The following is a 144,179-nucleotide window of genomic DNA, read 5'->3' on the forward strand; positions in this document are numbered from 1 at the left end:
GGCCTGTGGAATGTTGTCCCACTCCTCTTCAATGGCTGTGCGAAGTTGCTGGATATTGGCGGGAATTGAAACACGCTGTCATTGATCCAGAGCATCCCAAACTTGCTCAATGAGTGACATGTCTGGTGAGTATGGGACATTTTCAGCTTCCAGGAATTGTGTACAGATCCTTGCAACATGAGGCCATGGAACATGAGTTGATGGCAGCGGATGAATGGCAGGACAATGAGCCTCAGAACCTCATCTAATCTCTGTGCATTAAAATTGCCATTGATAAAATGCAATTGTGTTTGTTGTCCGTAGCTTATGCCTGCCCATACCACAACCCCACCAAGGGGCACTCTACTCACAATGTTGACATCAGCAAACCGTTCGCCCACGAAGCCATAAACACTGTCTGCCATCTGACCGGTACAGTTGAAACCAGAATTCATCTGTGAAGAGCACACTTCTCCAGCGTGCCAGTGGCCATCAAAGGTGAGCATTTGCTCACTAAAGTTGGTTACGACGACGAACTGCAGTCAGTTCAAGACCCTGGTGAGGACGACAAGAACGCAGATGAGCATCCCTGAGACGGTTTCTGACAGTTTGTGCAGAAATCTTTCAGTTGTGCAAACCCAGTTTCATCAGCTGTCCGGGTGGCTAGTCTCAGAAGATCCCGCAATTGGAGAAGCCGGATATGGAGGTCCTGGGCTGGCGTAAAGCAATCACAGGATTTAATGCTGACTATGCCATTTATAAAACTCTTGCATCGTCGACCTGGAGGTTTTTCACATGGAAAGGATATATTGCCAGAATTTCACATTAAACAGATCATCTTCTAATCTACTCCAATCATAAATCCACTTTAATTTTCATCTACAATTACCAGGGGCAAGCCGTCATTTTGACCACCACATTTTTGGGGGGGGCTTGCCTGTTTTGCATGTTATTTTGGCACTAATACGTGTCATATATTACTTTGCAAACAATGTAAAATATATATATAAAATTGAGTTAATAAATCCACATACAAACATGGTCTCTTTTTTGTTTTCTTGCCTTAGGTAGCTCCAAAATGCAGGTGTTTCAGCCTAGCTCAGCGCTTTCTGTGGTGGTGGGGCAAGCCAGCAGAAAATACAGAGCGTTGCACCGTGATTGGCTCAGTATTCTGTCACTCATGGGGACACTACATCACCGCCAAGTCTAAGGGTAGAGCTCGAAAATTCTAGCCCCTTGGGTGCTGCCATAGAGTTACATTAGAAGTGCCCATCCAAGAACGCTCAAGGTCATTGGCCACAGATAAAATGGCTTCAAATTACACTATATCTATAGTAGCTTTGATTGTATTGATCATGTCAACTTCATACTTTCAAAATCTTCATCATCAGCAGTCATCATCATGAATCAAGTCGACAATCTACTGGCAAATCCTATGTAATCATGGTCATATGAAGAGAAATAATGAAGATAAATTATAGATAAAACGCATTGGTGCTCATCGGCCATTGGACATAAACATTAAACAAGTTGGAAATTGCAAATTCAACAACGAGTGGTTTAGAACGAATCAGTGGCTAACTGCAAGCATTGCAAATCATTCATTAGCCTGCCATTCAGTCCAAAAATGTCTTGTATGCTGCTGCATAAATGATGTAATATGCCATGGAGATATGTATACTGTAGCTAAAAAAGTAATACTAAGTGTATGTTGTGTACTAAGCTGTGAGTAGCCCATGCGCCTCTCTATTTTCACCTCTTAATTTCACCTACTGTTCTGACTTGGTGGTGCACATGTAGCCTATAACCTGTTTTTGAGAAATGTAATCATCAAATATTGTAAGAGCTTTCATTGTAACCTCATGCCATAGTTTGTACATCTCAATTGTCAGTAGAAACCACGTTTAAGCAAGTCAGCCATATGAGTCTGTTTCGCTGCCAGACAAGGCTCGACTGATAGCCAGGTGTAGCAGTGGTATAGTGCAATTCATGTATTGTTTAGTGGCTTTGCTGGCATGCATCCCACTTCTTTTTTTTTTGACCCACCAAGATTTACATGCTAAAATCACCACTGACCATTACGGTACATATTAATCAAATGCACAAATGACTTGGCTAGCTAGCAAGCCTAGTTTGGGCACAACACAGCTAGCTACATATCTCACGTTTTTAATTAGATAATAAAATGTCTTACCTATAAACCAGTCGGTAAAGAGGCAGTGTTTGCAATGAAGTGAACCCATCAGTTGCCCTCTTTAAAACGCAAAAAACAGATTGAAAAAATATAATTAGCTGGCTAGCAAGTTCACCAATTCAGGATTTAAAAGTGTATCCGGGCGTTCATAATTTACATATTATTAAATTCACAAGTAGTTAGTTTAGTTCATCTAAACAGCTGATAAGCAAATTTGGATGAGATCGCTTGTTAGCTAGCTATACTAGTTTATTTTTATCCAAAGCGGGTACTTCCGTCCGCCACTTCTTCTTGCTCTTCATCCTGGCGGTTCCCAAACAAACTATGAATGTGCATGCCACCACCTACTGCGCAGGATAAGATGAGGCTAAATCAGAAAAAAAATAAGGAACAACTGCTCTTTCCATGACAGACTGACCAGGCGAAAGCTGTCTCTTGTGTGTATGTGTACCATTCAGAGGGTGAATGTGCAAGACATTTTTTTTTAACTGCCTTTAAAAGTGGTATGGCAGTAGGTGCCAGGCGCACCGGTTTGTGTCAAGAACTGCAACCTTTTTTCACGCTCAACAGTTTCCTGTGTGTATCAAGAATGGTCCACCACCCAAAGGACATCCAGTCAACTTGACACAACTGTGGGAGGCATTGGAGTCAAAATGGGCCAGCATCCTTGTGGAACGCTTTGAACACCTTGTAGAGTCCATGCCCAGACAAGTTGAGGCTATTTTGAGAGCAAAAGGGTGTGCAACTCAATATTAGGAAGGTGTTTCTAATGTTGTGTACATTCATAGTACAAACTACCAAAAATATTTAACAAAATCAACCTACTTTTCTGTAAAAATATAAATGAATCTAATCATATTCTGCCAAATTGGGAGTTTTAGCTGCCTGGCGAAAGATACTGTACATTGGATGTTGACTACAAAATCGCTCTTGAAAACACACTTTGTTCTTGCCTTGTCTATTGGGACACACACAGCCATTGTCAGAATTTCACATGAAACAGATGATCTACTCTATTCATGTTCCTTCCATCTACCATTATGAGGTCCCACAAGCTAGTCTGACACAAAAATATCCAAAATGTTTTGATTTATTTAACAAATATGATAAAAACCAGGGTACGTGAATGACTGATTATGGATCCTTTCACGATGCCAAGGGTAAATGTTACAGAAAAGTATGAGAACTGCCATTAGTGAGTGGTTTCCTATTTAATAGAGCACATAATACTGAATAAAAATGACAGATACTCCTTTTCAGTCAATGTTAAAGTGATATCTTCAAGGAGACAGAGGTTACAAAAAAGCCATTGAAAATGCTACAGACTGCAAAGACACACAAGGTCTTGAGATTTTTTTACAAATATAATACATAATGCATGTGTTTCACTGTGTTGACTACACTTGTTTGCTGAATATGCCCTTGTAGAAAACATAACACTTACATTCAATACAGGAGCATTTGAGTCCAGTCTATGCAGTGGTTTGGAATGCAGACAGGTCATTTAAAAGACACATGAGAGAAAGTATAGTTGGGGTCTTTTGAACCCTTGTTGCCCTTTAAAATGACATTGCAACAATATGATAAACTTGTGGCACTGACTACAATAATACAACTCATCACATGAACATCCACAGCACCAAAATAAGACATTTTGAAATAATAAGTACAGTACAAAAGCAGTAACACAAAAACATGTAAATGTCATTACCCACAGAGCCCAAAAGACAACAATTAACTTGCCAAGCTTATTTATTTTTTATTTAAAAAAAAAAGACAAGTTATTCTGTTTCACTCGACAAATGAAAAGAAAATGCATGACTTTGGCGCCGTCATCACACAACAGCAGCAGCAGATGACCTCTCCTATTGCATTTTGTTTTATATGGTCTGCAGTGCATCGACAAGTCTGGAGTGGCATATCCTTATTCTTGGCTGCACAACACAGTGTACTCAGGTTGATGTGTTAGAGCAGTGGATTCCGCTTACATGCAGGCTGATTGCTGGGTTCAACTACACTTAATCTACTCGATAGGCTCTTAGGGTGTATATACACATAGGATCTAGTCAATGGACCAAATCCCAAAAAAGAGTGACCTCATTAGCTTGCCGTTTGATTCATATTTCCAATGTATTTACTAAATAAATCTAATCAGCTGCTATCTAATGAACATCTTTATCACTATACCGGAGGTAGGCATAGGGTAGAGTGGCAGGAAATACTACCCCCTATAGATTAATTACACATTTAACTACACTATACATTAAAAGCTTCCTCTTTTTTTATGAAATGGTGTCTGCGTCTCACTTGAAAGAAAACCTTGTGTGTGAGTGGGTCAAGTATCTGTAGGTGTAGCCTATCAGCACTCTCATCATCCCTCACCTCTAGCCTCTCCCTCTTTTCTCTCCATTAGCCACTCAGTGGGATGTCCTAGTGGGTGCCAGTGTGTCTTGCCTCCTGCCCACTCAGCCTGCCAGAGAAGAGTCCAGAATTGGCAAACAAAAGCCCCCTCAGAATGTCACCGGGACGTGAATGGGCACTGAGTATTAACCCTCACCTAGTCTCAAACCTGAGGGTGATAAAAGGGGAGTCACTAAAAGTCTAAGCCATTGGGGAATTGTTTTATGATGGTCATACCATGGATCATTGCATTTTAGGACCTTTAGATATAAAAAAATATATACTTTTTGGGGGGATAAAATATTAAATTTGGCCTTTACTACTAGAGCCCATAGAAACGCATCGAATAACATTCATAAATGGCAAAAAAGACAGTAAAAAAAAGAATAAGGTTTTGAAGTGTCTGTCCTAAATCTAGGAGATATGTAAACTCAGGAAATATGTTTTTTTTGGACACATTTAACGCCTTTTTTTTTTATTGGCACAAAACTACCTCCATACTTCCATTAATTTGTATGAGTTACCTTCAGATGAGTCCTGTGACACTTGTGAGGGACGTAGATAAAACATATTAGTTTCTAGACACTACAGACTTTTTCGTGAGAAGACCGATTTCAGGATGTCTTATTGGTCTGACAAACACCGCTGTAGTTCGGTCACCTTCCACCGCAGATGCGGAAGGCCAACATAGGCAGATGGGGTGGATAGAGATGCAGCACATGAAAAAAACATCTCTATGTTACTTAGATTGACGCTTAAAGGATTAATGGTCCACATTCATTATTAGCTACCCACTTCACATTAGTGGAGTGAGTGAGACACCTTGTACTATCTGTATTGCAAACCAGCCCAGCACGGGGCTGGAGTGGGAGCGGCGTTTACAGTAGCACAATACCAAAGTGGTTCTGGTTCCAAAACATTTGTTGTGACCCAGAAAGTTGTGTAGCAAATATCTTACTTCTCTCCAGAACCAAGTCTTGAGCCAAGACTTACAATGAGTTCACCACAACCCATCAGTTGGTCCAGGTCCACCATTTTGGAAAACACCTCACGAGGTCCCAACTCAGTCATCGGGTATGGGCGTATTACAGTTTCCATGGTAGATATACACCGGCCCGTCAGTGGTAGTAGAGCTGGAACACGCCCCCATATCCGTGCTCCCTCCACCAGGTGCACAGTTGGCGGTTCCAGCCGCAAGCCAGTGAATGGAACAACCCTGGTTGAAGAAGTCCTGGTCGCCCAGGTGGCCTCTAAAGTGGTACTGGTCAGCCAGCAGGGACACGATTCTGGGCTCCAGGAGCTAGTTGTAGAGGACCGAGGTCCGCATGGCCCCCAGGTCCAGCAGCATCACGCCACTGTTGAAGCCTGGCAAGCCGTCCGGAGGAGGCTCACCCACACGGGACTGAGGGTTCTCTTTACGGTACTGCCAGAAGGTGTGTCTGAAGGGGACACAAAGGAAAGTTTAGAGAAATAACCATTGGTTGTTCAGTAAAGCAGGATGTTTAGAACAAGGTAGATAAAGCAATGTAGAGGTAGATCGAGAGGTAGTGTAGAGAATATGTATTTTCCTTGTTGTGTGGGAAACCGAGAGATGGCACTGATGGCAAATTGGGAGCAAAAAGTTTGGCACAATTGCACCTGCACTTTAAGTCAATTAAAATATTAAAACTTATGGACCTCCGTCTCCACAAAGATATATGGTTTTGAGGGAGTAAAGTCTTGTTGACTGTTCCCCTTGTCCCCTGTGCCGGCTCTGGATTATTACCTCTGGAATCCATCTACTTTGGATTTACCTCGCTATTTGATTACCCTCACTGATTCTCCCTCTGCCCAATGAAGCTCGATCCCGCCTCCCCCTCCTTGTTCGCTGGCTAGCTATAACTACTACATCCTCTCCCCTCTCTCAGATGGGGCCCAGCCATCAATCTGTAAGTCTCCGCTCTCTCTTTGCTTTTGATCTGCTGGCAAGGGTTTTGTTTAAGTTTAGTTCTGTGGGTTCCTGCCGGTGCTGGCCAGTCTCGAGGCTGTGGCTTGGTGCTTATGCCGACCGTGGTGGTTGGCTAGGGCCTAGGCTAGCTAGCGTGCTAAAATAACTAAATGTTAGCTAGCTGGCTGGATAGCTTGCCGGGTTAGGATAACTAGAGAACATTCTTTGATAACTGGTTAGATGGCATTAAATAAAAGTTTAAATAAAATAAATGATGAGCACTATATACACAACAGTATGTGGACACCCCTTCAAATGAGTGGATTTGGCTATTTGAGCCAAACCCGTGGCTGACAGGTGAATAAAATTGAGCACAAAGCCATGCAATCTCCATAAACAAACATTGGCAGTAGAATGGCCTTATTGAAGAGCTCAGTGACTTTCATCGGATGCCAACTTTCCAACAAGTCAGTTTGTCAAATTTCTGCCCTGGTCAACTGTAAGTTAATGTTATTGTGAAGTGGAAACATCTTAAGCACGTAGCGCGTAAAAATTGCGTGTCCTCGGTTGCAAAAATCCCTACAGGAGTTCCAAACTTCCCCTGGAAGCAATGTCAGCACAATAACTGTTCGTCGAGAGCTTAAAGAAATGGGTTTCCATGGCCGAGCAGCCTCAAATTAGACTAAAATCACCATGCGCAACGCCTAACATTGGCTGGAGGGGTGTAAACCTCGCTGCCATTGGACTCTACAGACCTCATCCTCACATACAACACCCGTTCTGCCAGTCACATTCTGTTAAAGGTCCCCAAAGCACACACATCCCTGTGTCGCTCGTCTTTTCAGTTTGCTGCAGCTAGCGACTGTAACAAGCTGCAACAATCACTCAAACTGGACAGTTTTATCTCAATCTCTTCATTCAAAGACTCAATCATGGACACTCTTACTAACAGTTGTGGCTGCTTCGCGTGATGTATTGTCTCTACCTTCTTGCCCTTTGTGCTGCTGTCTGTGCCCAATAATGTTTGTGCCATGCTTTGTGCTGCTACCATGCTGTGTTGTCATGTGTTGCTGCCTTAGGTCACTCTTTATGTAGTGTTGTCTCTCGTCGCGAACTGTGTTTTGTCCTATATTTTTTAATCCCAGCCCCCGTCCCCGCAGGAGGCCTTTTGCCCTTTGTGGTAGGCCGTCATTGTAAATAAGAATTTGTCCTTAACTGACTTGCCTAGTTATTAAATAAAGGTTAAATACAAATAAAATAAAAACGAGTTCTCTGGAGGGATGAATCATGCTTCCCCATCTGACCATCCAATGGCCGAATCTGGGTTTGGCGGATACCAGGAGAACGCTACCTGCCCCAATGCTTAGTGCCAACTGTAAAGTTAGGTGGAGGACAAATAATGGTCTGGGGCTGTTTTTCATGGTTCAGGCTAGACCCCTTAGTTCTAGTGAAGGGAAATCTTAACGCTACAGCATACAATGACATTCTATACGATTCTGTGCTTCCAACTTTGTGGCAACAGTTTGGGGAAGGCCCTTTCCTGTTTCAGCATGGCAATGCCACCCAGCTGGACTCACCTGCTCCCGCCTTCTCCCATTTTGCTACTTACAAACAAAGACGTGACTGGCTCAGCTGTTCTGGGGAACTACGCTAAGCTTCAATGTAAAATAATGTGACCAGTGAAATGAAGAACGTGATCTGGTTTATATTATAACGTATTGCACAAGATGACTGCAGGGATTTACTTAAAAAGTAGCTACAAATATAACAATTTATAAAAAAAAACGTATATTTCCAAATACCCGGTATACGGTATACTGGCCAAGCCTACTTTTGATGCATATACTAATGCAAATCAATATGTTACATATAGTTACATCCCCCCCTTAAAGGCCCAGTGCAGTCAACATTGTTGTTCCTGTGGTTTGTATCATATTGTACAACAGCTGATGAAACTAACACAGTAAAAGTTTAAAAAAGTGTTTTTTCAAGATAATTGCTTGTTGAAAATACAATCTACAGGACCTTCTACTGATGGCGCCATACTGTATGGCTGCCGTCTTGTGAGCTTTGCCATTTTGTGATTCTTTTGGTGTTTATCTTTAGTTTTTTGGCAGTAAAATGTATCCGCTATAATTTCTTATGATCAACAATAACTTTTGAACATCAGATCGTCAGTTACGAACTTTAACTCATCTACATTTAAGTCATTTAGCAGACGCTCTTATCCAGAGCGACTTACAAATTGGTGCATTCCCCTTATGATATCCAGTGGAACAGCCACTTTACAATAGTGCATCTAAATATTTTAAGGGGGGGGGGGGGGGGGGGGGGTTAGAAGGATTACTTTATCCTATCCTAGGTATTCCTTAAAGAGGTGGGGTTTCAGGTGTCTCCGGAAGGTGGTGATTGACTCCGCTGACCTGGCGTCGTGAAGGAGTTTGTTCCACCATTGGGGTGCCAGAGCAGCGAACAGTTTTGACTGGGCTGAGCGGGAACTGTACTTCCTCAGAGGTAGGGAGGCGCGCAGGCCAGAGGTGGATGAACGCAGTGCCCTTGTTTGGGTGTAGGGCCTGATCAGAGCCTGAAGGTACGGAGGTGCCGTTCCCCTCACAGCTCCGTAGGCAAGCACCATGGTCTTGTAGCGGATGCGAGCTTCAACTGGAAGCCAGTGGAGAGAGCGGAGGAGCGGGGTGACGTGAGAGAACTTGGGAAGGTTGAACACCAGACGGGCTGCGGCGTTCTGGATGAGTTGTAGGGGTTTAATGGCACAGGCAGGGAGCCCAGCCAACAGCGAGTTGCAGTAATCCAGACGGGAGATGACAAGTGCCTGGATTAGGACCTGCGCCGCTTCCTGTGTGAGGCAGGGTCGTACTCTGCGAATGTTGTAGAGCATGAACCTACAGGAACGGGCCACCGCCTTGATGTTAGTTGAGAACGACAGGGTGTTGTCCAGGATCACGCCAAGGTTCTTAGCGCTTAAGGAGGAGGACACAATGGAGTTGTCAACCATGATGGCGAGATCATGGAACAGGCAGTCCTTCCCCGGGAGCAAGAGCAGCTCCGTCTTGCCGAGGTTCAGCTTGAGGTGGTGATCCGTCATCCACACTGATATGTCTGCCAGACATGCAGAGATGCGATTCGCCACCTGGTTATCAGAAGGGGGAAAGGAGAAGATTAATTGTGTGTCGTCTGCATAGCAATGATAGGAGAGACCATGTGAGGTTATGACAGAGCCAAGTGACTTGGTGTATAGCGAGAATAGGAGAGGGCCTAGAACAGAGCCCTGGGGGACACCAGTGGTGAGAGCACGTGGTGAGGAGACAGATTCTCGCCACGCCACCTGGTAGGAGCGACCTGTCAGGTAGGACGCAATCCAAGCGTGGGCCGCGCCGGAGATGCCCAACTCGGAGAGGGTGGAGAGGAGGATCTGATGGTTCACAGTATCAAAGGCAGCCGATAGGTCTAGAAGGATGAGAGCAGAGGAGAGAGAGTTAGCTTTAGCAGTGCGGAGCGCCTCCGTGACACAGAGAAGAGCAGTCTCAGTTGAATGACTAGTCTTGAAACCTGACTGATTTGGATCAAGAAGGTCATTCTGAGAGAGATAGCAGGAGAGCTGGCCAAGGACGGCACGTTCAAGAGTTTTGGAGAGAAAAGAAAGAAGGGATACTGGTCTGTAGTTGTTGACATCGGAGGGATCGAGTGTTGGTTTTTTCAGAAGGGGTGCAACTCTCGCTCTCTTGAAGACGGAAGGGACGTAGCCAGCGGTCAAGGATGAGTTGATGAGCGAGGTGAGGTAAGGGAGAAGGTCTCCGGAAATGGTCTGGAGAAGAGAGGAGGGGATAGGGTCAAGCGGGCAGGTTGTTGGGCGGCCGGCCGTCACAAGACGCGAGATTTCATCTGGGGAGAGAGGGGAGAAAGAGGTCAAAGCACAGGGTAGGGCAGTGTGAGCAGAACCAGCGGTGTCGTTTGACTTAGCAAACGAGGATCGGATGTCGTCAACCTTCTTTTCAAAATGGTTAACGAAGTCATCCGCAGAGAGGGAGGAGGGGGGGGGGGAGGGGGAGGAGGATTCAGGAGGGAGGAGAAGGTGGCAAAGAGCTTCCTAGGGTTAGAGGCAGATGCTTGGAATTTAGAGTGGTAGAAAGTGGCTTTAGCAGCAGAGACAGAAGAGGAAAATGTAGAGAGGAGGGAGTGAAAGGATGCCAGGTCCGCAGGGAGGCGAGTTCTCCTCCATTTCCGCTCGGCTGCCCGGAGCCCTGTTCTGTGAGCTCGCAATGAGTCGTCGAGCCACGGAGCAGGAGGGGAGGACCGAGCCGGCCTGGAGGATAGGGGACATAGAGAGTCAAAGGATGCAGAAAGGGAGGAGAGGAGGGTTGAGGAGGCAGAATCAGGAGATAGGTTGGAGAAGGTTTGAGCAGAGGGAAGAGATGATAGGATGGAAGAGGAGAGAGTAGCGGGGGAGAGAGAGCGAAGGTTGGGACGGCGCGATACCATCCGAGTAGGGGCAGAGTGGGAAGTGTTGGATGAGAGCGAGAGGGAAAAGGATACAAGGTAGTGGTCGGAGACTTGGAGGGGAGTTGCAATGAGATTAGTGGAAGAACAGCATCTAGTAAAGATGAGGTCAAGCGTATTGCCTGCCTTGTGAGTAGGGGGGGAAGGTGAGAGGGTGAGGTCAAAAGAGGAGAGGAGTGGAAAGAGGGAGGCAGAGAGGAATGAGTCAAAGGTAGACGTGGGGAGGTTAAAGTCACCCAGAACTGTGAGAGGTGAGCCATCCTCAGGGAAGGAACTTATCAAGGCGTCAAGCTCATTGATGAACTCTCCAAGGGAACCTGGAGGGCGATAAATGATAAGGATGTTAAGCTTGAAAGGGCTGGTAACTGTGACAGCATGGAATTCAAAGAAGGCGATAGACAGATGGGTCAGGGGAGAAAGAGAGAATGTCCACTTGGGAGAGATGAGGATCCCAGTGCCACCACCCTGCTGACCAGAAGCTCTCGGTCAGCGGGGTGGCAGAATTACCTTGGGCTCTGTGTAATTCCGACCCAATTTTCTGGCTACCCAAGAGAAAATGCTGCTGAAAAAGAGGTAGGAGAGGGGGAGTCTTGGCGAGAGTAAGGCAAAGGGGAAACCTGCCACCTCTTCCCTCCATTCTATTGGCTTGATAATAAAGATGGATGACCTCCTATTGCGGATTTACCATCAACGGGAATCTCATAACTTCACCATTCTGTTTTTCCGAAACATGGCTTTTGGACAAGATACCCCCCATGGCTATCCAACTCGATGGCTTCTCCATTCACCTTGCGGACAGGAAATTGGATTCACGAAAATCGAGAGGGGGAGGGGTAGGCCTCTTTATCAACAGCAAATGGTGCACTGACTGTAGCATGGTGGAAGTCTCAACACATTGTTCACCCGTTTTGGAATACCTGATAGTCAAATGCCGACCCTTATACCTACCGAGAGAGCTTTCAGCTGTTATTGTGACTGCTGTATATATTCCACCTAAGGACAAGAAAAACAACAAGCTGGCACTTAACGAACTGTACGAGGCTATGAACAAGCAGGAAACCATGCACCCGGAGGATGCTTTCCTTGTTGCCAGTGATTTTAATTCCGCGTCAAGACACGTAATGTCCAACTTCCGTCAACACGTCTCCTTTGCCACTAGGGGCGATAAAGACCTAGACCATTGTTACTATACCCACAAGCAAGCATAGAAGGCTTCAGCAAATCAGATCATGTCTCTATAGCTATGCTACAGGACTGCTTTGCTAGCGCTCACTGGAATATGCTCCGCTACTCCGCTGATAGCGTCGATGAGCTAACCACCTCTTTCACTGACTTCATTAGGAAATGCATCGGCGACATTGGCCCAAAGTGAAAGTTTGCTGCATCCCCAATCAAAAGCCCTGGATTAACAGAGTTTTTGGCGCTAAGCTAGAAGGACAGGGCTACTGCACACAAGGCTATCGCAGCCAACCCTGAGGCTATGGCTACGAACATGTACAAGAAGTCACAGGGGTGTGTCCTTGGTCCCCTTCTTTACGCCCTCTTCACCCACGACTGTGTGGCCATGCATGACTCCAACACCATCATCAAGTTCGCTGATGACACAACGGTGGAAGGCCTGATCACCGGCAACGATGAGACAGCCAACAAGGTGGTCAGTGACCTGGCAGTGTGGTGCCAGGACACAAACCTCTCCCTCAACATCAGTAAAACAAGGGAGCTGATCGTGGACTACAGGAAACGGATGGGGCGAGCACACCCTCATCCACATCGCACCACTATATAGAGGGTGGTGCGGACAGCACAGCACATCACTGGGGCCAAACTCTCTGCCATCCAGGACCTCTACACAGGCGGTGTGAAAGGATGGCCGGAAAATTGTTAAAGAATCCAGCCACCAAAGACAGACAGTTCTCTCTGCTCCCTCACGGCAAGTCTGACACCAACAGGCTCCTCAACAGCTTCTACCCCCAAGCCATAAGACTGCTAAATAGCTAACGAATTGGCTACACATACTATCTGCATTGACCCTTCCATTTTATTTATATTTTTGCACTGACTACAGATCTGGGTTTGAGCGGTGCACAATTGGCCCAGCGTCGTCCGAGTTAGGGGAGGGTTTGGCCGGCCGGGATGTCCTTGTTCCATCACGCTCTAGCGACTCCTGTGGTGGGCCGGGAGCATGCACGCTGACACGGTCGCCAGTTGGACGGTGTTTCCTCCAACACATTGGTGCGGCTGGCTTCCGGGTTAAGCGAGCAGCGTGTCAAGAAGCAGTGCGGTTTGGCAGGGTAGTGTTTCGGAGGACGCATGGCTCTCGACCTTCGCCTCTCCCGAGTCTGTAAGGGAGTTGCAGCCATGGGACAAGACTAACTATCAATTGGATATCATGAAATTGCGGATACAAACAGCTAGTTTCAAGTTTTCCCCTCCCCACCCAGACAGTCCTATCAAAGCTCTTACTTGAGAAAGTTTTTTGCTAAAAAGCCAATTTGGTCAATTTTAATTGAAAACTATTACAGTAAATTAGTTAAATTGTAACCCAGACATGATTTAATATTGAGACACAAAAATGGCTGCATTGGAACTTTAAGGACATTTTAACTAAATAAATACTTTGTCATGACGATATGGACAGATGGATATGTTCCAGATAAATATACCATCTACTGGCTGATTTTGCGATCTGGAGTGCAGGTAGTTATTTTAAAAGCATTAAGAAACGTGATAGTTTGTTATTCCATATCTCCAGTGACAAGAACCTTGACGCAGCACAACAGGATTTCCTGATTTCACAGACAGACCACTAATAAGTTAAATCATTATTTTACCCACTCATTGAATTTAGGCTATGACCAAATTGACAGGAGTTTTATGAGTTTCCTTTCTGGAGTGGATTATCCCTTTAACAGCCAGGTAAGGTGCCTAGTGCTGGCCTAGTTCAGGAGCTCTTTGATTTGAGCCTAGCCTTCTGGCTAACCCCAGGGAGCTCTGATCTGAAGGGTATTTTCTAGGAAAGGAGTAGCCTGCTTCCAACATGCGGTGCTCTGCTCTCCAAATCAAACAGAGGAATGTGAGGCCAGAAGCCTAGTAGTCTAACAGTGTGTTTGCTCAGCTGTGGTTACCCTCAGGGCCAGACTCCGACTCTCCACCATTGACACCACAGCACTCCCTAATGGTGACCGAGGGGCAGATGCAGTATGGATCGATTTAGGGGAGCTCAGGGTGGACTCAGGACTGAGAGTCATTTAGCCCTCCCCACACTGCAGGCTTAGCCCTTTGCAGCGTGCGAGAGTAAATAACACATACCTGCCGAGGAGACCTGTCTCTCAAGCAGCAGCTCATGCAGGAAATCCACAGAATGCTCTACAACCATTCAGAAGATGGTTTGCAAAAGCCCTGTCAAAACAGGCAAGGTGAAAAACTCATCCTTCCCTCTCTTTGTCTCTCCATCTCAAAGAAGACTTTGTGGAATGAAGTTCATTGGAGCCTATTCTCAAGGATAGTGCAGTTAACTCAGTGTCTACAGTCAGAAAACAATGGCCTCCCAGTAGAGAAGCTCTGCCCGACTCTCCTTGACTGCTGTGGAGAGGCTCAGGCAGTGTCAAGGAAGACTTTTATCCACGTGCCTCCAATTCAGAGAAACTCCCTCTACTTGAGGGCCTTTGGAGCTGAAAGCTGTCCAGGTAAACAACCAGGAGATCGCAACCACATCTCAAAGTCCTCCTGGAATTAACTCCTGCTCTTTGAAGCCCCGGGAGGCACCTGCAATGTTACGCCTCCTGCTTTTTATCTGTGTAACCTCCACTCAGGATTTTAGCTTGAAAAGCCACAAGGACAAGAAAACTTAAAAGAAACAGGGAGAACTGAAAGTCTAACCAATTGTTTTGTCTCCACTACCTGATTTGGTGAACTGAGAGTTTCTGAGTTACAGTACTGCATCTCCATTCCATGGGTTGTCTTTAAAGTGCATCAGGTTAACTTGTGAGCTCTACCATGAAATAGTAATCACAGTAATACAATGACTGAAACCTTTGAAATCAAAGGATCAAAGTTTTGATGCTTGAGAGAAAGAGGACGATGGATTTCCAGGGCCACCAGCTTTGCCTGGCGAAAGTTAAAATAGATAATGACCTTCACTATGAGATGAGGATCTAAAAGCGGAAAACGAAAGGTGAACCATCACAATTACCAGCCAAATCATTCTACTGGCGTCAACCTCCCAACGCAGTGTTTGTCCCTTTTTAAAATGCTTCTTGTAATCATTTATCTTATTGGCATCATGTGTCAACAAAACAAGGGAAAGCGTAGGTGTTTTGGTGAAAATGTTCTGGCCTGATGGTTTTCACGTCTTATTTATGAGAAGGCACTTCTTCTGCCTCAATCCAGATCTTGGAAACCATCCATTCTTTCCTAAGTCTAGTTAGGCAGAGTGCTACGTGCACTCAGCCACATATTTGGGCCCTCTGCAATCGACTAGGGCAACATTGACACAGCCTTTCACATGGCTGTTTTGAGACCAGGCTTTACGTTGAATAGGAAGCCATCTTACAGACGGAGGATAAACGGCACTAAGACTGCAGTGGAGGAAAACCCTGGCCTATTCCAATTTGTAAGTCGCTCTGGATAAGAGCGTCTGCTAAATGACTTAAATGTAAATGTAAATGTAAAGCACTTTATATATCTAGTCCCCCCCATTTGAAGATGTTATAAGTATTTGGACAAATTTCACTTCGTGTATTAAAGTAGTCCAAAATGTTGTATTTGGTCTTATTCCTTGCACACAATGACTACATCAAGCTTGTGACTCTACAAACTTGTTGGCTGCATTTACAGCTTGTTTTGGTTGTGTTTCGGATAATGTTTTGTCCAATAGGAAGTGAATGGTGAATAACGCATTGTGTCATTTTGGAGTCACTTTTATTGTAAGTAAGAATAGATCATGTTTGAACACTTTGACAAGAATGTGAACACAACCATGATTATGGATAATAATAAATGAATCGTGAATGATGATGAGCGAGGAAGTGAGGGACAAAGATCACACCCCCCCCAAAATGCTAATCTCCTCCACTCTTTGTAATGTTGAGAGGTAGCATGCTTTGTTGAAGCCTCACTCATCATTATTCATGATTTTGCTTAATCATGGAATTATCAGGGTTGACTTTAAGTGTTCAAAAACATCTCATCCACTCAGAAAGAAAATTACTCCAGCATCATTCACTTCCTATTGCGCAAAACAGTTTGCAGAGTTACAAGCTTGGATGTAGTCATTGCGTGCTAGGAATATGGGACCAAATACTAAACTTGACTACTTTTGTACACTAAGTGGTATTTGTCCAAATACTTGACATCTTCAAATGGGGGGACTAGATCTTTATTTCTAAACGGTAAATCAGGTATGTATACAACATCTAACAAAAGGTGACAAAAAAAGGAGACATTTGATCTCAAATCCAAAATGCTGGAGTATAGAGCCAAATAAAAAATGTTTTGCGTCAGTGTCCAAATAGATACGTAGGGGAGTGTACAGCGTGGGGTTAGGGTTGGATAAAATTCTATCTTGGTGGCTGACTCAAAATGTCCACAAGGTAACATGCATAAACACAAACCCACAAGTATGCAGTGCACGCACTTCTGTCCACTTAAGTCATTCCAATCCTCTGATGACAAGAGGGAAATTGCAATGTGAAAATGACTCATTTTAAAGTCCTCATGTCCAAGGACATTAACATCACAGTGACATACAGTACCAGTCAAAAGTTGACACACCTACTCAAAAGGTTTTTCTTTATTTTTACTATTTTCTACATTGTAGAATAATAGTGAAGACAAAAACTATGAAATAACACATATGGAATCATGTAGTAAACAAATCAAAATATGTTTTATATTTGATATTCTTCAAAGTAGCCACCCTTGCCTTGAAAGCTTTGCACACTCTTGGCATTCTCCCAACCAGCTTCATTAGGTAGTCACCTGGAATGTATTTCAATTAACAGGTGTGCCTTGTTAAAAGTTAATTTGTGGAATTTCTTTCCTTTTTAATGCGTTTGAGCCAATCAGTTGTGTTGTGACAAGGTAGGGTAGGTATACAGAAGATAGCCCTATTTGGTAAAAGAACAAGTCCATATCATAGCAAGAACTGCTCAAATAAGCAAAGAGAAATGACAGTCCATCATTAATTTCTTAAAGTAAGTTCAGTCAATCTGGAAAATGTCAAGAACTTTGAAAGTCGCAAAAACCATCAAGCGCTATGATGAAACTGGTTCTCATGAGGACCGCCACAGGAAAGAAAGACCCAGAGTCACCTCTGCTGCAGAGGATAAGTTCCTTAGAGTTACCAGCCTCAGATTGCAGCCCAAATAAATGCTACAGAGTTCAAGTACCAGACACATCAACAGTTCAGAGGACACTGCATGAAATCAGGCCTTCATGGTCGAATTGCTGCAACGAAACCACTAAAGGACACCAATAATAAGAAAAGACTTGCTTGGGCCAAGAAACACGAGCAATGGACATTAGACCGGTGAAAATCTGTCCTTTGGTCTGATGAGTCCAAATTTGAGATATTTGGTTCCAACCGCTGTGTCTTTGTGAGACGCAGAGTAGGTGAACGGATGATTTTCGCATGTGTGGTTCCCACCATGAAGCATGGAGGAGGTGGTGTGATGTGGGGGTGCTTTGCTGGTGACACTGTCAGTGATTTATTTATAATTCAAGGCCCACAACCAGCATGGCTACCACAGCATTCTGCAGCGATACACCATCCCATCTGGTTTGCACTTAGTGGGACAATTATTTGTTTTTCAACAGGACAATGACCCAACACACCTCCAGGCTGTGTAAGGGCTATTTGAGCAAGAAGGAGAGTGATGGAGTGCTGCATCAGATGACCTGGCCGCCGCAATCACCTGACCTCAACCCAACTGAGATGGTTTGGGATGAGATGGACTGCAGAGTGAAGGAAAAGCAGCCAATAAATGCTCATCATACAGTGAGGGAAAAAAGTATTTGATCCCCTGCTGATTTTGTACGTTTGCCCACTGACAAAGAAATGATCAGTCTATAATTTTAATGGTAGGTTTATTTGAACAGTGAGATAGAGAATAACAAACAAATCCAGAAAAACGCATGTCAAAAATGGTATAAATTGATTTGCATTTTAATGAGGGAAATAAGTATTTGACCCCCTCTCAATCAGAAATATTTCTGGCTCCCAGGTGTCTTTTATACAGGTAACGAGCTGAGATTAGGAGCACACTCTTAACGGGAGTGCTCCTAATCTCAGCTTGTTACCTGTATAAAAGACACCTGTCCACAGAAGCAATCAATCAGATTCCAAACTCTCCACTATGGCCAAGACCAAAGAGCTCTCCAAGGAAGTCAGGGACAAGATTGTAGACCTACACAAGGCTGGAATGGGCTACAAGACCATCGCCAAGCAGCTTGGTGAGAAGGTGATAACAGTTGGTGCGATTATTCGCAAATGGAAGAAACACAAAAGAACTGTCAATCTCCCTCGGCCTGGGGCTCCATGCAAGATCTCACCTCGTGGAGTTGCAATGATCATGAGAACGGTGAGGAATCAGCCCAGAACTACACGGGAGGATCTTGTCAATGATCTCAAGGCAGCTGGGACCATAGTCACCAAGAAACCAATTGGTAACACACTACGCCGTGAAGGACTGAAATCCTGCAGCGCCCGCAAGGTCCCCCTGCTCAAGAAAGCACATATACATACCCGTCTGAAGTTTGCCAATGAACAACTGAATGATTCAGAGGACAACTGGGTGAGAGTGTTGTGGTCAGATGAGACCAAAATGGAGCTCTTTGGCATCAACTCAACTCGCCGTGTTTGGAGGAGGAGGAATGCTGCCTATGACTCCAAGAACACCATCCCCACCGTCAAACATGGAGGTGGAAACATTATGCTTTGGGGGTGTTTTTCTGCTAAGGGGACAGGACAACTTCACCGCATCAAAGGGACGATGGACGGGGCCATGTACCGTCAAATCTTGGGTGAGAACCTCCTTCCCTCAGCCAGGGCATTGAAAATGGGTCGTGGATGGTTATTGCAGCATGACAATGACCCAAAACACACGGCCAAGGCAACAAAGGAGTGGCTCAAGAAGAAGCACATTAAGGTCCTGGAGTGGCCTAGCCAGTCTCCAGACCTTAATCCCATTGAAAATCTGTGGAGGGAGCTGAAGGTTCGAGTTGCCAAACGTCAGCCTTGAAACCGTAATGACTTGGAGAAGATCTGCAAAGAGGAGTGGGACAAAATCCCTCCTGAGATGTGTGCAAACCTGGTGGCCAACTACAAGAAACGTCTGACCTCATTGCCAACAAGGGTTTTGCCACCAAGTACTAAGTCATGTTTTGCAGAGGGGTCAAATACATATTTCCCTCATTAAAAAGCTAATCAATTTATAACATTTTTGACATGCGTTTTTCTGGATTTTGTTGTTGTTATTCTGTCTCTCACTGTTCAAATAAACCTACCATTAAAATTATAGACTGATAATTTCTTTGTCAGTGGGCAAACGTACAAAATCAGCAGGGGATCAAATACTTTTTTCCCTCACTGTATGTGGGAACTCCTTCAAGACTGTTGGAAAAGCATTCCAGGTGAAGCTAGTTGAGAGAATGCCAAGAATGTACAACACTGTCATTAAGGCAAAGGGTGGCTACTTTGAAGAATCTCAAATAGAAAATATATTATGCTTACACTTTTTTGGTTCCATTTGTGTTATTTCCTAGTTGTGATGTCCTCACTATTATTCTACAATGTAGAAAATCGTCAAAATAAAGAAAAACCCTTGAATGAATAAGTGTGTCCAAACTTTTGACTGGTACTGTAGACAAAAGTCGAGTTAACATGTTCCCTTATAGGAATGGAATACACACACACACACACAAAAAACTGTTCAGGCCCATCCATCTACATCAATCGAGCGAAATGTGCATGAAACTATTTCCAATAAACGCTTTACAGAAGAGCCCAGAAGGAACTGTTCAAAAGGGGACAGCATGGTTAATGTGCCAAGACACGCATTACAATTACAAGTGTACCAGAACATTTCACCACTCACTTCTCCATGTCAAATAGTTCTCTGCTGTTTTTCAGCCCACAATCTAAAAGCAACAGATAAACCAGGATTCAACATTTGATCAAAATGAACTCGATGCATGTAGATGAAGGGATATAGGCAACGAATATGTAACCAATTCACATGAGGCCAAAAGGGTCTGGGTGTTGGACTTAATGGCTGAATTGTCATTCTTTGCCTTTGAGACCATAGTACTCTACTTGGTACATGAAGTAGGTCAAGATTCAGAACAGTCCACTGTCGGCGCTCTCATCTGCTGTTTCTTTGTTAGTTCACAGGAAGACACCAGGCTGTGGCGTGAAGCCTCTCAAAAACAGTAGCATGACAGAACGTCAGGGATGATCTACAACACTCCTCATTCAAATCTTGCCTCCACATTTTTCAGAGCATGGAACAACCAGATCTCACAGAGCAGATTAAACATGAGTCGGAGATGGGGAATAATATTTTTACAGAGATAAAAAACAAAACGCTTGTTCTCTGCATTGCATTGCATTGCTATTTGGCAGATTTTGCTATTCCTGCAAAGAGTGTTTCAATAAGGAGAAAGAAATGGGGTTATAACAAGAACATAGAGCTGGAAATTGGCAGGTGAAAATGTCCACACCTTTAATAAAACATTCACGCTATATTCCCGACCAATTATCCTTTGACAACGTGAAGCACGAAAACAGAACCCCCTCCAAAAAAAAAAGTCATATTTTGATTCATCCAGAAAAAGGCCAAAGGGGTATGTAATAAGAAACTACTTGGCTGGTGGAAACATCAGCCTACACTTCATACGCATTCACATTAAATTATGTACCAACCCCCTCAGAAGGAAATTACACCTTGGTACAAAAATAACCCCTCGACCACAAACACAGCATGAGTCTATATCATCAAATCACATAGGCCTACAGTATGTGTATTCTCTGAAACAACTACAATTACAGGTAGGTAGGTCTTATTTCTCTGACAGATGGCTCTTTGACAGTGCAGTGAGGAAAACAGTATTAAGACCAATCAGAAGCTAATGATTATAGCACTCACGATGACCTTGGTAGTTAACTGGATGCTGTGTAGTCATTCTATGTGTCAAGAACATTTTCAGGAAATGACACGAGAGAAGAATGCTGTTCATTGACTACAGCTCAGCATTCAACACCACAGTACCGTCCAAGCTCTTCATTAAGCTTGAGGCCCTGGGTCTCGACCCCGCCCTGTGCAATTGAGTCCTGGACATTGACGGGACGCTCCCTGGTGGTGAAGGTAGGAAACAACACCTCCACTTCACTGATCCTCAACACTGGGGCCCCGCAAGGGTGCATGCTCAGCCCCCTCCTGTACTCACTGTTCACCCATGACTGCGTGGCCATGCACGCCTCCAACTCAATCATCAATTTTGCAGACGACACAACAGTAGTGGGCTTGATTACTAACAACAAGACAGCCTACAGGGAGGAGGTGAGGGCACTCGGAGTGTGGTGTCAGGAAAACAACCTCTCACTCAACGTCAAAACAAAAGAGATGATTGTGGACTTCAGGAAACAGCAGAGGGAGCACCCCCCTATCCACATCAACGGGACAGTAGTGGAGAAGGTGGAATGTTAAGTTCCTCGGCATACACATCACAGACAAACTGAAATGGTCCACCCACACAGACAGTGTGGTGAAGAAGACACAACAGCATCTCTTCAACCTCAGGAGGCTGAAGAAATGTAGCTTGTCACCTAAAACCCTGACAAACTTTTACAGATGCACAATTGAGAGCATCCTGTCGGCTGTATCACCACCTGGTACGGCAACTGCACAGCCCTCAAAAACAAGGCTCTCCAGAAGGTGGTGTGGTCTACACAACGCATCACCGGGGGCAAACTACCTGCCCACCAGGACACCTACAGCACCTAATGTCACAGGAATGCCAAAAAGATCCTCAAGGACAACAACCACCCGAGCCACTGCCTTTCATCCCACTACCATCCAGAAGGTGAGGTCAGTACAGGTGCATCAAAGCTGGGACCGAGAGATAGAAGCTGTTTTTCAATCTCAAGGCCATCAGACTGTTAAACAGCAATCACTAACTCAGAGGCTGCTGCCTACATACAGACTCAAAATCATTGTCCACTTTAATAAATGGATCACTAGTCACTTTAAATAATGCCACTTTAACAATGTTTACATATCTTACAGTATATACATATGAGATGAGTAATGTATCTTATACCATCTATTTCATCTTGTCTATGCCGCTCAGCCATCGCTCATCCATATGCGCATATTCTTATTCCACCCCTTTAGATTGGTGTGTATTAGGTAGTTGTTGTGGAATTGTTAGATTACTCGTTAGATATTACTGCACTGTCGGAACTGAAAGCACAAGCATTTCGCTACACTCGCATTAACATCTGCTAACCATGTGTATGTGACCAATAAAATTTGATTTGATAAATGGCCCATAATTGAGCTCAATCAGTATTACTTTCTAATAGGCTTTTACAAGGATGTCTTCTTACTCCAGATCTCCCCTGTCAAACTATGGTTGTTTTTACAAAGCAGCGAAATTCTGATCTTTTTTTCACGAATTGGTCTTTTGACCTATCAGATCAGCTCTGAAAAAATCTGATGTGAAGAGATCCGATGTGATTGGTCAAAAGACCAATTCGTGGAACAAATATCAAAATTGGGCTGTCTGTGTAAACACAGCTTAAGTTGACTATGGAGGTGTGGAAGTAAACCAGATTGTATAGTTTATGGCTTATAGTTATTGTCTCTGGTACACAATGGTCTGGCTGTACATCCAGGTGTTACGTAAGCAGGGCTACTGAGCTTTAAAATATTAAGGATGAGACAGGAAGAACATGTTTTCCAGTAATTAACTTTTCATTGGAGGGACGTGTTGTGAATGAGGACGAAGAGGGCTGTGCACTCCTGCATAATGTGTTTTCTGTTAGCAACAAACAAGATGAGGCGCAGAGAGCCTTCTTAGCCCTCTCACTCATTCGGAGATCACCCGAGGTGGTTACACAAACAAACCAGTATTCATTCACAAACCCCTTTGCATGCATGCACACAAACTATTTATATTTTTGCATGAACATACAAGGTGTACAACAGCAGAAAACGAACTGTATGAGTATGATGCTAATATTTCTAGTGTATCTGTAATACTGGAAAACATTCCACAATCACATCATTAACGTTTGCTGCCTACTGTCGTTACTAAGCATTTAAGGGCTGGCGGCAGTTAAATCCTAGCTTTTTGGGCCAAAAAACCTTGGGCCTTTGTCTGACAAACAAAATACACTGTGCTGTAAATACATTTGATTCCCCCCCCAAAAAGCTGTCACCCATTTTCTTGTCCCCTTTTCTTCCCACAACTTTAGCTGACTTGTTCTACTGATTCTACTTCAGCCTGTTGAGTTATGCTGCCACCACGACTTGGACAAACACATCATCGCTGCCTGGGAACACACACAAATTGGATTGGAAAAATACTGGGTCTTGACGTAGGTCCTCGTGGGATACGGTAAACCCTAGAGAGGCCAGTACAACTGTGTGCGGTAAGTTATGTGGCCACTTGTCTGTTTGTGTACATCCAGGAACAGAGAACATTAAGGGGGGGGGGGGGGGGGGGTTCGCCCAATGAGTGGCTACAGTGGCAGGTCTACGGTGGGAGCAGAGACAGGGATCTGTTTGGAGAAACTGGAGCCCTCTGCGACCTGCCAAGAATGCTGGGGTTCCCCTGAAATATAAACCCTCCCTCTGCTCTGGCCCAGGCAGACAGCATCTCTACTGGAAAAACACTGCATAGAGACACAGCGTTAGGACGATAACCTCTCTATGTGAACACTAGTGTAACCCGAAAAGAGGACCAGAGAGGCGAGCACAGGATAGACAGGGCTGGTGTCTTCACTTCCATGGGGGACAGACAAGGGGACATATACATGAGAGACAAGGGGACATGAGTGACACAAAAAAACACTTTATACACTATATACAAAAAATCCACCAGAACCGATGTCTTTCCAGATGTCTTCAACACCAGACTGCTTGTGTACACAGAGTGACCAGATACAGTTTGGCATGAACTGCCATACAAAGCCTATACAAGTTGTGTTTATTTCACTGGAGACTTGCAGAATCCATTTTTTTTTTTCTGAGAAAGGCGGTTTAGTGACTCAGGAGTGAAAAGTGCTCTGTAGCGTAAAATGGTACTTAAACCAGCCAATTTACATTCATGCAAATGTATGGGTAATGGGTTTCTGCTAAGAGTAAAATAATGAGCAGTAAACAAAAAACATTCATCTAGTCTACACAACCTTCTGGAGAGTGAATATTGAGGAAAAAAATATTTTCTTTAAAGCGTGTGCAAGATTGATGATATGCAAGTCCAGCTAAATTGGATCCTTTCTCAGTCTTCCTCTTATCAAAGTCTTGCTGAGATGAATTTGCTCCGGATGTGGTAAAAAGTAGCAACATTTCCTGCTCTAGACAGACTCCCCTCTGACACTTGGGTGAATATGAGCAGATAGATCCTGTGCACTTCAACTACTCATAAACTGCATAGAATGTTCTATGAAAAGGGATGTATGTAATAGGTACAGCGGACACTTCCCCATCCATCTCCATAGCATTTGTACTCAAAAAAGGTGGGACCTCTACTCAAAAGTGAGAGAGGGGTTAAACAGCAAAACAGGCCCAAGTCTAAAATGCTAGAGATGCAAACACTCAAACTCACTCCATCTTCATTTCATTTACACTTGCAGACACACAGACTCGCTCACACACATTCACACTCCCTCTAAAATCCTAGACTTGTTTGTTTACAGCAGTAAGCAGCTGCTCCACAACCCCTTCCTGTGAGCATGGCCCATACACACACACACACACCTCCCTCCGGCCGTGACGTCCTGTTTTGATGCAGGACCCGGGTGGAAAACAGCGCTGCAGTCTAAACGGACCAGTGGTGTTTCTGTTAACGGCTGTTAATGGGATGTCACAATCAGGCCAAGAACAAAGGCTGGGGATGGCTGAGCCCGGAGCCCAGGCTCACTCCCACATAGCTCTGGAGCAGGTCCAATACCATGCTGCCTTTTCTTACAACCTTTACCTATCTGACCACTGATCAGCTTGGCAGTAAAGTAGAACAAATATTTTTCTGAAAATAGCATGAACATCTATGATAAGTCTCTTGATACAACAATATTGCATCACATCTCTTAAGGAGCACAGCTCACGTGTAAGCATGGCTCTCTTCTCAGAGAATGGAGGGTGATTATTCCTCCTATACTAAAGCGTTCACTCCGTTTAGTCTCCCCCTATAGTACAGTATACAGTGCTTCAGAAAGTATTCATATACCCTAGACTTTTCCCACATTTTGTTGTGTTACAGCCTGAATTCAAAATCAATTAAATCCATGTTTTTCTTCTCACCCATCTACACACAATACCCCATGATGACAAAGTGAAAACATGTTTTTAGAAATGTGCTCAAAATGTATTGAAAACAGAATACAGAAATCTAACTTACAAAAGTATTCTCACCCCTTTGCTATGACACTCCAAATTGAGCTCGGGTGCATCCAGTTTCCCTTCATCATCCTTGATGTCACAACTTGATTGGCCAGGGAAATCCTTGATGAGAACCTGCTTCAGAGTGCAAATGACAGACTGGGGGCGAAGATTTATGTTCCAACAGGACAATGATCCCAAGCATACAGCCAAAGCAACGCTGGAATGGCTTCAGAACAAGAATGTGAAAGTCGAGCGGCCCCAGCCAAAGTCCAGACTTCAAATCACATTGAAAATCTGTGGATAGACAGGATGATTGCCGTTCACCACCGCTTCCCATCTAACTTAACAAAGCTTGAGAAAATCTGCAAGGAAAGATGGGTGAAAATCACCAAATCCAGATGTGCAAAGTTGATACAAACATACCCAAGATGACTCAAAGCTGTAAACGCCACCAAAAGGTGCTTCTACAAAGTATTGACTCAGGGGTGTGAATACTTATGTAAATTAGATATTTCTTCATTTAAATTGGCAATACATTACGCAAACATTTCTAAAAACCTGTTCTCACTTTGTCATTATGGGGTATTGCGTATAGATGTGGAATAAGTCAAGGGGTATGAATACTTTCTGAAGGCACTGTATATACTATACACAGCATTAGGTACGGTTGAGCCTCTCCCTAATCTGTATTATGTTATCATAGGGTGGCGCACAATTGGCCCATCGTCGTCCGGGTTAGGGGAGGGTTTGGCCGGGATAGGCCATCATTGTAAAATAAGAATTTGTTCTTAACTGAGTTGCCTAGTTAAATAAAGGTTAAATAAAATTAATAAATTGTGTGCCTTCCTCTAGCCCAAGCCACAGATGGTGGGAGAGAAGGGGGAATGTGTGTGGAGGGGAATGGGATCACATATTAGATCATCTCATTGGATGAACTTCACAGCACTGTGATCTGGGAGTCTGCTTTTCCTTAGGCAACATCCATCCATGCTTATATCAGTTTGTCTCACACCTGCAAGCAAAAATGTTGACACTATACTCCAATGAATTTCTCAAGTTTTACTTCACTCACATAACAGTAAATGAAAATGGGGCCTTATATAGTGAACACTTACTGACTCAACATACACTGACTGAAATATTATGTTTACAGCTATTTACGGGATGTGCCGGTACGCACATTGCTGCAGCGTGACATCTGTTTTGGATGGGGTAAAACAATGGGCTGAGTGCTGTGTATTCCCTCTCCGGATAGGATGGCTGGAGGGAGGGAACAGGAGAAAACAAAACCATGAGTTCAGACTATTAGCTGTCTCTAGTACAACTTAGAGCAGTGTTTACCAACCCTGGTCCTCGGGTACCTCCAACAGTACACGTTTTTATTGTAACCCTGGACAAGCACACCTGATTCAACTTGTCAACAAATCATCAATCCCTCAATGAGCTGAGTGAGGTGTATCCAGGGCTACAACAATGTGTACTGTTGGGGGTACTCGAGGACCAGGGTTGGGAAACACTGACCTAGACGAGGTGGTGTCTATAGCATGTTTAAGGTATAGTGCCATCAGACAAAAAAATCCAAAGTTTAATCCATTTTAAATTCAGGCTGTAACAACAAAATGTGGAAAAAGCCAAGGTCACTGTAGGTGGGTGATGCTGGCTGATTTACACTGGTGAACACAGTTAACAGGTTTACTCAAGTCAAGTGTGACTAAGCAACATGAGGCGAGTCTGAATCAGTCGTTATGAGAGAAGTATTCTGGCTAAATCAGAGCTAGTCCAGTAAAAATGCTCGCAAATTGTTTGATTTGGTATAGAAGCTTGAAAATTGGCACCCTTGTATAATTTTTATGCTGAACAAAACCTGATATAGCACCATTTCAGCAAAGCCCCGGGGTCGACATGTAGCGTCCCCTACAGGTCAATGGTGTAAAAACAATTACTGTAATGACGTTTTGGGTAATGGCCTCCCGTGTTGGGTCCACAGGCACCAAAATAGCTTAAAATGTTTGCATTGGTTTGGGGAACACATTCAATCAACAGCAAAAACCTTATGGCCTGTGTTTTGTCCTAACAATGCCATCAGAAATCATAGTAAAATGTTGATGTTTTTGCTTTCAAACATTAAGATATTAATGTTCTAGACACGTTTCATGGGAACGTTGCAAGAACATTCATGTGTCCAGTTCTGTAGGTTAGGAGAATATTCCATCAACGTTACACTAAACATAGTTATAATGTTTTAAACACGTTTAAATGGCAAAGTGGGTGGGCGTATAGCCTGCCTGTTCTGCCCGGGGGTATAGTTGGACGGGGCTAAAGTGTCTCCCGACCCCTGCTATCTCAGCCTCCAGTAATTATGCTGCAATAGTTTGTGTCGGGGGGGGATAGGGTCAGTCTGTTATATCTGGAGTATTTCTCCTGTCTTATCTGTTGTCCTTTGTGAATTTAAGTATGCTCCCTCTAATATATTCTCTCTGAGGACCTGAGCCCTAGGACCATGCCTCATGACTACCTGGCCTGATGACTCCTTGCTGTCCCCAGTCCACCTGGTCGTGCTGCTGCTCCAGTTTCAACTGTTCTGCCTGCGGCTATGGAACCCTAACCTATTCACCAGACATGCTACCTTGTCCTGGACCTGCTGTTTTCGACTCTCTCTCTACCGCACCTGCTGTCTAACTCTGAATGATTGGCTATGAAAAGCCAACTGACATTTACTCCTGAGGCACTGACCTGTTGCACCCTCTACAACCACTGTGATTATTATTATTTGACCCTGCTGGTCATCTATGAACGTTTGAACATCTTGGCTATGTACTATTATAATCTCCACCTGGCACAGCCAGAAGAGGACTGGCCACCCCTCAGAGCCTGGTTTCTTCTTAGGTTCCTCCTTTTCTAGGGAGTTTTTCCTAGCCACCGTGCTTCTACATCTGCATTGCTTGCTGTTTGGGGTTTTAGGCTGGGTTTCTGTACAGCACTTTGTGACATCGGCTGATGTAAAAAGGGATTTATAAATAGATTTGATTGATTGATTGATTGATTGATTATGGGAACGTTGCAGTAATATTTCTGTGCATCAGTTGTCAGGATGTCTTCTGATGGTCCCAAAGAAACTCCCCCAAAAATGTAAAATATCATTACACATCACGCATTGTTACTGTTGCTAAGCCAATCAAGGTCCTGATTGGTGAATCACTGATCCATTCATAGCTCTGTCTGTTGGCAAGGTTATGGATACTCTCAAACATACACAGTGCTTTTAACATACATGATTACATTGTGCATTGTCATAATCAGTAGACTTCTATGTTTTCTGAAGTCTACTGATTACAATGATATAGAATATGATATTATTTCCTGTGTCACTTTTAAGAAATGTGATAGGAAACCTGCCCTGTACACGTCACTCTATGCAAAATCCCATAGGAATTGTCATGACTGTCCTGTGAGGATCACAATGAGTCAGCTCAGCTTGGCAATGGCCAATAATAACCAGACTTTCTCTCACCCGCAGAGGGGAGGAGGGAACTGGTGTGGAGGTTGACACCTCCACTGGACAAAACTGGACACATGAATGTTCTTGCAACGTTCCCGTGAAATGTGTCTAGAACATTAATATCTTAATGTTTGAAAGCAAAAACATCTACATTTTACTGTGATCATCAAGGTAAAAACAAAGAACATATGGTTTTGGTCGTTGATGGAGTGTGTTCCTCAAACCAATTCAAACATTTCAAGCTATTTTGGGGCAAAGTAGACCCAATCGCGGGTAAATGCATTTTCACCATTGATCTATAGGAGGTCGCTACAGTCTGACACTCAGTGTTCGCTGAAATGGCACTATTTCAGGTTTTGTTCAGCGCTAAATATTATACAAGTCTGCCAATTTTCACACTTCTATACTAAATCGAACAATATGGTATTTTTTTGGGAGCTTGTCTACTGAACTAAGTAGTTGAAACGTATTCAGAAAATCTACACCAGAGCTCCTTGATGGATGACGATGACATTGATGTAATTGCAAGACAAATAAAAAAAAAATCTGTTTGATAAGTACCTGTTAAAACATACTCTGTCCCCTGAATATTACAGTATGTTTGTTTATCTACTGCAGGTTTTCCCTTCAAACACACAGCTTTGTGGCAGAGCTAATTACCGCGGGATTAACGTGAGCAGATAAATTCCTTAGGGAGGAAAGTAATTAAGCAGAGGACTGTGGACACACACAGGGCAACTGGATGCTTCCTAGAACCATAAACTTGGCTCTTATGTCTCTGCAATTAGTTATATTTGAAACCTGAAAGGAGAGGGCATCAGAGTAAAGGAGAAGAAGAACGGCAACTGTCCTCCAGTGGAGAGAGAGAGAGGCAGCACTGATGAGCACAGCAGCACAGTGCTTCCTGTTGTTGCAGGCTAAAAACACAGTGACCTTCAGAATTTCATAACATATACACACACGTCCACACTCGCACGTTTCCTTTTGGTGCTCGCGTCTGTCCACTTCTCTGATTCCCCCACCTCCAACCTCTCCCCTCCCCTTCCACTGGACTCTCGACCCTCCTCCTCAGACTCAACACATCACGGTCTCTCTCAACTCCCCTCTTGTCACTTCCTCCCCCTTTCCATTTGGACAGCCCTTGACAGCAGGGCTCTGAGCGGATCTCCTCTCTGCCAGCTCCTGTCACTTTAGTGGGAATGTGTGGCAAGGGAGCACTCGGAACACAAAAAGTGCCATCTCCTTTCAGCTTTTAGAGTGCCCCACTTTAAACAGGCTGGCCACAAGACCATATCGACCAGTCTTGCCTCTCTGCCACCCAAAGCCATACGTTTCAGGAGAAAGTTCTGGTCTGCTCTCTCGTCTAAGTACTATGATGTTGTTTCTCCCAGTTTAAGATATAGATTTTTGTGATGTGAAATGGTTTGTGGCAGTGATTTAATTTCTTCAGTAACACACTGATGTTTTCCAATGCCAAGAGACCACACGTCATGTGTGCACACGTGTGCTTGGTTTCACTATTCTTGTGGTGACCAAAGTCCTCACAAGGATAGTAAAACAAGGAAAATTGTACTACTTTATTGTTAAGAATCTTTAGGGGTGTTAATAATTTTGCCCCCTACCTTTGAGAAGAAAAAAAAGTATTACTTGTTAAACCAAATCTCTTTCTCTGACCAATTATATTAGGATAAAATATAATTTCCCAATTTTTTGAAGCATACAATATTGAATTATTTACTTTATACAGTCATTATTTCTCATCTTTCTCAAGGAAGTCAATAATTTCAGACCACACTATACATAATGTCTTTGTGTTGTGTGGGATATTTGTGGGCACATATTTTCACCGGTCCCCCCAGAAAAGGTATTTTAGGCTTAGAGGTTAGGTTTATGGGTTAGGGTTACACTTAGGGATTTTGAATGGGAATCAATTGTTTGGTTCCAACAAGGATAGTAAAACAAAAAGGTATGCGTGTGTGTGTTTATTGTGTGTTGAATACCTGTATACCGGCTGAATCTCTCAGGCAATGCCGATCACAGCTCCAGAAGGGAAGCGATCAAACTCCAGAAACAGCTCCCTGATGTTGCTCCTGTACTTCAGATCCAGGTCCAGCTGTACAATGCACTGCAGATCTGAAACAAAGAGTTCAATACATTTTTCCTCAGAAATTCAAACGTATTGCTAGCACCCCTTGAGTAGCAGATTACTTTGACTATACATCATATCAGCCAAAATGATCAGCTATGAAATTATTCTGATTATTGTCTGATACCAATATGTTTTTAGCCATCATCTGATACCGATAAAAAGGCTGATATATCATGCATCTCTAATCATAGCTCTGATATCATGCATCTCTAATCATAGCCCTGTTTCTGGGTAGCTACCACCGGTCAATAGCCAGCAGGGATAGGAATTGCCAGGGACCTCATGATACGATATTACCACCATACTTAGGTGCCGATACGATATGTATTGCAATTTGATGTTCCAAACATATTGCTCATCATATGTCTGCTGCAGAGGGACAAGAGAGAGCCATGAGAAGACGAGTTTTGAACAGTCATGGAAATAAAAGTCCTGAAAACAAAATGTTCTCTTTGTTTAATAAGCATGTGTAGAACAAGCTATGAAGGAAACATACTGGAGTTTGTGCAGGTAGAGCCAGCTAGCCCAAAAATAATATTGTGATAGTCAAAACAATAATCTCGATATGTAACTGTATCGATTTTCCCCCCATCACTAATAGCCAGGAAGCAGCACTCTGTGTACACAGTCACCCAAGTTACCAGGAAATACAGACTCCTCTGTTCATTGTTTCACCTTCCTGTGTTTTGCTGGTTGGCATGGCAGTGAGGACATTCTTAGGGTGCTGGACTGCTGTGCAATGGACAAAATACTGTGCCAATCTGGATTTACAGAGTGGTGTCAATCTGAAAACCATGCATTGGGTCTTGAACTGCTAAAATGTTACAGCGACTCTAAAGATGTCACTCACAATTGTGTATACTGTACCATACAGTTAACGAGTGTTATAGTAAAATAGTAACCTTAAAGTGCAAAAAAAAAAAAGTATCTAGATACTCGATGGGCCTCCAAAAAAGTCCTTTGGCAGTCCAAAAAAAAGATCTAGACCACATATGCAGATGGTCCAAAAAGCAAATCCAGTAGTCTAAGAAAGCGATCTTGGTATGACCCCTGTAGTTCAAGAAAGTTATTTGTGGTTCCAAGAACTGAATTGCTAACCAACCTCCAATAAGGAAATTCAGGTACAAGAAGTAAGTCCCAAATCTAGATGGGTGATTTGATGGGAACACCACATGATCTATTGGTGCGAGCAGTGGTGTAGTACAATTTGTTTAGGTGAGGGAGTGCAAAAACTAAATACCGACAGATGTAGCCAATTGAATAGGCCATCATTATAGAATATGCATAAAAGGCATCCTCCAATTGCAACATCTGGTATATTGGACTGAAATGTGTATATGGGAAAGTATTCAGACCCCTTGACTTTTTCCACTTTGTTACATTATAGGCTTATTCTAAAATGGATTAAACAAATTTTTGTTCCGCAATAATCTACACAGAAATACCTTATTTACATAAATATTCAGACCCTTTGCTATGAGACCCGAAATTGAGCTCAGGTGCATCCTGTTTCCATTGATCATCCTTGAGATGTCTTTACAACTTGATTGGAGTCCACCTGTGGTAAATTCAATTGATTGGACATGATTTGGAAAGGCACACACCTGTATATATACACAGTTGAAGTCGGAAGTTTACATACACTTAGGTTGGAGTCATTAAAACTCGTTTTTCAACCACTCCACAAATTTCTTGTTAGCAAACTATAGTTTTGGCAAGTCGGTTATGACATCTACTTTGTGCATGACACAAGTAATTTTTCCAACAATTGTTTACAGACTGATTATTTCACTTCTAATTCACTGCATCACAATTCCAGTGGGTCAGAAGTTTATATAAGCTAAGTTGACTGCCTTTACACAGCTTTGAAAATTCCAGAAAATTATGTCATGGCTTATTCTAAAATGGATTAAACAAATGTTTGGCTTTAGAAGCTTCTGATAGGCTAATTGACATCATTTGAGTCAATAGGAGGTGTACCTGTGGATGTATTTCAAGGCCTATCTTCAAACTCAGTGACTCTTTGCTTGACATCATGGGGAAAGCAAAAGAAATCAGCCAAGACATCAGAAAAAAAATTGTAGACCTCCACAAGTCTGGTTCATCCTTGGGAGCAATTTCCAAACACCTGTACAAACAATAGTACGCAAGTATAAACACCATGGGACCACGCAGCCGTCATGGCGCTCAGGAAGGAGACGCGTTCTGTCTCCTAGAGATGAACGTACTTTGGTGCGAAAAGTGCAAATCAATCCCAGAACAACAGCAAAGGACCTTGTGAAGATGCTGGAGGAAACAGGTACAAAGTATCTATATCCACAGTAAAATGAGTCCTATATCGACATAACCCGAAAGGCCGCTCAGCAAGGAAGAAGCCACTGCTCCAAAACCGCCATAAAAAAGCCAGCCTACGGTTTGCAACTGCACATGGGGACAAAGATCGTACTTTTTGGAGAAATGTCCTCTGGTCTGATGAAACAAAAATAGAACTGTTTGGCCATAATGACCATCGTTATGTTTGGAGGAAAAGGGGGAGGTTTGCAAGCCGAAGAACACCATCCCAACCATGAAGCACGGGGGTGGCAGCAACATGTTGTGGGGGTGCTTTGCTGCAGGAGGGACTGGTGCACTTCACAAAATAGATGGCATCATGAGGTAGGAAAATTATGTGGATATATTGAAGCAACATCTCAAGACATCAGTCAGGAAGTTAACAAGTCCAATACAGCATATGAAAGGTACACATCTCGTGAATCCAGCCAACATGTCCGATTTTTTAAATGTTTTACAGCGAAAACAGCACGTATATTTATGTTAGCTCACCACCAAATACAAAGAAGGACAGACATTTTTCACAGCACAGGTAGCATGCACAAAGCCAACCTAACTAACCAAGAACCAACCAAACTAACCAAGAAACAACTTCATCAGATGACAGTCTTATAACATGTTACACAATAAATCTATGTTTTGTTTGAAAAATGTGCATATTTGAGGTATAAATCAGTTTTACATTGCAGCTACCATCACAGCTACCGTCAAAAATAGCACCGAAGCAGCCAGAGTAATTATAGAGACCAACGTGGAATACCTAAATACTCATCATAAAACATTTCTGAAAAATGCATCGTGTACAGCAAATGAAAGACAAGCATCTTGTGAATCCAGCCAATATTTCAGATTTTTTAAGTGTTTTACAGCGAAAACACAATATAGCATTATATTAGCTTACTACAATAGCCTACCACACTTCCGCATTCATTCATCAAGGCATGTTAGCAATAGGCACATTAGCGTTAGCGAATAAACCAGCAAAATATATTAATTTTCACTAACCTTCATAAACCTTCCTCAGATGACAGTCCTATAACATCAGGTTATACATACACTTATGTTTTGTTCGAAAATGTGCATATTTAGAGCTGAAATCAGTGGTTATCCATTATGCTAACGTAGCTTCTTTTTCCCAGAATGTGCGGATATTTCTATTAGACTCTCACCTATTCTGACCAAATAGCTATTCATAAACATTACAAAAAAATACATGTTGTATAGGAAATGATAGATACACTAGTTCTTAATGCAATCGCAGTGTTAGAATTCTAAAAATATCTTCATTACGACATCCACCTTACGTTATAGCGAGAGAGTGCCCAAAATCTGGGTGCAAAACTACTAGTATACAGTTCGACAGATATATGAAATAGCATCACAAAATGGGTCCTACTTTTGGTGATCTTCCATCAGAATGTTGGACAAGGGGTCCTTTGTCCAGAACAGTCGTTGTTTGGATTTAGAACACCGTTTTTCCCTCTTGAATTAGCAAGCACACTGGCCAAGTGGCTCGAAGCTCTCCTTTCTGAACAAAGGCACACAACGCAACACGCCTAACGTCCCGAATAAATGTCAAAAATCTAATAATACTATATTGAAAAAACATACTTTACGATGATATTGTGACATGTATCAAATAAAATCAAAGCCGGAGATAGTAGTCGCCTATAACGACGGCTTTTCAGAAGGCAATTCCAGGTCCACCTTCGCGCTTTCCAGAAAACAGGAAATGGATGACTCGTCGTGCCAAGAGGATATATTCCACCTCAGACCAAAATAAACACTTCATTTTTTCTCTCACTTCATCTTGACATCTAGGGGAAGGTGTATGACGTGCATGTATACTCATACGTATCATGCCCATTTATAGGCAGGCCCTTGAACAGAGCATCATTTTCAGACTTTCCACTTCCTGGTCAGAAAGTGTGCTGCCAAATGAGTTCTGTTTTACTCACAGACAAAATTCAAACGGTTTTAGAAACTAGAGAGTGTTTTCTATCCAATAGTAATAATAATATGCATATTGTACGAGCAAGAATAGAGTACGAGGCCGTTTAAATTGGGCACGATTTTCCCCCAAAGTGTAAATAGCGCCCTCTATCCTCAACAGGTTAAAGCTTGGTCGCAAATGCGTCTTCCAAATGGACAATGACCCCAAGCATACTTCCAAAGTTGTGGCAAAATGGCTTAAGGACAAAGTCAAGGTATTGGAGTGGCCATCACAAAGCCCTGACCTGAATCCTATAGAATATTTGTGGGCAGAACTGAAAAAGCGTGTGCGAGCAAGGAGGCCTACAACCCTGACTCAGTTACACCAGCTCTGTCAGGAGGAATGGGCCAAAATTCACCCAAATTATTGTGGGAAGCTTGTGGAAGGCTACCCTAAACGTTTGACCCAAGTTAAACAATTTTAAGGCAATGATACCAAATACTAATTCAGTATGTAAACTTCTGACCCACTGGGAATTTGATGAAGGAAATACAAGCTGAAATAAAATCATTCTCTACTATTATTCTGCCATTTCACATTCTTAAAATATAGTGGTGATCTTAACTGACCTAAGACAGGGAATTTTTACTAGGACTAAATGTCAGGAATTGTGAAAAACTGAGTTTAAATGTATTTGGCTAAGGTGTATGTAAACCTCCGACTTCAACTGTATATGGCATACAAATGGTATAGAGAGAAATAGTAGACACGTCATAATTTCTGTAATAACTACAACCTAAAACTTCTTAACGCCTAGGTTTACCTCCACTGTACTCACATCCTTGTCTGTACATTTATGCCTTGAATCCATTCTTCCACGACCAGAAATCTGCTCTTTTTACTCTGTTCCAAAACGCACTAGACGACCAGTTCTTATAGCATTTAGCCATACCGTTATCCTACTCCTCCTCTGGTGATGTAGAGGTTAACCAAGGCCCTGCAGCCCCCAGTACCATGCTGATTCCCCAGGCGCTCTCATTTGTTGACTTCTGTAACCATAAAAGCCTTGGTTTCATGCATGTTAATAATCAGAAGCCTCCTCCCTAAATGTTTTTGTTTTATTCACTGCTTTAGCACACTCCGCCAACGCTGATGTCCTAGCCATGTCTAAATCCTGGCCACCAAAAATTCTGAAATTTCCATCCAACTACAACATTTTCCGACAAGATTGAACTGCCAAAGGGGGCAGAGTTGCAATCGACTGCAGAGATAGCCTGCAGACTTCTGTCATACTATCCAGGTCTGTGCCCAAACAAATCGAGCTACTACTTTTAAAAATCCACCTTTTCAGAAACAAGTCTCACACTGTTGCCGCTTGTTATAGACCCCCCACAGCCCCCAGCTGTGCCCTGGACACCATATGTGAATTGTTTGCCCTCCATCTATCTTCAGAGCTCGTACTGTTAAGTGACCTAAACTGGGATATGCTTAACACCCCGGCCGTCCTACAATCTAAGCTAGATGCCCTCAATCTCACACAAATTATCAAGGAACCTACCTTTAGGTACAACCCTAAATCCATAACCATGGGCACCCTCTGAGATATCATCCTGACCAACTTGCCCTCTAAATACACCTCTGCTGTCTTCAACCAGGATCTCAGCGATCACTGCCTCATTGACCGCTTCCGTAATGGGTCCACGGTCAAACGACCACCCCTCATCACTGTCAAACGCTCCCGAAAACACTTCAGCGAGCAGGCCTTTCTAATCGACCTGGCCCGGGTATCCTGTAAGGATATTGACCTCATCCCATCAGTAGAAGATGCCTGGTTGCTCTTTAAAAGTGCTTTCCTCACCATCTTAAATAAGCATGCCCCATTCAAAACATTTAGAACTAAGCACAGATAAAGCCCTTGGTTCACCCCAGACTTGACTGCCCTTGACCAGCACAAAAACATCCTGTGGCGTTCTGCATTAGCATCGAATAGCCCCCGCGATATGCACCTTTTCAGGGAAGTCAGGAACCAATATACACAGTCAGTTAGGAAAGCTAAGGCTAGCTTTTTCAAACAGAAATTAGCATCCTGTAGCACTAATTCCAGTTTTGGTACACTAAAGTCCATGGAGAATAAGAGCACCTCCTCCCAGCTGCCCACTGCACTGAGGCTAGGAAACACTGTCACCAACCGATAAATTTACGATAATCGATCATTTCAATAAGCATTTTTCTATGGCTGGCCATGCTTTCCACCTGGCTACCCCTACCCTGGCCAACAGCTCTACACCCCCTGCAGCAACTTGCCCAAGCCCCGCCCCCCCGCTTCTCCTTCACCCAAATCCAGACAGCTTATGTTCTGAAAGAGCTGCACAATCTGGAACCCTACAAATCAGCTGGGCTAGACAATCTGGACCCTCTTTCGAAAATTATCCGCCGAAATTGTTGCAACCCCTATTACTAGCCTGTTCAACCTCTCTTTCGTATCGTCTGAGAGCCCCAAAGATTGGAAAGCTGCCGTGGTCATCCCCCTCTTCAAAGGGGGAGACACTCTAGACCCAAACTGTTATAGACCTATATCCATCCTGCCCTGCCATGGTCTACCTGGTTAAAACTTCTTCTCAATAGGGGGTGCTATTTGCACTTTGTAATAACTTCGTTCCCAAATTAAACTGCCTCGTACTCAATTCTTGCTCGTACAATATGCATATTATTATTACTATTGGATAGAAAACTCTAGGTTTCTAAAACCGTTTGAATTATATCTGTGAGTGAAACAGAACTCGAGTTAGAGCATTTTTCCTATGAGGATGTGAGAATGCAGAAATCTTCTTGCTGTTCTGAGATCTGTTTATAAATCTGCCTGTCTTCTATTGGTTGAGATGCACTGCATACGTCTTCCCCTGGGTGTCAGCGAATAGTGAGAGTTGAAATGGGGTTGCTAGGCAGAACTGAGAGCTTATAAAAGACCTCGGAACAAAGTGTCCGGCCATTTTTCACTTCGCTCTGACGCAGGGAGGACATCTGGCTGTGGCTCTAGAACGCTCCGGCTATAGGCCTTTAGATATATCCGGTCATGTTTTTATTCGTTATAGGTGTTAAAGACATCATAAGGTAGTTAATTTAAACCGACTTATAGCAGTTATTGCGATTTTCTGGAATTTCTTAGTCACGCGCTTTCACGAGTTGGACACCTCTCCTGCACATAGCTAGCCTTAGCTGCTATTTCTACAGGAGAAGAGGACATCTTTCAACCAAAAGACGATTGTTCTGGAGAAAGGACACCTTGCCCAAGATTCTGATGGAAGCTCGTCAAATAGTAAGAAGTCTTTATGCTGTTAATTCGTATTTATGTTGACAAATGTTAAACAATAATTCCGCCATGAATTTCGGTGCGGTCTCGCTTTAGCGCACGCTGTATGCGCAGTAACGTTAATTTTAAAAATCTAACACAGCGGTTGCATTAAGAACTAATGTATCTTTCATTTGCTGTCCAACCTGTATTTTTTAGTCAAGTTTATGAATAGTTTTCGATTAGATTAGGTGCCTCTCCAAGATGGCGCCGGACAGATTGCTTGAAGTTTGGCCACTACTCACATTGTATAACCACGATTTGTGCCGCTACATATGCACATTTTCGAACAAACCCTATATGCATTGTGTAATATGATGTTACAAGACTGTCATCTGAAGAAGTTTATGAAGGTTAGTCAAATTATATATCTTTTGCTTGCTTGTTACGATCGCTAACCTTTGCTGCTGGTAAATGGTGTTGTGTTTCTGGCTATTGTGGTAAGCTAATATAATGCTATATTGTGTTTTCGCTGTAAAACACTTAAAAAATCTGAAATATTGGCTGGATTCACAAGATGTTTGTCTTTCATTTGCTGTACGCTGTGTATTTTTCAGAAATGTTTTATGATGAGTATTTAGGTAATTCACGTTGCTCTCTGTAGTTATTCTAGTCGCTTTGGTGAGAGTTGTGATGGTGGCTGCAATGGTAAACTATGATTTATACCTGAAATATGCACATTTTTCTAACAAAACATATGCTATACAATAAATATGTTATCAGACTGTCATCTGATGAAGTTGTTTCTTGGTTAGTGGCTATTTATATCTTTATTTGGTCGAATTTGTGATAGCTACTGATGCAGTAAAAAAATGGTGGAGTAAAAAAAGTGGTGTCTTTTGCTAACGTGGTTAGCTAATAGATTTACATATTGTGTCTTCCCTGTAAAACATTTTAAAAATCAGAAATGATGGCTGGATTCACAAGATGTGTATCTTTCATCTGGTGTCTTGGACTTGTGATTTAATGATATTTAGATGCTAGTATTTACTTGTGACGCTATGCTAGTCAGCTTTTTTACTGATGGGGGTGCTCCCGGATCCGGGTTTGGGAGGAATTAGAGGTTAAATAAAGGTGAAAAAAAAAAAAAATGAACTGGGAATATTGAACCTCCAGCTTTCATATGTTCTCATGTTCTGAGCAAGGGACTTAAACGTCAACTTTTTTTACATGGCACATATTGCACTTACTTTCCTCTCCAACACTGCTTTTGCATTATTTAAACCAAATTGAACATGTTTCATTATTTATTTGAGACTAAATTGATTTTATTGATGTATTATATTAAGTTAAAGTAAGTGTTCATTCAGTATTGTTGTAATTATCATTATTATAAATATATACATTTAAAAATATATATATTTAAAGAAAACAATCATAAATCGGTCGACCTCTAATTAAAACACATAGGGTGTCTATATATAAGGATAAACACACCTTTTAAAATTTCGATGATTCAATTGGTCAAAAGAACCGACAACTTTCAGTCGACAAAGATATTTTTTTTGTCTGGGACAGACCTACCACTGCTACACGCTTTGTCGACACAGGTATAAGGCCTTCTCCCATCCTCCTTTCGGCAAGTCCGACCAGAACTCCATCTTGCTTATCCCCGCCTACAAAAAAAACTAAAAAGGGAAGTTCCAGGGGTCAGGTCTGTACAGCGTTGGTCAGACCAAATCAGAATTCACGCTCCAAGGCTGTTTTGATCACGTGACTGTAATATATTCCGGGTTGCCTCTGGAGATAACATAAATTAATACGCCGACTCAGTCACCGGATAAAAAATAATAATGCATAGATGTGATACCGAGTGTCTTTCAAACCGTTCACGAATCAAAAACCATGGATTGATAGCAGCCTTGTAGGAAAACTGAAAGAGGGATGCTGCTTATAAATAGGGCAAGGTGACCGGGGACAATAGTGTGGTTAAACAGTATAAATACGACCTATGAAGAAGATCGATCAAGATGGTGAAACAAGTATAGGGACAAAGTGGAGGAGCAATTCAACGAGTCGGACACAAGGCGTATGTGGCAGGGGCACCTAACGTTCACTGATTACAAAAAGAATGCCAGCCACATCGCCTTCACCAACGCTACCCTACCGGATATGCACATTCTAACACATTCTTCTCACGATTTGAGCACAATGACGCTGAGCTGCCAAGGAGAGCCCCCGATGACAATGTGGGCTACACACTCAGTCCCCACTGAGGACGTATGTAAGTCATTCAAACGTGTTAACCCTCGCAAGGCTGCCGGCCCAGATGGCATCCCTAGCCGTGCCCTCAGAGCATTTGCAGACCAGCTGGCAGTTGTGTTCTGACCTTTTCAATCTCTCCCTAGCTCAGGGCGCTATACTCACCTGCTTCAAGATGTCCACCATCATCCGTGTCCAAGAAAGGGAAAGTAACTGAACTGAATGACTACCGACCAGTAGCACTCATTTGTCATTATAAAGTACTTCGAGGCTAGTCAAAGACCATACCATCTCCTCCCTCCCTGACACACTCAACTGTTTCCAAATCGCCTACTGTCCTGACAGATCCACAGACAATGCAATCGCCATTGCACACTGCCATTACCCAACTGGACAAAAAGAATGGATATGTGATGATGCTGTTCATCGTTTACAGCTCGCCCTTCAATACCATAGTGCGCAATAAGCTCATTGCAAAGCTCACGGCCCTGGGTCTGAACTCCTCCCTATGCAACTGACTTCCTGGCGGGCCGCTCCCAGGTGGTGAAGTTAGGCAACATTACCTCCTCAACACTGATTTTCAACACCGGGGTCCCACAAAGGTGCATCCTCAGTCCCCTCATCAGTCCCCCCCGTATACCCACGACTGTGTGGCCTCACACAGTTCCAACTTCATCAAGTTCAATGACAACACAACAGTAGTGGGGCCTGACTACCAACAATGATGAGACAGCCTACAGGTTGGAGGTGTTAGCAAAACAAAATGTTAGCAAAACAAAATAGCTGATTGTGGACTTCAGGAGGAACCAGGCTGGACACACTCCCGTTCTCATCAATGGGGTTGCCGTGGAGACGGTTAATAACTTCAAATTCCTCAGCATACACATCTCGGAGAAGCTGAAAGCTGGTCTAACCACATGGCCACCATGGTGAAGAAGGCACAACAGCAACTCGTCAACCCCAGGATGCTGAAATAATTCTGCCTGTCCCCTATGGCCCTCACAGTGTTCTACAAGAGCACCATTGAGAGCATACTGTCAGGCTGCATCACAACCTAGTACGGCAACTCCACTGCCAAGGGCAGCCGAAACACACCATTGGGTGCACACTGCCTGCCCTCCAGGACACCTACAACACCAGGTGTCGCAGGAAGGCCAAGAAGATCATCAGGGACCCCAGCCACCCAAGCCATGCCCTGTTCTCCATGCTTCAAATCACTTAGACGTGGGCAGTACATGAACATCATGGCAAAAACTGGAAAATAGTTTCAGACCATCAGGCTGCTGAATAGCCACCACTAGTCAGCTACCTGCTACTCCCCCTATGGACATTTACCCCCCTCGACATATACCCCTCACACCCCTTCAATGGTCACTTACCTCACATGCTGCTCCCCCTATGGACATTCTCTCCCACACCAAATGGCTTTTACTCTTCCCCCACCCCAATGACATTCATCACTGTTGCAGTTAATATGTATATTATTGACTAATTATAAATTGTCTTTATTTATTTTGGTCCCCACACCCCTATACGTTTATGCTGCTCCCCCTATGGTCATTCCCCCACATCCCCTAAAACAGTCTTTACTCTGCCTCCACTCCAAATGGACATTTATTCATCGCTTCTACAGTTATTAAGTGTATATAGTGCTATTTCTATTTTTATTGTTGCTTTATTATTACCATTTTATTTCACTTTGTCCTGCGTGTTGGAGCTCGGAGCCTAAGATTTTCACTGTACCCTGCAATCACACCTGCAACCCTGTACATGTGACTATTAAACACTCAATCTCTGAATCTGAAAAGTGAGCACAGAGTGCTTCAAAGATGGACCATACCGCACACACTGTGCAGAAAAAGCTATCCACCCAGCGTGTTCCCAATACGAGCCTTAGTTTTGCTACTTGTTGCTGCAGTTCGGAAGTTCAATCAGCAAGTTGGTTCTGGTTTTGGGGAGATCGACTGTATTTAGTGTACAATTTGTTCATGACGATATGGAAGTTGTTCACACCACCAACCTCTGACACTTCATCCCCTACCACCAGTTCATGTCTATGGCTTAGACAGTGCCACACAACAAGGTTTGGATAGTGCTGGGAGAGCCTGCGTGCAACGCCTGATTTCTTCCCCAGCATGACACTGGCACAATCACCACACAAGCGTTCAAACAAATGTTTCACAGTCTCCGCCTTTTGGTCAGGAAGCTTGATAAAATCAAGACAAAATCTGGGTTACGGGGCTTGTCGGTTTTACATTTGAAATAAACTATCAGCGTAGTTTTGCTTGTACTCATCAAAAAAAAAAAAAAAAGCTTATGGCCCTGGGTTGGTCTGATATGCGAGTGTAAGACAAAGTCAAGCTTCAGCACTTGATTAAGATGGCGGGAAGGATAATTGCTATAGATCAAGAATCAGCAACTAACCTGTACACAAAACTCATCCTCCTAAAACTTGAAAGCATTTTACAGGACAGTACTCATCCCCTTCCCTCAAAATTCAGTCACAGCAGCAGCCAGACAAGGGGAAAAAAAATACTTCTTCAAAAGAAAATTAAAACAGATAGATATGGGGACTCTTTTATTCCAAGAGCCATTTGGCTGTATAATAGATCATCTGTTGGTCCCTCGAGTATACAGCATATTGCACTTTCACTATACATGTGTAGCTATAGCACTTTGAATTAATTATTTTGTGTTTTCATGTTTTATTTACTGTCTTCTTAAGCACATGACCAAATTAATTTCCCCCTGATGGGATAATAAAGTTGATCTGAATCTGACTTGTAAAATGACAGACATGTGACATCTGCACATATCTTCTTTACAAACTATTCATGAGTATGCCTCCTGTTTGTTCCTCCACATACTGTTTGTCCATACGTCAGCACATGGTAGCAGGCCTATTGGTGCCGTGGTGGTGGTGCCAGCTGCAGGGAGAGGAGCTGTTCTGTCATCTGAGGGAACAGAGGTAGCTGAGGACGTGTGATCGAGAACTGTCAGTGTTGCGGAGATCAGGCCTGGACCTGGGGACAGGGCAGGGAGGGAGCCGTCAAGGTTGTGGTGCGGGCTGCATGCTAGTAGCCAGGACAGATGAGGGAGCTGGATCAGGATATTCACCTATGTCAACTTGCTGGCTGTTTGTGTTGTTGTCAGGCCTATTGGTTGTGGTAGTTGCTGCAGCTTTTGCAACAACCCAAAAAATGCACCAATGCTTGTTTTGTCGCCATTATGTCTATGACAGCTAGCCAGCTGTCCAAAAATGTACCTCTGCTAACCGTGCATGCTGCAAAGTGATGTAATGATGACAAATCGAAGGATTCGTTTTTTTACGTTCTGATTGATCAAAGTGGCCAAGCCTGACGGGCCTCCGCAGTGCACACATGTAGCCTACAGTTCATCATTCTCACCACTGCCAGAGAGAAGACTGGGAAGAAACCACCATTTACCTACCTCTAGGCTGCTATACATATTTATCTGGTTTGTCATACTATCATTTTTCATGGAATTTTAGTGGTAATTAAATAAATGATCAGAATACACTTACAAGCTCCGCTTATTCTCAAATTGAAAAAAGTGAGGGAGAGCCGCTCCTTCACAACACCCCTAGGTGCGAGACCCGTTTTCTGATTTCTAAACCATTCAAGGACCAGCAAAAATGTGGTTTTTTTCTTCCAAAAATCTTCAGATTAATTTATTGGATCAATAATGTTAATTAGGGTAAGGGGTTTGACACCCATGACACTGAGTATCTATAACGCAAAGTAAGACACCAGTGATGTGTCGGTATTGACCCCAACCCAGCTCACTGTTTTTCAAGCCAATATAATCTAGGCCTATCTACAGTAGAAGCAATCGCTGCCCAAGTCAAGCAAGAAAAATGTGATTCCAGTTAACAATACTAACAAATAACAGAACAAGAAACAGTTTTCCAGCTTCTTGAGGTCAGACTGTGGCATGCACTGTAATCAAACGTGTCTCTGTCCCAATCTGATGGTTGAAGTCACAATGGAAAGGCCAACCCAACTCGGGGCCCTGGCCTGGAGAGGCCAGACTGCACAGACAATGGCCCTGCATATGGAAAAAGGAAAACAAGTGTCCTAAACTAAGCCTGTTGAAACAAGAACAATGCTGGGTGACTGGGCCAGAGCAGGGCTTCCACGGAGACCTTGGCCAGAGAGATATTTTAGGGTCGGTCTCTGTCTAAACAAGCAGCGGAAACTAAACTGTCTGCAGAGTGTCAACCATTTTCTCAAATGCTCTTTAAACAAGGAAGTCCCCCTCAAAATGCCTTCATGTGTTGCGTTAGCAGAGGGAGGTTGGCGGCAAGTCTTGCCCCGACCGGCTAACGCTGACTTTGTTCGTTCTGAGGGGGCTTAAAACAGCCTGCTTTGGAACAGGGGAAAGCAGGAAGAGACTCTTCGGGTGATACATGATTGTGCTAAGCTATAATATAACCACATAAATCATGAAGGCCCACACAGGCAGAGCCACATTCACGCACACTCTCCAATCGCCATTTCTCTTTAACCGTCAATGACAGCTATTATGAGACCATTTAATGCTGACAGGCAGTGCAGAATGGCCTTTAAAACAAATGTGATTTTGACATGAACGGCAAGAGGTCAAATTCCCAATTAATACCGATAGGGCAATGCAGCGTGACATTTGACCATATCGGAGGAGCTGGAGGCTCTCTGGCCGGTGCCTCGGGGTAACGTTACAGTGCACGATAACAGAATGTTTGTGTTCGGCCAACTCAGATTCATTTCACCAGGCCTAGTTTACCCGGAGGGAGAGACCAATTCCCGAACCGGAGGGATCACGGCAAGGTTCACTGCAACAGCCCACCTCTGGCGACCAGCCGAGCGTGCGAACCAGCAAAGACCGTCTCCACGGACCAGGTTTCAGCAGGCCATGAAGGGGCAGGCGGGCTGGCTGCACAACACTGCTTTGTCTAAATCATGCCTTGAAGGAATGTTGTGTCTGAGGTCAAGTATGTGGCATTGAATGGGGTGCTTGGGTTTTTGACTATGTCTAATGTGTATTCATGTGATATTTGAGTAACTTAAACATTACTACAAAATCTATGGGCTAAAAAAGCTAGCTAAAAACATTAGCTGACATGGACTGGTTGATCTGGGCATTTCTGACCATTTATAAATAGCTCTCTAATGTAATGACAGACATGACAAGAGGAATACTGACGATGCACTACCCAATTTCTAAATTTATCTTTATGCACTCTACTATGAGTAAGTTGAAAGATGGACTGAGTTCTGAACCCTTTAGAACCCATAGCGGCTGTCAACAGTCTTTCTTTAAAATTACTATAGCGGCCGCGAACAGCCTTGTTTTTCTAACAGTAATTACCGTATCAATAACGCAAAATTAACTTGCAAACAACCTGTTGTATTCATGTGGCTGTCATCAATCAGAAACCGGAAACAGGGTTTGCGGTCATTTGACTTTTAAAAGAATAAGTAATTTTATTACTCAAAATGGAAGTGCTGAAGTGGCCACGAATTTTCATTGTGGAAGAAGCTGTACCTACATTGGTTGGTGATACGGCTTCGGACACATCCTTGCACTTTGAAAGCGATGATGATGTCGAGGTGAGTGAAATAAGTAAAACAGCAGATATATGTTTGGTGTTTTTGATTGATGCTGTGAAACTTGGGGAATAGTTCTCAGATTAGCAAATCCTGTCATGATCACTTGGTTGGTACAGGTGAGCACATCAGCGGTGGAGCTTGAATGATTGTTCTCTGTCTCATGGAAATAATTGCAGTGCTTAGCTGTAAATAATCAGCTAACTAGTTGGTTGTTTTGTCTCGTTTCTACTTATGTCATTCATATGGAAATGGCCGAAGCGTCTTGCTATAGTTAGTTAGCTAGTCTGTCAGGCAAGAAAAGTTGTGGCGGTAAATTTGAGCTGTGCTAGCGAAGCGTCACTTTCACTAGCAAGCCATACAGACAACCAGCTAACTAGCCACCGAAATGGAGATGAGTAATTTGTGTTTCTGTTGTCATGGTTGCTAGTGTTACGTTCCCCAGTTTCTGTGTTGTATTTAAGTGTGTGTGTTTCAGGAGATAGATTCCTGAAAACTCCCCAAGCAGCTGATTGGTCGACCCCAGGCTAATTGATGATTGGAGCTGACCCCGCCCCCTCGTCAAGAAGCAGCTGACTCTAATCACCATTGCCACCAGAAGATATAAAAGCCAGTGTTCTGTTCAGAAGGGAGATCATGAGAAAGATTAGAGAGAGAGAGATTTTTTTGCTGGAGAATTAGATTGTGATATAGTGTTGGTTGTTTAACAGAAAGTGTGGTATGTAATGTGTTAGTTGTTGTTGGTAGCAGCTTTGATATGTTCTGTGTTTGTTGCTTTGTCAAAAGTTCTTTAGTGGCCTGAGTTAGTTTACTCAGTTTTGTTGTAAAGTGTTTGTGAAATTGTTAATAATTATTCTGTTTCATTTGTTCCCAGGGGGGAAGGGGAAGGCACTTAGGGAGTGCTTAGGCAAGAGGCCCGAGGGCATACATATACCCGTAGTATATTCAATGTCTAGGCACACTAGGTAAGACCTGGGCGGACCACCCCCTGTATTTTGGTTAGGGCACCAGGTGGTGCTAAGTTAGGTAAGTTAAGTGGGTAGGCAGGTTAGATAGGAGAGGGGGAGCTTTGATATTTACTTTCTTTCCTTTGGTTCCGTCCAGCCCCTTTCCCCCATATTACCGTGTAGGAAATAAATCCTAGTAACGGTAAATTCTGACTTTTGTCATCCTTATTCGCACCTTCAGTCCATACCTCTTTCGCTTCACAGGGAATTGAGTTGCAGCAGGGAGTTGCGTTCCCTCTTTATAGAGGCGTGCGTAACAGCTAGGTACAGATATTCATAGGCTATACATTGCCTCGTTTCCCTATTGTTTGACAGCTAAGCTTTCATGTTAGGATAGATGCTCGCGCAATGGAGCTCAATATTAGGCTCCCGAGTGGCGCAGTGGTCTAAGACCCTGCATCTCAGTGCAAGAGGTGTCACTGCAGTACCTGTTTCGAATCCAGGCTGCATCACATCCGGCCGTGATTGGGAGTCCCATAGGGCGGGAAATGTGTTCTTAACTGGCTTGCCTAGTTAAATAAAGGTAAAATAAAAAAAATGGTTTAAAGTAAAATATGTTATTGCGTTGCAGTGATATTTGTTTACATAGCCAGATAACAAGTTGCTTGTTTGGTCCTGTATCTACCGATGCAATTCATTTGGAAACTGTTCCACCTTCGTAATTAATCAGCTAACATTGGCGAACTCTGTAGTTGGTCTGTAAGGCAAGAAAATGAGAGCTGGAAGCAACATTGTGCTTCGCTCGCAACGCTGTCACACTTGATCCAGTCACTCCCTCCCTACAAAAGACAACCAGCTAACTATGCCCATCGAAATAGATGACATTTTTCTAAACCTGTTTGGCTAAATTGCGTCACAACGTGGGGGTCCTGAGCCAGAAGCTCTTCCCCATCGTGGAGGCCATGCAGAAGCACTTTCAGCAACACCATCTTCCTGTCCGTGGCCATGCACCACATCATGTCCACAGGTAAGGGTTGCCTTCGTTACAAAGATAAATATGAATGTGTAACTTTTTCATAGGTATTTACAGGTATGTGTGTCATCTTTGTAATCTTTTACTTTCAACATCCTAAATAAATAACAATAGTTGATGTTAGAGGTCGACCGATTAATCGGAATGGCCGATTAATTAGGGCCAATTTCAAGGTTTCATAACAATCAGTAATCTGCATTTTTGGACGGCGATTATGGCCGATTACATTGCACTCCACGAGGAGACTGCGTGGCAGGCTGACCACCTGTTACGAGTGCAGCAAGGAGCCAAGGTAAGTTGCTAGTTAGCATTAAACGTATCTTATAAAAAACAATCAATCTTAACATAATCAGTAGTTAACTACACATGGTTGATATTACTAGTTTATCTAGCTTGTCCTGCGTTGCATATAATCAATGCGGTGCCTGTTAATTTATCATCAAATCACAGCCTACTTCGCCAAACGGGTGATGATTTAACAAGCGCATTTGTGAAAAAAGCACTGTCGTTGCAATGTGTACCTAACCATAAACATCAATGCCTTTCTTAAAATCAATACACAAGTAAAATTTTTTAAACCTGCATATTTAGTTAATATTGCCTGCTAACATGAATTTCTTTTAACTAGGGAAATTATGTCACTTCTCTTGCGTTCTGTGCAAGCAGAGTCAGAGTATATGCAGCAGTTTAGGCCGCCTGGCTCGTTGTGAACTGTGTGAAGACCATTTATTCCTAACAAAGACCGTAATTAATTTGCCAGAATTTTACATAATTATGACATAACATTGAAGGTTGTGCAATGTAACAGCAATATTTAGACTTAGGGTTGCCGCTCGTTCGATAAAATACGTAACGGTTCCGTAATTCACTGAAAGAATAAACATTCTGTTTCCGAAATTATAGTTTCCTGATTTGACCATATTAATGACCTAAGGCTCGTATGTGTGTGTTTATTATATTCTAATTAAGTCTATGATTTGATATAGCAGTCTGACTGAGCGGTGGTAGGCAGCAGCAGGCTCGTAAGCATTCATTCAAACAGCACTTTCCTGCGTTTACCAGCAGCTCTTCGCTGTGCTTCAAGCATTGCGCCGTTTATGACTTCAAGCCTATCAACTCCCGAGATTAGGCTGGCAATACTAAAGTACCTATTAGAACATCCAATAGTCAAAAGGTATATGAAATAAACGGTAGAGAGAGAAATAGTCCTATAATAACTACAACCTAAAACTTCTTACCTGGGAATATTGAAGACTCATGTTAAAAGGAACCACCAGCTTTCATATGTTCTCATTTTCTGAGCAAGGAACTTAAACGTTAGCTTTTTTACATGGCACATATTGCACTTACTTTCTTCTCCAACACTGTTTTTGCATTATTTAAACCAAATTGAACATGTTTCATTATTTATTTGAGACTAAATTGATTTTATTGATGTATTATATTAAGTTAAATTAAGTGTTCATTCAGTATTGTTGTAATTGTCTTCATTACAAATATATATAAAAATCGGCCGATTAATCGGTATCGGCTTTTTTTGGTCCTCCAATAAATCGGTATAGGCGTTGAAAAATCATAGTCGGTCGACCTCTAGTTGATGTGTTGAATCTGTAAACCGTTGTGCAACATACTTTGACTTCTTACCATCTATGAAAAATTAATCTGACCATGGGTCTTGAAGTATGTGTATCCTATATTGCCTTTTTGGTTATAATCTGGCCGATCTATGAACATATTCCTCTGTAATCTATCCCGTCGGATTATCCATTAGTCATACATATGCACACCGTGAACTGAGAAACAATCTGGCCGCTACGAACTTCATAAAATCATTTTAATTGATTGCTTGAAAATGATGATACTGTTTACTGTGTGTGTAATGGAGGCGTGTAACTATCATATAATTTATTATGGAAACCTCTAAGAGGTGATTATTAGGAAGAGAATGTGTATGGTTGAGAAAAAGACAGGAAGGAAGAGATGATCCTGACCAATTCTATTCCCTCCCTCCCTCCCTCCCTCCTAGTCTGTTCCTCTAGGTCAGTGAAAGCGAGGGAAGTGATATGGAGACTCAGGGTTCAGCAGCAGAAAGCATGGAGGATGCACAGTTATGAGATGATTGGAGAGATGTGGAGGGAGAGGAGGCAGCAGAAGGAGAGCACACCTGAGAGGGTAGCCTACATTTCCATGGAGGGCATCTGCCCCAATTCCCACCATTCACCCTTATACCACATACCCTGGGCCTAAAGTGACAGTAGCAGGGGTTTTGGAGTTGTTTTAAAAGTGGTAGGAGTCCGTTTTATTTATGTTCAGATCTGGTGTTTAAAAAAATTGACAGCGAGTGTCTTTACACAATGGAAGACAAAATTGGTGTTATTTCTATTGACATGAATGTGATGTCAGTTTTAAAGAACACAACCTATTTAATATAAGTTAACTTGTATTTGTAATTTGTTCTTTGTTTTTGAGCTATGTCTGTGTTTGAAATGTGTGAGGAAACAAGCTTAATCTTAAATTCTCAGTAATCTACAGCAACATTCTAGAATTCTTCTTCTATAACATTTAGTATATTCCAACAATTGTGTTGTCATCGACCTGCACTCACTTCCTAAACATAATCTAGTCCTGATTAGTGATGTGTGTGGGGGTGTTTTTTGTTGTTGCAAAAAAAATAAAAGATGTGGGTCTAGATAAAAGTTGGGAGGAGGACAAGGACTTTGAAAGTTCTCATACACCTTGTTTATTCCCAATGTTCTTGTTACAGCCTGAATTACAAATCTACACACAATACCCCATAATGACAAAGTGAAAACATGTTTTTAGACATTTTTGCAAATGTATTGAAACTGAAATACAGAAATCTCATTGACATTAGTATTCACATCCCTGAGTCAATACTTTGTAGAAGCACCTTTGGCAGCGACTACTGCTCTGAATCTCTAAGAGCTATCCACACCTGGATTTTGCAACAATTGCCCATTCGTCTTTTCAAAATTCTTCAAGCTCTGTCAAATTGGCTGTCAATAATTGCTCACACACACACACACTGCTCTCTACCACTGTACACTGTACGAGATAAAATAAGCTATTATTGATCACTGAGTCATGCTTACAATGATGACACTTTCTAATCACCAGTGCACTGGGAGCCATCTAAAACTCTGTATAACTGGAGCAGACATTTTGATGGATTAACAGTTTCTCTGTGGAATGGCACAGACTAAATAAAGTCCACTTAAAGAACAGCTTCATACGAACTGCCATAAAGCCCCAGAAAAAATAGCTTTGTGACGTTCTGTTATAACGGTCTGTCTTTGTTGTACTGAAAAAAACGAGAAAAAAAACACCGGCCACATGACACCGTGAACATTCCAGATCAGGCTGTTTTGAGCCTGCCTAGAGACATTTCATACTACATTGAAAACAATCTCTGGCTTTATTCATGACCAATGGTGTCATTCACACAGCTTCCCAACACAGCCCAGTCCAGCCCATTTCCCAGGACTCTCAGCCTGTATTGATGGATCTGTTGGGTAGGATTCGATAGCTGGAACAAGCAATCGAATCCTGCGTCCATGGAAATGCCTCGTGACCGTGCTGCAATTCCTTGAAGTTCTCCAGCGACGGCTCATTCATCCCATCTTCCAGAAAAATCTGAAGTAATTTCAGAGCAGCCCGTGTAAAATGAGACTTAAGATTAATTTACCTTCCATTTGCACTCCAATCCCTCTTGCTTTGGACAACAACTTAGCATGCCACTGGGCTATGGGCAACTTTTTTTTAATGGGGGGGGGGGGTCTCAGTCGAGGTCTCAACTTACTGTTGCGAGTTATAATAGTAGAATGCACAAGGTGTATTCAAAATTTGGTTGTGCATCAGCAGTATTTATTTTGTTATGTCAGTCACTGATAGTCACTCAATTAGCCCATGTCAGCAAACATTTTTTAGATTGGTAAGTTAGCTGGCCGCTAGACTAACTTAGTAATCATGGTCAATTTACTGTCCGGGGGTCCCCCATTGATTTTGTTAGTCAGTCTCACTCGGATAGCATATTAAAAACTGCAAACATTTATCTTCACATTATGGCAAAATGTGTAGAATTGCCTGAAATGAGTTATAAAACGGCAAAATCTTCTCTCCGCCCCACAGCAAAACGTAAAAATTATCTCCACTGTCAAGAGGGGAGCTGCTAAAATGTTTTGCTCGCAGTGTGTGTGTGTGGTGGGGGGGGGGGGTATGGATGTTGGTACGCAGACCCTTGAGCAACTGCGGCCCCTCACGAGGAGTTCAGCTTTTTTGTGGCCCCCTATCCTGTCAAAGTTGTCCAGGCCTAACAACTGTCTAGGTACTAAACAGGCTCCAACTGTCTTCTATCATATTGATTATAGATGAAAAACAGCACAACTGCCACCTCAAACAGCTCCATCTGTTGCCCAACCACTTTCACACTAACAAAGTACTTCACACAGACTCCGTTCTCTTGCTCTATTGAAAAGGCCAGGTGGAAAAGGAAGGGGGCCAGGTGTGGTTGAGGCCAGGGGGACAGTCAGGTAAGAACATGTTGGAGACCCCCCCTGGGAGTTTACAGGCAAACTCATCATCTATAAAGAATGAATCACTCAGGGGCTTCATTAAATTAAGATAGTGAGAAATATTTCCATTGTGTACTTGCCCTTGTCTATTTTGAAGAGCGAGTTCTGCGTATGATACTTATTTTTAGGCTGTTGTTCAATCCCTCATTGTATCCCTTTGGAGTTGAACGTTGGACAACTGACTGCATTGTATGATGAAACTGTTGTGTCCTGGAATAACCAGGTTGCCATTTTCCCCATTTGCATTCCCTCATGCTACTCAGGTGGGTGCATAGGCTTCCTCCCTCTCTTACCCTAACCAGAATGCTAACAAAACTCCTCTATTGCCCCCACAGAGACCTACATCCTTCCAAAATAGCTGGAACTTTTCCGTACAAATGATCAACATCAAAACGATAAAATACAAATGCACTTCCCCCTCACATCTGTGTCAATTCTAGCTAGCACTTAACTGTGCAGAAAATATAATGTCCAGTGGTCCACACACACTATCATATTCACACAAACTTCCCATCTTCAAGTGAATATTCCAACAGCCCCCTGCAGATATTACAGTTCCTCCGACAGAGGAATAGCTACTTGGTGACGCTAAAGCAATCTTTGGAGAAAGCAGCTCAGAACACAGTAAACAAAGAAGCCACAAGAACACACGCCTCTGCAATTTAGACGGGCAGAAAAACATCTATTCAACCTCAGGTTAGCCTTCAATTGCTAGTTGAAGGGGCAAGCAGCTTGGCAAACACCAACGTTGAACTGAAGAACCATGTTCAAAGTCCTCTGGAAAGCTGAGTGAACTGAAAGCTGAGAACTGAAAGCTGAGTGACAACTGGTCACTTCAGACAGTGGAACACAGCGCATTCAATCCTACTCCTTCCCCTCTCAGACTGTTGACTTTGTATGGTTCCTTTGAGTGTGTTTTCATGTGTGCAATTAACTTTTTCTTCAGGCCTCTTCACATCGCTCCAGGCCCAGGCATTTTTAACCAGTCTAGTGTGAATGACACACTTCGGTTCTTAAGTCTTGAAAAAAAGCGCTCATCCACCAGTCCGTGAAGTCTGTCTACCTTAAGATCTTCTCCTGGATGTTGCTTCTTATAGGAATTCAGGATTTCTTGGTATTCAGGTGCATTCATTTCTAAAGGGCACCTTACGTAATTTTTACACTGAAACCTTGTTTCGCTACGACTTAAAATGGACACCTGACTGTCCGTGATCTTATAACCTCTGGATGTAACATCTTGTTGGAAAAGCATTCATTGAACTCTTCTACTCCTAATGCTTCCTTATTGCTGTAAGGAAGGAGCACAACACACTCATGTTCCAATGCCCACTCTTCTTTTATGAAAGTGAGTCATAGTAGGGCCACTGTGTGTGTCAAGGTGTTGTGTAGTGAGCTTTGATTCGGTATAAGGCGGTATACCATTTTTAAACATTAAATAATTGTATTTCCATGATTCCAACATTTCACGCAAGTGTTTTGATCTAAATCGGAAGTCAAATCGATTTTTGCCCATATCGTGCAGCCCTACAAGACAGTGTCGAAATGATCTCAAATGAGATCAACTTTGGTTGAAGTTTGATTGAACGGTATAAAACAAATCACAATGGAGAAAGCCCCATTGAAAATCACTTACAATGTATGTGTTTCAACTCTAGGGTCATGCACAACTCATAAAGCAAATGTTTAACTTTTATTATTCCAAATCATCATTCCATAAATGCCAAGAGTGTGCAAAGCTGTCATCAAGGCAAAGGATGGCTACTTTGAACAATCTCAAATATACTTTGATTTGTTTAACACTATTTTGGTTACTACTTTTGTGTCCAAATTTTTGACTGGTACTGTATATTGTGATATGATATTTTGGCCATAATCTCCCAGCCCTAATTTGGCCTCAAAAGCCTGGCTGAGCGGCGCCCCATGCTGTCCTTCCAGCGGGGTGTTAAAAGTGCTCAACCAGAGGGGACTGCCATCATCAGTTCACACGGAGGGACACTGAAGCGTCATGTGACAATCGAACAGAACACTTCCCTCCCTCCCTGGGAGAGCGTTCCATGCCATGTGTCCTTCAGGCCCCTGCCAGTCTACCGCCTGCTTCGGCTAGGCAAAACGAACAAGTGTGCTCGCATACTCCCTTAAAAGACAACTCAAGAAATGTGTCATTAATTTTGACGAGGAGATCTTAGTCGCGCAATTTTACATCTAACTAACATGTTTGGTGCAGTTTGCATACACCTTTATCCAGCTGTGTCCACCCCTACCCTCGACACCCATCCCCTCAGTTCTCCCCAAGCATCCTGTGAGTCAACACAGAATAAACGAGAGTGTATACATTTGACTGAATGTAAGTGTAAGAAACAGTGTACGGTTTGTTTATGTAAGAGGGAGAGTGTATGGGTGTGAATGAGAGAATGCATGAGTGTATTTGAGCATGAAAGAGTATGCATGTGTGAGAGAGTGAGTGTTTGCAAAACACTCCTCAGTCTCCCATTGAGAGCCCTATCAGTGCACACTCACTAATCATGGCTCACTGAGTGTTAGAGAGACAGGTTGAGGAAACAAGATAGTGTGCAGAGACAGACAGACAGGAAGGTGTTATTTTGAGGCTAGCTGTCTACTCCACACAGCCTTCTGGGACTCTGACTCCGTTAGAATACATTAACATTGATTAGTCATAGTCTGGTCCCAGATCTGTTTGTGCTTTTGCCCACTCCATTGTCATGCCAAAACTGTTTTGCATGAGCATTCCATAAGAGAGCCGAAACAGACTGGCACCCGGGCTAGATTAGTCATCCACCAAGCACATAACTTTAGATTGAGCTGGTCACCTTGGGGTGTACTTTGGGGCACTTTGTGAGTCATCCCCAAAAAATAAATAAATAGCAGTAAACATCTGATAGAGTGTGGGAGCAAAAAAAACACCCAATTGGTATATTGTGGAAGACTGAACTTCCTAGTTTTAAACAGTAATGGTCAAAAACATGTCAACCCACCAAGACATCTTCTGATGGCATTAACTGTGGAGTTGGACATACTGTAAAAACCTATGAAAAAGTTACACATTCATATTTATCTTTGTAACTAAGGCAGCCCTTACCTGTGGACAGGATGTGGTGCATGGCCACGGAAAGGAAAAAGAAGGCGTCGCTGTAGTAGGCCCCGGAGCCGGCGCTGAAGTGCTTCTGCATGGCCTCCACGATGGGGAAGAGCTTCTGGCTCTGGACCCCCACGTCGTGGAACACCACCTTCACCACAACACACAAAAATGAGGGCAGTCAGTCATATGAGAAACATCTCATTCAGACAGTCAAGTCATTCCGACTTGATATTGTCAATTGCACAAGACACATGCGATTAGAATAATAATGTCATGGGCAAAATCAGGATGGCATAAGGGTTCATCACTTTCAAACAAAGATCCCCCTGTCCCACTTCCCCTCCTCTCCTCTCCTCTCCTCTGCAGGTCACTTTCCCAGCCCATGAAACCCTGCTGCCCCCAGTGGGCCTAATCCCACAGTTCAGGGCAGGGATTTGGCTCCAGCGGTCCCTACTCCCCAGTCAGATTATGTGGATCTCCCTCCAGATTAATGAAAGAGGATTTTGCAGTAATTTATTACTGCAGAAACAAATATGTTCCAGATTGTGTCTCGGTTAAATGCTACTGCATTAAAGATGTGTGTGTGTGTGTGTGTGAGAGAGAGAGCGAGAAAGTGACTGTGTGGTAAAGGTGGGGATTAGACATATTTAAAAGCAGATGTGTGATTTGGACATGCAGACATAATTTAATGTTCCATAACTGATTAAGATAAGCCTCCCCTACGTCTAGCAATAAAAATAGCCCTGGAGATTGTATTGTGGAACAGCATGTAAGCCTAGCTTTGGAAACAGCTAACTGTTACGTTAGCCCATAGACTACCCACTAACCACGGTGCAATTAAAAGACCATCATCACAATAATTGTAGTTTTAATCAAATAAATCTTCTAAAGCTAACTGGGTGAAATCTGAATGTTGTGCTGATTTTGCCTTTCCCAAATGACTTGCAGCTGAGAGCGCCTCGATTTAGAAAATGCGGGAATGAGAGCAGCAAATTAAACATTTATATGATGTTTATTTCTAGATTTTGCTTGTATATTTAATAGATTACGTTCTTTTTTTAAGAGCTATGTATGAATAATTCAGATCGTAAACAAGACAGGGCAAACCACATGTACTAAATAGCCTAATACAGGAATACTCTTATATTCCTCAGGTGTACTGAACCAAATTACAACTTATATTCTATTTCGACTTTATAGAACATAAAGGAAAGGGTAGGCAAAGTGGAGCAGGAGAGAATAGACTCACCGAACATAAAATAGGCTGTCTACGATTGTCATTGTGATTATACACCGAACAAAAATATAAAACGCAACATGTAGAGTGTTGGTCCCATGTTTCATAAGCTGAAATAAAAAGATCCCATAAATGTTTCATACGCACAAAAAGCTTATTTCTCTCAAATTTTGTGCACAAATTTGTTTACATCCCCGTTAGTGAGCATTTCTCCTTTGCCAAGATAATCCATCCATCTGAGAGGTGTGGCATATCAAGAAGCTGATTAAACAGCATGATCATTACACATGTGTACCTTGTGCTGGGGACAAAAAAGGTGCAATTTTGTCACACAATGCCACAGATGTCTCAAGTTGAGCGAGCGTGCAATTGGCATGCTGACTGCAAGAATATCCATCAGAGCTGAATATTAATGGCTCTACGATGAGGCGCCTACAACGTTGTTTTAGAGAATTTGGCAGTATGTCCAACCGGCCTCACAACCGCAGACCATGTGTATGGCGTTGTGTGGGCGAGTGGTTTGCAGATGTCAACGTTGTGAACAGAGTGCCCCATGGTGGTAGAGGGATTATGGCATGGGCAGGCATAAGCTACAGACAACAAACACAATTGCATTTTTTGATTGCAATTTGAATGCACAAAAATATTGTGACGGGATCCTGAGGCTCATTTTCTTTAAGGTATTTGTGGCCAACAGATGCATATCTGTATTCCCAGTCATGTGAAATCCATAGATTAGTGCCTAATGGATTTATTTCAATTGACTCGTTTCCTCATATGAACTAACTCAGTAAAATAAATGAAATTGTTGAATGTTGCGTTTATATTTTTGTTCAGTATAAATTCAATCAAGAAAACGTTGAATCTAAACCGAACAATGCAGACTGAACCAAGTTGCTTACTAATGCCACTGAGTACAACTAAATCCAATTGCTTACTAAAGCCAATAAGAAGAGCATGTTCTGAGTTGGATAGTTGACTAAGTACATGACAGCCAACAGAGGAGAGGTTAAGCCTCCTTTACGCACAAACCACTGGGATAATTACTTACTTGAGGAGAGGGGAGCTTTATCAAATTAAAAAAGGCCACTGTATTAAACCCTATGGGACATTAGCACAAGGGCAGCTGGTTGTCAGTCTGTCTGCAGCAGGCTGATTATCTGAAAAACCACTAAGGCCCGAGACCATGGCACCACATAATTATCCCATTATCTCTACTAGTTCTAGCATTATAGCGTAACTCACTACATGATCATGACTCATGTGAGGCTACAATGTGTCTAACAAAAACAGAGAGTGAGAACATTTTGCTAAGCCAACACTATATTGATAAGTCACAATTCCATCCATAATTAGGCTACAAAGTTGGCTACAAAAGTGGTTTTCAGTTTAAATGTCCTTCATAACAATTGGGTTATACGCTAGCAAAAAAGACAGAATATAGTAAGAAGAATAAAATACTCAGTCTAAGCAAGGCTAATTTTCCATTGTGAGTGACTCACAAGTGAGAAAAACAAAAAAGGTGACATTTCCAGTCACCTTGTTGGGTAGAGAATAACAGTTTCCTTTCCAAATCTGAGTCAAACTTCCGCATTGTTGAGAAGAATGTTTTCAATTGAAAACAGCCATTTCAGTATAGGCCTAAATACGTAGCCTAGCTCACATTAACAGGATACAGTACAGTCAAAATAAAACATACAAAAACACAGGAATCAAAGGGTTAGATACAAGCAAGTTAATAAGAATTTAATTTGGGCAGGTATTTGGTTCTGCACTGGTTTGAGAAGGGAAGCCCACATTGAGAAAAGCTTCCTTTCAGCTTTTCCTGGCTGGCTTCGCTGACTCCAGTCCACTGAACAGGGGGACTAGGGTCACCGACTGTCACCCCTCTACGTCATGAGAGCCTGCAGTACGAGCAACCACAGGGATGGTGGAAAGCCCATTGTCCTGTCCCATGCTTGTACCTACTGCCTAACAAATCATAAGCAATGTGGGCAACACCCATGGGACCGGGCAATAACAACAGAAAACAACGATTTTCCTTCAGTTCATATGGGCTACTCTGTCAACAAGGCCACACACAAGCATATACACTCACTTGTTAGAGTGAGAGTAACTTATATATGCGCGTGTGAGTGTGGGTCAGAGCTGCTGTAATGAGCATGGCCCCCGGCGGTGGGATTGTATAGGCTGTTTGCGCTGGTTTTACAGGGGTCTCAGCAGTGTTGTAAAGTACTTAAGTAGCACTTTAAAGTATTTTTTACATAAGTAGTTTTTGGGGGTATTTGACAACTTTTACTCCACTAAATTCCTCATGGAAATACTGTATTTTGTACTCCATACTTTTCCCCTGACACTCAAAAGTACTCATTATTTGAATGCATAGCAGGACAGGGAAATGGTCAAAATCACACTTATCAACATCCCTGGTCATCCCTACTGATGATTTGGTGGACTCACTAAACACGTATGCCTCATTTGTAAATTATGTCTTGGTGTGCCCCTATCTATGCGTACATTTTAAAAACAAGAAAATGGTTCTGTCTGGTTAACTTAATATAAGGAATTTGAACATTTGATACTTTTACATTTGATGCTTAAGTATTTTTCAGCAATTACATTTACTTTTGATACTTAAGTATATTTAAAACTAAATACATTGACTTTTAGTCTTTTTGAGTAAATTTCTATTTTTTTACTCAAGTATGACAATTGGGTACTTTTTCCACCATTGGGTATCAGACAGTGTTTTGTCACTAAAAATTCACAGAGGGGTTACATAACCACTGTCCTGTGTTGGCGCTCCTGAGAGATAAATAATTAAAGAAATTAGGTGAGGATCTGCTGAAAAGCATGTCAACATGCTCACAGGCCATTGCAGTTCATAGCCAGCCCCATTAAGATCCGTCCCATTAGTGACTGTGCAGGATGTGTTTGTGTGTGTCCAGTGGGCCCTGGGTGTTCAGTAAAGCGCTACTCATCTGAGAGCTGCTGCTGCATCCCATGGCTGGGGCTGACAGGAGCGCAGAGGAATAAACTGGATGTCACAGCCTGTCAAGTTCTCATTATATAGCATTACCCTGTTGTGCCTGACAAAGGGGGTTGGAGCAGGGTTCGGTTGGGAGCGAGGGAGAGGAGCATTAGCTGAAGAGGGAGTAATCTGTCCCTCTGGCTCTGAGCCGCCTAAGATGCTAAGCTGAGGAAACTGCTAAACTGAGCAAACTGCCACTCAATCCAAGGCAGAGGATCAGACTAAGCTAATGCAGTGCCTCAACATTCCCCATCAGATGAAGATATGTTACCGGGGACGTGCCTGGCTGGTGAGGGAGGATTTACTTTCATTAGAGGGGGATAAACAACTTGTAAACCAGTTTATTATCGCGTGCTCTGTGATGCAGACAAAAGAGGTGAGCGGAGTCCCTTACTGCAACAAACTGTACTCAGATCAAGGGGAAGACAGAGGAATTCGTAGTTAGGAATCGGAGGTTAAATTTCTATAGCAGAAAGTCTGCCATGTTTTGCTCTACCGCAGGTTTGAAATCAGACTGTCACATACTCTTCAGGTACAGGGCTTCTGTCAGTGAAGACATTCTAAAGATGCATCAAGACCATGCATGGACTATATTAGGTACAGCATAATCCTCCCAGTGGCTGAAAAAAGCAGAAGAGGGGTATTTCTAAACCGTAATATGTTTTGGAAGGGCAACACTGCCCCCCTGTGTTAAAGAATACAACTGTTCACTCAGTGCATTGTTGCACTCTCTAGCCAGTCTGCTCCTCCAAGCGGGGCCTGTGCTTGCCAGGTTCAGGAATAAGCCTCGTTTTAAGAATTAAACTTGGGTCTCCACACTTTAGGACTAACATGCCATGTAACACCAGCACATATACACTGACTGATAAGTGGTCACCCTGGTAAGAAATGCATCAGGGCTCCAATCAGACTTGCCTCGTACTGAAACTTTGCGTCGAGGAGCAGCCCCGGGAGCATCCTCTCGCCCAGCTCTCGGCTGGCCTCGTCGCTCACAAAATGAAGGACCAGGACCTCTTCGTCCAGAAAGAGACCGTATTTAGCCATGGATAACATGGCCACCCGGAACTTCTCCTGAAGGCTCCGGCTCTTGTCCACCTTGGTGAACATCATTTCTTTTCTTTTTTTTCCTTTTTTTTTTGTCATTTAGCAGACGCTCTTATCCAGAGCGACTTACAGTAGAGTGCATACATTTTATTACATTTTACATACTGAGACAAGGATATCCCTACCGGCCAAACCCTCCCTAACCCGGACGACGCTATGCCAATTGTGCGTCGCCCCACGGACCATCATGAGGGCATGGTAGTACTGGCTGAACTTGGGTCCACTGTCTGCCCCAATATCCGCCCTCCTAGTCCTGCCTTCGCCCTCCTCCCCATCTCCACCCTCTCGGTGCAGCAGCCTGGTGTCCAGGGAAAGGTCTGCGTCGTTCCGATTGGCGTTTTGGCTGGCCTGGGTCTGCTTGATGCGCTTGGTGTTGCTTGAGAAATCATGCCTCTCCGAGCCAAAGTAGTAGAAGGCTGCAACGGCCAGAGCTGCTCCGAGGAGCAGGACAAACTGATGGAACCTGAAGGTGCCCATGCAGTAACTATCACAGATGAGTGTCAAAGACCTTATCGTCACAACTTGCAGAAAATGGGGATGAACCCTGAGTTCAACATCCTGTATGTTTCTAATGCACTGTTGGTTTCAGAAAGAAGCCATTCATTTACTAGTCTTGTCCACACCCTGACAAGTTTGAGTAGTCCTTTTCCTATAAAATTGGAATGAATGTATAACTAGGGTCAGTCTTGCCCTTCAGAATGGTGTACCTTTGTACAATACAACAAAGTTAATATTGTCACATGAAAGAAATGTGATGTGTAGTGCAAATTAAATACATCCACAATACAAAGTAGCTGAATCACATTAAATAATGTAATGTTCTTCCCACCCCCCAAAAAACAGCGATTCTTGCAACAGCACACATTCTTTTGTGAAGAGCTAAGCTGAGCTTGTAAAGACAGGAGCTTTTCGTGAAGCTAGGTTCTCCAGCATGCAATGACCTACCTGAGGAACGCTCAATAAATCCACTATTGATAACTGGTCGCGCAATTTGCTAGCAAAAACATTGAATCATCAACAGTCGATACTTCTAAAACTGCTTAGCTGTACAACTACGTTCATTCCGTGGGGTGCTGAAATTCAACAATGTATTTATTTTTTATTATCGAATACAACCACCGACTTTTTCCTCATATGTGTTGCTCAAATCAGTCCGAATGCGCTTGTGCCGATTGAAGCTCGGTTTACTTTGTACGTCTGACAACAGCAGTTGAGCAACACAAATTAGGAAAAGGTCGGTGGTTGTATTTGAAACGTTTTTATTAAAAGTATTAATTTAAAACACGCTGCGGAAGGACCACAGTTGTACAGGATAAACATATGTACAGGTAACGTTAAGCGTTTTCGAACTTATTTTTTACAAGTAATAGTTATTGACTCAATGTTGTTCCTAACAAATACCGCGACCATTTATCAATGTCTATACTCCGTCTCGATATAAGAGAACGAAGGGAGTTGAGTGTTCCTCATCTAGCAATGAGCATACAACATAGTCAAGCCACTAAGACAAATGTACACCTTTGAAAGAAAGTACATTGATTTACTGACCACTCTGGGGTTGGAGAACTCTCGATGCAGTCAGTCGAGTTGGAGCAGGTAGACTGATAGTTAGTTAGCTGCTAAAGATGTACATTAACGTTAAATGGACGCAACAGATGTATACAGACAAAATAATGTCACGAACGCTGTGAAGGCCGCAAAATATTCCACAGGTGACTCTATAGCTTGTCAACTTGAAATCACAACCATTCCATAAAATGTGTATTCTGAAATTAGATAATGTTTTGCTTGTATGTAGTTAGCTAGTTTGTCACACTAATCTAAATTACACTTCCGGTGATGTCTAATGCCTCGTTCAAAACTGCAAACTCGGAAAAATACGAGGTCAAATCATGTCAGGGATCTTCAGGTCGGAACTCTATAAAGAGGCCCGAGTTCGATGTGGAATTACGAGTTGGATGACCGTTCAGATCTATTTTTCCCAGCCAGAGCAAATTTTTCACGAGTTCCCAGTCGTTTTGAACGCGGCATTATGCTGCCTACACATCTCGTAATTCCGTAAATACCAGCATACTTCTTATTCTTCTTTAAATTTGCATTGGCGTATCACAACCAACTGAAAGTTGCTTACAATCAATCAAATGTATGTATAAAGCCCTTTTTACATCAGCAGATGTCACAAAGTGCTATACAGAAACCCAGCCTAAAACAGCAAGCAATTCAGGTGTAGAAGCACGGTGGCTAGGAAAAACTCCCTAGAAAGGCCAGAACCTAGGAAGAAGCCTAGAGGAACCAGGCTCTGAAGGATGGCCAGTCCTCTTCTGGATGTGCCGTGTATCCCACTACACTGGAGTGTGAATATAGGCGAATATGTTGATAAGTCACTTTGTCCTAGAGCTGTGTTTCCAAAAAGGGGGTACCAGAAGGTACGTGGGAAGAATTTTGAAAATGGATAAGAATATGTTCGTTTTTAAAATCATAATAAGCAGGAAAACATTTACTGGGGTCACTGGTGTGAAATCTCTAGTTATTTTATATTTATAGGCCTACTTTTTCAAATTTAGTTTCCGTGCGTGTGCATTGCACTGTTTACCTGTTCTCTGCTCGCGCCAAGTGCCCGTGATCCTTTGCGCGGTTCGCTAGAGTGCCTGCTGCTGTTATCCTCGCAGACACTATGATTGGTAAGACAGCAGCTGATGCACTGAAGACTGAATTAGTGATGGGCATTCCGGCTCTTTTCAGTGAGACGGCTCTTTTGGCTCCAAAACGTCTCTTTAAAAAAAATGTGTTTTGCATTTTTTCTTGTCAAACAGTTTGCGACAGTTTGACTATGATTGGTGTTAAAACAATTCAAATTAAATTATTAAATTAAATCATACTCTACCTTAACCACAATGATTTAAAAAATGCATTGGTTTGTTATGCTATTAAACATTTGCATTTAAAGTATAACTTTTTAATGTATATAAACAAAGTGCATATAAATCTAACCATTCAAAACGAATACAATCTGAACAGCATAATAGAATATTGCACCATATCAAATAAAAATATATATTTTTGTCCCGTTTTTCGAGAAGACCCTCTCAGAGGGAACGGATGTGGCCACTATGCAAAGTCTCCCTGTCATGACTTTAGTAAGTCGTGGGTAGACAGAGGCCTTGTTCTTCCACCAACTCAGAGGATCTGCAGATCTTTAGAGGAAGCAGGGGCTCCTCCAAATAGGATCGGACCTCCATTATGGCATCTGCTGAGGGATTCCTTTGTGCTGCATCCCCAGTTGCTCTCCCGTCAAACAGTGCCTGAGCCAGCTGACTGCTGGGGCTGTCCCTCCCTGCTGCTGAGGTTATTCTTTGAAGAGCCTCATCAATCGCTCTGGCATCACTGAAGGCTAACTTCTTAAACCTGGGGTCAAGTGCAGCAGTTTCTGATAGCATGTGATTATATTCCATTCTGTGGAACTTTCTGTCCATTGATGAACATAGGGTGCCCATAAACTCTGTCACATGTCCTGTGGTTACATTTGCTTCTCTCTGGCGGCTGGCTGTGATTCGCTGCAGACCCTTACACGGGAGTATCATTTTTGAGGATGTCACATAGCTGAAAAGAGAGAACAGTAACTTATTAGTTCAGGTTCATGTTTTGTCTACTGATACTACATTCGGATCTACTGCTCATATACATATATAATACTGGATTAAATAATGATGTAGTAATAACTGCTTACTGTACCTCTCTCCATTGATCTCCACAGTGACCTGCTCAAAGGGTTCCAGGACTCTGCACACCTCCTCCACCACCTCCCATTCCTCTTGGGTCAGAGCATCAACTGGAATGGAGTGTAATGGCGCAAATGGAGTGAATGGAATGGTATCAAATGTGTTTGATACCATTCCATTTACTTCATTCCAGCCATTATTATGAGCTGTCCTCCCCTCAGCAGCCTCCACTGGCTCCTACGGTGCAAATAGTAAGCTCACATTTATCCAAACTCAACAGTGAGTTCAGTGAATTGGTAATTGCTGGAAACTCTTCTATCATCTCACTTGCACCTCGGACGTTATTTGTCAACAAAAAGGACAGCACGCATGGCGGCATCTTCAGCAGTTATTGTTTATGGTAAGAACAAAATACAAGTTGTTGATACAAAATTGAGTCTGTTCATCTTCCTTTTGTATTAGAAAGTCACAGCAGCTCTGGATATACTTTTTATGGGCAAAAAAATTGACCTCAATGTTTGAAAACGTGAATGCAGTGCACCCAACTTCTATTTACGACTTCACAACTGGTAATTACCAGTTACCACCTTCTCACTTGGCTATTGCTATGAACACAGCAAAAATCCACTCCCCCTAGATCAGGTATTGGCAACTGGTGGCCCCCGTTTTGTAGGACCACGGATCATTTTCCCAAAAATAATAATTTTATATATAGTACCAGTCAAAAGTTTGGACACACCTACTCATTCAAGGGTTTTTCTTTCTTTTTTTTATTTTCTACATTGTAGAATAGTAGTGAAGACATCAAAACTATGAAATAGCACATATGGATTCATGTAGTGACCAAAAAAGTTTTAAACAAATCAAAATATATTTTATATTTGAGTTTCTTCAAAGTAGCCACCCTTTGCTTTGATGACAGCTTTGCATACTCTTCTCATTCTCTCAACCAGCTTCACCTGGAATGCTTTTCCAGTCTTGAAGGAGTTCCCCACATATGCTGAGCACTTGTTGGCTGCCATCTCAATTGGGTTAAGGTCGGTGATTGTAGAGGCCAGGTCATCTGATGCAGCATTCCATCACTCTTCTTGTTGGTCAAATAGCCCTTACACAGCCTGGAGGTGTGTTGGGTCATTGTCCTGTTGAAAAACAAATGATAGTCCCACTAAGCGCAAACCAGATGGGATGGCGTATCGCTGCAGACTGCTGTGGTAGCCATGCTGGGTAAGTGTGCCTTGAATTCTAAATAAATCACTGACAGTGTCACCAGCAAAGCACTCCCACACCACCACCTCCATGCTTTGCGGTGGGAACCACACATGCTGAGATCATCTGTTCACCTACTCTCCGTCTCAAAAAGACACAGCGGTTGGAACCAAAAATCTCAAATTTGGACTCATCAGACCAAAGGACAGATTTACACCGGTCTAATGTCCATTGCTCATGTTTCTTGGCCCAAGCAAGTCTCTTCTTTATTGGTGTCCTTTAGTAGTGGTTTCTTTGCAGCGATTCGACCATGAAGGCCTGATTCACGCAGTCTCCTCTGAACAGTTGATGTTGAGATGTGTCTGTTACTTAAACTCTGTGAAGCATTTATTTGGGCTGCAATTTGAGGCTGGTAACTCTAATGAACTTATCATCTGCAGCAGAGGTAACTTCCTTTCCTGTGGCGGTCCTCATGAGAGCCAGTTTCATCATAGCGCTTGATGGTTTTTGCGACTGCACTTGAAGAAACTTTTGAAGTTCTTGAAATGTCCCGGATTGAGTGACTTTCATGCCTTAAAGTAATGATGGATTGTCATTTCTCTTTGCGTATTTGAGCTGTTCTTGCCATAATATGGACTTGGTCTTTCACCAAATAGGGCTATCTTCTTTATACCAACCCTACCTTGTCACAACACAACTGACTTTTAACAAGGCACACCTGTTAATTAAAGTACATTCCAGGTGACTACCTAAATTAAGCTGGTTGAGAGAATGCCAAGTGTGTGCAAAGCTGTCATCGAGGCGAAGGGTGGCTACTTTGAAGAATCTCAAATATATAAAATATATTTGGATTTGTTTAACACTTTTTTGGTCACTACATGATTCCATATGTGTGATTTCATAGTTTTGATGTCTTCACTATTATTCTACAATGTAGAAAATAGTAAAACATAAAGAAAAACCCTTGAATGAAAATGTGTGTCCAAACTTTTGACTGGTACTGTATATATTTATATTCCAGACTCTAACATTGCTCGTTATGATATTTCTTATTTTAGGAATTTGTGTGTATTGTATTACTTTACTTACTGTTGGAGCTAGAAACATAAGCATTTCGCCGCACCTGCGATAACATCTCCAAAATATGTGTGCTCGATCAATAAAATTGGATTTGATTTGACATTGAAGTCATTACATCTGGTTTGCAAGCATGTAAATGGTTTGTGTGGAATATATGGTTAATGAAATAGTGAAACATATGTAGATGTATTGTTGTAGGTACTAGTATGTGGAAGAGAGGGAAATATTCCATGTGTAGGGGGGTGGAAGGAATTTTGGGGGTGGGAGAGTTTTTTTTAATTTAATTTTTTTTATTTTTTATTAACCCCTCCATCACAACCCCCCCCCCCTCAAATATCTTAGTTTTTTTTTACAGTGTTTGTGCTACATATACATACATTTTTGCATACACATTTTACATACATGGTACTTTTTATATAAAGAAATCACATAACAATAATACATTACCAAACATAAACTCGTTAATCACAACCCTCAGCCACTCTCAGCCCATCCCACCTATCACCATAGACCACCCTCGTTTGGTTTCCATGTGCCATATATTTTTTTATTCTGCTGTGATGTTTTACAAAAATGTTTAACCTTTCTAATCGTTTATTATCCACAGATTGTGAGCTACAGATGAAAACCTTTCCTACGAGTATTATTACATTATTTATTGACTGACTATTGCTTTCCAAATCACCCAACACTCCTATTTGTAAGGTTCATTTTAAGTGCATGTTTATTTTTTAGATTTTTTTAACCATTCCTGAACCTGTGTCCAGAAACAAGCTACATAGGGGCAATACCAGAATGAATGATCAATTGATTCTGTCTCTTTACAGTAAAATCTACAGAGCTGAGATTGTTGTATGCCCCATATATATATATATATATACACTGCTCAAAAAAATAAAGGGAACACTTAAACAACACAATGTAACTCCAAGTCAATCACACTTCTGTGAAATCAAACTGTCCACTTAGGAAGCAAGACTGATTGACAATAAATTTCACATGCTGTTGTGCAAATGGAATAGACAAAAGGTGGAAATTATAGGCAATTAGCAAGACACCCCCAATAAAGGAGTGGTCTGTGGTCACCACCTGCAGAACCACTCCTTTATTGGGGGTGTCTTGCTAATTGCCTATAATTTCCACCTTTTGTCTATTCCATTTGTGTAAATTGAAAAACTCTAGGTGTTGAATCAAGTGTAATTTTTTGTACCAGTTCATAAACCATGTGCCATGGAATTGGTACATTGAAAATCTCCTCCCATTTATTTTGCAACCTGTGTGGCGCAGCTGTCAACATTTTTGTCCTCCGATGAAACTGGTATATTTTTCTATTTATGCCAGTTCCTTTCAGACGATTTGTATTATTTAATATATGGCAGGCAAACAAGTTCCCTACCTTCTCCCTTTTCCACTTGCCTCCTCCATTTTTGGGGTAGTGCTGCAATCAGTTGGTTGTAAGTTTGGATTGAGCGGATATTTTCATATTTTTTTGATAACTGCATATGTGACAACTCCTCCGTTTCTATTCATAATATCATTAATATTTATAATACAAATTTGTAAAAAAAATCCCAAAATAATAGTTTTTTATTAATCAGTATATTTAAGTTTAACCATAACATTTGTTGTAATATTTGTTTTCTTTTCTGGAGGATAAAACTGATTGTAACCAGCTTTGTATGGCTTGTTTAAGAAAGGGTGATACTTTTTAAAAAAAAGTCATTTTCAATTAGTCGGAAATGAGAAGTTGTAATCTGTATGAAGTCAAAAAGGCAATTTTTGAACAAAGGATGAGCTTTTCTTAATAATCTACTGGAGAACCATTTTGGGTTTAAGTATAATTTATGTATGAGTGAAGCTTTTAGTGAGAGTTTTAAAGCTTTAATAATTAATCATTTTAGCCCCCCAAACTCATATTCATTATATAAATAGGCATGTTTAATTTTGTTTGGCTTAGCATTCCAAATAAAATGAAATATTTGTGGCTCACTAGATTTAAAAATGTAGTCATCTGGAGTAGGCAGTGCCATTAGTAAGTAAACTGGGATAAGACCAAAGAGTTAATCAATGTGATTTTTCCATAAATAGACAGCTATTTACCTCTCCATGGTTGCAGAATCGTATCTATTTTTGCTAATTTTCTATTGAAATTAATTGTGGTAAATTCATTTATATTTTGAGATGTGAATCCCAAGTATGTCTACTTCACCATCCACCAATTTTAAGTACAAGGTAGTTTAAACACTTTTTTTAACGATCCAATACATAATATGGTACACTTGTCATAATTAGGTTTTAATCCAGAGAGGCTAGAAAAGTGATCAAGATCTTCAATGAGACTGTGCAGGGATCCAGATTGGGGATTTAAGAAAAAAACTAGAGTCCTCGGCATACTTTGACACTTTTTTTGTTTTTATCCCCTGAATTTCTTTCCCCTTGATGTTCTTGTTGGATCTAATTTTAATAGCTAGCATTTCAATTGCCATAATAAATAGATACGGAGACAATGGACAGCCTTGTTTTACTCCTCTTTAAAAGCTCAATACTTTCTGAGAAGTAACCATTATTTACTATTTTACATCTGGGGTTGCTGTACATACTGTAACTTTAACCCATTGTATAAGAGATTCACCAAATTAAAGTAATCCAGGCATTTATATATAAATTCTAGTCTTACTTTATCAAACGCCTTTTCAAAATCTGCTATGAAGACCAAGCCTGGTATCTTCGATGTTTCATAATGTTCAATTGTTTCAAGTAATTGTCGTTTATTGTCCATGTAAAAAAAAACTGTTTGGTCAGGATGAACAATATCTGGTAAAACCTTTTTTATTCTATGTGCTATGCATTTCGCCAGGATTTTCACATCACAACATTGAAGTGTTAGAGGCCTCCAGTTTTTTAAATGGACTGGATCTTTACTTACTACCTGGGTCCTGTTTTAGTAGTAATGAAATCAGACCTTCTTGTTGAGTACCTGAAAGTCTACCATTTGTATAAGAGTAATTAAGACATGTTTATAATGGATCTTTGAGTACATCAAAAAAGGTCTGAAATACCATCAAGCCCTGGTGTTTTTCCAGACTGAAAAGATTTTATTGCCTCAAAAATGTCCTCTTCTGTAAGTTGGCCTTTACACAGGTTTTTCTGTAAATGTGTTAATTTTACATTATTATTATTGTTATTATTAGGAAAGATGGGGAGAGTTTGTTAGTAGGGCTCTTTTTAAAATGTTATTAGTAGTACGGATTAGGTAGGAAGGTTTCGTCTTTCTTAATGTTTGTACCTTTTATTAATTTAGTCTGTAAACTGTGATTGACTACACTCCAGTATAGTAGGTGGCGGCATCCACCTCTTAACGTTTGTTTGCGGACCGCCATAATATCATAGAAGTAGAGGCAGAAGCTAGCGTTGTACAACTTACTAGCTAACAGTAGCGTCACAGATAGAACAATGAGACAGATATTTCACCGGATGTTTAAATGTGAAGCATCCGCGTGGCATTTCCACTCACTACCAAATATGGTAGTGAGAGGAAGCCCACTGTCCGGCATTGGGAGAAGATGGAACGTAATGGATTTTGGCCGACATTCTGCAAATTTTCTCCCCGATGAAACATTTGACCTCAATATAGTTTTCTGTTCCCAAAACTAAAATGTGTTATGAACAAAGTGGACTACGTTTTGTAGACTTTACCCGTTGCAAAGTTTATTTTTTATTTTAATCGCGTTGTTTAAATAAAGGTTAAATAAAAAAATAAAAAACATGTATTTAAAAAATATATATTATAAGGAGTGCAAAGGCGAATTGAGTTATTGCACATGTGCACTTCAGAGGTGGCGTTCCGTAACGGAAATATGCAGATGTCCGCTAGAACGTGCCAATTGCATCTCGCCAGGTCGTGCTTGGCTCTGCCCAATATGACTCATTTGTTCCCGTTTGAAAGGAAAGGCTGTGGTCTATCTTGGTTTAGTTATACAAATCTTTGGTAGCGTGCTAATGGCCGTGGGAATTGAATTGTGTAGCATTAGCTAGTGGAAATGATTGTTGTTTATGCTTGCTTGACTGCACAATTATATGTTACGTTCTTTAGATGCTAAATTAGTTGGGTTGTTACATCTAGCTAGACGTCTGTGCGTTTCAAATTAACATCTAGTCGTGGAAAATGACGAACGTTATTCAGGTGACAAATGTCTCTCCGAGTACCACCTCTGAACAGATGAGATCTCTCTTCGGGTTTCTGGGAAATATTGAAGAACTGAAGTTATTTCCACCAGAGTGAGTATTATGAATATTAGACAATTAGCTAGCTAGTAGCGACGTACATTTTCCATGAAAATTCTGCCAAATTTGGCCATCACATAGGTTGGGGCCTGTGCGGCCTCAGTCCACCCCTAGCTAGTAGTAAGTAGTTGGCACACATGAGTGTGCGCTTGCTCATGCAACTGACACAGAGGAGCCAAACTCGCGCCTACTTGGCGGTGAGCTCGTAATTTAGCTAGATGGTTAACTTGATGGCTAGCTAGTAAACACTGGTTACAGCAAGCTCATTGAGTAGGATATCTGCGAACCCTCAGTGCCTATATGAAACATCTAACGTTAACCAGCTTACTGTACTGAGAAACAACTGGCTAGTAAGTTATCTTGTGATATCGAATAATAAATCAAACCTGCAGTCAGTACTATAGTAACTAGTTGACAAAACAAACTGTCGCGAATCAAACTGTTTTGAATTACAATGATACTGTGAAAACAAATGGCTCCATTGAATAACAGGGCAGGGTAGTAGGAGCTAATTAATCTGTTCTGTGCTTTGCTGTTTTTCACCTGTCGAATTACACCTGGCTGCACTGCAGTTAAGGTAGGAATTACAAGACGTCTTGATCATCCCTCTGAAGCTCTCATGGCAAAGACAAGAAAAGACTGCAAGAGATGCAACGTTCTTTCATTGCTCTCTCTTCCCAATTGTAACTAAACCAGACATAAAATATGTTTAATTAGGAAAGTGAGCATTTATGTTTTGAGGAAGAAAGTATACTAACAGTGTCAGTACCATGTTTCTAATACCATATGTCGAGAATCTTTGTATTTCTTGCACAACAAATGTGTATTTTCTTCCAGTGAATCTTCCTTGCCTGTGACTTCACGTGTCTGTTTTGTAAAGTTCCTTGAATCTGAGTCGGTTGGAGTGTCCCAGCATCTGACCAACACTGTCTTCGTGGACAGAGCCCTGATTGTTGTCCCATTCGCAGAAGGTTGGTAATCTTTTGTCCTATTTCTTTTCCAACATACAACAAAGCTCAATCAAACCCCATTGTTTATCAATATTTAATTTAAAGTAAGATTTAGTACAAAAGTCTTACCAGAGATTGACAATATAATAGGGGTAAACGGGAATACATGTGTAATCTTGCGGTTCTAGTATAGGCTATTAATAAAAAAATAATTGTATCTGTAATTTGTGTGTTGTGGTTTTCGAAATGGACAAGGCATCTGCTGATCCCCTTGCAGACTGAACAGGGTCCTCTACAGCCATCAAGAGATTAGACACATAAATGGCAATTCGGCTCCTGAGCCCCTTCCCACTGTTGTTCTGCTGTAGAGAAAGAAAGTTTATCTTTATCTCCAAAGCATCTTTTCATTGTAAGAATAACCACTCAATGAACCATAGCAATAGCAGGGGCCAACGGCCCCCCCTATCCCTCATCAACAATCTTAAATCTGGAAACGAGATTAAAGTAATCCAAGTTTAAAGGCCACAATCTATAGTAGGTATGCGTCTAATAAACTAAAGGAAGCATACACAAGTAAATTAACTGATTGCGGCAATGCATGCCAAAGTAGATTTGTATATGTAACAGTTTAACTTTAGTCCGTCCCCTCGCCCCGACCCGGGCGCGAACCAGGGACCCTCTGCACACATCAACAACAGTCACCCACGAAGCATCGTTACCCATCGCTCCACAAAAGCCGCAGGGGAACCACTACTTCAAGGTCTCAGAGCAAGTGACGTCACCGATTGAAAGGCTATTAGCGCGCACCACCGCTAACTAGCTAGCCATTTCACATCCGTTACATATAGTACTCGGCCTACATCCCTTTAGCTACTTTCAGCTACTGGCCTGGGAAATTCTGAACATCATTTTGGTTATGATTTACATGCTTATCTGTTGTTTGGACTTAACCCACCCAATTTGAATAGCTTTGTTTCGCAGTCCTTTTATACATATGTGCATCTCCATCCCCATATATTTTCACTAACTGCAGGTAAAAGTAGGACTGGTTGTTGTAGTGAAATGCTTTATAATGATCCTCTCCACTTGACTCTGAACGGGTTTAGTAAGTCACACATTTAACGGAGGCTTTTCTTGTTGTTGTTTTTACAGTTGTTTTTCCTGGTTCAGCCCTATACACCAGGCCCTGCTGAAAATGCCACCCAACAGTTTTGTCTTCTGCAGCTTATCCTGTTTCTCAAGTGTTGTTTTTTTTCTCAGAAAAGATGAAGCCTTGTTTGATTTGAAATTAGCTTAATTTTAGATTGCACACCCATGGACCATCTCATAAGATTTTCGTTTTTATTCCACTATTGTATATATTTTTTTTCTTCAGCATTGGGCTCATAGAAATGGTTAACTATTTGAGCTTTTTCTGGCATTTTCCCTTTTTTGTCAGAGCCTACTCAGTACTCTTCGGCAGGTAGCCTCGGGGTTAGAGTTTGGGCCAGTTCGAATACCAGAGCCGACAAGGTGAAGAAAGAAAAAGTCTGTTGCTTTGCCCTTGAGCAAGGCACTTAATCCTAATTGCTCCAGGGGCGCTGTACAATTGCGACCCTGACTGTGACCCCACTCTCTGCAGGTCCTCTGGGAATTGAGATATTTAGAAAAATAAACACATTTCAATTACACACTTGTGAGTAACAGGATGAAATATAAACAACCCCCAAATTATTATTTCTGTTAGTTGCAAGTTAAAGTTTACAACACTGTACATGAGTGGTATCCTACGAAGCGCGTTTGAGGAGTTGTCGAAGTAACTTTGGTCAACTCAGGATAACCAGTCATACGAAAGTGGCTCGCCTTTTAGCCAGGTACATTTCTATGGCAACAGATCCTAACCAGCTCCAGGGCAGGCTAACTCCACTTACCCTGAATGAAATGACTGAGCAACGAGTTGAGGACCAATTAAATCAGATTCCCTCCCTCTTGCAAAGATTGTGTCATCCGCTTCATTTGAGGATGACAATTGATTCAGTATTTTATTAATCAAATGTTTTTGTGTTAAAAATAGTCATGTTAATATATCACATTACACATTTAGTAATGACAGAATGCATTTTTTTTTTTTTTAATTTCAGTGTTTGCTTAGCCATGTGCGACATAGACACGCAGATATAGGCCTGCTAGAGTTATAGGCAGGCGGACGGGCAATATCCACATTTGTAGTATTGATGAAGCCGGAGGTGGAATGTGAAGCTAACTAATGCTGGTTAGCTGTAGAAAACCCTGAGTAGATCTAGCTTGCTTCGTAGTATACCCCTCTGGTGAATACAGTAGCCAATCAACAGTGCTGTAGGCTCTTTGGAAGAAAGAAGCCACCAGCAAAAGCCCAGAAAACAGAATTTGGTCGAGCTTTTCTCTGTTTGTTTTGTAATGGTAAGTGTTTTTAGACTAAAGTAGTTACCTTTTCCCTGAACTTTGTTTTGTGTATCTTGATGTTTTTGTGTGCTTTGTAGCGAAGCAGCCGGCACGAGTCGCTTGTTCATAAAACATCTAATGAAACTTGAGAGCACATCCCACTGGACAACCGGCTGTGCTTACGTTTGTTTCATGACTTAAAAAACAAGTACAGCTGATGCAATCTTGGCAGTGTTGACCACAGTGTGTATTGTGACTTTGTTCTCGTAGTAGTATTCTGAAATCATACTTAGCAAATTAGGGACCAACATTTTCCGACAACACAAAATGGAATGTATGTCTTACTACATATCTATTGTGGTAAGAGTAGTTAGGTTGAGGTGGTTTGTTTGAGTATGGTGGATGTTTGCAAAGACCTGTACTGATTCTGTGGCGTTTTTCTCTAGGAGTGATTCCTGATGAGTCTAAAGCTCTGTCACTGCTGGCACCAGCGAATGCCGTGGCAGGATGCATGCCTGGAGGAGGCCTTCTCCCCACTCCAAATCCTTTGGCGTCCGTAAGTGTTATCTATTAATGTCGAAATGAGACCTATCAACTGTGTAACCAAAGGCCCCATTTTGACAACAACAAAAAAGTAGCTGGAAGGAAGATTTGTCTGACGTGTATCCCTTGTCCTTGCAGATGGGAGGCGTACCTCTTTCAGCTCTCGGAAATCTGAACATGGATCACATGGCTGCCATGGGCATGTCTGGCAACATCAACCCCCAGGTTGGACATGGCTACTTTCTATTTCACAACTCGCTGTACTTTAAAACGGGTGTAGGTTATACTATTAATCTGTAAGTAACATAATAAAAAAATATTTGTCTCAATCTGTCAGTTTAAGCTAGAGATGTCTGTTTTTTTGCATGGGCTGCGTCTCAATCCACCGCATCCGACTATGGCGGCCTTCCGCATCTGTGGTGGAAAGTGGCCGAGCTACAGCGGTCTTTGTCAGACCATGAGACAAAAATCAGTCTTCTCACAAAGCTTCCTACTGTTTGGTCTACAAACTAATAATATTTCCACTCTATGGAATGCCTACGAACACGATGGTGTTCTGTGTTTTGCTCTACGACTGAAGTCGGTAACGATGATGTGCCAACTTCTGTCTGTAGCATCCAAATTGTTTGGGCTACAAACTAATGACCCCATTGTGGAAAGGGGAGACTCACGAACACAATTGTGTTCTCCGTTTTGCGCTACGCCCCCACAAGTGTCACAGGACCTGGCTAATACAAATGAATGGAAGCATGTAGGTAGTTTTGTGGCAACAAAAATAAGGTGTTAAACGTGTCCAAAAAAATTACCATTTCCTGAGCTTTCTTATCTCCTAGATATAGGGCAGACACTTCAAAACTATATTCCTTATGATTTATTTTGTGATCATTTTTTTGCCATTTATGAATGTTATTCAATGCGTTTCTATGAGCTAGTAAAGGCAATAAAATAAAATAAAAATTAAATCAAACATGGTATGACCATCTTAAAACAATTTCATATGTTAGCTTAGTAGAACCCCCCCCCCCCCCCCCCCCCCATAATAACCTATTGATCTACTTATCACATTATAAATGTATATAGCTATGCATTTTCATGTTCTTTATTTCAGGCCCTCTCTGCTGACTTTCTGAAGCTTATGCAGTCCATGGATCCTACTAAGTAACTATCACCTCCAATTCTGGCCAGTCTATAAAGAATATTTTAACTATTGTATTGAGTATGTGGAAAAGTTATCTGTAATTTTTCTGGGTGACTAACTGGGGTTTGGCCATTGCAGGATGAATTCAATGGCTGCTGGTATGATGATTAATCCTGGTATGAAGAATGACTCCAACAAGGAGATGGAGGAGGCCATGAAGAGGGTCAGAGAGGCCCAGTCACTCATCTCTGCCGTTATCGAGCCTGGAAGTGAGTTCTCACTAATTTAGACCAAATATTTGCAGTATTACACGTGTATTTTGACTGAATTACCCATTCCTCTCTTCTATGGTGCTATTCCTCACGTCTTCAGACATTGACGGCTGTCATGTTAGTCAGTTCCCACAGATTTGTATTGTTACGTTGGAGTTTCCTGAGCTTTCATTCTTCCTCTTTGCAGATACGAAAGACGACAAGCGCAAACATTCCCGCTCCAGGTCCCGGTCGAGGCGGAGGAGGTCCAGGTCTCGTCACAGGTACGCCGCTGATGAGAAACTGCATACCTTAATTAAATCAGCAATTTTGGATGTGCTGAAGGTTAGCCCCACTTTACATGCATGTTGGAAAACATCAGCAAATCAGTCACGATGCATCTTGAGTGGTTTGAGTGCATGAATTAGTTGGGACAGCTCTGAGTTCTGGTTAAAAAAAATAACCTGTCTAATCTCATGGCAGGCGATCAAAGAGCAGGTCTCGGCGGAGGTCCCACTCGAGGAGCAGGAGGCGGTCGAAGAGCCCCCGCAGACGGAAGTCCCACTCCAGAGAGAGGGGTAGATGCAGCAAATCCAGGTGGGTGGCCATCTACAGTGTTATATTCACAGCGGGGATCAGGGGAAATGTGGTGCATGATGTACCTCTTTCAGGATTCCTTCAAATCATTTTGCCTTCATTGTTTTTCCTGCTTGTAGGGATAGGAGGAAAGACGAGAAATCCAAAAAGCGCTCCAAGACGCCGCCTAAGAGCTACAGCAGTACCAGGAGGTCTCGAAGCATCAATCGGTGAGTGGTTTAAATAAAGGATGAGTCTAGTTAGCTTGACCAAAATGCATTGATCCCGCTTGATGTTCTAGACCTTTCAGGAACCCAAAGACAACCAGTGGCATGTAGGGTTAAAGGTTTCCCTCCCATCTTTAATATCTGGTCTTCAACAGGAGACGTAGAAGAAGCCGCAGCGCCTCTAGGTCACCAAAGAAGTCCAGGTCCCCAAAGAGGAAACTGTCCAGGTCCCCTTCCCCTAGAAGGTGAGTGGTACAAAAGAGGGTCCTCCTAGTTCAGAACCACACTGGGCTTCACAGTGCAGTAATCTGTAGGTGTACCTGTCTGTATTTAAACAATAGTTTTTGTTCCCACAGGCACAAGAAGGACAAAAAGAAGGACAAAGAGCGAGAGAAGGACCGTGAGAGGGAGAGGAAAGACGTCAGAGATCGGAGCCGAGACGAAAGAGAAGGCTCCACTAGTAAGAAGAGCAAAGACAAGGATAAGGACCGAGACTGCAAATCTGACAGTGAGAAAGGAGATGTCAAGGTGTGCAGCCACTGACTTTCCCACATTAACGGCTCATTCTAATCGTATCTGTTAAATGTCCATCTAAATAGCTTTTTAGCCATGACTAGGCTTAATCTGTACAGGGACACCGACCTTGAATGTTTTCATGTCCAGAGTTTGACCTGTTTCATGTGCCATTTATTCCTTTATTGCTCAGAACGCTTTGCTCTTGAAGGTGACCAGGGATTACGATGAGGAGGAGCAAGGCTATGACAGTGGAAAAGAGGGAGAGGTAGAGGATGAAGAGGAGAGGAAGAGCGACTCCGATTCTGCGTCTCCCACAAAGCCCCAGGAGTCTGACGAGAAGCTTGCAGGGGAGAGCGGCAAGAAGTCCAAACAGAACGGAGATGACCACCATGATGAGGAAGACATGGAGATGAGCGACTGAGTACGCCCAGGGAAAACCAGCCAGATGATGTCACTGAAAACCGACATAGGCTCCATTCCCTACCGTTCTCTTTTTAAAGGCATCTAGATAACGTGCCTGATCTTTTAAATGAATAATTGTGGGAGTCTGGTGGGTTGTAGTCCTATTGGGGAGATGTACAGTTTTTAGAGTTATAGAGACACTTTCCATCTCTAGACTGGTTAGGGAAAATATCGTTCCTGTTTGAAATAGCCAGTTTATTTCTGTAGTGGACCGTGTCTGGTGAGCATGTGTAGGAATTCTGTCCCAAATGATTTTTGCAAAATGTCAAATTGCTGTACTTTTAAGTTGAAGGGCCTGTTGAATGTGAGGGATTTTGAAAGTGATTTCATTTTTGGGCTTCAAAGATTTTATTCATCTTGAACATAGAGGAACTGTTTTCTCCTAAATGACTCACTGAACTTATATATACCTTAACCTTTTACACTCAGACTGTTAAATTGTATTTAGCCTGGTACCATTCTGGTTTCGGTGCAGCGCAGCTTTCTATTCTTTGTTGTAATCTTGACAAATTGACTCAATCTGTAAAGCACTTAATACTGTTGTAGACATACCCTTCCACCTGTGACGATATACTGTAGATCCAAATCAGTGTTCGGATTATTATGATGGAACACCCTGTACTGTCTACATGTTTTACAAAGGAAAGTCTATAATAAAACGTGGTCAAAATAGCTACGGTTTTGTTGTGGGATATGTTTGATAGCCTCCACCAGTTTTGAAATGCATGATAAACAAGTTCATTATGTGGACATTTTATTTTAGTAAAAATGTTTTTCATATGAAAATAGTGTCAGGCTTATACAAGGTTTCTTGTACAACTGGCATGTAGATGAGTGACAACGTGTTTACATCAGCTCTTGGCAGCTAAAGCCATGGTAAGGAGTAAAACAACATTCAGCCCACAACAAAAAGTGAAGAAAACACATTTCCATTTGCAGAACTAACCAGTAGTGTGGCATGGAAGCATGATGGAAAGGTTTATAACTACCGGAGGGGTCAATAGGGCCCTGATCAATATACAAAGGAAATGAGTCGGGAGTACAAAGCATTCTGCAATTTCTATTGCTGCTGGTGCAGTATTGATCACACTGCAGCTCAGCAAACCCTCCCTGTTGTACACAGTACCCAGCAGAACCAAATGAGCACCACTTCAGAGAAGTCCTATTTCATTCCTGAAGCAAGGCATAGCTAAGCTTATTGGATTTGACCTTTTCCTTGAACGTAAAAGCCTTGTTTATACCTGGTGCTAACATGCGTCATTTGTCCTGATCTTGTCCACATTGATTGCCCACATTTTCTGAAATATGTCTACACGTTATTAAAATGTGTTTAATATCCATCCTTTGTGTCTGCATTGTGACCAAAGTTCCAGGTCCTTCCCTATATGCAAATTATTTGACAGCTATTCTTTCAAAATAATATTGATTTGTTTTAAGACACATATTGATGCCGTAATTCAATGGTGCCACCTGTCAGTGATTTTAGAAGGGATAATGATTTAAATGGTTTCACTGTCCAGATCTGTCTACACTTGTAAGATATCCTACCTCGGGAGATGGTCAGAAAGATCTGATCACAATGAGTCTTTTAATCGTTTACACTGTCTGAAAATGTGGGCACAATCAGGACAAGGATGGATGTTGGAACCAGGTATAAACGGGGCAACATTTTGCAATGTTCAGAAGCAATCAGGACTCAACTGAAACTGTTCTTCTGAAGATGGAAACTGAATAATCCAGTCCTTGTAAAACTCAAGGATGTAAGACCTCACAGTGCTTTGTACACTTGGCTCATACATAGGTCTGCAGGGGAGAAGTCAACAAAGAGTTGACATAAGTGTGACAATGAAGACAAAAAACAAAGGAGAATTGGAGATTTTTACCAGCACCATATATGTACAAAAATATCCATTGTCACCACGATACAAACCAATTACCTCTTTGGGTGAACTCACATCAACTAGGCTTGGCATCAAACTTCAGAAACTCTTCTTGTCATAGAAGACATCTACACCCATATTAACACAAAGAAAGTGAAGAGAGAAAAAACACAAAATAAGACAAACATAAAAACAGCGGTATTTACACCTTGCGCAAGGAAAAGGCCTGGTTTTTGCTTGCTTTAAAAATTGCATTTAGGGCTCGATTCAATCCATACCACTGAAGTTTAACTCTATAGCGTGATTGAAATGTGAAGGTAATTTTCGATGTTTCAGTGTTTACCGTGAACGCAGTCTGCTAACGCGGGCACGTTGACTTTACATTTCTATCGCGCAGTGGCGCTGAACTTCTGTGATATGGATTTTGAATCGAGCCCTTTACATTGTACTTAAATCGTACCTAATCATCTACAGACAACTTTCACTCCTGGTTCATTTCCTTTAACTGAATTGTAGTTTGTTACATAGTTTAAAAAGGTAGAATATGAAAACAATTCTTATATGCAATACTTATAATGCCACACTTGCTGCCAGTCAAATAGGATAAGATAACTTCGCTCTGGTACAATTCAATTTCTTAGCATGTCTATCATTGCTTTCAGGTGGAGTACCAAAGAGTTGAGTATCGACTGGCGCAGTAGGTCCTCCCCTCTGCTGCCAAGGCCAACTCAGCCCAGTACTGACTGGCTGTAATGCATCTAACCAGTGCCCAACGTTCAGTGAAGCTCCAAACGAAGCTCTGGAAAGTAGCTACATCTTTTCACTTCCATTTAAAACATTACACATACAATTTCCTTTTCTTGTCTTCTTCTCCTATGACAACTTGATGAAATATCAATTCCCTTTCATAGGTGACCCCTTTCTGGTGTCCACCCAAAGGGGTTAAAGGTCAGGGAAGCGGCTGGGGTCCTCGTTGTACTCATTGGGGATGGTGAAGATGGACTCCTCAAACTCGTCGTAGCGCAACTCTTGAAAAGTCACCGTGGCCGTAATGGTTGGAAAGACAGGGATATCTTTGTGGAGAAACGACAAATGTAAACATGTTATAACATCAGGGAATATAGCTGGTCAGCCAGTCAGCAGGCGTCCAACTGGATCTCTTATATTTTAGAATATGTTTCCCACTAAGCAGTATACTATACATAGTACTTACCCAGTTTGACAGGGAAACCAGGAGGGAGTTTCATTTGAACAAACTCTCTGAGTTTATTAAAGTGCTTGAAGGGTGCTATCACCTCCAGAACGTTTAATAACCTGAAAATAAACAACAAAAAAGATCAGTCTTTCATTCTCACTCAATGAAGAATGGATTTCATGCATCACTTCATGCCAGACAGTACAGCAAGTTACAGTCACTAGCACATTCAATTAGCGATGGGGATAATCATCAGAAAATGAGGCCTCTGCACACCACAAAAGTGAGGTTAACATTTTTGTTGTTGGTGTGATTACTGATCAATTAATTTATACATTTATAATTAGTAGGTTATGTTATCTGTTTTAAAAACCTTTTTATTTTTGTACTTATGTATTGTGTATTGTTTCTGTTGTGTTGTGGTTTTCATGTCAGCCCTCGGGCTTCCAACCACACCTGCACACTGTTTTTTTCAGTATTCATTTGTTTCTATCTGTATTGTTGTCTATCATGTGTTTTCTTTGGCGCAAATAAATAAATGCACTGTGTCCATCAACCTCTTTAGCCCATTCATGCACACAAACGTCATTTCAGTTTTCAATATTTTATGGAAAAAAAAATTAACTTTATTAAAATGTATCCCGTCTGGCAACTACTTGTGTCAGTCTAGACGTCAAGTTCATCTGGGCGTAATAGAAGAGGATGCTTACGATTCAATGCTCAGAGGGAAGTCTTGACTCATGGCCACGGTCGCTTTGAAGTTCTTCTTGCTCTCTTTGCATACCAGGTCTCTTCCTAGATGAGGCGCTCTGAGGGAGAAGAAGAGGGAGAATTTTGAAAATGTGTGGTAATAATGGTATGGGTATGATGCATTTGGGTAATTTGGGCAATTTTTTAAATAATTTGTCTTACAATAGAATACACATTTTCTGTGAGGAACCACTCACTGCTAGGTGATGGAAGTGGGAAGCAGTAACCAGTTGCTACTGAAACCCCATACCCATCTAGTCGATGGGTCAAGTTTCTCCAACAGGAAGTAGAACAGCTCTCCACAGCTTTAACTGATGAGGTAAGAGGGAATGGCCTTAAATGGCACTATCCACCCTGTCACAACTGTACATAAGTGATCTGTCTGTCTGTCCATCATTCCCCCTGGCAAGATGGCACTGCAGTGGATGGCAGCCGTCTTACGGGCTCCTGACCTATTTTGTGTGTTTTTACGCTGATCGTAACTTTGTTGTACATAATGTCTCCAGCATCATTTCCTATGACCGAAAACAGCTTCAAGGCATCAGAATGGATGAACATTCCAACTTAAACGAGTCGGCACCTCTGGACGTTCTGCTTCCTCCGGACCAGGAACTAATCCCTGGGACTCGAAAGAGGAAGCGGCAGCGAAAGAGAGACAGGCGAGGCGGCAACCTGACAAGAGTACATTAGCGAGCAAATAGACCACCATTGCCCTCTGTTGTATTGACGAACATGCAGTCACTCGAGAACAAACTGGAAGAGCTCCGTATCCTCTCAACGGTACCTGAAAAACTGTAATATCCTATGTTTCTCAGAGTCTTAGCTGAACAGGGGGAGGAGAGGTGTGTCTCTTTATTAACAACAGTTGGTGCGGGACCTCCAATGTTAAGGAAGTCTCAAGTTAGAATACCTCATGATAAGCAGCAGACCATACTATTTAATCTATCTTTTTTGTAGCTGTCTAGTTACCACCACAAACAAACGCTAGCACTAAGACTGCACTTAACTAGCTGTATAGGGGGCTATAAGCAAACAAGACAATGCACATTCAGCGGCAGCTTTTCTCGTGGTCGGTGATTTTAATTTTCAGCAAACTTAACATGTGTTTGTATGAACAAATATTTGTATGAACATAACAAGATTCAACAACTTAGACATAAAATTAACAAGTTCCACAGACACGTGACTAACAGAAATGGAATAATGTGTCCCTGAACAAAGGGGGGATCCAAATCAAAAGTAACAGTTAGTATCTGATGTGGCCACCAGCTGCATTAAGTACTGCAGTGCATCTCCTCCTCGTGGACTGCACCAGATTTGCCAGTTCTTGCTGTGAGATGTAACCCCACTCTTCCACCAAGGCACCTGCAAGTTCCCTGATATTTCTGGCAGAATGGCCCTAGCCCTCACCCTCCGATCCAACAGGTCCAGACGTGCTCAATGGGATTGAGATCTGGGCTCTTCGCTGGCCATGGCAGAACACTGACATTCCTGTCTCGCAGGGAATCACGCACAGAACGAGCCGTATGGCTGGTGGCATTGTCATGCTGGAGGGTCATGTCAGGATGAGCCTGCAGGAAGGGTACCACATGAGGGAGGAGGATGTCTTCCCTGTAACGCACAGCGTTGAGATTGCCTGCAATGACAACAATCTCAGTCCGCTGATGCTGTGACACAATGCCCCAGACCATGACGGACCCACTCCAGAGTACAGGCCTCGCCGTAACGCTCATTCCTTTGACGATAAACGCAAATCCGACCATCATCCCTGGTGAGACAAAACCGCGACTCGTCAGTGAAGAGCACTTTTTGCCAGTCCTGTCTGGTCCAGCGACGGTGGGTTTGTGCCCATAGGCGACGTTGTTGCCGGTGATGTCTGGTGAGGACCTGCCTTACAACAAGCCTACAAACCCTCAGTCCAGCCTCTCTCAGCCTATTGTGGACAGTCTGAGCACTGTTAGAGGGGTTGTGTGTTCCTGGTGTAACTCGGGCAGTTGTTGTTTCCATCCTGTACCTGTCCCGCAGGTGTGGTGTTCGGATGTACCGATCCTGTGCAGGTGTTGTTACACGTGGTCTGCCACTGAGAGGACAATCAGCTGTCCATTCTGTCTCCCTGTAGCGCTGTCTTAGGCGTCTCACAGTACGGACATTGCAATTTGCACCTCCCTCTGCAACTGGATCCTGGACTTCCTCATGGGCCGGCCCCAGGCGGTAACTTTGGCAACAACACATCCGCAATGCTGACCATCAAGGCGTGTGTGCTTAGTCCCTTACTGTATTCCCTGTTCACCCATGACTGCGTGGCCACGCCCGACTCCAACACCATCATCAAGTTTGCTGACAATACGACGTTGGTAGGACTGATCAACGACTACGATGAGGCAGTCTATAGGGAGGAGGTCAGAGACCTGGCAGTGTAGTGCCAAAACAACAACCTTCCCTGAACGTCAGCAAGATAAAGGAGCTGTTCGTGGACTACAGGAAACGGAGGGGTGAGCATGCCCCCATCTACATCGATGGGGCTGTAGTGGAGTGGGTTGAGAGCTTCAAGTTCCTCGGTATCCACATCACTAAGGAATTAACATGGTCCACGCACACCCACACAGTTGTGAAGAGGGGATGACAGTGCCTCTTCCCCCTCAGGAGGCTGAAAAGATTTGGCATAGGCCTCAGATCCTCAAAACTTTTCACGGCTTGGTATGGCAACTACAAGGCACCTGATCGCAAGGCACCACAGAGGGCGGTGAGTACGGCCCAATACATCACTGGGCCCGAGCTCCCTACCATCCAGGACCTCTATACCAGGCGGTGTTAGAGGAAGGCCCAAAACATTTTCAGACTCCAGCCACCCTAATCATAGACTGTTCTTCCTGCTACCGCAGGGCAAGCAATACCAGTGGACCAAGTCTGGAACCAACAGGACCCTGAACAGCTTCTACCCACAAGCCATAAGACTGCTAAACAAGAGTGCTAATTAGCTAATCAAATAGCTACCAGGACTACCTGCATTGACGCTTTTTTGCACTAACTCTCTTGCATTGACTCTATGCCCACACTGGACTCTATCCACACACTCACACATACTCACACTGACAACCCAACACACGCATACACACACACTGTATACGCCCACACACACATAACACGCGCACACATGCATACTGACGCCACACACACACACTTTCACAGTCACCACATACGCTGCTGCTGCTACTGTATTATCTATCCTGTTACCTAGTCGCTTTACCCCTACCTATATGTGCATAGGTACCTCAATTACCTCCTAATATATATTCCTTTTTCATATGCATTGACTCCCGATTCGCCAGTCTCTAATTAACTATGCCCGCACCTGCTGTGTGTGTCTTCTTAATTTGTTTGTACAGCACTGATGAAGGCATAAGGCCTCCGCTCCTTGTTGTTATATAGCGCCTTGCACCTCCACTTCTTTCGAGCGTGGATTAAATGAATGATATTATTTCTGCATCTCGGCCCCCTTGGGGTTTTCCTCTTCCTGGTTTTGAGTGCGTTGAGTACTTTTTCCGAACACTACAGATATTCTCTCTCCCACGCATACCGGCCGCGGTTCATTCTAGCCTGAGCGCTAACCCTCATACGGGCTTTCCCACTCCCTGTCTATATCCATGTTGTTTTTACTCTTTATTGTTATTCACTGTGTATTTATTCCTCGTGTCACTATATCTCATTTTTAACTCTGCACTGTTGGACCTTGAAGTGTGCATTTCACTGTTTGTCTACACCTGTCGTTTACGAAGCGTGTGACAAATAACATTTGATTTGATTAGATTTAACCCTGTATGTAGACATTTGAGACTAACAATGAGGAAGAGGGCCCTCGTGAAAGGAAGCGTGTAAGAAGTGTACTTGTGAGAAGGTGATGGTCACACATACTTTCCGTTTTCTGCGTTGATGTATTCCTCCCAGGAGATAGTGTTGGGTGAAGGGGCAGTTAGTGACTGTCGCCTCACGGGCTAAAGAGAGAGGGAAACACATATGAGTGGCAAGAACAGACACCTGGCAATAGAAATCGACACAGAATAAAGTCAGACATCAAACTGAGCAAAGAGTACACAAATATCATAAACAAAGTCATAGTCAGACTACAAAGAAAAACAAAAACACATTCAGACATAACAAACAGCACACTAAAAGCTTAAAAATCCCAAGCTAATGACTTCAATATAGATTTTTTTATGAGCTTCTCAAAGTGGCTTTGTTTTTTTGCTGAGTTGTTTGTAAGATTTTGCCTGTATCCACCTGAGGTGAATGAAATGTAGGATGCACAACCACATTTGGGTCACTAGAGGGCCCAAATACATCACTAATGCTGAGAGCGGGATTGACCACATGAACAACACACTGCCAGTGGTAAAACCAACTTGATGATTTTACAGCTGCACACAAACTGCATGAATGAAAAGGGGTCATTTCAATAAAGCACAGACTCAGTCTTAATTCTCGACACGTGCCTCGTTACCAACACCTTGACCTTAGGTTATTATCTCTCTGGACATCAAAGTAGCAATGGTCATCGAAATTGTTAAAAGGTTTTAATAAATGCAACAGTTGGACAATGGATAAAGATACTCCAAACATTTTGAATTTGTATAATCCATCAGATGTTGACTGAATTTTATCACATAAAACATTTTACTGGCAAATAACGAATGGAATTCAGGGGCATTGGTGGGATGTATTGAAACATAAAAAAATGTTTCTCTTAGAATACACTCATAAATACATTTTCTTACTGTATCAGCAAATAGTTCTTATTCTGTGTTAAAAGAAAGAAAATTACATGTGCCTCATTTGCATAAATACACCAGGTGTGTTTGTATATATGAACACATTAACATAAAGGGGAGGAACAGAGCTGCAACCACCAAACACTTTCTCTGTTTACCCTACCTGCACTCACCTGCTCTGTCTACCCTACCTGCTCTCACCAGGGCTGTCTACCCTACCTGCACTCACCTGCTCTGTCTACCCTACCTGCACTCACCAGGGCTGTCTACCCTACCTGCTCTCATCAGGGCTGTCTACCCTACCTGCACTCACCTGCTCTGTTTACCCTACCTGCTCTCACCAGGGCTGTCTACCCTACCTGCACTCACCTGCTCTGTCTACCCTACCTGCTCTCACCAGGGCTGTCTACCCTACCTGCACTCACCTGCTCTGTCTACCCTACCTGCACTCACCAGGGCTGTCTACCCTACCTGCTCTCATCAGGGCTGTCTACCCTACCTGCACTCATCAGGGCTGACTACCCTATCTGCACTCATCAGGGCTGTCTACCCTACCTGCACTCATCAGGGCTGTCTATCCTACCTGCACTCACCAGGGCTGTCAACCCTACCTGCAATCACCTGCTCTGTCTACCCTACCTGCACTCACCTGCCCTGTCCACCCTACCTGCACTCACCTGCTCTGTCTACCCTACCTGCACTCACCAGGGCTGTCTACCCTACCTGCACTCATCAAGGCTGTCTATCCTACCTGCACTCACCTGCTCTGTCTACCCTACCTGCACTCATCAGGGCTGTCTACCCTACCTGCACTCATCAGGGCTGTCTACCCTACCTGTACTCACCTGCTCTGTCTACCCTACCTGCACTCACCTGCTCTGTTTACCCTACCTGCACTCACCAGGGCTGTCTACCCTACCTGCACTCATCAGGGCTGTCTACCCTACCTGCACTCATCAGGGCTGTCTACCCTACCTGCACTCATCAGGGCTGTCTACCCTACCTGCACTCATCAGGGCTGTCAACCCTACCTGCACTCATCAGGGCTGTCTACCCTACCTGTACTCACCTGCTCTGTCTACCCTACCTGCACTCATCAGGGCTGCATTCTGTAAGTTTTTACGTTCTGTAACGTTGAATTGAACGGAAATGGTGCTGTGCTGAACGACCAGTTGAAAAACAAGGTGGGTTGGTTGTGGGTTGGGGAACGCTGTCAGCATGGCCACTGCCCTTTAAAAACGTCACTCATTGCTTCAAGCCACACCGCGCCACGCCCACCAAACGTAAGCAAACGTTCCTCAAAGTCTGTTCAAGAACGTTTTGGGGAAATGTGTCGTTCAGTACAAATTGTTCTGCAACGTAGCAAAGGTTCAATCAAACGGAATGTTTTTATGTTCTGGACAGTTGAAATGTTGAAATGTGACCAGTACGTTTTTACATTCTCAAATGTTAAATTGAACAGAAATGGTGCTGTACTTAATGACCTGTTGAAAAACAGGGAGGCGTTGGGTTGTGGGTAGGGGAACACTGTCAGCATGGCAACTGCCCTTTAAATACGTCACTTGCATTGCTTCAAGCCACACCTCACCACACCCACCAAACGGGAGAAAACGTACCTCAAAGTCTGTTCAAGAATGTACAAGAACATTTTGGGGAAACGTGTCATTCAGTACAAACCATTGAACTGAACGCACCTCTGCACTGCCTAGACTGCCTCATTAATGACTGATGTTGCAACCTTCTCTTGCAACTAGGGTGTCAATAGCAGGATACCCTCGGATTAAAAATCTAAACGATCGGCTCTAGATTACACCTATCTAAACATACTTTACATTGTTTGCGAGATCAAACATAATATGATTATAATCAGTGTTCATTTTCAAAAGTTGCTTTCATTTCAGCGCATCTAATTTGTAAAAATTTTAACTGTATTAAATGGTTACTTTTTAAAATTCCTTCTCTTTCTTGTGATGTAGGTGTCGAGACGGTGTGTTCAATCCCCAACAAAGCTTTAACGTTCTTATAGATTCAACGGAAAGACAGTATTTTCCATTGAGCCCATTTCAGCCATTACCGGCGTGTTTGACAGGTCATTACACACGTTAACGGGGAAAAAAACAACAGGCACAAGCAAGAGTATGAAAGAGTCGCAGGAGTAAAATGAGAGCAATCAATCCAGTGAGATTTATTAAGTGGATTCTGCGCGTTGCTAGCGATTGACCCACACAGGCTTACTACCTCACATTGGCCAGGACACATGGCTACTCAACAGTAGGCTACTGCCAATACTGAGGACTTGGCCACATCGAGGATACCAACCGACGCACGCCCACAAATACGCACGTATGCACAAAAACACGCCCACACTAATACTGAACTCTCTCTAACTGACCCCTCACTAGGAATGGCTGTGTTTTCTGAAACGTGAATTGAGAAGCATCCACTATAATGTACCTATGGCCTACTTCAAGAGAAGAAAGAACCTGCACCAGATTCCACTGTCAGTATCTCATCATTCAAACGTAGGGTTCCCTTTACTTCAAACTGGACAATGTTATTATCCCTATGTGACCCTGAGCGGTGGTGGATCACAGTGTTTTGATGCATTTGCTGTGGCATCATGATGGCCGTTGGCTCGCACGCCTCTCGCTCCCGCCGCCGCTGTTGTTGTGACGGGGGCAGAGTACATACAGCCTCCAGCCAGTGATCTCCTGGTATGCCAGTCCGTCTGTCGGCCGGTGCACCCCCGTCGCTCCGTGGCACCAGGGGTTTTAGCCTTCATCCACACAGTCAATAGTACAGAGCCCTGCTTTAAACCCCCTGCTATCTGGGTCCCCGGGCGCCGCGCTGACCCGCTCTGCTATGCCACCACCGCCGGAGTAAACAGAGGGGGGCGTCAGTGCTGGGACGAACTTGGACTGTTGTTTTTCTCTCAACCTACTTCTGTGAAACAGTTACCACTGAGCAGGGAAGCACTTGTATAAACATGGATGGATGGATGCACAATGGACTGTGTAAGCAGTTTTTCCCATTCAATACTGTGCTGACCTGACCTTGACCTATATGTCACAGTACAAGGACAACAATACCACAAGATGTAAATACTATAGGACACATCGACAACACAAAACCCAGTTCATGACAGGACAGGACTAACGAAAACAACAGAGCCACTAAAAAGTATCTATTGAGCATTGTGAGGCAGTGACGTCCCTGTGTGGCAGCTTTATGTACAGTGCATAGACAAGGGCTCCCAAAGCAAACTCTCGAACGATCTAGAGGCCGAAAGAGAGGGAAAGCACTGGAACTGTGTGTAAAGTTCAGCTGTGAGCTTCCATCACTAGAGGGGGGTGCTGTGCCTGGTATATATGCGCAAAGGTGGAGGAAAGGGGTCAGAATGCCACAAACGAGGATCAGAAGGGCGGTTTTCATTCCGACAGACGGTATGTCCAAATAAAACTACAAAGAAACCCAAGAGGGGTGAGGAGTCCAATTGAAGTATTTCCAAATAAACAATGCAGACGTGTTTTACATCAAAAGAGCCCGATGCTAAGGGAAAAATATGACGCTCTCGTGGTCCATGTAGCATTTACATGTTTTGGTAGGAGTGACTGGAGGTGAGAGGAGATCCCATAGGATGGTGATATAAGAGTGGCAAGCAGTGAGGTCAGAGGGCCTACCCCGAGGGTCCAGCAGGAGAGGAGAGTTTCCGGACTGGACTCGCACTTAGGCTGCAGGTACAAGCAAACAGTATCTTCACTTAACACATAGCAGCCAGCTCACAACCGCAACAGGTGACATCATACCAGTAGGCCCCAGCAGAACGTTCTGGATATGAAAATATGGTTAAGAGTTGGGTGAAAGTTTACATTGTGGCCATATTCCCGTACTCTGCAGCCAGAGGACCTCACAGCAGAGCTCACCTCGTAGTTCTGCTCAATGAGGTTCCCTCCTTTGCTCAGGCTCTCCATGATGGCCTTGTTCCTCAGGATGTCCTCCTCACTCAGGTGCTCCCGACGCTTCCGTGACTCCAGCACCAGCCCGTTCACTGAGTAGAAATCCGCCAGGAAATTTCCCACACGCTCCTGGAGCCACAAAGGACAAGAAAATAAAACCTCTGAGTCACCAATTTCCCTTCAATACACCTCAAAGGACCGAGACAGACAGCAATACCCCCCCCCCCCCCCCCCCCCCCCACACACACACACACACACACATGAACTCTCCCCTCAGGTGAACACCTGTGGCTCTCCCAGGAGGCTTATCAAACACGACCACTATGTTTTGGTTACTCTGTTGCCCCTGAACTTTGTTGTGGGGAGATACGGCGTGGTTAATGTGAAAAGGACATGGGCGTCCTGTACTGCATTGAATAACAAGACGATAACTGTAGATCAGCAAAGGTCACATTTAGTGACGGAGAGGTAGTATTCGACAAAGGAGATGTATGAAAACCAACCGTTTTGTCCTCTCGGAACAGCCAGCCGGTCTGGGCTCTGGAGAAGGTGATGGACTTGGTGGAGAGAGTGGCAGAGTAAACATCACTGCTCATAAGGATGTCCACCTCTTCCTCTGTCTCCATCTCTGACTCCTGCAACATAGGGAACACAGCCCTCTGACACACACACACACACACTTCACAGACACAGGGATCATTTTGAAAGGCAGAGTACGAGACATAGAGCGTCACTAGCTCGACGTCTGCATGCAGAAATGCACGACGGTATGTTTGCGTGCGTGCGTGCACGTGCGGATTTGTGCTGCTGCGAGCGTGTGTGTGTATGTGCACGTGTGTTTGTGTGTGCGCGTGCATGGGTCTCACCTCGTGGTGTATCCGCTGGTACACCTTCTGTTCATTGTCCAGCACCGCAAAGGACTCAGAGGGGATGGCGTCGCCATTAAAGATAAAACTAAGGTCACCACGCTGGCACTTCATATCTGTGAAGTCTATTAGGGTGGTGTCCAGTCTACGACCAATCAGAAAGAAAGGGAAGAAGGGATAGAATTGAAATTCAAACCACTTCATGGGCCAACATAATGTCAATAGCACCAGCAACAGCACATTAAAACAGCACATATTGCGTCTAGTTCATGTCTATACTAATTGCTTCTATCACATCTACATAATCCCTCCACACCCCTCAAAAACCAAAAGAAGACAAAGAAGCAAGGAGAAAAAGAGAAAGAGAGAGACAGAGTGAGGGACACACACACACACGGAGTATAAGTACACGATCTTGTTACCAAGCAACATACAGCGTAAAAGTAAAACTTTTTTCAATAAAACTAAAGAACTCAAACTTGGTCTCTAAAAGCTCTGAGACAGCTTTTGTGTTAATAGTTGCCATGGGCGACAACCCATTTCTATGTTTTCCGACAAAAGCTAGTTTCATGGAGTAGTGGAGGAATGAGGTGAGACAACAAAAAATAACTGAACTACTTTATGGGCTGCACATAGACACAAAGTGGAGAGTGAGAGGTATGACAGAGCTGAGAATTTCAACCATTGGAATGTAAATTAAGTTATGCCTAGGTCGGTTTCTTTCCCCACCTCGGGAATATCAAACAGACATTATGAAAGTCTATTAGACAACTTTCAACCCTGGTAAATAAATTACAACCTACCCTTCACCAATTTCTCACCACCACACACACAGTTTATGTGCCTGAGAATGATTTGCCCTGAATCTCCAGTGTTGGATAGATTCAGAGCAGGGTAGAGGGGGTGGGGAGGAGGGGGGCAATTTGTGAGGCAGGTAACCTAGCAACACTTTAAAACTCTTTCATTTGTCTGTGTCTGTGTGTGTGTGTCATTGCTGTGTGGGATAAAATACAGTCCCTTTGAAGAACAAAACAGCCTGAACATGGCTTCTTCTCACTGAACACTGAAGCTCAGCAGATCAGCATACATTAACCAGCCTGCTAGCACATCAAAGCCAGACGAGCAAATTGTTTTTCGTTCTTGTTATTTATTAATTTTTTCTGTTTGTATTTTACCCCCTTTTACTCCCCAGTTTCGATCTTGTCTCATCACTGCAACTCCCCAACGGACTCGGGAGGCCAAAGTCGAGTCATGCGTCCTCCAAAACATGACCCGCCAAACCACACTTCTTACCACCCGCCCGCTTAACCCGGAAGGCAGCCACACCAATGTGTCGGCGGAAACAATGTTCAACTGACGACCAAGGTCAGCCTGCAGGTGCCCGGCCCGCCCCAAGGAGTCGCTATAGCGCGATGAGCCAAGTAAAGCCCCTCCTGCCAAACCCTCCCCTAACCCAGACAACGCTGGGCCAATTGTGCGCCGCCCTATGTGACTCCCGATCAGGGCCGGTTGTGATACAGCCTGGGATCGAACCCGGGTCTGTAGTGATGCCTCTAGCACTCAGACAAGCAATTCTAACCGCACTGTGTATTCCAACTGTGAATAGTGAATCGTGTTTTGTTACTGGATGGGACTACTCGGCGCTGGTCCAATTATAATGGAGCCGGTAGGTGGGTAAAGTTAAGGCAAAGGTACGTGCTGGTTCCCTCTATCTAAGTGTAATTATTTGGAGAGGGGCACAGAGGTAATAGATCTGCAAACATATGTCGTGCTACTCAGTCACAGCAGTGCGAGAATGGATTTCACACTCTAGTTAACTTCTTATGGCTGCAGGGGCAGTATTGAGTAGCTTGGATGAAAGGTGCCCAGAGGTGCCCATAGTAAACTGCCTGCTCCTCAGTCCCAGTTTCTAATATATGCATAGTATTATTAGTATTGGATAGAAAACACTCTGAAGTTTCTAAAACTGTTTGAATGATGTCTGTGAGTATAACAGACCTCATATGGCAGGCAAAAACCTGAGAAAAAATCCAAACAGGAAGTGGGAAATCTGAGGTTGGTCGATTTTCAACCCAGCCCCTATTGAATACACAGTGGGATATGGATGAGTTTGCACTTCCTACGGCTTCCACTAGATGTCAACAGTCTGTAGAACCTTGTCTGATGCCTCTAATGTGAAGTGGGGCCGAAGGAGACTTAGTCAGGTCTACCATGACCTGACCATGACCTGACCATGACCTGACCATGCGCGTTCACATGAGAGGGAGCTCTGTTCCATCGCACATCTGAAGTCAATGTAATTCTCCGGTTGGAACATTATTGAAGATTTATGTTAAAAACATTCTAAAGATTGATTCAATACATCGTTTGACATGTTTCTACTGACTGTTACGGAACTTTTTGACATTTCGTCTGCTTTTAGTGAACGCGCTTCCTGACTTTGGATTTGTTTACCAAACACGCTAACAAAAATAGCTATTTGGACATAAATGATGGACATTACCGAACAAAACGAACATTTCTTGTGGAAGTGGGAGTCCTGGGAGTGCATTCCGACGAAGATCAGCAAAGGTAAGTGAAGATTTATAATGCTTTTTATGAGTTTTGTTGACTGCACAATTTGGCGGGTAACTGTATGGCTTCCTTTTGTGGCTGAACGCTGTTCTCAGATTATTGAATATTGTGCTTTTGCCGTAAAGCTTTTTGAAATCTGACACAGCGGTTGCATTAAGAACAAGTGTATCTTTAATTCTATGTAAAACATGTATCTTTCATCAAAGTTTATGATGAGTATTTATGTTATTTGACGTGGCTCTCTGCAATTTCTCCGGATATTTTGGAGGCATTTCTGAACATGGCGCCAATGTAAACTGAGGCTTTTGGATATAAATATGAACTTTATCGAACAAAACATATATGTATTGTGTAACATGAAGTCCTATGAGTGTCATCTGATGAAGATCATCAAAGGTTAGTGATTAATTTTATCTCTATTTCTGCTTTTTGTGACTCCTGTCTTTGGCTGGAAAAATGGCTGTGTTTTTCTGTGATTTTGCGGAGACCTAACATAATCGTTTGTGGTGCTTCGCTGTAAAGCCTATTTGAAATCGGACACTTTGGTGGGATTAACAACAAGATTACCTTTAAAATGGTATAAAATACTTGTATGTTTGAGGAATTTTAATTATGAGATGTCTGTTGTTTGAATTTGGCGCCCTGCACTTTCACTGGCTGTTGTCATATCGATCCCGTTAACGGGATTGCGGCCATAAGAAGTTTAACCAAGCTTGTCGTTAGCCGCCGTGCTGAGGCTGGCACTACAGCTTCCCATAAAATGGGAGAGAGTGTAGTGTTCAAAGCCAGGGTTTTCTAATCAACTGAAAAAAGGTCCTACAAGCCTGAAAGTGCTTTAAAAAAGGGCTTTGTCAAGGAATATGTACTTTTATTATCGTGGGTTTTACCATATCACATTGCCCTTTTCAGTATAATACTGAAGGCTGTGGACATCACTCCGTAGAGGCGCCAGTCTAGTAAATGTTGTTGGTATGTCAATAGGGCAACCATCAGTACCTGACACTTTCCCCATCCAATAAGACTGCATCTCTGCTCTGCCAAGACTGAACCAGATGGCTGGGGCAGAAACAGACGGGCACACAACCAAGACTAAAGATTGGTGATGATCAGTGTATCAACTCAGCTGAGGAGGACAAGCAACATTGTGTACTGTGTGTGTGTGGGCAAGCTGTACATAGGCTGTAACAGCTGATACCAGTACAGACAGACAGATCTGTCCAAGGCATAGCCAAGGGGTCTGTCAGTGATACTGTGTTGATTCTTACGTGTGTGGTTATCTGTTTGACATGCTTATTTCTTACAATGATCTCATCTTATGCCTTATCTACTGGCTTCACGCTAATTATTGCTTGTTACAACTTCATGAAAACAAGGGATTATTAAAAGGATTACTTGACTTACCGGATGTTGATGCCCTGTTTGTAGATCTTACACACGTCAGAGGGCAGGATTCGGGAGAGCAAAGGCACTGCAACATGGGAAAAAGACATGGGGATATCGATAGGCCTAGGTATTGAAACTCCACTTAATAATGAAAATCACCAACCACTTCAGAGCCCATACCAGCCACAGAATATGTAGTTCTGCAGTTGAATATGTAATGCTCTTTTTACAAGTACGGTATGAGGCCAATTCAAACCCTTGGAGGGAACCATCCATGTTCCAATCCCCACACTAACATGCTATAATATATTGCTAAATTCTAATGTACAGTATATGTAGGTATGCTAGTGTGGATATTGGAACAGAGCCTGTGAATGCCATGTCTGATAGGAAATCAATTCCGTTTGATCTGGACTAGTACAGACTGGACAATGTGTCTGTTTTGAGACTGTTCTACCCCCAGCATATTGAATAGGGCTGATGGGGCCCTGGCTTCTCTCAATGTGTGTGCAGTACATAACACTTGGAGTGTATTCTGTGAGGTGAAACGTTCAGAACATTGCAGATAGAAATGGAATGAATAGAGCTGGCACAATTCCCTATTATATCTGCTCTGCACTATACATTTCTATGTGAACGTTCTGTAAAGTTTCACCCTCCTGAACAGTCCTTATAGAAAGGCATCTCCCAATACAATCTTTGGATTTGAGCCCTTGCCACTCAGGGGCACTACATCCCTGTCAAATACTACCAGCTAACACTTACACAATCAGCAACCCTTTCTTTACAGTCACGTAATCTTTCCAAGCAGGTCAATATTTAACGTGACATGTTGACACACTGTTAGCATGCTCTCTGGAGTCCACTAGACATTTAGCCAAAGAAATGTGGGACATTTGTAACAGCATTTCTTCTCTAATTAATTCAGTGAAACGGTAGGAAGATCAATGGATCTAAAAGATAAGCTTAATTGATGTAAGCGTTCATAGGCCTTGGTAATGCTGGTGGTGCGACGTTGTAATGACATATAGCCACCACCAGGGGGAGGGTCTGCCTGTGTGGGGAGGCGAGGCCACTCCCTACAGAGGATTACCTCAGTGTTGTAAACAATCTCTCAGTATCACTCTGTCCCCAACCAGCTGGGCAGAGAGCCCTTACTGATACCCACATAACTGGGCTCTCAGAGATGCTACCACATTAACTCTCTCTCTCACACACACACAGTTTAACAACATCAACCATTCTAGTGCTTCTAAATCAACTTTAATCTGGTTAAATGCACTTTGTGTAGTTGAAAATTGCAAAGAAACTGAACCGTTGTAGTGAGTTGGCCTGATCATATACTTATCATATACTTGTATAGACGCAAAGCAAACTCACCCCAACTTTGAAAGTCCCAGTGAAGCTCAAGATAAAAGTCTCCCAACTGGAGAAAAAAAATAGAATAACAATATGATTAGCATATAACAATAACAATATGATTATCAAACATATATTTTCTCGAATGAGTTTAGGATCCAATATGTAGTTCTGAAATTACACAGCTGGCCCACCTAATCTCAGGGTAATACTGACCGGAAATAAAAACCACCAAGGATGTAATATGAATGATTGCGCATTTCTGAGGAAATATAATCCCCTGGAGTCAGGAGAAAAACTTTCGGTGACATCTACGCCTGCTTCATCACAGGAGTTACAGTATAAAATTCTCGCGTCTAACACACGACAGGCTCCAAGGCCATGCCTAAAGCTGCTCTTTTATCCCTTTCCTCCACCGCTCTCTCCTTCCCTTTATCACTCCCCTTGGGGAGTCACAGTTAACCTGGCTGTGGCCTATGCCCAGAGCACCAGATGTTTATGCCCACAGAGAACCCTCAATAACATCATGCCAGCCGCAGCACTGCAAGGCTCCCCAAAGCCCAGACTATCAACTGTGTGTGTACATGTGTGTGCGCACATGCGTTCGTGCACATGCGTGTGTTTGGAGTGGAAGCATCTGCCTTCCCCTGTGTCATGCCATCCAGGGAGGTTTGTGAGAATGTCACTGCTCCTGCATGTTGACCCTCCCTCCCCCCCAGGGCCCATGTTGCTGTCTGTTTGCATATTCCTTGAGCGTAGGCCTGGGGGAATGCTTACTGCATGCCGAGGGCTGTGCTATGGGGCCGCTTTGTTGTGATGACCATAGATAGTGTGTGACTGAGTGACTGAGAGAGGGCCTGGGTCTGTATGTGTGCCGCAGAGTGGCATTTCTGACTGGGAGGACTCTGCTGGCAGATGTAGAGTGAGTACACAGCCTGCCCCGCAGCGCATTGGATCATGCTTCATTTTGGGAGAGGAGTATGGTAGGGAGGGGAGAGGTGGAGAGGGTAGAGACGAGAATACACAATATATCAGCCTTCATATCGGTTTCAGATATGAGGGATCAGGGATATGAAACGAGAGAGAGAGAGAGAGAGAGAGAGAGAGAGAGAGAGAGAGAGAGAGAGAGAGAGAGAGAGAGAGAGAGAGAGAGAGAGAGAGAATGTACCGTACCTCTTTGAGGGCGTTCAGTAGCTTTGGCCTCTTGTCCTCCACACTCTCTCTGGACTGCTGTTTGAGCTTCCTTAGCAGCGCTGTGACTGACAGAGAGAAGGGAGAAGGGAGGGAGGGGTGAGACCACAACAACTACATACAGTAACATCAAGCATCATTACTGGAATCTCTACACTCTCAGATAAAAAGGTATGGTTAGGGTACAGTATTGTTCTTGGGGGTACAAAAATTGGACATTTTCCCTACCTTGGCAATCATTCTAAGTACAGGTTGCACGTGATTAAAAGTAGGATTTACTGTACATATCACTTTGCAAGCCAGCATAATGTTACTTGCCCGATGTGGCCTGCAAACCAGGAGTTTCAGACCACTGTGTTGGGGTAAAACTAGGCTGTCAAAGTAGTGGCTTATGATATACAGCAGGGTCTGAAATGATAGACACCCTTGATAAAGATGAGCAAAAACTACTGTATAAAATAAATAATTCAAATACTGAGCTATATTGTATAGGGAAATTGTATGGGGAAATTCTATTATTAAATGCTAGTACAATTGCTCAGACAAATATGTTGTGTTTAAAAAGTAATAAAAAAAATCTCAAATAGGTAGGATTCAAAATGATTGACAAACCTATTTTCAATACTTTTCATTACCTCACCTTGTGAGGATAACGGCACTGCGCCTTTTTCTTGAATGTTTTATGAGTTGGAGAACACATTGGGAGAGATCTTAGACCATTCCTCCATACAGAATCTTTACAGACCCTTGATGTCCTTAGTCTGCTCTTATGGACTGCCCTCTAATTCAAACTACAGGTTTTCAATGGGGTTCAAGTCCAGAGACTGAGATGGCCATTGCAAAATGATGATTTTGCAACCAATTAACAATTTCTTTGTGGATTTTGATGTGTGCTTGGGGTTATGGTCTTGCTGGAAGAACCACTTGCTGCCAAGTTTCAGCCTCCTGGCAGATGCAACCTGTTTTTTTTGGCTAAAATGTCCTGTTACTGGGTAAAGTTCATGATGCTGCTGACCTTAACAAAGGGCCTCAGGACTAGTGTAAGCAAAATAGCCCCATAACATCAAAGATCCACCACAAATATTTTACAGAAGTTATGAGTTTCTTTTCGGCAAATGCATCTTGATGAAAGAAAGAAACGAAAGAGTATAATTTCGATAATAAAATATTCACTTAGGCACTCACTTGATTTAGGCCTTTGAATGCAACAACCACTAGCAAACACAGTCATGGGTGGTATTGGTAACTCTACAATTCACTTGAAAGGCACCCTGGGAAACATGCAAACAAGGCTTTACACCCTACAGTGTTAAAACAACTTCCAAAAACCATTTTAGAGGTACATTTCTGCCACTTAAAGGGAACAAACTACTTTGTCACGGTGGTAGTCCCCTAAAAAGGCATTTTTTTTACCTTTTCCAAAGGTACGCTTTGTACCTGTACTATCTTGTCCCCTAAGGTACACTATTGGCTCTTTTAAGGTACGAACTGCAAGGGTAAAATTACGTACGTCTATAACTTTGTACCCCTTTAAAACCTCTCTTGGGTACGTGAGACGTTAGCGTCCCACCTCGTCAACAGCCAGTGAAACTGCTGGGCGCCAAATTCAAATACAGAAATACTCATTATAAAAATTCAGAAAACAAAACATATTTTACATAGGTTTAAAGATTAAGAACAAATGTAAACCTTTATTTCACAGAGTGTAGGTAAAGGTAATCAAGATAAAGTATCCAATCAACTGTATTGCGTATTGCTAAATAGAGGACCACATTTCACCATGCAAACCCCACCTTATACTTTATGTGTGTAAGCTTAGTTGCGATGACTGAATTGTTTGGCCGCCGGGTAACTAAATATCACATCATGCAAAACTTGATCACACAGTACAGTATTCCACAGTATCAAAGCACATACAGGACTGTCGATGAATGTCAATAATAGGAGAGGCTCGCCTAGCGTGGTGAGACTGGTATTTCTAGTTCCTGCGGTACACTATATTGGCTTCCCGTGGCTTCCCGCCCACTACACCGCGGGTAGGATCACATACATTCCAGGAAGTTCAAAGAGGGGAAGAGTCTGGGAGATAAACAATAAAGTTGACCGTTAATGAGATACATCTGTAAGCGCTTTAATGACCCGAAGGAAGCCAAACAGAATAGAGACGTCTAACCATGACGGCCCAGCTTTCCTGACTGGCTGGCTAATACGAGCTCGCTTGTTTTCAAACAAACAACACTGAGCTGAAACAGCCACATCTGACTAATGTTTACCCATGTTTTTTGAGAGAGGTGGGAACAACAGCTAATTGCAGTTATGGAGGTGTCAGGGGAATAAACGACAATAGTGCGATCCACCTGTAATATGCTTTTAGAAGAAAACACAGCATTTCATTAGATCAAAACAACAAACCTGTAATACAAGGTATGGAATTATGACTGAGTGTCACAGATCAATCCTAGTGTTTGATATGGTCACTTCAAATGCAGGGGCTGAAGTAGGCCTAACCTACTGTATCTATTCAATCATACAGGATGTTTTCCTATCCCACATATACACAATACATCCCACAATAATGAGCTAACTGTAGACCTACACTGGTACCCTTAATCCTATGTACCCCCAGTCCACGAACCCAAAGAGGCAAACATAGGGAGCTGGGACCTTGGTGCTGCTAATGAAACTAGGCCACGGATGCCCAGGCTGGGGCCAAACACACACACACACAAATACACAAACAAAGGCTGGGCTTGGCTCCACTCCTTACACACGCTAGGCTATGTTTTGGTGTTTTGGGGGCCAGGCGTCTCTCTCCCTCTCAGGCCTGGCTGCCTAATGAGATTCGGCAGCCTCCTGATCCTTACCACCCATCGGCGTGGGAGACCAGAGGGGGAGAGGAGGGAGGACTAACTCACCATCTGCCCACGGACCACCCACCGTACACGGGTGGTCCATCCACCAGACCTCCCCTCACTACTTAGGCTTAGGGCTATTCCCCCTCATTCACACATCATGGCTATTTTGCTGCCATAACTTTCTGAAAGTGGTCTGAGGAGGCACATACAGTGCATTCTGAAGTATTCAGACCCCTTGACTTTTTTCACATTTTGTTATGTTACAGCCTTATTCTAAAATTGATTAAATTGTTTTTTTCCCTCATCAATCTACACACCATACCCCATAATGATGATGCAAAAACATATTTTTAGACATTTTTGCAAATATATTAAAAAACAAAACTGATATATTACATTGACATAAGTATTCAGACCCTCAGTACTTTGTTGAAGCACCTTTAGCAGCGATTACAACCTTGAGTCTTCTTGGGTATGACGCTACAAGCTTGGCACACCTGTATTTGGCGAGTTTCTCCCATTCTTCTCTGCAGACCCTGTCAGGTTGGATGGGGAGCGTTGATGCACAGCTATTTTCAGGTCTCTCCAGAAATGTTCGATTGGTTTAAAGTCCGGGCTCTGGCTGGGTCACTCAAGGACATTCAGAGACTTGTCCCGAAGCCACTCCTGCGTTGTTTTGGCTGAGTGCTTAGGGTCGTTGTCCTGTTGGAAGGTGAACCTTCGCCCCAGTCTGAGGTCCTGAGCGCTCTGGAGCAGGTTTTCATCCAGGATCTCTCTGTACTTTGCTCCGTTCATCTTTCCCTTGATCTTGACTGGTCTCCCGGTCCCTGCCGCTGAAAAACATCCCCACAGCATGATGCTGCCACCACCATGCTTCACCGTAGGGATGGTGCCAGGTTTCTTCCAGACGTGACACTCAGAATTCAGGCCAAAGAGTTCAATCTTGGTTTCATCAGACCATGTTTCTCAAAATATACATTTGCTAAAATGTCTAAAAACCTGTTTTAGCTTTGTCATTATGGGGTATTGCATGTAGACTGATGATTTAAAACAGTATTTAATCAATTTTAGAATAAGGCTGTGACGTAACAAAATGTGGAACAAGTCAAGAGGTATGAATACTTTCCGAATGCACTGTAGATGTAATAGAAGCAAAAGAATAGCAAAATGTCCTGTCTGAAAGGGGTTTGGAGTGTTAATAATATTAAATAATGTATTATTAATGTTAAGGAATGACCCACATAACCAAGACATGAAACAGGCAAAAGACCTGAGGCAATATTGTTTATCTAACACTCCTCCAACCCCCACTGGTGAAAAATGTACTACAGCTACCAGCCAGCTTCCGAGTAGCAGAGATAGGACAGTAAATATTGACACAGTGTAGGCAGCACCAGGCTTCACTGCGGGCGAAGGGCCTACTCATTACTGGTTACACAACTGCTAAGACGACAGCTAGCTAGGTTACCTCCCAGACCAAGCTAAGCTAGCAGTCAGTCACAGACAGAGCATGGCAAGGCAGGCCAGGGTGCTCCAGTTTTCCAGTTCAGCTGCCACATCAGAGGCTATGGGACAAATCCCTTCCATCTCTACTGGGCTTTGATGGATAAAGTCCCCTGTTAGTCTCATCAAAGCACCCAGCAGGGCACCCAGCAGGGCACTGGACAGTAAAAGCCCCATAGACAATTAGCCACCATAGACCCCCACCCCGGAGACCAGAGGCTGCTTTTGAACTATTTCATAGGCTACATGGCGATTGATGTGAGCACAATGTGAGTCATTAACTAACGACTTTCATGCAATTATCATGAGCGAGAACATGATGTTTTTTTAATTATTGTTTTTCTTCACTTATTAGCAGCCCCGGCACCAGGATAAAGTGACTAAGGGGGCATTTGAAATCAGCAAGGGGGCACAATTAATTTGAGGATATAGGCTACAAGATAGATAGGGTAATTAACCTATTACAAACAGCCTATGGGAATGCGGCCGTTCACACAGCTGTCTTACCAAAACAATGCAAACTAAATGCTGAAAGTAGTTATGATGAAATATTATGAAACATACCGATACATTGCTATACCCAGTGGCGTCATTTGAGTTCCTGCATTGGAATTAGATTGAATTCTGCTTATATCACACTGTACCACAATAAACAGAAAAGTTCCAATGCTGAGACCATTTAGGGATTTTGAAGAGACAGGTTGGCGTGAAATCTGTATCTCGGCTTGGTTGTATCAGCACCATGGAAAGTGTGTAGTACTGTCTACTCTACTACCCATAGGCAGGGTGTAGTACTGTCTACTCTACTGCCCATAGGCAGGGTGTAGTACTGTCTACTAGAGGTCGACCGATTAATCGGAATGGCCAATTAATTAGGGCCGATTTCAAGTTTTCATAACAATCAGTAATCAGCATTTTTGGACACCGATCATGGCAGATTACATTGCACTCCACGAGGAGACTGCGTGGCAGGCTGACTACCTGTTATGCGAGTGCAGCAAGGAGCCAAGGTAAGGTGCTAGCTAGCATTAAACATATCTTATAAAAAACAATCAATCTTAACAATAACTAGTTAACTACACATGGTTGATGATATTCCTAGTTTACCTAGCTTGTCCTGCGTTGCATATAATCGATGCGGTGCCTGTTCATTTATCATTGAATTACAGCCTACTTCGCCAAACGGGTGATTTAACAAGCGCATTAGCGAAAAAAGCACTGTCATTGCACCAATGTGTACCTAACCATAAACATCAACGCCTTTCTTAAAATCAATACACAAGTATATATTTTTAAACCTGCATATTTAGTTAATATTGCCTGCTAACATGAATTTCTTTTAACTAGGGAAATTGTGTCACTTCTCTTGCGTTCTGTGCAACAGAGTCAGGGTATATGCAGCAGTTTGGGCCGCCTGGCTCATTGGGAACTGTGTGAAGACCATTTCTTCCTAACAAAGACAGCCAACTTCGCCAAACGGGGGATGATTTAACAAAAGCGCATTTGTAGAAAAAGCACAATCGTTGCACGAATGTACCTAACCATAAATGCATTTCTTAAAATCAATACACAGAAGTATATTTTTTTAAACCTGCATATTTAGTTAAAAGAAATTCATGTTAGCAGGCAATATTAAATGAGGGAAATTGTGTTACTTCTCTTGCGTTCATTGCACGCAGAGTCAGGGTATATGTAACAGTTTGGGTCGCCTGGCTCGTTGCGAACTAATTTGCCAGAATTGTACATAATTATGGAAGGAACTTAAACGAGTTAAACAAGGAACTTCAATGTTAGCTTTTTTACATGGCACATATTGCACTTTTACTTTCTTCTCCAACACTTTGTTTTTGCATTATTTAAACCAAATTGAACATGTTTCATTATTTATTGATTTTGATTTTATTGTTGTATTAAGTTAAAATAAAAGTGTTCATTGTTCATTCAGTATTGTTGTAATTGTCATTATTACAAATATATATATAAAAATCGGCCGATTAATCGTTATCGGCTTTTTTTGGTCCTCCAATAATCGGTATCGGCATTGAAAAATCATAATCGGTCGACCTCTACTGTCTACTCTACTGCCCATAGGCATGGTGTAGTACTGTCTACTCTACGGCCCATAGGCATGGTGTAGTACTGTCTACTCTACGGCCCATAGGCAGGGTGTAGTACTGTCTACTCTACTGCCCATAGGCAGGGTGTAGTTCACTTCTCTTAAACATAAAGTTACTTCGGGCCCAAGTTGGTGACAACACTACAGATGCCCACATGGAAAAGTTGTTCCCTGCCTTATTAACCCCAGAGGAAACAGTAATTAGCTTTTAGTGAGCACATCAATTTGACACACAGCCTTTGAGCGCCTGGTACTGTCCCATCTCAAAACGATCACTGATGCCTCCCTCGACCAACTGCAGTTTGCCTACAGAACTAACAGGTCTGTGGACGACTGTCAACATGGGCCTACACTACATCCTCAAACACCTCAATAACCCATAGACATATGCAAGGATATTGTTTGTGGACTTTAGCTCTGTGTTCAATCCCAGAACTGCTACAAGACAAACTCTCCTAGCTTAACTCCAACTGTCAGTGGATCACTTTCTTCCTGACCAACAGGATGCAACACGTGAAACCGGGAAAACACCTTTGGACTGTTTATCCCTCAGCACCCGAGTGTCGCAAGAATGTGTGCTCTCACCTCTACTTTACTCACTCTACACCAATGACTGCACCTCCAAAAACGCATCTGTCAAACGACTCCGTGTACCTTGGAGTCCATGTACCTTGGAAAGGTCGACCCGCTGGTGGCCTGGTGCAGTCGCTATAACCTGGAACTCAATGCAGACAAAACTGTAGAGATGGTGGTTGACTGCAGAAAACGCCCCTACCATCTCTCCCCCTCGAGATTGACGGCTCAGGTGTTAGTACGGCGGAATCATTTCAATTCCTGGGGACCATCCTCTCCCACAACCTCAAGTGGGAGGACAACTCAGAATGGCGCTGCAATGGATACCTGTCGTTTTACCGGCTCCTGACCAATTCTGATCATTTGTGTTTTTTTTGTGCTGATCTTAACTTTTTTTGTGCATAATGTTTCCGCCATCGTTTCCCATGACAGAAAAGATCTTCTGGACATCAGAACAACGATCACTAACCTCGATTAGGGTGAAGATTTCTACTTCAACGAGTTGGCGGCGATGGACATACTTCTCACCCTGGACCAGGCCCTGATCCCTGAGACTCGGAAGAGGAAAAGACGGCGTACAACGTGAGGGAAATAATCTGCCTTTACACTCCGTTCTATTGGTAAACATACAATCACTGGAGAACAAACTGGACAAGCTCCGTTCAAGACTATCCTTTCAGGCCTCCCGGGTGGCGCAGTGGTCTAAGGTACTGCATCGCCACCAGAGATTTTGGGCTCGCGCCCAGGCCAAGGTGCAGCCGGCCGCGACCGGGAGGCCCATGGGGCGGCGCACAATTGGCCCAGCGTTGTTAGGGTTAGAGAAGGTTTGGCCGGCAGGGATATCCTTGTCTCATCGCGCACTAGCGACTCCTGTAAAAAAAACTTTTTTTAAAGACTATCCTTTCAACGGGACCTGAATAACTATGTTTCTCGAAGTCATGGCTGAACAAGAACATGGATAATATACATAAATGGTTTTTCGACACGGGTAAGGTTAGGGGGGAGGGGTGTGTCTCTTTGTTAACAACAGCAGGTGTGCAATCTATATTAAGGAAGTCTCAAGGTTCTGCTCACCTGAGTTAGAAGACCTCACGGTAAGCTGTAGACCATATTATTTAACAAGAGAGTTTCATCTATATTTTTTGTGACTGTCTATTTACCACCACAAACCAACGCTGGCTCTAAGACAGCACTCAACGAGCTGTGTAAGGCCCCCCCCCCCCCCCCCCCAACTGGTCATACAGAGGTGGCGCTCCTAGTGGCCGATGATTTTAATGCAGTGGTGATTTTAATGCACTGACAATGCTCCATCACATGGATCCAAGTACTCCACTGCTTGGCTAGCCAGCAAGGGCCTCAAAGATGCCCGAATAATGACCTGGCCCGCTTCCTCACCTGACTTAAATCCTATTGAGGACTTGTGGGCCCTTCTCAAACTTGAGATTTACAGTGAGGGAAGACAATACACCTCTTTGAACAGCATTTGGGAGGCTGTGGTTGCTGCTTCAGCGAAAGTTGATTGTGAACAGATCAAGAAACTGACAGACTCCATGGATGGAAGGCTCATGGCAGTTATTGAAAAGAAGGGTGGCTATATTGTCCACAAATGTTATTTAATTCTCATTTTGTTACTTACTTGTTACACTTTCTCTAAAAATTGAGAATAAACAAGTGAGTTGGGAGAAATTATTTTTGTAATTTAGTTACCTAATAATTGTGCACACTTATATATTCCCCTGAGAAAGACAAAACTCACTTTTCCTTGTAAAACATTCAGGTTTGAGGTTCAATAACATTTTGTTTTGGATTGACTGAGAGCATTGTGTTTGTTCAACAATAAAATTAATCCTGATCAATACAATTTGTCTAATAATTGTGCACGCAGTGTATTGTTGTGTATTGTTAGATATTACTGCACTGTTGGAGCTAGGAACACAATAATTTTGCTACACCCTCAATAACATTTGCTAAATATGTGTATGCAACCAATAACATTTGATTTGATTTGAAGGCAAAATGCAGTAACTACGCCAACAGTGAAACTGAGAAAAATGGCTTTACATTTTTGGGGTTAGCCAGACAAATATGTTATAGGTAGATAAGTGATAATTCACTGATGTATCATCTTATTATAAAATCATTTGTATGCATATAAACCATAACCACTGATTTAACCTATGACCCCTAAAATGCAAATACTGCACCTTTGTATGACCTTAAACAACTATACGGGTAATACAAAGGCAAAGTGCAGTATCTTGTCACGTTCTGACCTTAGTTCCTTTTTTATGTCTTTATTTTAGTTGGTCAGGGCGTGAGTTGGGGTGGGCATTCTATGTTGTTTTTCTATGTTTTGTTCTGTTGTTATATTTCTATGTGTTTGGCCTAGTATGGTTCTCAATCAAAGGCAGGTGTCAGTCGTTGTCTCTGATTGGGAGCCATATTTAGGTAGCCTGTTTTCTATTGTGTTTTGTGGGTGGTTGTTTCCAGGTTTAGTGTTTGTTTTCACCTTTCTGGACTGTTCGTTTGTCGTGTTTGTTGTTTTTGTTTAGTGTTGCGTATTTAATTAAAGAATATGAACACTTACCACGCTGCACCTTGGTCCTCTTCTTCTCCTCCAGACGACAAGCGTTACATATCTACAATCTAAATGTGTTTATTCAACTGTCTTGTTGTTTTTCTGTTTGCTGGAAACAGTTTGACAGTTCTAACTATATTCCAACTGTATTTAATGGTTTTATGTAGTTATGTTTTCATGTTTTTATGTTGTATTGTAGTAACCCTTAAGCATTTTTCGCCATAAGGTAAGGACTATTTCATGACGTAGAATGTTTATACTTATACTACTTTGTGCAGTATTTACAATCTTAATGTGTTTACCCAATTTTCTTGTGTTTTTCTGTTACACTTATTTATTTTTTTACCTTTATTTAACTAGGCAAATCAGTTAAGAACAAATTCTTATTAACAATGATGGCCTAACCCGGCCAGACACTAATCCGGACGACGTTGGGCCAATTGTGCACCGCCCTATGGGACTCCCAATCACGGCCGATTGTGATACAGCCTGGAATGGTAATTTATTGACATAGAGTTCATAGGTCAAATCAGTAGTCATTGTTGATATGCATGAACATGTACTTCATAATAAGATAATACATCAGTGCATTATCACTTATCTACCTACAACATATTTGGCTGGACAGCTAATAAACTTTAAATACATTTTCTCAGTTTCACTGTTTGTGTAGTTACTGCTCTTTGCCTTTGTATGGCAGAGCGGATAACTGCAGTCACAACACAGTGGAACAAAGCCAAAGTGCAGTAACTTCAGTTACTGCTGTTTGCCTTGGTTTTTACTTGAATTTCGAAGTTATTGCACATTTTACACTCTATTTTCTCTGAACATAATTGAACAAATTGAACATAATTGAACCAGGACACTTTATCACAAGATAAAACAGATATTATAAAGCCTGATTTCAGTCTGAAAAATGTAGTTACTGCATTTTGCCTTTGTAGGGCAGAGTACTGGTCTTGTCTTTTTAGAAATCAGAAAGGGCACTTTGAATACGGGATTTTAGAATCTCTAAAAAGACCAGACCAGTACTTCCTGGAAAAGTGTGATATCAGCATCTTTCAGTGGCCTCATTCACTCAGATGTTTCCATCCTCACACAGACAGCTCCCACTTCCCTACCAGATCCAGAAAAGTGCTGAACCTGCTAATGTTTCAGAAACACTGGGCAGTGCTTTTCTAGGCGAACCATGTTAACTACCTACTCCATTTTATATTACTGAATAGGGAAAGCAGCCACTGTTTCCTTCAGTGCTACTCCCCTACCAGGTCATATCACAGGGCCAGGATTATGCGCCTACTGTAATCATTTACAATGTGTAACAATCCCAGGAGTCAACTGCCAGGAATAAAAGTGATTCATTTAAGCGAGGATATCAGTGTGATAACAATGCCCCATGATGCCTTGAAATTAGACAGTTAGTGAGTCAGAAGGTAGGTACCAGTGGTGTAAATGAACTAAGTAAAAATACTTTGAAGTATTACTTAAGTAGTTTTATTTGGGTATCTATACTTTACTATTTATATTTTTTACAACATTTACTCCACTACATTTCTAAAGAAAATATGTACTTTTTACTCACATACATTTTTCCTGACACCCAAAAGTACTCGTTAAATTTTGAATGCCTAGGCAGGACAGCAATATGGTCTAATTTACGCACCTATCAATATAACGCGTTGTCATCCCTACTGCCTCTGAACTCACTAAACACAAATACTGCGTTTGTAAATTATGTCTGAGTGTTGGAGTGTGCCCCTGGCTGTCCATAAATGAATAAAATGTGTATTCTGGGTTGCTTAACATAAGGAATTTGATGTATAGCATTTACTTTCACTTTTTACTTCTACTCAAGTATGACAATTAATTACTTTTTCCACCACTCTACTTAAGTACATTTAAAACCAGATACTTTTAGACTTTTACTCAGGTAGTATTTTACTGGGGGACTTGAACTTTTACTTGAGTCACTTTCTATTAAGGTATCTTTACTTTTACTTTTAAGTATGACAATTGAGTACTTTTTCCACCACTGGTAGGTGCGTGCATCGACCAACACAAGTCGAAGTGTAGCCGAACATCATAGTAATTTCTAAAGAGATGTGCAATTTTTGCTCCTTTCAAAACTGGTAGACCTAGTTGTTTATTTAATTCTAGAATATATTTTAAAAGTATCCGTTTTTAAAATGAATGAGAGTGCCTCTCCTTTGAAACAGTTACTATGTCACACAGACCAAATGGATGCTGGGTAGCCATGTACAGTACAGACTATAGAGGTCAGCCATGGTGTACCCTGGTTCATACCACAGGGCTTTGGCTGCAGCGCAACCAAAGACCCAAATAAATCCATAAAAGCACACTCCTCCTCTCATAGTTGTACAGTCAGGATCCATGCGGAAAAAAGAGGGAGAAGTTTATAAAACCTCTGGCTTCTTACACACCCAAAAGACATCAAAGCCGGCCATAGAGGGAAGAAGTTGGGGCGGTGTGTTCTTTAAGAGTTAGAACGGTCAGTCAAAGAGTAAATTGATGCTTCTGCTAACTCAGCTATCATTATTCTGACAAGCAGAAGTTCACAAGGCTAGAGAGACAGTGATGGACAGCCAAATGAAATAAGGGGAGGAAAGAGGAACAGCTTCAAAAGATGCGTCATTCTAGTCCCTTTTTGAGTCCAATGTTCCATTATGGCCACCTGCTCTGTCTCTCACTCGCTTTAACACTTCAAAAGCTCCCTTTGTGCTGAGTAAGGTCCATAACAGTGGCCAGTGGTTGGCCTCGGTCAGAGTGACAGAATACGGTCAAAGTGACAGAATGCAGTCCCAATCTGTGTCACCCGTGTGAAGCTGAATCCGTTTTGAGAAAAAAAACACTAGTTTTCCCGGTTTTCCTTTTCCCACAGCCAACATGACCAGGGGTGTCAAAAGACCTCTTCAAAATGGAAGAACAGTTCAGTTCCTCTCCCCATATAAAGGAATCTACTTTGATTCACAAACCAAGAGTTGCTTTGCAACCGGACAGAGGTTAGAAATAAAAATACAAATATGGGGTCAAGATGAGACAGAAATATCTCTACAAGCTTGGGGGATTGGCATACAGTGCCTTCAGAAAATATTCACACCCCTTGACTTTTTAGAAATGCTGTTTTACAACCTGAATTTAAAATGTATAAAATGTGGACTTTTGGTCACTGGCCTACCCACAATACCCCATTATGTCAAAGTGGAATTATGTTAAGAAATGAAAAGCTGAAATGTCTCGATTAAATTATTCAATCCATTTGAAAATAGGCAAGCCTAAATAAGTTCAGGAGTAAAAATGTGCTTAACAAATCACATAATAAGTTGTATGGACTCACTATGTGCAATAATAGTGTTTAACATGATTTTTGAATGACTACCTCATCTCTATACCCGACACATACAATTACAGTATGTATAAGATCCTTCAACCGAGCAGTGAATTTCAAAAACAGATTCAACCACAAAGACCAGAGAGGTTTTCCAATGCCTCGTAAAGAAAGGCACCTATTGGTAGATGGGTAAAAAGAAAAGCATACATTGAATATCCCTTTGAGCATGGTGAAGTTATTAATTACACTTTGGTTGGTGCAGCCATACACCCAGTCACTACGACGATACAGGCGTTCTTCCAAACTCAGTTGCTGGAGAGGAAGGAAACCGCTTAGGGGTTTCACCATGAGGCCAATGGTGACTTTAAAACAGTTACAGAGTTTGATGGCTGTGATAGGAGAAAACTGAGAATGGATCAAAAACATTGTAATTACTCCACAATACTAACCTAATTGACAGAGTGAAAAGAAGGAAGCCTGTAGAGAATACAAATATTCCAAAACATGTATCCTGTTTGCAACAAGGCACTAAAATAATACTGCAAAGAATGTGGCAAAGCAATTAACTTTTGGTCCTGAATACAAAGTGTTATGTTTGGAGCAAATCCAATACAACACATTACTGAGTACCACACTCCATATTTTCTAGCCTAGTGGTGGCTGCATCATGTTATGGATATGCTTATAATTGTTAAGGATAGGGGATATTTTCTGGATAAAAAATACATGGAATCGAGCTAAGCACAGGCAAAATCCTAGAGGAAAACCTGGTTCAGTCTACTTTCCACCAGACACTGGGAGATGAACTTACCTTTCAGCAGAACAATAACCTAATACACAAGGCTAAATCTACAATGGAGTTGCTTACCAATAAGACAGTAAATGTTCCTGAGTGGCCAAGTTACAGTTTTGACTTAAATCTACTTGAAAATCTATAGCAAGTACTGAAAAGTGTTGTCTAGCAATGATCAACAACCAATTTGACAGAGCTTAAAGAATTTTGAAAATAATAATGGGCAATTGTTGCACAATCCAGGTGTGGAAAGCTCTTAAGAGACTTACCCAGAAAGACTCACAGCTGTAATCGCAGCCAAAGGTGCTTCTACAAAGTATTGACTCAGGGGTGTGAATATTCATTTCCATACATTTGCCAAAAATGGTCATTATGGGGTATTGTGTGTAGATGGGTGAGAAAAATTGTTACAGCCAAATGTGGAATAAGTCAAGGTGTACGAATACTTTCTGCAGGCACTGTAACACTGCCAGGCCATGCCTGTGGGACACACAGGGCAGAGCGAGAGGCTTGCATTTTCTAATGTATTATTTTTCATCTGAACACAAAAGCCTGAGATCCTTGAGGAATTTCCGCCTCTCTGACAGACAAAGAGGACGGCTTGGTGCCCACTCTGAGAGCCATGTGGAGGAAAACACAAAGCATCTGTTGATCGGAAGTGGCACCGTGTTTTCCCCTTACGTGTTGTTTTCTCTCCCACACAGGTGGGGCCCTCAAGAAAATATGCACTTCTGATACCAAAATCCTTCATGGAAACCAACTGAGGCCAAATCATTTTCATTAGGAAGGCAATAGACATCGGTGGTCAGGATTTATGGTCTCAGTACAGTGACAATAGTGCCAGTATATGAGTCAGGGAGTAGTTGCTTACTCATTTGTCGCTCTCCGTAGCTGATGGCTTCGGCGAGGGGACTCCACCCCTGAGCGTTCTTCACCTTCACTGGTGCATTGTGGGCCAGCAGCAGATGGGCACACTCTGTGGGAAAAAGAGACAAGAAGAAACAATAAATGACTTATTACAGAGAGAGAGACAGAGCTAGTGGGAAAGAGCACTGCCTTGTTGGTTAATTGACAATTTGTCAATGGTTAATCTGATTTGCGCTGCTACATGGCCCAGTGTGGACCGACTAGAGGGGACAAGGGTCAAGCATGGAAAATGGAAAATTATTAACCTCCAAAATCTTTAACAACTGTGTTATGTGTAACGGTTTCTTCATAGCCTGAAGCCTGAAACGAGCAAAGAATGACAAGTCAACAGTACACGATGTTACCCACCAAAAACGTCCCACCAGCCCTCTGCTGTGAAGTATTTCATTCAAACTCCACTGAGCTTTCCCATGAAACAGACAAAAGAGGCCCTGGAAGCTAATTTTATCTCCAACCTGACACCATGCCCATGTCGGAACAAGCTCTAATTTAGACTTTTAACTTCCCTTCTCCAGGGAAAGCTTCCAGAAATTGAATTTTGCAATAAAGTGTTGTGTATGCTTCACTTCAAATATAGTTATCTTCAAATTCATATATTTACTGACAAAATGCAACATTTTGGTCACATAGACCTTCGAAAAGGCCTCATAGGATTGTATCTGAAGTCTTAGCCATCCCAATCCGACTATTTCATTCTGATTTTATAAAGGGAATGTACTGTCATACCTTCCACTGTGAGGCTCTCTCTTTCTGTGTACTAGGTTTTCATGTCAAATAATAAAGGAGACAAATGCTTTGTAGCAGTAGAGAATCATTCATCTAAACCTGAGAATAGTGGAGGGTCAGATAGGGAGGAAGAATGGGATGGAAATAGAAGGGTCGTTCCACGAAATGAGTCTGTTTTGAGTCCCTTTGGTATTTTAAGTAGAAATTGTGCACCAATATTGGATTTTAAAAGCCTGTATATTAAATGAAGTGCTATTTAATATAGAGACCCCATGGACAATTCAATACATCATGTTTTATATTAATAAAGACTTGGTAATGTGTCCGAATTCAGCATGTCCCTCTGTGCAGTCTTTGTGACTTCTTGGAAGAGTTTAACCCACTTAACCCCAAAGTTTTTCCAAGTTTTCACCATCACTGTAAAGCCCTAGTTATTTTGTTGTTTCGACAAAGTCATTTCTGAAGATCAAAATAGATGGCCTACACATAAAGAGGCAGAGAGGTGCTGTTTTGCTCGCTCGGATGCTATCTCCGGTGAGATACATTCAGCCTATTGAAGGAAATTTATGAAACACAGAGACGAAAGATAAATTATTTCAAATATTTAAAAAACATTTTTCTTGCTAAATTTTGGGCGGAAGTCTTGGCATCTATGAATACACGCCACCAGTGAAACTATTCATTTTTTATTCTAATTATCAAAATAAACATTGCACATCTAATAGTCAAATCATAGCGTAAAAGCAAGTGAGTTCTACTCTTTTTGGCCATTTTCTGGTGGCAAATTGAGTGGGTCGAACAGAACACCTCAATCCTGTTACCCATAGATAGACATGCTAGAAATGTTTTAACATTTTTGTGAAGCTTGCATTCAATTGCCCTTCCTTGTTGCACACAAGGGTCCACTCGCCCTGTCACAAGGGGATTTATGGCTGATTTAAGATGAACTTGTCAGCACTGTTACAGTCAACCCTGCTACTTTATTTGGCACTTAAAGGGGAATAATTGCATATTTCGGACATTTGTCTAAGTGCCTTGTAACGGATGTCTATTTCTTCCTCCTCCTCAGACGAGGAGAGGCGAGAAGGATCGGAGGACCAATGTGCAGAGTGGTAAGTTTCCATGATTTTAATATCCACGAAAACAAGACACAATACAAAATAAAAAACGAACTAACCGTAACAGTCCCGTGTGGCACAAACACTGACACAGGAAACGAACACCCACAAACCAAACGTGAAACCCAGGCTGCCTAAGTATGATTCTCAATCAGGGACAACGATTGACAGCTGCCTCTAATTGAGAATCATACCAGGCCGAACACAAAACCCCAACATAGAAAAACACACATAGACAACCCACCCCAACTCACGCCCTGACCATACTAAATAAATACAAAACAAGGGAAAACAGGTCAGGAACGTGACATGCCTAAACCTTCTTGACTTACTATTGGACAGTCTATCACAGTACGCACCTCTGTCACTCAGAGAGAGCAGAGGCAGAGCTGGAGCTAGCTATGTGCCCCTCTCCCCCTTATAGCTTTTGAGCAATATATTCAAACATTAGAACAAAAAAACAGCAACACCACTTAGGAGGTAAAGATTGCGAGTACAGTGTTTCTGATCAGATCGACAATTATCTTTTAATGTATTTGTGTGTCTACAATGCCATCTTTAGCGGACAGCATTTCTGCTTGGTTTCCAGATAAATGCATTGAAAGAGAGAAATGAAACGGGCTACGACCAACGACTGATGATGCTTCTGACAATATAGTAAAAGGCATGTTGTGTTGGGTGATGTGCTAAAGTCTGATGTATTTTGAAAACTTCCTAGTGTGTTGTGTTTATGAGGAGTTCCCCTTGTGTGTGTGTTGTCGTATGAGCAGTAAGCCTATGGCCTGCTGTTTCCTCCTTGCTTGGCACAGATCTCATAAAAGTTCAAATTGCGACATTTATCACATAAAATGTATATGCCATATCTCACAATCGATTGGGCTTCCAGAATTTAGTATGATCGCTGTGACAACATTTTTCCGTAGATTTGCATTATTCCACAAAGTTCTATCTAGAGTTGCAGTAACATAACCTTATGACATAGCAGGCTCTAGCTCTGCTTCCACTCTCCCTGAGTGAGAGAGGTGCACACTGTGACAGACAGTCCAACAATGAGTCAAAGAGGTTTAGGCACAGACAAATTTCCAGAATTTATTCCCCTTTAATAGGCACTTACTATAATACATTCTTTATTTAACCTCTTAAAATGGGAAAACATGTTTTTTATTAAGTTGAATGTGTTCGTCGTGAAAAATGTTAAAATTAAGTGAATGTTTTTTTTTACCAAGTCGAACTACCCAAAAGGGACTCATTTTGTGGGATGACCCAGAACTGTTCTGTTAAACAACATGACCTCATGCATTCATACAGGCTTATAACTTATAACTTGCCGTTGAAATAACATGGAAACAATGTTGATTCAACCAGTTTTTGCCCAGCGGGATGAAGTCTGTAGGAAATTTGATTTTTGATCTCTGGCTTGACCAGAACATATCCTAGGCCAGGAAGTAAACATGTGTACTCTGATGGGACAATACAACAGCCCAAACCCGCAGGCCTTGCCTATATTCATACAGGAAGCAGCACAGCAGCATGTGAATAACATAAGTTCTCTACTTCCTGGGTTGGGCAACTTGTCAACAACAATAGAGAGAGAAAATGGAGCCCGTTGTTCTGACTGTCAATATAGCAGTGACATCTTAATTAAAATGGTGGCTTCCATGCAACTATGTTTTTTGGCTAATGCCATTTATAGCACCAAACAAGCAGGTCAAATGCGGAAATTGTCAACAATCCGCTGAATGGAAAATATATAGGCCAGGTGTTTCATGGGCAGGAACTGGGACTTTCATCACTCCTTGTTTGGCAACCTGTTACAATGGATGACTCTAATCATTGAAGAAAAAACACATGGATGCTCTTCTGTGTGGAACAATAATGCGTTTCGTTATCCTGTTCACGTGTGTCAACCAGACAGCCCTGTTACCCAACTAATCGAACCCAAGTTTAATCTCTTTCAATCAAGTCTAAACGTATTGTTCTGCCTAGTTACTCTGCCAAACGTCACAGAAAATGCCCAAGACATTCCTCCCTTAGTCATGAGAATGGGAAATTCTCCTCCTCGGCACAACCGTCAAGCACACAGTTTGTATTTCTGGAGGTTGTGTCTTCCACACAATTTATATATATATTTTTTAATCAAATGTAACCTTTTTTTAACTAGGCAAGTCAGTTAAGAACAAATTCTTATTTACAATGACGGCCTACCACGGCCAAACCCAGACGATGACAATGAGATGGCAGAAAAAAACCACTCTCTGTTCATGAGAAAATCGTACTGATGCACTCACAGCGAATGCCTCTGATCTACAGGTAATTGCCAAAATAAAGGAAATGGCAACATAAAGTGTCTTAATAGGACATAGATTCTACAAGTGTCTGGAACTCTACTGGAGGGATGCGACACCATTCTTCCACAAGAAATTCCATCACTTGGTGTTTTGTTGGTGGTGGTGGAAAACACTGTCTCAGGCACCACTCCAGAATCTCCCATAAGTGTTCAATTGGGTTGAGATCTGGTGATGGCCATGGCATATGGTTTACATAGTTTTCATGCTCATCAAACCATTCTGTGATCACTCATGCTCTGTGGATGGAGGCATTGTCATCCTATGGGGTCCTTGCCACTCCTTGTCATTGCCATGAGATTGAGGAAAACAGAGGGGTCGATCCTAATTCGATAACCCTCACAATGTATCCTCCAATCACAACAATTATCAAAATATTGGAACTCCATAACTTTTTTTCTCCCCACAGAACAGTTGGTATCTGGTTGCTAAGCACACATTAAGCACACATTTTTTTGTTTGTCTCGACAAACCAGTCAGTCAAAAGATGCAGCTGACGTCTAAATTAGTGGTGCACGACTCCAGGATTCTTGGAGTAGACTCCGACTCCTGTGGTTGGAGTTGCTAGCTCGCTCTTTCTTTGCTGTGAAAGATGCGAGAGTTTGTGTTCTCAAAGTAGACTACAGCAACTAGTTTCCTCCGTTGAAAAAATACTGAATCTTAGGAGAAGGTTGACACCCAGAAATGGGAGTCGAAGGGCAAGGAGTTGAAGAATCGATTATTTTGAAGTAGACTCCCCACGGAGTGACAGACGGAGTGTCCGTCTGTCATGTGTGAGATATGATCATTTTAATTTATTTTTTTATACTTATGTCACATGACAGTTAAATCAAATAATTTATTTGATAAATGTATAATTTATTTATTATCAAAATTATTTGATTTAACTGTCATGTGACATAAGTATAAATAAGTCTACATTCTCAAACAAAATACATACTGCAATTCCAACCACAAAACCTCTTTGCTTTGATTTTAAGCCTCAAAATACAATAGCTTGCCTAGCTAATAGCTAAATGTTTGTTTTTGAGGTGCCACATGTTGTAATGAAAAATATTAATGCTATTTTCAACAACCATTGAGCAACTCCACTGTAAATCCAGCTGCATATTGTTCATTGAGATTGCCGAAAGGCCAGTCTCTTTGGCAATGACATGGAGTGGCAGGGAGTGGAATGTTAGCCAAAAAGATTGGTACCCAGACTAGAGAAATTCAAACCCCTGCTGGATCAAGATCCCTGTTCCCAAAATTGTTTGGTGCATCAAAAAGAAAAGGTTTGGCGCCGACAGAGATGGACGCCTCGCTTCGCGTTCTTAGGAAACAATGCAGTATTTAGTTTTTTTACGTATTATTTCTTACACTGTTACCCCAGGAAATCTTAAGTCTTATTACATACAGCCTGGAGGAACTATTGGATATAAGAGCAACATCAACTTACCAACATTACAACCAGGAATACGACTTTCCCGAAGCGGTTCTTCTGTTTGGACCACCACCCAGGACAATGGATCGGATCCTAGTAGGCGACCCAAAACAACGGCGCCGCAGAAGGGGCAGACGGAGCGGTCTTCTGGTCAGGCTCCGTAGACGGGCACACCGCCCACCGCTCCCGAGAATACTATTCACCAATGTCCAGTCTCTTGACAACAAGGTATACGAAATTCGAGCAAGGGTTGCCTTCCAGAGAGACATCAGAGATTGTAACATTATTTGTTTCATGGAAACATGGCTCACTCGGGTTACGTTATCAGAGTTGGTACAGCCACCCGGTTTCTTCACACATCGCGCCGACAGAAACATCTCTCTGGTAAGAAGAAGGGTGGGGGTGTATGCCTTATGATTAACGAGTCGTGGTGTGATCATAACAACATACAGGAACTCAAGTCCTTTTGTTCACCTGACCTAGAATTCCTTAGGATCAAATGCCGTCCGTATTATCTACAAAGAGAATTCTCTTCGATTATAATCACAGCCGTGTATATCCCCCCCCAAGCAGACACCTCGACGGCCCTAAAATAACTTCATTTGACTCTATGTAAACTGGAAACCACATATCCTGAGGCTGCATTTATTGTAGCTGGGGATTTTAACAAGGCTAATCTGAAAACAAGGCTCCCTAAATTTTATCAGCATATCGAATGCGCGACCCGGGCTGGCAACACTCTGGATCATTGCTACTCTAATTTCTGCGATGCATACAAAGCCCTCCCTCGCCCTCCTTTCGGTAAATCTGACCACGGCTCCATTTTGTTGCTCCCAGCCTATAGACAGAAACTAAGACAGGAAGCGCCCGTGCTCAGGTTTGTTCAACGCTGGTCCGACCAATCTGATTCCACGCTTCAAGATTGCTTCGATCACTCATGTGGACTGGGATATGTTCCGGATAGCATCGGACAATAACATTGATGTATACGCTGATTCGGTGAGCGAGTTTATTAGCAAGTGCATCGGTGATGTGGTACCCACGGTGACTATTAAATCCTTCCCCAACCAGAAACCGTGGATTGATGGCAGCATTCGTGCAAAACTGAAAGCGCGAACCACTGCTTTTAATCATGGCAAGGCGACCGGAAACATGACCGAATACAAACAGTATAGCTATTCCCTCCGCAAGGCAATCAAGCAAGCTAAGCGTCAGTATAGAGACAAAGTAGAGTCGCAATTCAACGGCTCAGACAAGAGACGTATGTGGCAGGGTCTACAGTCAATCACGTACTACAAAAAGAAAACCAGCCCCGTCGCGTACACTGATGTCTTGCTCCCAGACAAACAAAACAACTTCTTTGCTCGCTTTGAGGACAATACAGTACCACGGACACGGCCCACTACCAAAACATGCGGGCTCTCCTTCACCGCAGCCAACGTGAGTAAAACATTTAAACGTGTTAACCCTTGCAAGGCTGCCGGCCTAGCCGCGTCCTCAGAGCATGCGCTGACCAGCTGGCTGGTGTGTTTACGGACATATTCAATCAATCCCTATTCCAATCTGCTGTTCCCACATGCTTCAAGAGGGCCACCATTGTTCCTGTTCCCAAGAAAGCTAAGGTAACTGAGCTAAACAACTATCGCCCCGTAGCACTCACTTCCGTCATCATGAAGTGCTTTGAGAGACTAGTCAAGGATCATATCACCTCCACCCTACCTGACACCCTAGACCCACTCCAATTTGCTTACCGCCCCATCAGGTCCACAGACGACGCAATCGCCATCACACTGCACACTGCCCTAACCCATCTGGACAAGAGGATTACCTATGTAAGAATGCTGTTCATCGATTACAGCTCAGCATTTAACACCATATTACCCTCCAAACTCGTCATTAAGCTCGAGACCCTGGGTCTCAACCCCGCCCTGTGCAACTGGGTCCTGGACTTTCTGACGGTCCGCCCCCAGGTGGTGAGGGTAGGAAACAACATCTCCACCCCTCTGATCCTCAACACTGGGGCCCCACAAGGGTGTGTTCTCAGCCCTCTCCTGTACTCCCTGTTCACTCATGACTGCGTGGACATGCACTCCTCCAACTCAGTCATCAAGTTTGCAGACGACACTACAGTGGTAGGCTTGATTACCAACAACGACGAGACGGCCTACAGGGAGGAGGTGAGGGCCCTCGGAGTGTGGTGTCAGGAAAATAACCTCACACTCATCGTCAACAAAACAAAGGAGATGATCGTGGACTTCAGGAAACAGCAGAGGGAGCACCCCCCTATCCACATCGACGGGACAGTAGTGGAGAAGATGGAAAGTTTTAAGATCCTCAACGTTTATTTTTTTATTTATTTTTATTTCACCTTTATTTAAACAGGTAGGCTAGTTGAGAACAAGTTCTCATTTGCAACTGCGACCTGGCCAAGATAAAGCATAGCAATTCGACACATAAAACAACACAGAGTTACACATGGAATAAACAAAACATACAGTCAATAATACAGTAGAAAAATAAGTATATATACAATGTGAGCAAATGAGGTGAGATAACGGAGGTAAAGGCAAAAAAAGGCCATGGTGGTGAGGTAAATACAATATAGCAAGTAAAACACTGGAATGGTAGATTTGCAGTGGAAGAATGTGCAAAGTAGAAATAGAAATAATGGGGTGCAAAGGAGCAAAATAAATAAATACAGTAGGGGAAGTGGTAGTTGTTTGAGCTAAATTATAGATGGGCTATGTACAGGTGCAGTAATCTGTGAGCTGCTCTGACAGCTGGTGCTTAAAGCTAGTGAGGGAGATAAGTGTTTCCAGCTTCAGAGATTTTTGCAGTTCGTTCCAGTCATTGGCAGCAGAGAACTGGAAGGAAAGACGACCAAAGGAGGAATTGGCTTTGGGGGTGAATAGTGAGATATACCTGCTGGAGCGCATGCTACGAGTGGGTGCTGCTATGGTGACCAGTGAGCTGAGATAAGGCAGGGCTTTACCTAGCAGAGACTTGTAGATAACCTGTAGCCAGTGGGTTTGGCGACGAGTATGAAGCGATGGCCAACCAACGAGAGCGTACAGGTCGCAACGATGGGTAGTGTATGGGGCTTTGGTGACAAAACGGATGGCACTGTGATAGACTGCATCCAGTTTGTTGAGTATAGTGTTGGAGGCTATTTTATAGATGACATCACCGAAGTCGAGGATCGGTAGGATGGTCAGTTTTACAAGGGTATGTTTAGCAGCATGAGTGAAGGATGCTTTGTTGCGATATAGGATGCCGATTCTAGATTTAATTTTGGATTGGAGATGCTTAATGTGAGTCTGGAAGGAGAGTTTACAGTCTAACCAGACACCTAGGTATTTGTAGTTGTCCACGTATTCTAAGTCAGAGCCGTCCAGAGTAGTGATGCTGGACGGGTGAGCAGGTGCTGGCAGTGATCGGTTGAATAGCATGCATTTAGTTTTACTTGCATTTAAAAGCAGTTGGAGGCGGAAGGAGAGTTGTATGGCATTGAAGCTCGTCTGGAGGTTAGTTAACACAGTGTCCAGAGGGGCCAGAAGTATACAGAATGGTGTCGTCTGCGTAGAGGTGTATCAGAGAATCACCAGCAGCAAGAGCAACATCATTGATGTATACAGAAAAGAGAGTCGGCCCGAGAATTGAACCCTGTGGCACCCCCATAGAGACTGCCAGAGGTCCGGACAACAGGCCCTCCGATTTGACACACTGAACTCTATCAGAGAAGTAGTTGGTAAACCAGGCGAGGCAATCATTTGAGAAACCAAGGCTGTCGAGTCTGCCAATAAGAATGTGGTGATTGACAGAGTCGAAAGCCTTGGCCAGGTCGATGAATACGGCTGCGCAGTAATGTCTCTTATCGATGGTGGTTATGATGTCGTTTAGGACCTTGAGTGTGGCTGAGGTGCACCCATGACCAGCTCTGAAACCAGATTGCATAGCGGAGAAGGTACAGTGGGATTCGAAATGGTCGGTAATCTGTTTGTTAACTTGGCTTTCAAAGACCTTAGAAAGACAGGGTAGGATAGATATAGGTCTGTAGCAGTTTGGGTCTAGAGTGTCACCCCCTTTGAAGAGGTGGATGATCGCGGCAGCTTTCCAATCTTAGGGAATCTCAGACGATACGAAAGAGAGGTTGAACAGGCTAGTAATAGGGGTTGCAACAATTTCGGCAGATAATTTTAGAAAGAGAGGGTCCAGATTGTCTAGCCCGGCTGATTTGTAGGGGTCCAGATTTTGCAGCTCTTTCAGAACATCAGCTATCTGGATTTGGGTGAAGGAGAAATGGTGGGGGCTTTGGCGGGTTGCTGTGGAGGGTGCCTGGCAGTTGACCTGGGTAGGGGTAGCCAGATGGAAAGCATGGCCAGCCGTAGAGAAATGCTTCTTGAAATTCTCAATTATAGTGGATTTATCGGTGGTGACAGTGTTTCCTAGCCTCAGAGCAGTGGGCAGCTGGGAGGAGGTGCTCTTATTCTCCATGGACTTTACAGTGTCCCAGAACTTTTTTGAGTTAGTACTACAGGATGCAAATTTCTGTTTGAAAAAGCTAGCCTTAGCTTTCCTAACTGCCTGTGTATATTTGTTCCTAACTTCCCTGAAAAGTTGCATATCACGGGGGATATTCGATGCTAATGCAGAACGCCACAGGATGATTTTGTGCTGGTCAAGGGCAGACAGGTCTGGAGTGAACCAAGGACTATATCTATTCCTAGTTCTACATTTTTTGAATGGGGCATGCTTATTTAAGATGGTGAGGAAGGCTCTTTTAAAGAATAGCCAGGCATCATCTACTGACGGGATGAGGTCAATGTCATTTCAGGATACCCCGGCCAGGTCGATTAGAAAGGCCTGCTCGCAGAAGTGTTTTAGGGAGCGTTGGACAGTGATGAGGGGTGGTCGTTTGGTCGCAGATCCATTACGGATGCAGGCAATGAGGCAGTGATCGCTGAGATCTTGATTGAAAACAGCAGAGGTGTATTTGGAGGGTGAGTTAGTTAGGATGACATCTATGAGGGTGCCCGTGTTTACGGATTTGGAGTTGTACCTGGTAGGTTCATTGATAATTTGTGTGAGATTGAGGGCATCAAGCTTAGATTGTAGGATGGCTGGTGTGTTAAGCATGTCCCAGTTTAAGTCACCTAGTAGCACGAGCTCAGAAGATAGATGGGGGGCATTCAATTCACATATGGTATCGAGGGCACAGCTGGGGGCAGAGGGAGGTCTATAGCAAGCGCCAACAGTGAGAGACTTGTTTCTGGAAAGGTGAATTTTTAGAAGTAGAAACTCAAATTGTTTGGGTACAGACTTGGATAGTAATACAGAACTCTGCAGGCTATCTTTCTACTGCAAAACCGCCCCCTTTGGCAGTTCTATCTTGGCGGAAAATTTTATAGTTAGCGATGGAGATTTCAGGGTTTTTGGTGGTTTTCCTAAGCCAGGATTCAGACACGGCTAAGACATCCGGGTTGGCAGAGTGTGCTAAAGCAGTGAGTAAAACAAACTTAGGGAGTAGGCTTCTAATGTTAACATGCATGAAACCAAGGCTTTTACGGTTACAGAGGTCAACAAATGAGAGCACCTGGGGAGTGGGAGTGGAGCTAGGCACTGCCGGACCTGGATTAACCTCTACATCACCAGAGGAACAGAGGAGAAGTAGGATAAGGGTACGGCTAAATGCTATTCGAACTGGCCGCCTAGCACGTTCGGAACAGAGAGTAAAAGGAGCAGGTTTCTGGGCTCGATAGCATAGATTCAAGGCATAGTGTACAGACAAAGGTAAGGTAGGATGTGAGTACGTTGGAGGTAAACCTAGGCATTGAGTAATGATGAGAGAGATATAGTCTCTAGAGACGTTTAAACCAGGTGATGTCATCGCATATGTAGGAGGTGGAACAACATGGTTGGTTAAGGCATATTGAGCAGGGCTAGAGGCCCTACAGTGAAATAAGACCAAGTGAACATATGGGTCCAGTGAGTGGTTGGACTGACTGGGGACACGGCAATTAGCAGGCCGATGCTAGCAAGGCCGATGCTAACAAGCTAACAGTTAGTAGACCGGGGCTAGCAAGTTAGCCTTTGGGGGACATCGCGATGGGGGTAAGTCTGTTTTGCCTCTTCGTGCGGTGACGTCGATAGACCAGTCGTGGAATTAGTAGGGTTCCAGGTAGCTCTAGGTAGCTAGCAGGCCTAGCAGGTTAGCAGAATGGGCCTTCAGCGGGCGTACACATCACGGAAAAACTGAAATGGTCCACCCACACAGACAGCATGGTGAAGAAGGTGCAACAGCACCTCTTCAACCTCAGGAGGCTGAAAAATTTTGGCTTGTCACCAAAAACACTCTCAAACTTTTACAGATGCACAATCGAGAGCATCCTGTCGGGCTGTATCACCGCCTGGTACGGCAACTCCTCCGCCCACAACAGTAAGGCTCTCCAGAGGGTAGTGAGGTCTGCACAACGCATCACCGGGGGCAAACTACCTGCCCTCCAGGACACCTACACCACCCAATGTCACAGGAAGGCCAAAAAGATCATCAAGGACAACAACCACCCGAGCCACTGCCTGTTCACCACGCTATCATCCAGAAGGCGAGGTCAGTACAGGTGCATCAAAGCTGGGAGACTGAAAAACAGCTTCTATCTCAAGGCCATCAGACTGTTAAACAGCCATCACTAACATTGAGTGGTTTCTGCCAACATATAGACTCAATTTCTAGCCCCTTTTATAATTAACATTTGGATGTAATAAATGTATCACTAGTCACTTAAACAATGCCACTTTATATAATGTTTACATACCCTACATTACTCATCTCATATGTATATACTGTACTCTTACCATCTACTGCATCTTGCCTATGTCGTTCGGCCATCGCTCATCCATATATTTATATGTACATATTCTTATTCATTCCTTTACACTTGTGTGTATAAGGTAGTTGTTGTGAAATTGTTAGATTACTTGTTAGAAATTACTGCACGGTCGGAACTAGAAGCACAAACATTTCGCTACACTCGCATTAACATCTGCTAACCATGTGTATGTGACCAATAAAATTGTATTTTATTTTATTTTATTTGAAAACAAATAGTGCCCCTTGTATGCACTTCCAGTAATACCGTATACCCTGGTAAGGTACCGGCCAACCCTATTTCTGGGTCAACCTATAAGAGCTTTGCACACCTGAATTGTGCAACATTTGCCATTATTCTTTTCAACATTCTTCAAGCTCTGTCAAATTGCGCATTCCTTTTATTTTTTATCCTGAAAACCCCCCAGTCCTTAACGATTACAAGCATAACCATAACATGATGCAGCCACCACTATGCTTGAAAATATGTAGAGTGGTACTCAGTAATGTGTTGTATTGGATTTGCCCCAAACATAACACTTTGAATTCAGGACAAAAAGTAAATTGCTTTGACATATTTTTTGCAGTATTACTTTAGTGCCTTGTGCATGTCTTGGAATATTTTTATTCTGTACATGCTTCCCTCTTTTCACATTGTCAATTAGGTTAGTATTGTGGAGTAACTACAATGTTGTTCATCCAGCCTCAGTTTTCTCCTATCACAGCCATTAAACTTTGTAACTATTTTAAAGTCACCATTGGCCTCCTGGTGAAATCCCTGAGCGGTTTCCTTCCTCTCCGGCAACTGAGTTATGAAGGCCGCCTGTATCTTTGTAGTGACTGGGTGTATTGATACACCATCCAAAGTGTAATTAATAACTTCATCATGCTCAAAGGGTATTCAATTTCTGCTTTCTTTCTTTTTACCCATCTACCAATAGGTGCCCATCTTTGTGAGGCATTGGAAAACTTCCCTTGTCTTTGTTGTTGAATCTGTGTTTGAAATTCACTGCTTGACTGAGGAACCTTACAGATAATTGTATGTGTGGCGTACAGAGATGAGGTAGTCATTCAAAAATCATGTTAACCACTATTATTGCACACAGAGTGAATCCATGCAACTTATGTGACTTGTTAAGCACATTTTTACTCCTGAACTTATTTAGGCTTGCCATAAAAAAGGGGTTTGGTACTCATTGACTGAAGACATTTCAGCTTTACATTTTCTATTCATTTGTAAACATTTTGAAATACATAATTCCAATTTGACATTATGGAGTATTGTGTGTAGGCCAGGGACAAAAAAAATCACAATTGTATCAACTGTAACACAATAAAATGTGGAAAAAGTATAATGGTGTGAATACTTTCTGAAGACACAGAATATATACTGTATTACAGTGAGCTATGTCAAGAATCCAGTATACACTACCGTTCAAAAGTTTGGGGTCACTTTTAAATGTCCTTGTTTTTGAAAGAAAAGCACATTTTCTGTCCATTAAAATAACCTCAAAATGATCAGAAATACAGTGTAGACATTGTTAATGTTGTAAATGACTATTGTAGCTGGAAAAGGCAGATATTTTTATGGAATATCTACATAGGCATACAGAGGCCCATTATCAGAAACCATCACTCCTGTGTTCCAATGGCACGGTGTGTTAGCTAATCCAAGTTTATCATTTTAAAAGGATAATTGATCATTAGAAAATCCTTTTGAAATTATGTTAGCACAGCTGAAAACTGTTGTTCTGATTAAAGAAGCAATAAATCTGGCCTTCTTTAGACTAGTTGAATATCTGGAGCATCAGCATTTGTGGGTTCAATTACAGGAAACAAAGACTTTCTTCTGAAACTCATCAGTGTATTCTTGTTCTGATAAAGGAAGGCTATTCCATGCGAGAAATTGCCAAGAAACTGAAGATCTCGTACGCTGTGTACTACTTCCCTCACAGAACAGCGCAAACTGGCTCTAACCAGAGTAGAAAGAGGAGTGGGAGGACAAGTATATTAGAGTGTCTAGTTTGAGAAACAGACGCCTCACAAGTCCTCAACAGGAAGCTTCATTAAATAGTACCCGCAAAACACCAGTCTCAACGTCAACAGTGAAGAGGCGACTCCGGGATGCTGGCCTTCTAGGCAGAGTTGCAAAGAAAAAGCCATATCTGAGACTGGCCAATAAAAATAAAAGATTAAGATGGGCAAAAGAACACAGAAACTGGACAGAGGAACTGCAGTCTCCCTACCAGGCAGCGATGCAGCCCAACAGAATGCTCTCAATGGTGCATCTACAGAAGTTTGTGAGAGTCTTAGGGGCCATGCCGAATTTCTTCAACCGCCTGAGGTTGTAAAGGCGCTGTTGCGCCTTCTTCCCCACAGTGTTGGTGTGGTGGAACCATTTCAGGTCCTCAGTGATGTGCATGCCAAGGAACTTGAAGCTTTTGACCCTCTCCACTGCAACCCTGTTGTTGTGGATGGGGGCGTGCTGCCTCCTCTGTCTCCTGTAGTCCTCCTTTGTTTTTGATGTTGAGGGACAGGTTATTTTCCTGGCATCACTCCGCCAGGGCTCTAACCGCCTCCCTGTCTCGTCATTATTGGTAATCAGGCCTACCACTGTAATGTCTTCAGCTAACTTGATGATTGAGTTGGGAGTAGTGCGTAGCCACACAGTAATGGGTAAACAGGGAGTACAGGAGGGGGCTGAGCACACACCCCTGGGGGGCTCCGTGTTGAGGATCAGCATGGCAGAGATGTTGTTGCCTACCCTCACCACTTGGGGTTAACCCATCAGGAAGTCTAGGACCCAGTTGCACAGGGAGGGGTTCAGAACACTGAGCTTAGTAACAAGCTTGGTGGGCACTATGGTGTTGAAAGCAGAGCTGTAGTTGATGAACAGCATCCTCACATAGGTAGAGGTAGAGGCAAGGTAGAGGTGATATGGTCCTTGACCAGCCTCTCAAAGCACTTCATGATAACAGCGGTGAGTGCTACGGGGCGATTTAAATCAAATTAAATCAAATGTTATTAGTCACATGCGCCGAATACAACAGGTACAGTGAAATGCTTACTTACGAGCCCCTAACCAACAATGCAGTTAAAAAAAAATACGGATAAGAATAAGAGATAAAAGTAACAAGTAATTAAAGAGCAGCAGTAAAATAACAATAGCGAGACTATATACAGGGGGGTACCGATACAGAGTCAATGTGCGGGGGCACCTGTTAGTTGAGGTAGTATGTACATGTAGGTAGAGTTATTAAAGTGACTATGCATAGATGACAGCAGAGAGTAGCAGTGGTTTAAAGAGGGGTTGGGGGGGGGTGCACTGCAAACAGTCTGGGTAGCCATTTGACTAGATGTTCAGGAGTCTTATGGCTTGGGGGTAGAAGCTGTTTAGAAGCCTCTTGGACCTAGACTTGGAGCTCCAGTACCGCTTGCCGTGCGGTAGCAGAGAGAACAGTCTATGACTAGGGTGGCTGGAGTCTTTGACCATTTTTAGGGCCTTCCTCTGACACTGCCTGGTATAGAGGTCCTGCATGGCAGGAAGCTTGGCCCCAGTGATGTACTGGGCCGTTCTCACTACCCTTTGTAGTGCCTTGCGGTCGGAGGCCGAGCAGTTGCCATACTAGGCAGTGATGCAACCAGTCAGAATGCTCTCAATGGTGCAGCTGTAGAACCTTTTGAGGATCTGAGGACCCATGACAAATCTTTTCAGTCTCCTGAGGGGGAATAGGTTTTGTCTTGCCCTCTTCACGACTGTCTTGGTGTGCTTGGACCATGTTAGTTTGTTGGTGATGTGAACACTAAGAAACTTGAAGCTCTCAACCTGCTCCACTGCAGCGCCGTCTATGGGAATGGGGGTGTGCTCAGTCATCTTTTTGCTGTAGTCCACAATCATCTCCTTTGTCTTGATCACGTTGAGAGAGAGGTTGTTGTCCTGGCACCACACGGCCAGGTCTCTGACCTCCTCCCTATAGTCTGTCTCGTCGTTGATGGTGATCAGGCCTCCCACTGTGGTGTCATTGGCAAATGATGGTATTGGAGTTGTGCCTGGCCGTGCAGTCATGAGTGAACAGGGAGTACAGGATGGGACTGAGCACGCACCCGAGGGGCCCCTGTGTTGAGGATCAGCGTGGCGGGTATGTTGTCACCTACCCTTACCACCTGGGGGCTGCCCGTCAGGAAGTCCAGGATCCAGTTGCAGAGGGAGGTGTTTATTCCCAGGGTCCTTAGCTTATTGATGAGCTTTGAGGGCACTATGGTGTTGAACGCTGAGCTGTAGTCAATGAATAGCATTCTCACATAGTTTAGTTACCTTAGCTTGCTTGGGTTGGAAGCACAGATTGTCTAGAATGTCATTGTATGCTGTAGCATTAAGATTTCCCTTCACTGGAACTAAGGAACCATGAAAAACAGCCCCAGACCATTATTCCTTCTCCACCAAACTTTACATTCGGGCAGGTGGCATTCTCCTGGCATCCGCCAAACCCAGATGCGTCAGTCGGACTGCCAAATGGTAAAGCGTGATTTATCACTCCAGAGAAGGCATTTTCATTGCTCCAGAGTCCAATAGTGGCGAGCTTTACACCACTCCAGCAGACGCTTGGCATTCCACATGGTGACGTTAGGTATGTGTGCTGCTGCTCGGCCATGGAAACCCATTTCATGAAGCTCCTGACGAACAGTTATTGTGCTAATGTTGCTTCCAGAGGCAGTTTGGAATCCGGTAGTGAGTGTTGCAACCGAGGACAGACTATCTTTACATGCTACACGCTTCAGCACGCGATGGTCCTGTTCTGTGAGCTTGTGTGGCCTACCACTTCACGGCTGAGCTGTCACAATAACAACACTTACAGTTGACCGAGGCAGCTCTAGCAGGGCAGAAATTTGACAAACTGACTTATTGGAAAGGTGGCATCCTATGACGGTGCCACATTGAAAGTCAATGAGCTCTTCAGGATAGGCCATTCTACTGCCAATGTTTGTCTATGGAGATTGCATGGCTGTGTGCTCGATTTTATACACCTGTCAGCAACGGGTGTGGCTGAAATAGCCAAAGCCACTAATTTGAAGGGATGTCCACATACTTTTGTATATACTGTATAGTGTTTGATTGATAAAGTATGGTTAAATTTGCTTTGTTTAACCGACTCTTTGAAATTACTGCAATAGCAACAGTGAATCTATTAAGTGGAGATTTCAGTGACAAATATCAAAGCTATGCAGGGCTTGATTAAAACCCTGGATGGGAGACCGAAGAGATAGATCAACTCTCCAGTAGGATGTGAGGTGCTGCCCAGTCTATTGTTTTTTTTTTATAGTGGATATTATGTTGAAGATCTGACATTGTTTCAAAGGCAAAAAATCAACATATTTTATACAAATGTTGTCTTTGTTGAAAATTGGTTACCATAATGATGATGATTTTACCATCAAAACAACAGTTGCGTTGACTTTTTTCAAATCCAATGTATTTTCCACAGTGATTCAATGTCACAATACATTGACAGATTACGTTGAAACAACATTGATTTAATCAGTTTGTGCCCAGTGGGTTGGGTGTCCCCCTTGAGTGCAATTACAACCTAATAAAGTAATAAGATGGGTTGGATGACTACTGAATGTCGACTAGAGTGTGGAAGAAGGAAAATGGAAATGATCAATTCAGAATAATTGGACAAATGGGAGGTATTAGGTACAGAGGACAGTTGGGAGCTCAGCTTCCACATACTTAGAGAGAATTAGAGCAGCATTTCTAGTCAATTCCTCTTGAAGAGGTCAGTAACTGTGAGGAAAGAGTGGAAAATGAGAACAGAAGAAAACATTTTAACGAGAAGGGCAACATACTGTCCGTTTCCGAATACCCATACTAGCGTACCACATACTATTTACTCATCGTCGAATACTATTTAGCACGTACTGTTTAGTAAAAAGTATGCAGTATGCCACGGTCGTAACGCAGTAGAAGCTTCTGATTGGCTGAGTGGGTTGGGCGGGGCCCAGTGCAGGTGGATTTTTCCAAATTCAACAGACTGGCAAAGCATTAACCAGCCTGATAATAGTTCATTTTCAATTCCAATTCTGAACATGGTTTAGTATTTAGTTAAAAAGCTCTGACGAAGCCCAAGAGAGCAAGAAACACTTTTCAATTAAAAAACAGAAATCCACTTTGGGTAAAACATTTTTTTTAAAGACTGTTTTCAAAAATGATTTTCGAAATGTTGCATACTATTAAAAATTATGTTTTCGCATGCTGAGAACAGGTCACACGTGATGGCGTTGCTTCCCACTATTTGTTGATTTTGGTAGCGCATCCCCCATATCTAACTGATCAGCTGTTGTCAAAGCAGAAATTAGTATGACATCCGGGCATTTAAAGTATAGTATTAAACTAGATTTTTTCCGCATACTCAAACAACCTACTATTTAGGATGCAAATATAGGTATTCGGACAGGGCCAGTGTTTATAGGAAAGTGGGTAATATAGCCTATTGCATGATTAAATCAAATGATTCATAATAATAAAGTTGTCCTCCACTGATGGGGTGACGTTGGGTCACAAAAGGTCTCCGAACTGAAAAGCAAAATGCTCACATGCCTCTTCTTGGCCCAGGGCCAGCTGATAAGACTGGTTAATGTAGAGCATGTGTCAAACTCATTCCACGGAGGGCCGAGTGTCTGCAGGTTTTGGCTCCACCCTTGTAATTGATCGATGAATTAAGGTCACTAATTAGTAAGGAACTCCCCTCACCTGGTTATCTAGGTCTTAATTGAATGGAAAAAACAAAAACTCGCAGACACTCAGCCCTCCGTGGAATGAGTTTGACACCCCTGATGTAGAGGAAACAGAGTTCGCCTGTCCGGCCACCGTGTTCCAGGCGGTTGAGTGCACGACTAGCATCCTCCCGGGTGACATAAGCCAGCCAGCACTCACCCCTCTGGCCTATATTTCCCTGCCTATTCCCTGATTGTGTAATAAGCACAGCATTTAGCAGAAATGCTTTATGTAAGCCTGAGCAAGCAAGCAGACCGGCTAGGCTAGGCAGGGCAGGGCACGGCAGGGCATGTCTCTCTGGCAAGGCCCCAAGAGCAGGCTTGGCATTTCAGGGAATAGGAGCACTAGGCTAGGGTGGGCTAGTCCTACTGAGTGGACCACTACTGTACAACCTCATTGGTAAGATAAGTTATCTTATCGCAATCTCTACAACACAGGTGTCAAAATCATTCCACAGAGGGCTGAATGTCTGCTGGTTTTTGCTCCTCCCTTGTACTTGATTGATGAATTAAGGTCACTAATTAGTAAGGAACTCCCCACACCTGATTGTCTAGGGCTTAATTGAAAGGAAAAACAAAAAACCTGCAGACACTAGGCCCTCCATGGAATGAGTTTGTCACCCCTGCTCTACAACATTTAATCAAGAATGAAATATATATGGCTTTCTCATTCATTTTCTTCTGTCTTATTTTCATTTTTTCCATAATCTCTAACAGAAGTGAGATGCTGCAACAGTCACTGGTTAGGGACAGGAGCAAATAAATATCTCAATTTATTGGTTGCACTCCTCGATAATTAGCCTAACTTCGCTTTCGGCCTTCTCATCTATCTTCTAAATAGATACTGTCCTTCCTGATGTTGAAGGCATTTCTCTGATTTGATGCACTTGATTTGATGCCCTTGAATGTCAGATTTTGCTGTCTGTCGACAAGTTCTATCTCGTACCTTGGTACCAAACGCGCAACTCGTTATCCTGGATCTTACAAATCCATTTGAGATGGCCTATCATTTTGTCTCTCTGTGCAAGCACTACAGGACACGAGGCACAACAGGACAGGATGCCAAACAAACACCATCCTAACAACTACGTCAGATACAGCTCAGTGATGTTCTGTTACTATATGCCAAATACTGGAATCATCTAACACTTCCAGTATAATACTGCATTCATCGCATAGCATTGTGCTGAGTGGAGACACAGACTTATCAGTTATACAGATATGCACTTAAATTATCTGACTCTCCAGATAATGCACAATCTTCCGTACTAAACGTGTCTCCTACAGTCCTTCTTCCCACTGACTTTCATTAGTATTCATTATGATTTTAACGTGCAGGGAGAAGAGAGGTCAGGGCAATTCCACATTAACGGAATTCACTTAAAAATGTATGCCAAACAATAACTATTGATTTCAAAGATTAACAAACCACACCCCAGCTAGCACATTTGGTTCCTTGGAAGTTATGGGAATTTATGTTTTTGGTTACCCATTAGCTCTGGGAACGAAGCCATAAGTTTCCTGACCGGTAGAACGGAAAGATTTCAAAACGTTCTAAGAACAAAAGTGAAAATTTAGCCTGTTCTGGGAACCTACATTTTTAGATTGCATGGAGGTTCTATTAACTTTCTGAGAATGGAAATTATAGGTTATTTGAAGGTAATTATTTATTTTCCCTTTTGTACTTTAACTATTTGCACATCGTTACAACACTGTATATAGACATAATATGACATTTGAAATGTCTTTATTATTTTGGAACTTCTGTGAGTGTAATGTTTACTGTTAATTTCTATTGTTTATTTCACTTTTGTTTATTATCTACTTCACTTGCTTTGGCAATGTTAACATATGTTTCCCATGCCTTGAATTGAATTGAGAGAGGGAGGGAGAGAGGCAGAGAGAGAGAGAGAGAGAGAGAAAGAGAGAGGGAGGGAGAGAGGCAGAGACAGGAGAGGCAGAGACAGAGAGAGAGAGAGAGAGAGAGGCAGAGACAGAGAGAGAGGCAGAGACAGAGAGAGAGAGAGAGGCAGAGACAGAGAGAGGAGCAGAGAGAGAGAGAGAGAGAGAGAAGGAGACAGAGGGAGGGAGGGGTTGTCCAGACTGTTTTCACACTTGCTTTGACCACCAGATGACAAAAAGAAAAATAACAGTATGCCAGTGGAACATGCCAGTGGAAGATGCCAGCGGAAGGGAGCACTGTAGCAGGTGACCCAACTGTGGTTTGTGACTATTATGATTTCTCATTGTAGCCAATTCAATTGCAGTAATTCCGTTACAGATTTTTTTGAAATTCTATTACCAATTTGGTTTTAATCATTAATTCATAAACCAAATAGATATCAGTCAAAATAATATAACTAATTGGTAGGTCTACGTTTACTTTCTAGGGAGTTTTTCCTAGCCACCGTGCTTCTACACATGCATTGCTTCCTGTTTGGGGTTTTAGACTGGGTTTCTGTACAGCACTTTGAGATATCAGCTGATGTAAGAAGGGCTTTATAAATACATTTGATTTGATTTGATTTGTTACTTCTGTGAACTTTCATTATCCTCCATCCTCAAGAGGGAGAGAAATTAGAAAATATCTTAAATATATGTGGGTTTTTGGTAATGGAATTCATTTCAAGGCACAGGGCAATGTTTCTTAAACTTCCACAAGGAAAATAATTTGTTCAAAACTAAATATAAGTTGTAATATTAGTTGGCATTGGTCTTTACTTCAAAATGATTGTGTTTTGATGTATTTCTAATTCCTTTTAATACTTTTTACATCTGTTTGACCAGAAATCAAAGCATGCAAAGAAATGGTTGAAAAATGTATATACCTTCATTTCAACAACAAAAATATAGACTCTTTCATTTCACACCAAATTTGACATGCTCCTATGAACTTCACATGTTGGTGCTCATGGGTCCTTTACATGGAAATGACCATTACTCATTAGCTGCTATCAAGGCAGCAGCTACTCTTCCTTGGGTCCAGCAATATTAAGGCAATTTGCATTCAGCTAAAACATTACACTTCAAAACACATTATTACACACTACTACAACATATCTACAAAACCAAATCCATATATGTACGTGTGTGTAGAGTGTGTGTATTAGTGTCAGTATCCAGCACCTAATCACAAACAAGACACATCCCTCACTGTGTGCTACAGTGGCAATCACACATTACACACACACACACAAAGCAGTGCAGTGTCTCCTTCCAAACAGAAATCCCAATAGGAGGACCACACCCACAACATGAGATGTTGTTGCTATCGCCTGTCTAGCCAGGGAATCTCCAGAGGAATCTCCAGAGAATAGGGTAGTGTCATTAGCTAGGGCTAGGCTCATTACAACAACCAATTCAACCACCATACACACTTAGTTGGCTAGAAAGCACTAAGCAATATCTAACGTGCCTTCAGAATGTATTCACTTCCCTTTTTACACATTTTGTTGTGTTAGTCTGAATTTAAAATGGATTAGATTGAGATTTTCTGTCACTGGCCTACACACAATACCCCATAATGTAAAAGTGGAAATTAATAAAAAATGAAAAGCTGAAATGTCTTGAGTCAATGAGTATTCATCCCCTTTGTTATGGCAATCCTAAATAAGTTCAGGAGTAGACATTTGCTAAACAAGTCATATAATAAGTTGCATGGATCTGTGTGCAATAATAGTGTTTAAAACTATCTCTGTACCCCACACATACAATTATCTGTAAGGACCCTCAGTCGAGCAGTGAATTTTAAACACATATTCAACCACAAAGACCAGGGAGTTTTTCCAATGCCTCACAAAGAAGGGTAGTACCTAGTGGAAGATCAGTAAAAATACAAATACATATCCCTTAGAGCATGATGACGTTATTAATTACACTTTGGATGGTGTATCAGTACACCCAGTCACTACAAAGATAAAAGCGTCCTTTCTAACTCACTTGGCGGAGAGGAACGAAACCACTCAAGGATTTCCCCATGTTGCCAATGGTGACCTTAAAACAGTTATAGAGTTTAATGGCTGTGATAGGAGAAAAACTGAGGATGGATCAATACACTGTATTCCAAAACATGCATCCTGTTTGCAACAAGGTGCTAAAGTAATACTGCAAAGAAATTGGCAAAGCAATTCACTTTTTGTCCTGAATACAAAGTGTTATGTTGGGGGCAAATCCAATACAACACATTACTAAGTACCACTCTCCATATGTTCTAGCCTAGTGGTGGCTGCATCATGTTATGGATATGCTTATAATTGTTAAGGATAGGGGATATTTTCTGGATAAAAAATTAATGGAATGGAGCTAAGCACAGTCAAAATCCTAGAGGAAAACCTGGTTCATTCTGTTTTCCAACAGACACTGGGAGATGAACTCACCTTTCAGCAGGACAATAACCTAAAAGACAAGCCCAAATCTACACTGGAGTTGCTTACCAAGAAGACAGTGAATGTTCCTAGTTTTTTTTACTTAAATCTGCTTGAAAATCTATGGCAAAACTTGAAAATGTTGTCTAGCAATGATCAACAACCAATATCACAGAGCTTGAAGAATTTTGAAAAGAATAATGGGCAAATGTTGCACAATCCAGGTGTGGAATATTCTCAGAGACTTCTAGTCTATTTATGCTTATTCTGGAAAGACTGTCTGTGGCTCCGTATAGAGGGTGTGACGCAATTGTGGAGGCCCCGGAGGCACACAAAGGCCAAATAAAGCTCCGCCCGCATTGCTGTGTGCCTCTCAAGTTTTTTAACAATTGAGAGAGCGCCATATACTGTTGAAGTCGGAAGTTTACATACACCTTAGCCAAATACATTTAAACTCAGTTTTTCACAATTCCTGACATTTAATCCCTGTCTTAGGTCAGTTAGGATCACCACTTTATTTTAAGAATGTGAAATGTCAGAATAATAGTAGAGAGAATGATTTATTTCAGCTTTTATTTCTTTCATCACATTCCCAGTGGGTCAGAAGTTTACATACGCTCAATTAGTATTTGGTAGCATTGCCTTTAAATTGTTCAATTTGGGTCAAACGTTTCGGGTAGCCTTCCACAAGCTTCCACAATTAGTTGGGTGAATTTTGGCCCAATCCTCCTGACAGAGCTGCTGTAACTGAGTCAGGTTTGTAGGCCTCCTTGCTTGCACACGCTTTTTCAGTTCTGCCCACCAAATTTCTATAGGATTGAGATCAGGGCTTTGTGATGGCCACTCTAATACCTTGACTTTGTTGTCCTTACGCCATTTGCCACAACATTGGAAGTATGCTTGGGGTCATTGTCCATTTGGAAGACCCATTTGCGACCAAGCTTTAACTTCCTGACTGATGTCTTGAGATGTTGCTTCAATATATGCACATAATTTTCCTTCCTCGTGATGCCATCTATTTTGTGAAGTGCACCAGTCCCTCCTGCAGCAAAGCACCCCCACAACATGATGCTGCCAACCCCATGCTTCACGGTTGGGATGGTGTTCTTCGGCTTGCAAGCCTCCGCCTTTTTCCTCCAAACATAACGATGGTGATTATGGCCAAACAGTTCTATTTTTGTTTCATCTCTCCAAAAAGTACGATATTTGTCCCCATGTGCAGTTGCAAACCGTAGTCTGGCTTTTTTATGGCGGTTTTGGAGCAGTGGCTTCTTCCTTGCTGAGCTGCCTTTTAGGTTATGTCAATATGGGACTCGTTTTACTGTGGATATAGATACATTTCCTCCAGCATCTTCACAAGGTCCTTTGCTGTTGTTCTGGGATTGATTTGCACTTTTCGCACCAAAGTACGTTCATCTCTAGGAGACAGAACGCGTCTCCTTCCTGAGCGGTACGACGGCTGCGTGGTCCCATGGTGTTTATACTTGCGTACTATTGTTTGTACAGAGGAACGTGGTACCTTCAGGGGTTTGGAAATTGCTCCCAAGGATGAACCAGACTTGTGGAGGACTGCAATTGTTTTTCTGAGGTCTTGGCTGATTTCTTTTGATTTCCCATGATGTCAAGCAAAGAGGCACATAGTTTGAAGGTCGGCCTTGAAATACATCCAATATGCAGTGATAATGTATTTGGCCTATAGTCTACTGCACAAACCTCATTGCTACAGAACTGTTTTTAATTGGTTAAAAAAAATTAAGTAAATCAAAAAAATTAATCTGAGCGGTAGATCTCAGCTTGCATTTTGACTCAGAAAGTGATCTTGACTCAGAAAAGGTTGGACCACTGCTGTACGGCCACTGCAGATGCCAGATTGACCATGCAGAGCCTTTTGCCCAGAAAGACTCATAGCTGATTCTATCATCATCGGGTTGAATACTTATCTAATATAGATATTTATTTGTGTTTTATTTTTCATTAATTCTCATAGACTATTTTGTGTTGATCATTGACAGAAAATGACAATGAAATCAATTTTAATCACACTTTGTAACACAACAAAATGTGGAAAAAGTCAAGGAGTGTGAATACTTTCTGAAGGCACTGTATACTGTAGTGGGAATGAGATTTCCATGTCAATTCAATCCAGTTGTGTTTAGATCTGACAAACACAAAGCATTGAACAAGGAACATAATGTCATGCCCTGATCTGTTTCACCTGTCTTTGTGATTGTCTCCACCCACTTCCAGGTGTCTCCTGTTTTCCCCATTAGTCCCCGGTGTATTTATCCCGGTGTTTCCTGTCTCTCTGTGCCAGTTCGTCTTGTTTTGCCAAGTCAACCAGCGTTTCGCCTAGGTCCTATTTTTCCCAGTCTCTGTTTTTTCCTAGCCCTCCTGGTTTTGACCCTTTCCTGTCCTGGCGCCATATCCGCCTGCCTGACCACTCTGCCTGTTCTGGCCTATCGCCTGGTACTGTTTGGACTCTGACCTGGTTTATGAACTCTTGCCTGTCCCTGACCTGCCTTTTGCCTACCCCTTTTGGTATTATAAATATCAGTGCTCAACCATCTGCCTCCTGTGTCTGCATTTGGGTCTCGTCTTGTGCCCTTGAGAATTTCAATAAGCATTTTTCTACGGCTGGCCATGCTTTCCACCTGGCTACCCCTACCCCAGTCAACTGCCCGGCACCCCCCACAGCAACTTGTCCAAGCCTCCCCCATTTCTCCTTCACCCAAGTCCAGATAGCTGATGTTCTGAAAGAGCTGCAAAATCTGGACCCCTACAAATCAGCCGGGCTAGAAAATCTGGACCCTCTCTTTCTAAAATTATCTGCCGAAATTGTTGCAACTCCTATTACTAGCCTGTTCAACCTCTCTTTCGTATCGTCTGAGATTCCCAAAGATTGGAAAGCTGCCGCGATCATCCCCCTCTTCAAAGGGGGAGACACACTAGACCCAAACTCCTACAGACATATACAGTGGGGCAAAAAAGTAATTTGCAAATAAATTCATTTAAAATCCTACAATGTGATTTTCTGGATATTTTTTTCTCATTTTGTCTGTCATAGTTGAAGTGTACCTATGATGAAAATTACAGGCCTCTCTCATCTTTTTAAGTGGGAGAACTTGCACAATTGGTGGCTGACTAAATACTTTTTTGCCCCACTGTATCTATCCTACCCTGCCTTTCTAAGGTCTTCGAAAGCCAAGTTAACAAACAGATTACCGACCATTTCGAATCCCACCGTACATTCTAGAGGTCGACATTCCGATTAATCGGGGCCGATTTCAAGTTTACAATCGGAAATCGGTATTTTTGGGCGCCGATTTGCCGATGGTTTTTATTTTTTATTTTTATTTTTTTAACTCCTTTATTTAATCTTTATTTAACTAGGCAAGTCAGTTAAGAACACATTCTTATTTTCAATGACGGCCTAGGAACGTTCTGCCTCGTTCAGGGGCAGAACGACAGATTTTTTACCTTGTCAGCTCGGGGGATCCAATCTTGCAACCTTACAGTTAACTAGTCCAATGCTCTAACACTGATTACATTGCACTCCACGAGGAGCCTGCCTGTGCCGTGAATGCAGTAAGCTAAGGTAAATTGCTAGCTAGCATTAAACTTATCTTATAAAAAACAATCAATCAATGACTGTCATTGCTCCAATATGTACTTAACCATAAACATCAGCACTTTTGAATGCTGGCCTTTCTTAAAATCAATACACAAGTATATATTTTTAAACCTGCATATTTAGCTAAAATAAATCCAGGTTAGCAGGCAATATTAACCAGGTGAAATTGTGTAATTTCTCTTGCGTTCATTGCACGCAGAGTCAGGGTATATGCAACAGTTTGGGCCGCCTGGCTCTTTGCGAACTAATTTGCCAGAATTTTACGTAATTATGACAACATTGAAGGTTGTGCAATGTAACAGGAATATTTAGACTCATGGATGCCACCCGTTAGATAAAATACGGAACGGAATAAACGTTTTGTTTTCGAGGTGATCGTTTCCGGATTAGTCAAAGGTATATGGTTTAGAGATAAATAGTCGACGCGTTATAATTCCTGTAATAACTTGCGGCTGAACTTGACAGGGGTTCCTTCGTTATTTTACCGTTCATGTCTTCCATAGAGAATGTCTTGATCTACTTCAAATAAGGTCTGTGTTTCGTGCAGGCTTAAACCGCCTCGACGTTTTGATACCCGTGTAAATCTCACTAGGATAAGGTAACGTTTGTCAACATATTTTCATAAATCCACTCTACAAAAAAAATGATCTTCGCTTATATTTAGCCAATATTGATCAGAGTTACCTTGTCCTATGGATATCTACACAGTTATAAAATTGGCAAGGTGGTGTAAGCCTACACGAAACACAGACCTTATTTTAAGTGAATCTAAAAATATCCTATGGAATATATGAAGGAACCGCTTTTCAGATTTTGCTAGAATGTGTCATGGGAATTATGACTCGCACTTTGGTCATCAATTCTTACCATGCCCATTATTAAAATAGGATTTCCTGCATATAGAAATGACAGTTTTTGTTTTCAACATTCATCACAGGTAACTTAAACTCTATTTTTATTCAAACAGTTGAGAGTATTTGTCTCCTAAGCAGACTCTTCAGTATCATTGTCACTTCAGAGCTGTGTGTGTGTATTTATGTATTATATTAAGGTAAAATAAAAGTGTTCATTGTTCATTCAGTATTGTTGCAGTTGTCATTATTACAAAAATGTGTGTGTGTATGATATATATACAGTATATATATATATATATATATATATATATATATATATATATATACACTGCTCAAAAAAATAAAGGGAACACTTAAACAACACAATGTAACTCCAAGTCAATCACACTTCTGGGAAATCAAACTGTCCACTTAGGAAGCAACACTGATTGACAATACATTTCACATGCTGTTGTGCAAATGGAATAGACAAAAGGTGGAAATTATAGGCAATTAGCAAGACACCCCCAATAAAGGAGTGGTTCTGCAGGTGGTGACCACAGACCACTTCTCAGTTCCTATGCTTCCTGGCTGATGTTTTGGTCACTTTTGAATGCTGGCGGTGCTTTCACTCTAGTGGTAGCATGAGACAGAGTCTACAACCCACACAAGTGGCTCAGGTAGTGCAGCTCATCCAGGATGGCACATCAATGCGAGCTGTGGCAAGAAGGTTTGCTGTGTCTGTCAGCGTAGTGTCCAGAGCATGGAGGCGCTACCAGGAGACAGGCCAGTACATCAGGAGACGTGGAGGAGGCCGTAGGAGGGCAACAACCCAGCAGCAGGACCGCTACCTCCGCCTTTGTGCAAGGAGGAGCACTGCCAGAGCCCTGCAAAATTACCTCCAGCAGGCCACAAATGTGCATGTGTCAGCATATGGTCTCACAAGGGGTCTGAGGATCTCATCTCGGTACCTAATGGCAGTCAGGCTACCTCTGGCGAGCACATGGAGGGCGCCCCTTTGCGCCCCAGTATCTCTACTTGCACATTCATCTTCTGCACATCAATCACTCCAGTGTTTAATTGGTATATTGTAATTACTTCGCCACCATGGCCTATTTATTGCCTTATCTCCCTTATTTTACCTCATTTGCACACACTGTATATGAATTTCTTTCTACTGTATTATTGACTGTATGTTTGTTTATTCCATGTGTAACTCTGTGTTGTTGTATGTGTCGAACTGCTTTGCTTTATTCTTGGCCAGGTCGCAATTGTAAATGAGAACTTGTTCTCAACTAGCCTACCTGGTTTTAAATAAAAGTGAAATATATATATATTTTTTTTTTAATACATAAGCGTAGATCGTGCACTGAAAGTCCCCTGCAAAAATGCATAAATCTTTCAATAGCATGTACTTTAGTCTCCCAGTGAAATTACATGTAGGCATCTAGTAAAGGGGTATTCCATTAATATTTTACTCAGAAGTATGTTTCCGGTCGAGCCAATATAACTCAACACAAAAATCTGGATGTACTAATGGATTCCACAAAGCCTTATAGCAGTTGTGGGGATAGTTATTTGTGTCAAACTACCCACATAGGCTATATATTTTCCCAGTGTGTAAATAAAATAATAATAATATGTAACTTCCGTAATATGCAACATGCCAGAACTGATGAGACAGGGTATGGTCTCTGCCTAGATATTTCTGGGATGAGGCCAATGACGTGTATATACTGTATAAATCATTGGATGAGACTAGCTACCTTTTGAACAGTCTGACTTTGAACAAAATCCCTTTATCAAACCATCTCAGTATCTTCCTTGATCCAGAGAGATGATCACTAACATGAATGATCTGCAACAGTCATAGCAGACTACATTTAGGAGATACAAATCTCTAGTCATTTGTACAGCTACGCTAATCATCATCACTGCCAAGTTCCATCTGTCAGGGTATGTGTGTGCCAAATGTGCCACATTTACCCATCTCAATCATAGACAAGCGGCAATAGAGAGTCTCTGTTTTGTGCAGCCTTAGATTCAATAGTAGGCTACTTATGCTATCTTCACTATTCTCGAAGACAGTCCGTTCTAGCACGGGAGTCCACTCTAGAGGTTTTAGTCTGAAGGCAAGTCCATTAAAAGGGGTTGCCAGTGCAAACTTATTTTGGTCAGTTATAAATCCATAAGATCAACCTGTTGAGCATCCTGCCTTTTAGAGTTTGCCTCAGAAAGCTGTGATCTGTGACAAAAGTCTGGCACTTTACCTTCCTCATATGGACATACCAGGCACACACATGCCAGACACAACACACACACAAACACCCTCAGAAACACACACCCACAGACACACACACAAACACACACACGGAGACACACACACGGAGACACACA

The 144,179-nt window shown here is 42.6% G+C and overlaps 2 protein-coding genes and 1 pseudogene across 4 annotated transcripts in view; 1 reads left to right on the forward strand and 2 right to left on the reverse strand.

Moving 5' to 3' along the window:
* Positions 1 to 5,034: 5,034 nt before the first annotated feature.
* On the reverse strand, positions 5,035 to 62,214 carry LOC120055175 (annotated as a pseudogene).
* A 9,496-nt stretch (positions 62,215 to 71,710) lies between these two features.
* Positions 71,711 to 79,762, forward strand: LOC120054705 (serine/arginine-rich splicing factor 11-like). The gene is made up of 12 exons (XM_039002252.1): positions 71,711 to 72,020; positions 72,864 to 72,997; positions 75,823 to 75,932; positions 76,058 to 76,144; positions 77,028 to 77,077; positions 77,196 to 77,326; positions 77,517 to 77,592; positions 77,792 to 77,905; positions 78,025 to 78,114; positions 78,267 to 78,356; positions 78,468 to 78,639; positions 78,818 to 79,762. The coding sequence occupies exons 1-12, from the start codon at positions 71,908 to 71,910 to the stop codon at positions 79,046 to 79,048; spliced, it is 1,398 nt and encodes a 465-aa protein (XP_038858180.1). The 5' UTR covers positions 71,711 to 71,907; the 3' UTR covers positions 79,049 to 79,762.
* A 68-nt stretch (positions 79,763 to 79,830) lies between these two features.
* Positions 79,831 to 144,179, reverse strand: part of LOC120054704 (ankyrin repeat domain-containing protein 13C-like) — a 73,864-nt gene continuing 9,515 nt past the window's right edge. For 2 of the 3 annotated variants that reach the window (XM_039002250.1, XM_039002249.1), the window contains 12 exons: positions 113,648 to 113,752; positions 98,992 to 99,077; positions 97,840 to 97,885; positions 96,478 to 96,544; positions 92,503 to 92,647; positions 92,140 to 92,271; positions 91,604 to 91,765; positions 91,361 to 91,411; positions 86,827 to 86,906; positions 82,875 to 82,973; positions 82,183 to 82,283; positions 79,831 to 82,042 (listed from right to left, as the gene is read on the reverse strand). In XM_039002250.1, coding sequence (XP_038858178.1) covers positions 81,912 to 82,042; positions 82,183 to 82,283; positions 82,875 to 82,973; positions 86,827 to 86,906; positions 91,361 to 91,411; positions 91,604 to 91,765; positions 92,140 to 92,271; positions 92,503 to 92,647; positions 96,478 to 96,544; positions 97,840 to 97,885; positions 98,992 to 99,077; positions 113,648 to 113,752 — 1,205 coding nt within the window. In that variant the 3' untranslated portion in view covers positions 79,831 to 81,911. The remainder of the gene's footprint in view (positions 82,043 to 82,182; positions 82,284 to 82,874; positions 82,974 to 86,826; positions 86,907 to 91,360; positions 91,412 to 91,603; positions 91,766 to 92,139; positions 92,272 to 92,502; positions 92,648 to 96,477; positions 96,545 to 97,839; positions 97,886 to 98,991; positions 99,078 to 113,647; positions 113,753 to 144,179) is intronic. The other variant, XM_039002251.1, reaches the window with a different exon arrangement.

The sequence above is a fragment of the Salvelinus namaycush genome, chromosome 10 (assembly GCF_016432855.1).
Source record: "Salvelinus namaycush isolate Seneca chromosome 10, SaNama_1.0, whole genome shotgun sequence".
In the NCBI taxonomy this organism is placed as follows: domain Eukaryota; kingdom Metazoa; phylum Chordata; class Actinopteri; order Salmoniformes; family Salmonidae; genus Salvelinus; species Salvelinus namaycush.

Excerpts from the sequence above, each read along its gene's own strand:
- LOC120054705 (XM_039002252.1), top strand. The coding sequence starts at position 71,908 with ATGACGAACGTTATTCAGGTGACAAATGTCTCTCCGAGTACCACCTCT. Across the intron at positions 76,145-77,027 it reads CTGGCAACATCAACCCCCAG|GCCCTCTCTGCTGACTTTCT; the intron begins GTTGGACATGGC and ends TCTTTATTTCAG. Across the intron at positions 78,640-78,817 it reads GTGAGAAAGGAGATGTCAAG|AACGCTTTGCTCTTGAAGGT; the intron begins GTGTGCAGCCAC and ends TTTATTGCTCAG.